The following is a 135,114-nucleotide window of genomic DNA, read 5'->3' as shown; positions in this document are numbered from 1 at the left end:
CGTGTTGATGTGTTGACACAGACTTGACAATGTCGTGTTGACACAGACTTGACAAAGTCGTGTTGACACAGACTTGACAAAGTCGTGTTGACACAGACTTGACAAAGTCGTGTTGACACAGACTTGACAAAGTCGTGTTGATGTGTTGACACAGACTTGACAAAGTCGTGTTGATGTGTTGACACAGACTTGACAAAGTCATGTTGACACAGACTTCACAAAGTCGTGTTGACACAGACTTGACAAAGTCTGTTGACACAGACTTGACAAAGTCCTGTTGACACAGACTTGACAAAGTCGTGTTGACACAGACTTGACAAAGTCCTGTTGACACAGACTTGACAAAGTCCTGTTGACACAGACTTGACAAAGTCGTGTTGACACAGACTTGACAAAGTCGTGTTGACACAGACTTGACAAAGTCGTGTTGACACAGACTTGACAAAGTCGTGTTGACACAGACTTGACAAAGTCGTGTTGACACAGACTTGACAAAGTCGTGTTGACACAGACTTGACAAAGTCGTGTTGACACAGACTTTACAAAGTCGTGTTGACACAGACTTGACAAAGTCGTGTTGACGTGTTGACACAGACTTGACAAAGTCGTGTTGACACAGACTTGACAAAGTCGTGTTGACACAGACTTGACAAAGTCGTGTTGACACAGACTTGACAAAGTCGTGTTGACACAGACTTGACAAAGTCGTGTTGACACAGACTTGACAAAGTCGTGTTGACACAGACTTGACAAAGTCGTGTTGACACAGACTTGACAAAGTCGTGTTGACGTGTTGACACAGACTTGACAAAGTCGTGTTGACACAGACTTGACAAAGTCATGTTGACACAGACTTGACAAAGTCGTGTTGACACAGACTTGACAAAGTCATGTTGACACAGACTTGACAAAGTCGTGTTAACACAGACTTGACAAAGTCGTGTTGACGTGTTGACACAGACTTGACAAAGTACTGTTGACACAGACTTGACAAAGTCGTGTTGATGTGTTGACACAGACTTGACAAAGTCATGTTGACACAGACTTGACAAAGTCGTGTTGACACAGACTTGACAAAGTCGTGTTGACACAGACTTGACAAAGTCTGTTGACACAGACTTGACAAAGTCGTGTTGACACAGACTTGACAAAGTCGTGTTGACACAGACTTTACAAAGTCGTGTTGACACAGACTTGACAAAGTCGTGTTGACGTGTTGACACAGACTTGACAAAGTCGTGTTGACACAGACTTGACAAAGTCATGTTGACACAGACTTGACAAAGTCGTGTTGACACAGACTTGACAAAGTCATGTTGACACAGACTTGACAAAGTCGTGTTGACACAGACTTGACAAAGTCGTGTTGACACAGACTTGACAAAGTCGTGTTGACACAGACTTGACAAAGTCGTGTTGACGTGTTGACACAGACTTGACAAAGTCGTGTTGACACAGACTTGACAAAGTCATGTTGACACAGACTTGACAAAGTCGTGTTGACACAGACTTGACAAAGTCATGTTGACACAGACTTGACAAAGTCGTGTTAACACAGACTTGACAAAGTCGTGTTGACGTGTTGACACAGACTTGACAAAGTACTGTTGACACAGACTTGACAAAGTCGTGTTGATGTGTTGACACAGACTTGACAAAGTCAGTGTTGACACAGACTTGACAAAGTCGTGTTGACACAGACTTGACAAAGTCGTGTTGACACAGACTTGACAAAGTAGTGTTGACACAGACTTGACAAAGTCGTGTTGACACAGACTTGACAAAGTCGTGTTGACACAGACTTGACAAAGTCGTGTTGACACAGGCTTGAAAAAGTCGTGTTGACACAGGCTTGACAAAGTCGTGTTGACACAGGCTTGACAAAGTCGTGTTGACAGAGGCTTGACAAAGTCGTGTTGACACAGGCTTGACAAAGTCGTGTTGACATAGACTTGACAAAGTCATGTTGACGTGTTGACACAGACTTGACAAAGTCGTGTTGACACAGACTTGACAAAGTCGTGTTGACACAGGCTTGACAAAGTCGTGTTGACACAGACTTGACAAAGTCATGTTGACGTGTTGACACAGACTTGACAAAGTCGTGTTGACACAGACTTGACAAAGTCGTGTTGACACAGGCTTGACAAAGTCGTATTGACACAGACTTGACAAAGTCATGTTGACGTGTTGACACAGACTTGACAAAGTCGTGTTGACACAGGCTTGAAAAAGTCGTGTTGACACAGGCTTGACAAAGTCGTGTTGACACAGGCTTGACAAAGTCGTGTTGACACAGGCTTGACAAAGTAGTGTTGACACAGACTTGACAAAGTCATGTTGACGTGTTGACACAGACTTGACAAAGTCGTGTTAACACAGACTTGACAAAGTCGTGTTGACACAGACTTGACAAAGTCGTGTTGACAGAGGCTTGACAAAGTCGTGTTGACACAGGCTTGACAAAGTCGTGTTGACACAGACTTGACAAAGTCATGTTGACGTGTTGACACAGACTTGACAAAGTCGTGTTGACACAGACTTGACAAAGTCGTGTTGACACAGACTTGACAAAGTCATGTTGACGTGCTGACACAGACTTGACAAAGTCGTGTTGACACAGACTTGACAAAGTCGTGTTGACACAGACTTGACAAAGTCGTGTTGACACAGACTTGACAAAGTCGTGTTGACACAGACTTGACAAAGTCGTGTTGACACAGACTTGACAAAGTCATGTTGACGTGCTGACACAGACTTGACAAAGTCGTGTTGATACACACTTGACAAAGTCATGTTGACACAGACTTGACAAAGTCATGTTGACACAGACTTGACAAAGTCATGTTGACGTGTTGACACAGACTTGACAAAGTCGTGTTGACACAGACTTGACAAAGTCATGTTGACACAGACTTGACAAAGTCATGTTGACACAGACTTGACAAAGTCATGTTGACACAGACTTGACAAAGTCATGTTGACGTGTTGACACAGACTTGACAAAGTCGTGTTGACACAGACTTGACAAAGTCGTGTTGACAGAGGCTTGACAAAGTCGTGTTGACAGAGGCTTGACAAAGTCGTGTTGACAGAGGCTTGACAAAGTCGTGTTGACAGAGGCTTGACAAAGTCGTGTTGACACAGGCTTGACAAAGTCGTGTTGACATAGACTTGACAAAGTCATGTTGACGTGTTGACACAGACTTGACAAAGTCGTGTTGACACAGACTTGACAAAGTCGTGTTGACACAGGCTTGACAAAGTCGTGTTGACACAGACTTGACAAATTCATGTTGACGTGTTGACACAGACTTGACAAAGTCGTGTTGACACAGACTTGACAAAGTCGTGTTGACACAGGCTTGACAAAGTCGTGTTGACACAGACTTGACAAAGTCATGTTGACGTGTTGACACAGACTTGACAAAGTCGTGTTGACACAGACTTGACAAAGTCGTGTTGACACAGACTTGACAAAGTCGTGTTGACACAGGCTTGACAAAGTCGTGTTGACACAGGCTTGACAAAGTCGTGTTGACAGAGGCTTGACAAAGTCGTGTTGACAGAGGCTTGACAAAGTCGTGTTGACACAGGCTTGACAAAGTCGTGTTGACACAGACTTGACAAAGTCATGTTGACGTGTTGACACAGACTTGACAAAGTCGTGTTGACACAGACTTGACAAAGTCGTGTTGACACAGACTTGACAAAGTCGTGTTGACACAGACTTGACAAAGTCGTGTTGACACAGACTTGACAAAGTCGTGTTGACACAGACTTGACAAAGTCGTGTTGACACAGACTTGACAAAGTCGTGTTGACACAGACTTGACAAAGTCGTGTTGACACAGACTTGACAAAGTCATGTTGACGTGCTGACACAGACTTGACAAAGTCGTGTTGACACAGACTTGACAAAGTCGTGTTGACACAGACTTGACAAAGTCATGTTGACACAGACTTGACAAAGTCATGTTGACACAGACTTGACAAAGTCATGTTGACGTGTTGACACAGACTTGACAAAGTCGTGTTGACACAGACTTGACAAAGTCATGTTGACACAGACTTGACAAAGTCATGTTGACACAGACTTGACAAAGTCATGTTGACACAGACTTGACAAAGTCATGTTGACGTGTTGACACAGACTTGACAAAGTCGTGTTAACACAGACTTGACAAAGTCGTGTTGACACAGACTTGACAAAGTCGTGTTGACAGAGGCTTGACAAAGTCGTGTTGACAGAGGCTTGACAAAGTCGTGTTGACACAGGCTTGACAAAGTCGTGTTGACATAGACTTGACAAAGTCATGTTGACGTGGTGACACAGACTTGACAAAGTCGTGTTGACACAGACTTGACAAAGTCGTGTTGACACAGGCTTGACAAAGTCGTGTTGACACAGACTTGACAAATTCATGTTGATGTGTTGACACAGACTTGACAAAGTCGTGTTGACAGAGGCTTGACAAAGTCGTGTTGACACAGACTTGACAAAGTCGTGTTGACAAAGGCTTGACAAAGTCGTGTTGACACAGACTTGACAAAGTCATGTTGACGTGTTGACACAGACTTGACAAAGTCGTGTTGACACAGACTTGACAAAGTCGTGTTGACACAGACTTGACAAAGTCGTGTTGACACAGACTTGACAAAGTCATGTTGACGTGCTGACACAGACTTGACAAAGTCGTGTTGACACAGACTTGACAAAGTCATGTTGACACAGACTTGACAAAGTCATGTTGACGTGTTGACACAGACTTGACAAAGTCGTGTTGACACAGACTTGACAAAGTCATGTTGACACAGACTTGACAAAGTCATGTTGACACAGACTTGACAAAGTCATGTTGACGTGTTGACACAGACTTGACAAAGTAGACACAGGCTTGACGAAGTCGTGTTGACACAGGCTTGACGAAGTCGTGTTGACACAGGCTTGACGAAGTCGTGTTGACACAGGCTTGACGAAGTCGTGTTGACACAGGCTTGACAAAGTCGTGTTGACACAGGCTTGACAAAGTCGTGTTGACACAGGCTTGACAAAGTCGTGTTGACACAGGCTTGACAAAGTCGTGTTGACACAGGCTTGACAAAGTCGTGTTGACACAGGCTTGACAAAGTCGTGTTGACACAGGCTTGACAAAGTCGTGTTGACACAGGCTTGACGAAGTCGTGTTGACACAGGCTTGACGAAGTCGTGTTGACACAGGCTTGACGAAGTCGTGTTGACACAGGCTTGACAAAGTCGTGTTGACACAGGCTTGACAAAGTCGTGTTGACACAGGCTTGACAAAGTCGTGTTGACACAGGCTTGACAAAGTCGTGTTGACACAGGCTTGACAAAGTCATGTTGACGTGTTGACACAGACTTGACAAAGTCGTGTTGACACAGGCTTGACAAAGTCGTGTTGACACAGGCTTGACAAAGTCGTGTTGACAGAGGCTTGACAAAGTCGTGTTGACAGAGTCTTGACAAAGTCGTGTTGACACAGACTTGACAAAGTCATGTTGACGTGTTGACACAGACTTGACAAAGTCGTGTTGACACAGACTTGACAAAGTCGCGTTGACACAGACTTGACAAAGTCGTGTTGACACAGACTTGACAAAGTCATGTTGACGTGTTGACACAGACTTGACAAAGTCGTGTTGACACAGACTTGACAAAGTCGTGTTGACACAGACTTGACAAAGTCATGTTGACACAGACTTGACAAAGTCATGTTGACACAGACTTGACAAAGTCATGTTGACACAGACTTGACAAAGTCATGTTGACACAGACTTGACAAAGTCATGTTGACACAGACTTGACAAAGTCATGTTGACACAGACTTGACAAAGTCGTGTTGACACAGACTTGACAAAGTCATGTTGACGTGTTGACACAGACTTGACAAAGTCGTGTTGACACAGACTTGACAAAGTCGTGTTGACACAGGCTTGACAAAGTCGTGTTGACACAGACTTGACAAAGTCATGTTGACGTGTTGACACAGACTTGACAAAGTCGTGTTGACACAGACTTGACAAAGTCGTGTTGACACAGACTTGACAAAGTCGTGTTGACACAGACTTGACAAAGTCATGTTGACGTGCTGACACAGACTTGACAAAGTCGTGTTGACACAGACTTGACAAAGTCATGTTGACACAGACTTGACAAAGTCATGTTGACGTGTTGACACAGACTTGACAAAGTCATGTTGACACAGACTTGACAAAGTCATGTTGACACAGACTTGACAAAGTCATGTTGACACAGACTTGACAAAGTCATGTTGACGTGTTGACACAGACTTGACAAAGTAGTGTTGACACAGACTTGACAAAGTCGTTTTGACACAGACTTGACAAAGTTGTGTTGACACAGACTTGACAAAGTCGTGTTGACACAGACTTGACTAAGTCATGTTGACACAGACTTGACAAAGTCATGTTGACACAGACTTGACAAAGTCATGTTGACTTGTTGACACAGGCTTGACAAAGTCGTGTTGACACAGGCTTGACAAAGTCGTGTTGACACAGGCTTGACAAAGTCGTGTTGACACAGGCTTGACAAAGTCGTGTTGACACAGGCTTGACAAAGTCGTGTTGACACAGGCTTGACAAAGTCGTGTTGACACAGGCTTGACAAAGTCGTGTTGACACAGGCTTGACAAAGTCGTGTTGACACAGACTTGACAAAGTCGTGTTGACACAGACTTGACAAAGTCATGTTGACACAGACTTGACAAAGTCATGTTGACGTGTTGACACAGACTTGACAAAGTCGTGTTGACACAGACTTGACAAAGTCGTGTTGACAGAGGCTTGACAAAGTCGTGTTGACAAAGGCTTGACAAAGTCGTGTTGACACAGGTTTGACAAAGTCGTGTTGACACAGACTTGACAAAGTCATGTTGACGTGTTGACACAGACTTGACAAAGTCGTGTTGACACAGACTTGACAAAGTCGTGTTGACACAGACTTGACAAAGTCGTGTTGACACAGACTTGACAAAGTCATGTTGAAGTGCTGACACAGACTTGACAAAGTCGTGTTGATACAGACTTGACAAAGTCGTGTTGACACAGACTTGACAAAGTCATGTTGACACAGACTTGACAAAGTCATGTTGACGTGTTGACACAGACTTGACAAAGTCATGTTGACACAGACTTGACAAATTCATGTTGACACAAACTTGACAAAGTCATGTTGACACAGACTTGACAAAGTCATGTTGACGTGTTGACACAGACTTGACAAAGTAGTGTTGACACAGACTTGACAAAGTCGTGTTGACACAGACTTGACAAAGTCGTGTTGACACAGACTTGACAAAGTCATGTTGACACAGACTTGACAAAGTCATGTTGACATGCTGACACTGACTTGACAAAGTCGTGTTGACACAGACTTGACAAAGTAATGTTGACACAGACTTGACAAAGTCATGTTGACGTGTTAACACAGACTTGACAAAGTCGTGTTGACACAGACTTGACAAAGTCGTGTTGACACAGACTTGACAAAGTCATGTTGACACAGACTTGACAAAGTCATGTTGACACAGACTTGACAAAGTCATGTTGACACAGACTTGACAAAGTCATGTTGACGTGTTGACACAGACTTGACAAAGTCGTGTTGACACAGACTTGACAAAGTCGTGTTGACAGAGGCTTGACAAAGTCGTGTTGACAAAGGCTTGACAAAGTCGTGTTGACACAGGTTTGACAAAGTCGTGTTGACACAGACTTGACAAAGTCATGTTGACGTGTTGACACAGACTTGACAAAGTCGTGTTGACACAGACTTGACAAAGTCGTGTTGACACAGACTTGACAAAGTCGTGTTGACACAGACTTGACAAAGTCATGTTGACGTGCTGACACAGACTTGACAAAGTCGTGTTGACACAGACTTGACAAAGTCATGTTGACACAGACTTGACAAAGTCATGTTGACGTGTTGACACAGACTTGACAAAGTCATGTTGACACAGACTTGACAAAGTCATGTTGACACAGACTTGACAAAGTCATGTTGACACAGACTTGACAAAGTCATGTTGACACAGACTTGACAAAGTCATGTTGACGTGTTGACACAGACTTGACAAAGTCATGTTGACACAGACTTGACAAAGTCGTTTTGACACAGACTTGACAAAGTCGTGTTGACACAGACTTGACAAAGTCGTGTTGACACAGACTTGACAAAGTCATGTTGACACAGACTTGACAAAGTCATGTTAACACAGACTTGACAAAGTCATGTTGACGTGTTGACACAGGCTTGACAAAGTCGTGTTGACACAGGCTTGACAAAGTCGTGTTGACACAGGCTTGACAAAGTCGTGTTGACACAGGCTTGACAAAGTCGTGTTGACACAGGCTTGACAAAGTCGTGTTGACACAGGCTTGACAAAGTCATATTGACGTGTTGACACAGACTTGACAAAGTCGTGTTGACACAGACTTGACAAAGTCATGTTGACACAGACTTGACAAAGTCATGTTAACACAGACTTGACAAAGTCATGTTGACGTGTTGACACAGGCTTGACAAAGTCGTGTTGACACAGGCTTGACAAAGTCGTGTTGACACAGGCTTGACAAAGTCGTGTTGACAGAGGCTTGACAAAGTCGTGTTGACAGAGTCTTGACAAAGTCGTGTTGACACAGGCTTGACAAAGTCGTGTTGACACAGACTTGACAAAGTCATGTTGACGTGTTGACACAGGCTTGACAAAGTCGTGTTGACAGAGGCTTGACAAAGTCGTGTTGACACAGACTTGACAAAGTCGTGTTGACACAGACTTGACAAAGTCGTGTTGACACAGACTTGACGAAGTCATGTTGACGTGCTGACACAGACTTGACAAAGTCGTGTTGACACAGACTTCACAAAGTCATGTTGACACAGACTTGACAAAGTCATGTTGACGTGTTGACACAGACTTGACAAAGTCGTGTTGACACAGACTTGACAAAGTCATGTTGACACAGACTTGACAAAGTCATGTTGACACAGACTTGACAAAGTCATGTTGACGTGTTGACACAGACTTGACAAAGTCGTGTTGACACAGACTTGACAAAGTCGTGTTGACACAGACTTGACAAAGTCATGTTGACGTGTTGACACAGACTTGACAAAGTCATGTTGACGTGTTGACACAGACTTGACAAAGTCGTGTTAACACAGACTTGACAAAGTCGTGTTAACACAGACTTGACAAAGTCGTGTTAACATAGACTTGACAAAGTCGTGTTGACACAGACTTGACAAAGTCGTGTTGACACAGACTTGACAAAGTCATGTTGACGTGTTGACACAGACTTGACAAAGTCATGTTGACGTGTTGACACAGACTTGACAAAGTCATGTTGACGTGTTGACACAGACTTGACAAAGTCGTGTTAACACAGACTTGACAAAGTCGTGTTAACACAGACTTGACAAAGTCGTGTTGACACAGACTTGACAAAGTCGTGTTGACACAGGCTTGACAAAGTCGTGTTGACACAGGCTTGACAAAGTCGTGTTGACACAGACTTGACAAAGTCGTGTTGACACAGACTTGACAAAGTCATGTTGACGTGTTGACACAGACTTGACAAAGTCGTGTTGACACAGACTTGACAAAGTCGTGTTGACACAGACTTGACAAAGTCGTGTTGACACAGACTTGACAAAGTCATGTTGACGTGCTGACACAGACTTGACAAAGTCGTGTTGACACAGACTTGACAAAGTCATGTTGACACAGACTTGACAAAGTCATGTTGACGTGTTGACACAGACTTGACAAAGTCATGTTGACGTGTTGACACAGACTTGACAAAGTCGTGTTAACACAGACTTGACAAAGTCGTGTTAACACAGACTTGACAAAGTCGTGTTGACACAGACTTGACAAAGTCGTGTTGACAGAGGCTTGACAAAGTCGTGTTGACAGAGGCTTGACAAAGTCGTGTTGACACAGGCTTGACAAAGTCGTGTTGACATAGACTTGACAAAGTCATGTTGACGTGTTGACACAGACTTGACAAAGTCGTGTTGACACAGACTTGACAAAGTCGTGTTGACACAGGCTTGACAAAGTCATGTTGACGTGTTGACACAGCCTTGACAAAGGCGTGTTGACACAGACTTGACAAAGTCGTGTTGACACAGACTTGATAAAGTCGTGTTGACACAGGCTTGACAAAGTCGTGTTGACACAGGCTTGACAAAGTCGTGTTGACACAGGCTTGACAAAGTCGTGTTGACAGAGGCTTGACAAAGTCGTGTTGACAGAGGCTTGACAAAGTCGTGTTGACAATGGCTTGACAAAGTCGTGTTGACACAGACTTGACAAAGTCATGTTGACGTGTTGACACAGACTTGACAAAGTCGTGTTGACACAGACTTGACAAAGTCGTGTTGACACAGACTTGACAAAGTCGTGTTGACACAGGCTTGACAAAGTCGTGTTGACACAGGCTTGACAAAGTCGTGTTGACACAGACTTGACAAAGTCGTGTTGACACAGGCTTGACAAAGTCGTGTTGACACAGGCTTGACAAAGTCGTGTTGACAGAGGCTTGACAAAGTCGTGTTGACAGAGGCTTGACAAAGTCGTGTTGACAGAGGCTTGACAAAGTCGTGTTGACACAGGCTTGACAAAGTCGTGTTGACAGAGGCTTGACAAAGTCGTGTTGACACAGGCTTGACAAAGTCGTGTTGACACAGACTTGACAAAGTCATGTTGACAGAGGCTTGACAAAGTCGTGTTGACACAGGCTTGACAAAGTCGTGTTGACACAGGCTTGACAAAGTCGTGTTGACACAGACTTGACAAAGTCATGTTGACGTGTTGACACAGACTTGACAAAGTCATGTTGACGTGCTGACACTGACTTGACAAAGTCGTGTTGACACAGACTTGACAAAGTCATGTTGACACAGACTTGACAAAGTCATGTTGACGTGTTAACACAGACTTGACAAAGTCGTGTTGACACAGACTTGACAAAGTCATGTTGACACAGACTTGACAAAGTCATGTTGACACAGACTTGACAAAGTCATGTTGACACAGACTTGACAAAGTCATGTTGACAGAGACTTGACAAAGTCATGTTGACACAGACTTGACAAAGTCATGTTGACACAGACTTGACAAAGTCATGTTGACGTGTTGACACAGACTTGACAAAGTCGTGTTGACAAAGACTTGACAAAGTCGTGTTGACACAGACTTGACAAAGTCATGTTGACGTGTTGACACAGACTTGACAAAGTCGTGTTGACACAGACTTGACAAAGTCGTGTTGACACAGACTTGACAAAGTCATGTTGACGTGCTGACACAGACTTGACAAAGTCGTGTTGACACAGACTTGACAAAGTCATGTTGACACAGACTTGACAAAGTCATGTTGACGTGTTGACACAGACTTGACAAAGTCGTGTTAACACAGACTTGACAAAGTCGTGTTGACACAGACTTGACAAAGTCGTGTTGACACAGACTTGACAAAGTCGTGTTGACACAGACTTGACAAAGTCATGTTGACACAGGCTTGACAAAGTCGTGTTGACAGAGGCTTGACAAAGTCGTGTTGACAGAGGCTTGACAAAGTCGTGTTGACAGAGGCTTGACACAGGCTTGACAAAGTCGTGTTGACACAGGCTTGACAAAGTCGTGTTGACACAGGCTTGACAAAGTCGTGTTGACACAGGCTTGACAAAGTCGTGTTGACACAGGCTTGACAAAGTCGTGTTGACACAGGCTTGACAAAGTCGTGTTGACACAGGCTTGACAAAGTCGTGTTGACGTGTTGACACAGACTTGACAAAGTCGTGTTGACACAGACTTGACAAAGTCGTGTTGACACAGACTTGACAAAGTCGTGTTGACACAGACTTGACAAAGTCAAGTTGACACAGACTTGACAAAGTCATGTTGACGTGCTGACACAGACTTGACAAAGTCGTGTTGACACAGACTTGACAAAGTCATGTTGACACAGACTTGACAAAGTCATGTTGACGTGTTGACACAGACTTGACAAAGTCGTGTTGACAGAGGCTTGACAAAGTCGTGTTGACAGAGGCTTGACAAAGTCGTGTTGACACAGGCTTGACAAAGTCGTGTTGACACAGACTTGACAAAGTCATGTTGACGTGTTGACACAGACTTGACAAAGTCGTGTTGACACAGACTTGACAAAGTCGTGTTGACACAGACTTGACAAAGTCATGTTGACGTGCTGACACAGACTTGACAAAGTCGTGTTGACACAGACTTGACAAAGTCATGTTGACACAGACTTGACAAAGTCATGTTGACACAGACTTGACAAAGTCATGTTGACAGAGGCTTGACAAAGTCGTGTTGACACAGGCTTGACAAAGTCGTGTTGACACAGACTTGACAAAGTCATGTTGACGTGTTGACACAGACTTGACAAAGTCGTGTTGACACAGACTTGACAAAGTCGTGTTGACACAGACTTGACAAAGTCATGTTGACGTGCTGACACAGACTTGACAAAGTCGTGTTGACACAGACTTGACAAAGTCATGTTGACACAGACTTGACAAAGTCATGTTGACGTGTTGACACAGACTTGACAAAGTCGTGTTGACACAGGCTTGACAAAGTCGTGTTGACAGAGGCTTGACAAAGTCGTGTTGACAGAGGCTTGACAAAGTCGTGTTGACAGAGGCTTGACAAAGTCGTGTTGACACAGGCTTGACAAAGTCGTGTTGACACAGACTTGACAAAGTCATGTTGACGTGTTGACACAGACTTGACAAAGTCGTGTTGACACAGACTTGACAAAGTCATGTTGACACAGACTTTACAAAGTCGTGTTGACACAGACTTGACAAAGTCATGTTGACGTGCTGACACTGACTTGACAAAGTCGTGTTGACACAGACTTGACAAAGTCATGTTGACACAGACTTGACAAAGTCATGTTGACGTGTTAACACAGACTTGACAAAGTCGTGTTGACACAGACTTGACAAAGTCATGTTGACACAGACTTGACAAGTCATGTTGACACAGACTTGACAAAGTCATGTTGACGTGTTGACACAGACTTGACAAAGTCGTGTTGACACAGACTTGACAAAGTCGTGTTGACAGAGGCTTGACAAAGTCGTGTTGACAGAGGCTTGACAAAGTCGTGTTGACACAGGCTTGACAAAGTCGTGTTGACACAGACTTGACAAAGTCATGTTGACGTGTTGACACAGACTTGACAAAGTCGTGTTGACACAGACTTGACAAAGTCGTGTTGACACAGACTTGACAAAGTCGTGTTGACACAGACTTGACAAAGTCATGTTGACGTGCTGACACAGACTTGACAAAGTCGTGTTGACACAGACTTGACAAAGTCGTGTTGACACAGACTTGACAAAGTCATGTTGACGTGTTGACACAGACTTGACAAAGTCGTTTTGACACAGACTTGACAAAGTCATGTTGACACAGACTTGACAAAGTCATGTTGACACAGACTTGACAAAGTCATGTTGACACAGACTTGACAAAGTCATGTTGACACAGACTTGACAAAGTCATGTTGACGTGTTGACACAGACTTGACAAAGTAGTGTTGACACAGACTTGACAAAGTCGTTTTGACACAGACTTGACAAAGTCGTGTTGACACAGACTTGACAAAGTCATGTTGACGTGTTGACACAGGCTTGACAAAGTCGTGTTGACACAGGCTTGACAAAGTCGTGTTGACACAGGCTTGACAAAGTCGTGTTGACACAGGCTTGACAAAGTCGTGTTGACACAGGCTTGACAAAGTCGTGTTGACAGAGGCTTGACAAAGTCGTGTTGACACAGGCTTGACAAAGTCGTGTTGACACAGACTTGACAAAGTCATGTTGACGTGTTGACACAGACTTGACAAAGTCGTGTTGACACAGACTTGACAAAGTCATGTTGACACAGACTTGACAAAGTCATGTTGACACAGACTTGACAAAGTCATTTTGACGTGTTGACACAGACTTGACAAAGTCGTGTTGACACAGACTTGACAAAGTCGTGTTGACACAGACTTGACAAAGTCGTGTTGACACAGACTTGACAAAGTCATGTTGACGTGCTGACACAGACTTGACAAAGTCGTGTTGACACAGACTTGACAAAGTCATGTTGACACAGACTTGACAAAGTCATGTTGACGTGTTGACACAGACTTGACAAAGTCATGTTGACGTGTTGACACAGACTTGACAAAGTCGTGTTAACACAGACTTGACAAAGTCGTGTTAACACAGACTTGACAAAGTCGTGTTGACACAGACTTGACAAAGTCGTGTTGACAGAGGCTTGACAAAGTCGTGTTGACAGAGGCTTGACAAAGTCGTGTTGACACAGGCTTGACAAAGTCGTGTTGACATAGACTTGACAAAGTCATGTTGACGTGTTGACACAGACTTGACAAAGTCGTGTTGACACAGACTTGACAAAGTCGTGTTGACACAGGCTTGACAAAGTCGTGTTGACACAGACTTGACAAAGTCATGTTGACGTGTTGACACAGACTTGACAAAGTCGTGTTGACACAGGCTTGACAAAGTCGTGTTGACACAGGCTTGACAAAGTCGTGTTGACAGAGGCTTGACAAAGTCATGTTGACAGAGGCTTGACAAAGTCGTGTTGACAATGGCTTGACAAAGTCGTGTTGACACAGACTTGACAAAGTCATGTTGACGTGTTGACACAGACTTGACAAAGTCGTGTTGACACAGACTTGACAAAGTCGTGTTGACACAGACTTGACAAAGTCGTGTTGACACAGACTTGACAAAGTCATGTTGACGTGTTGACACAGACTTGACAAAGTCGTGTTGACACAGACTTGACAAAGTCATGTTGACGTGTTGACACAGACTTGACAAAGTCGTGTTGACACAGACTTGACAATGTCGTGTTGACACAGGCTTGACAAAGTATTGTTGACACAGACTTGACAAAGTCATGTTGACGTGTTGACACAGACTTGACAAAGTCGTGTTGACACAGACTTGACAAAGTCGTGTTGACACAGACTTGACAAAGTCGTGTTGACACAGACTTGACAAAGTCGTGTTGACACAGGCTTGACAAAGTCGTGTTGACACAGGCTTGACAAAGTCGTGTTGACAGAGGCTTGACAAAGTCGTGTTGACAGAGGCTTGACAAAGTCGTGTTGACAGAGGCTTGACAAAGTCGTGTTGACACAGGCTTGACAAAGTCGTGTTGACACAGACTTGACAAAGTCATGTTGACGTGTTGACACAGACTTGACAAAGTCGTGTTGACACAGACTTGACAAAGTCATGTTGACACAGACTTGACAAAGTCGTGTTGACACAGACTTGACAAAGTCATGTTGACGTGCTGACACTGACTTGACAAAGTCGTGTTGACACAGACTTGACAAAGTCATGTTGACACAGACTTGACAAAGTCATGTTGACGTGTTAACACAGACTTGACAAAGTCGTGTTGACACAGACTTGACAAAGTCATGTTGACACAGACTTGACAAAGTCATGTTGACACAGACTTGACAAAGTCATGTTGACACAGACTTGACAAAGTCATGTTGACAGAGACTTGACAAAGTCATGTTGACACAGACTTGACAAAGTCATGTTGACACAGACTTGACAAAGTCATGTTGACGTGTTGACACAGACTTGACAAAGTCGTGTTGACACAGACTTGACAAAGTTGTGTTGACAGAGGCTTGACAAAGTCGTGTTGACAGAGGCTTGACAAAGTCGTGTTGACACAGGCTTGACAAAGTCGTGTTGACACAGACTTGACAAAGTCATGTTGACGTGTTGACACAGACTTGACAAAGTCGTGTTGACACAGACTTGACAAAGTCGTGTTGACACAGACTTGACAAAGTCATGTTGACGTGCTGACACAGACTTGACAAAGTCGTGTTGACACAGACTTGACAAAGTCATGTTGACACAGACTTGACAAAGTCATGTTGACGTGTTGACACAGACTTGACAAAGTCGTGTTGACACAGACTTGACAAAGTCGTGTTGACACAGACTTGACAAAGTCGTGTTGAAACAGACTTGACAAAGTCGTGTTGACACAGACTTGACAAAGTCGTGTTGACACAGGCTTGACAAAGTCGTGTTGACACAGGCTTGACAAAGTCGTGTTGACACAGGCTTGACAAAGTCGTGTTGACAGAGGCTTGACAAAGTCGTGTTGACAGAGGCTTGACAAAGTCGTGTTGACAGAGGCTTGACAAAGTCGTGTTGACAGAGGCTTGACAAAGTCGTGTTGACACAGGCTTGACAAAGTCGTGTTGACACAGGCTTGACAAAGTCGTGTTGACACAGGCTTGACAAAGTCGTGTTGACAGAGGCTTGACAAAGTCGTGTTGACAGAGGCTTGACAAAGTCGTGTTGACAGAGGCTTGACAAAGTCGTGTTGACACAGGCTTGACAAAGTCGTGTTGACACAGACTTGACAAAGTCATGTTGACGTGTTGACACAGACTTGACAAAGTCATGTTGACGTGCTGACACTGACTTGACAAAGTCGTGTTGACACAGACTTGACAAAGTCATGTTGACACAGACTTGACAAAGTCATGTTGACGTGTTAACACAGACTTGACAAAGTCGTGTTGACACAGACTTGACAAAGTCATGTTGACACAGACTTGACAAAGTCATGTTGACACAGACTTGACAAAGTCATGTTGACGTGTTGACACAGACTTGACAAAGTCATGTTGACACAGACTTGACAAAGTCGTGTTGACAGAGGCTTGACAAAGTCGTGTTGACAGAGGCTTGACAAAGTCGTGTTGACACAGGCTTGACAAAGTCGTGTTGACACAGACTTGACAAAGTCATGTTGACGTGTTGACACTGACTTGACAAAGTCGTGTTGACACAGACTTGACAAAGTCGTGTTGACACAGACTTGACAAAGTCGTGTTGACGTGCTGACACAGACTTGACAAAGTCGTGTTGACACAGACTTGACAAAGTCATGTTGACACAGACTTGACAAAGTCATGTTGACACAGGCTTGACAAAGTCATGTTGACACAGGCTTGACAAAGTCGTGTTGACACAGGCTTGACAAAGTCATGTTGACACAGACTTGACAAAGTCATGTTGACACAGACTTGACAAAGTCGTGTTGACACAGACTTGACAAAGTCATGTTGACACAGACTTGACAAAGTCATGTTGACACAGACTTGACAAAGTCGTGTTGACACAGGCTTGACAAAGTCATGTTGACACAGACTTGACAAAGTCATGTTGACACAGACTTGACAAAGTCATGTTGACACAGACTTGACAAAGTCATGTTGACACAGACTTGACCAGTGATGGTACTAACGGCGTTATAAATAAACGTCGTTACTAACGGCGTTATTTTTATCAGTAACGAGTAATCAAATAAATTACTGTTTCTCCCGTTATAACGCCGTTACCGTTATTGACAATAAATGCTGCGCGTTACTATAATTAATCTCACTAAAGCGATTTTCACCAGAGTAGGTTCTCTCATGCAGACAGGCAATGTTTGTCTCTAGTGTGTGTGTGTGTGTGTTGGGGGCTGAGAGACACATAACTAATGCTGATTGGTGTGTGTGTGTTAGAGGGGGTGGGACAACCACATAAGCGGTGATGATTGGCTTAATTTCCATCGCTAGCCAACCAGAGGCAGGCAGAGATCATACGCAACCACATGCACAGTCCGAGAAGTTCAGTGCAGTGTTGCCAACTTGGTGACTTTGTTACTAGGTTTAGCAACTTTATAAACCCCTTTAGCGACTTTATTTACTAAAAGCGACTAGGACAAATCGAGCGATCTTTTCTGGCGTGGTTGGAGACTGACGTCACGCGAGAGTATGTATCGCTCTCTCTTCTCAACGAGCAGCGGCTGATGCTGCTATACACTCACAGGCAGCCCGGACCTCGCGCTGCAGTCCGCGAGTCCCACACCCGCAATGACAGAGCGATGACAAGTACAACAAACTCAAAGGTAGCAGTCGCAAACACAACGTATAATAAGCACTACTTTTCCATTGTTGAGGTGAAACGCAAGAATGTTTATGTAATGTGCAACTTATGCAGAGTAAGAAAGAGCCTCTTCACGTCTGTAATTCTGATCTAATAAAGTAACCCACATCGTCACATGCTGCCACCTCTTGCGAAAATTAACCAGGGGTTTTTGTGGTAAAAGTGCAGTAACCATGGTTTTTTGGCGTATTGATTGCTATCAGTAAAACCATGGTTTTAGTACAGTAACCATAGTGAATTATGGTTTGTTTTCAAAACCATGGTTATTTTGTGGTAACCATGGTTTTACTGCAGTAACCATGTTTTTTGGTTTTAACTGTAGCAAAACCATGGTTAATTTTCGTAAGGGACAAAATAAGTGGTTTCTCTTTAGTGTCTAATTCATTCAACAAATGTTATATTGGGGGCATCCAAGTTATTTTAAATATTTGAACTTTTTTTAAGTAACGCAATAGTTACTTTGCCTGGTAATTAGTTACTTTTATAATGATGTAACGCAGTTACTAACTCAGTTACTATTTTTGAGAAGTAACTAGTAACTATAACTAATTACTTTTTTAAAGTAACGTTGCCAACACTGGACTTGACAAAGTCAAGTTGACACAGACTTGACAAAGTCATGTTGACACAGACTTGACAAAGTCATGTTGACACAGACTTGACAAAGTCATGTTGACACAGACTTGACAAAGTCATGTTGACGTGTTGACACAGACTTGACAAAGTAGTGTTGACACAGACTTGACAAAGTCGTGTTGACACAGACTTGACAAAGTCGTGTTGACACAGACTTGACAAAGTCGTGTTGACACAGCCTTGACAAAGTCATGTTGACGTGTTGACACAGGCTTGACAAAGTCGTGTTGACACAGGCTTGACAAAGTCGTGTTGACACAGGCTTGACAAAGTCGTGTTGACACAGGCTTGACAAAGTCGTGTTGACACAGGCTTGACAAAGTCGTGTTGACACAGGCTTGACAAAGTCGTGTTGACACAGGCTTGACAAAGTCGTGTTGACACAGGCTTGACAAAGTCGTGTTGACACAGGCTTGACAAAGTCGTGTTGACACAGGCTTGACAAAGTCGTGTTGACACAGACTTGACAAAGTCATGTTGACGTGTTGACACAGACTTGACAAAGTCGTGTTGACACAGACTTGACAAAGTCGTGTTGACACAGACTTGACAAAGTCGTGTTGACACAGACTTGACAAAGTCAAGTTGACACAGACTTGACAAAGTCATGTTGACGTGCTGACACAGACTTGACAAAGTCGTGTTGACACAGACTTGACAAAGTCATGTTGACACAGACTTGACAAAGTCATGTTGACGTGTTGACACAGACTTGACAAAGTCGTGTTGACACAGACTTGACAAAGTCATGTTGACACAGACTTGACAAAGTCATGTTGACACAGACTTGACAAAGTCATGTTGACACAGACTTGACAAAGTCATGTTGACGTGTTGACACAGACTTGACAAAGTCGTGTTGACAGAGGCTTGACAAAGTCGTGTTGACAGAGGCTTGACAAAGTCGTGTTGACAGAGGCTTGACAAAGTCGTGTTGACACAGGCTTGACAAAGTCGTGTTGACACAGACTTGACAAAGTCATGTTGACGTGTTGACACAGACTTGACAAAGTCGTGTTGACACAGACTTGACAAAGTCATGTTGACACAGACTTTACAAAGTCGTGTTTACACAGACTTGACAAAGTCATGTTGACGTGCTGACACTGTCTTGACAAAGTCGTGTTGACACAGACTTGACAAAGTCATGTTGACACAGACTTGACAAAGTAGTGTTGACACAGACTTGACAAAGTCATTTTGACACAGACTTGACAAAGTCGTGTTGACACAGACTTGACAAAGTCGTGTTGACACAGACTTGACAAAGCCATGTTGACACAGACTTGACAAAGTCATGTTGACACAGACTTGACAAAGTCATGTTGACGTGTTGACACAGACTTGACAAAGTCGTGTTGACACAGGCTTGACAAAGTCGTGTTGACACAGGCTTGACAAAGTCGTGTTGACACAGGCTTGACAAAGTCCTGTTGACACAGGCTTGACAAAGTCCTGTTGACACAGGCTTGACAAAGTCCTGTTGACACAGGCTTGACAAAGTCGTGTTGACACAGGCTTGACAAAGTCGTGTTGACACAGGCTTGACAAAGTCGTGTTGACACAGGCTTGACAAAGTCGTGTTGACACAGGCTTGACAAAGTCGTGTTGACACAGGCTTGACAAAGTCGTGTTGACACAGGCTTGACAAAGTCGTGTTGACACAGGCTTGAGAAAGTCGTGTTGACACAGGCTTGACAAAGTCGTGTTGACACAGGCTTGACAAAGTCGTGTTGACAGAGGCTTGACAAAGTCGTGTTGACAGAGGCTTGACAAAGTCGTGTTGAAGTGTTGACAAAGACTTGACAAAGTCGTGTTGACAAAGTCGTGTTGACAAGTTGACACAGACTTGACAAAGTATTGTTGACAAAGTCGTGTTGACAAGTTGACACAGACTTGACAAAGTCGTGTTGACGTGTTGACACAGACTTGACAAAGTCGTGTTGACACAGACTTGACAAAGTCGTGTTGACACAGACTTGACAAAGTCATGTTGACGTGTTGACACAGACTTGACATAGTCGTGTTGACACAGACTTGACAAAGTCGTGTTGACACAGAATTGACAAAGTTGTGTTGACACAGACTTGACAAAGTCGTGTTGACACAGACTTGACAAAGTCGTGTTGACACAGACTTGACAAGGTCGTGTTGACACAGACTTGACAAAGTCGTGTTGACACAGACTTGACAAAGTCGTGTTGACACAGACTTGACAAAGTCGTGTTGACACAGACTTGACAAAGTCGTGTTGACGTGTTGACACAGACTTGACAAAGTCGTGTTGACGTGTTGACACAGACTTGACAAAGTCGTGTTGACAGAGACTTGACAAAGTCGTGTTGACATGTTGACAGAGACTTGACAAAATCGTGTTGGCACAGACTTGACAAAGTCGTGTTGGCCCAGACTTGACAAAGTCGTGTTGGCCCAGACTTGACAAAGTCGTGTTGACGTGTTGACACAGACTTGACAAAGTCATGTTGACAGAGACTTGACAAAGTCGTGTTGACATGTTGACAGAGACTTGTCAAAATCGTGTTGGCACAGACTTGACAAAGTCGTGTTGGCACAGACTTGACAAAGTCGTGTTGGCCCAGACTTGACAAAGTCGTGTTGACGTGTTGACAAAGACTTGACAAAGTCGTGTTGACACAGACTTGACAAAGTCGTGTTGGCACAGACTTGACAAAGTCGTGTTGGCACACACTTGACAAAGTCGTGTTGGCACAGACTTGACAAAGTCGTGTTGACATGTTGACACAGACTTGACAAAGTCGTCTTGACGTGTTGGCACAGACTTGACAAAGTCGTGTTGACATGTTGACACAGACTTGACAAAGTCGTGTTGACGTGTTGACACAGACTTGACAAAGTCGTGTTGACACAGACTTGACAAAGTCATGTTGACAGAGACTTGACAAAATCGTGTTGGCACAGACTTGACAAAGTCGTGTTGGCCCAGACTTGACAAAGTCGTGTTGGCCCAGACTTGACAAAGTCGTGTTGGCCCAGACTTGACAAAGTCGTGTTGACGTGTTGACACAGACTTGACAAAGTCATGTTGACAGAGACTTGACAAAGTCGTGTTGACATGTTGACAGAGACTTGTCAAAATCGTGTTGGCACAGACTTGACAAAGTCGTGTTGGCACAGACTTGACAAAGTCGTGTTGGCTCAGACTTGACAAAGTCGTGTTGACGTGTTGACAAAGACTTGACAAAGTCGTGTTGACACAGACTTGACAAAGTCGTGTAGGCACAGACTTGACAAAGTCGTGTTGGCACAGACTTGACAAAGTCGTGTTGACATGTTGACACAGACTTGACAAAGTCGTGTTGACGTGTTGACACAGACTTGACAAAGTCGTGTTGACGTGTTGACACAGACTTGACAAAGTCGTGTTGACGTGTTGACCCAGACTTGACAAAGTCGTGTTGACACAGACTTGACAAAGTCATGTTGACAGAGACTTGACAAAGACGTGTTGACAGAGATTTGACAAAGTCGTGACTTGACAAAGTCGTGTTGACGTGTTGACACAGACTTGACAAAGTCGTGTTGACAGAGACTTGACAAAGTCGTGTTGACATGTTGACAGAGACTTGACAAAGTCGTGTTGGCCCAGACTTGACAAAGTCGTGTTGACGTGTTGACACAGACTTGACAAAGTCGTGTTGGCCCAGACTTGACAAAGTCGTGTTGACGTGTTGACACAGACTTGACAAAGTCATGTTGACAGAGACTTGACAAAGTCGTGTTGACATGTTGACAGAGACTTGTCAAAATCGTGTTGGCACAGACTTGACAAAGTCGTGTTGGCACAGACTTGACAAAGTCGTGTTGGCCCAGACTTGACAAAGTCGTGTTGACGTGTTGACAAAGACTTGACAAAGTCGTGTTGACACAGACTTGACAAAGTCGTGTTGGCACAGACTTGACAAAGTCGTGTTGGCACACACTTGACAAAGTCGTGTTGGCACAGACTTGACAAAGTCGTGTTGACATGTTGACACAGACTTGACAAAGTCGTGTTGACGTGTTGACACAGACTTGACAAAGTCGTGTTGACGTGTTGACACAGACTTGACAAAGTCATGTTGACGTGTTGACACAGACTTGACAAAGTCGTGTTGACACAGACTTGACAAAGTCATGTTGACAGAGACTTGACAAAATCGTGTTGGCACAGACTTGACAAAGTCGTGTTGGCCCAGACTTGACAAAGTCGTGTTGGCCCAGACTTGACAAAGTCGTGTTGACGTGTTGACACAGACTTGACAAAGTCATGTTGACAGAGACTTGACAAAGTCGTGTTGACATGTTGACAGAGACTTGTCAAAATCGTGTTGGCACAGACTTGACAAAGTCGTGTTGGCACAGACTTGACAAAGTCGTGTTGGCCCAGACTTGACAAAGTCGTGTTGACGTGTTGACAAAGACTTGACAAAGTCGTGTTGACACAGACTTGACAAAGTCGTGTTGGCACAGACTTGACAAAGTCGTGTTGGCACAGACTTGACAAAGTCGTGTTGACATGTTGACACAGACTTGACAAAGTCGTGTTGACGTGTTGACACAGACTTGACAAAGTCGTGTTGACGTGTTGACACAGACTTGACAAAGTCGTGTTGACGTGTTGACACAGACTTGACAAAGTCGTGTTGACACAGACTTGACAAAGTCATGTTGACAGAGACTTGACAAAGACGTGTTGACAGAGATTTGACAAAGTCGTGTTGACAGAGACTTGACAAAGTCGTGTTGACGTGTTGACAGAGACTTGACAAAATCGGGTTGACGTGTTGACACAGACTTGACAAAGTCGTTTTGACGTGTTGACACAGACTTGACAAAGTCATGTTGACGTGTTGACACAGACTTGACAAAGTCGTGTTGACGTGTTGACAAAGACTTGACAAAGTCGTGTTGACACAGACTTGACAAAGTCGTGTTGGCACAGACTTGACAAAGTCGTGTTGGCAAAGACTTGACAAAGTCGTGTTGACATGTTGACACACTTGTCTCACATTACACTATCAATTGGAACAAGTCAATTTTACTACCACTATCAGATGATGCATGGGATTCTGGAGCTCAGGACCCCTCTCTCCAGCTTCACACAGGCAACATCAAGTACCTAGGGATTCAGATTTCCCCCAGGCTGTCAGAGCTTTTCACTCTCAACTACACTCCTCTCCTTAAGAAAATTGAAGACGAATATAAACGCTGGTCTAAACATCCACTAACATTAATCGGAAGAATAGCCGCTGTAAAGATGAAAACCCTACCTCAGATTAACTACCTTTTTTCTATGATCCCTGTCACTCCTACAGATAAATGGTTCAAAACTCTTAATTCTTTAACAACACAATTTTATTGGAAAAATAAAAAACCCAGAATTTCACTCTCAACACTACAAAATAAAAAATCACATGGGGGGCTTGAGGCTCCAAACTTCCATCATTACTTCCTGGCGAATCAATTACAGTATGTAGTTAAATGGATCAATATACACAAGTACAATTACCCATGGCTAGAATTGGAACAAAACCAATGCATAAATATCCCAATTTCAGATCTCCCCTTCCTCTCACAATCAATTAAGAAATCCAACCTCTTCCAAAGCATTACTATACAATCAACTCTGACTGCCTGGTGGAAAACAAATCAAATCACAAAATCATCACTAGAATTAAATAAGTTTACCCCACTTTGGCACAACCCAGAATTCAAGATTCAAAATAAACCTCTTTTTTTCCCGACGTGGGCACAAAAAGGAATCACACATCTTCACCATGTATTTGAGAACCACCACTTCATGTCATTTGACACACTCACACAGAAATATGGGGTTGGGAAAGAACAATTTCTTCAATATCAACAACTTAGACTTAGAATTAAACACAAAACCAGACTTATCAACAACGCATTACAACCATCTCAACTTATAGAAGAACTTATGAGAATTAATACTTTCAAAAAATTAACCTCCCAACTATACACACTGATTTCCCACCAAAACACAACAATAACACTCCCAACAACCAAATGGGAAGCTGACTTGGCCTTATCTTCCAACCCTGAGTACTGGGAACAAATCTGCAGGAACACATTTTTCATGACCAATAACACAAACCTGCAGCTTATACAATATAAAGTCATTCACAGAACTCACATCACCCAAAGTAAAATGTTTAAAATGGGCCTACACAACACCAATATTTGTTCACAATGCACTTTAGGTAGGATAGATGACTATTTACACGCCATGTGGCAATGCCAACCAGTTCACTTATTTTGGGTTACAGTCACCGAGACATTATCCACCGTCCTGAGTCACAGAATCCCATTATCTCCAACACCCTGTCTCATTGGGGACATTTCTGAAATCCATATCCCCCAAAAATACAGGAATCCATTGCTCGTTTCTCTAGCTGTCGCTAAGAAAGTAGTTCTCCAAAACTGGAAATCAAAGAAATCTTGCAACATCAATCATTGGATAAATTTAATTTCTGAACACATTTCAATAGAGAAATATAATGCACGTAGATGGAAGCAGATATCAGCCTTTGAAGACATCTGGTCCCCATTTCTATCATTTCTTAACACAAAAACATAGCTACAAGCCGTGTACATTACCATTCACACATCTCTCTCTTCTATTATGTAATTTTATTTATTTTATCTCTATAGGCACACACTATTTAAACTCATGCATAACATGTTTTTCCAACCCTTTTTAAACCCATTTCCGCTTAAATACTCTAACTGTGACTAACGAACGTGAACCTCAAGATCATTCTATTCAACCAGCAATAATAATGTCTCACTGCAACTGTATTGTCCTTTTGTAATTTGTCTGTTATTTTGTTGTATGTATGTTATGTGTTACACTTTTACGTGGTGCTTAATCCCCCTCCCCTTATGTGCACTGTAAAGAAGTATTTCTATTTTCCGTACTGTAAAAAATGTACTTTATATAAAAAAAAAAAAAGTTGTCCTCCGAAGAGGGGTGGTGGTGGCGGGCCAAAAAAAAAAAAAAAAAAGACTTGACAAAGTCGTGTTGACGTGTTGACACAGACTTGACAAAGTCGTGTTGACGTGTTGACCCAGACTTGACAAAGTCGTGTTGACACAGACTTGACAAAGTCATGTTGACAGAGACTTGACAAAGACGTGTTGACAGAGATTTGACAAAGTCGTGACTTGACAAAGTCGTGTTGACGTGTTGACACAGACTTGACAAAGTCGTGTTGACAGAGACTTGACAAAGTCGTGTTGACATGTTGACAGAGACTTGACAAAGTCGTGTTGGCCCAGACTTGACAAAGTCGTGTTGACGTGTTGACACAGACTTGACAAAGTCGTGTTGTCCCAGACTTGACAAAGTCGTGTTGACATGTTGACACAGACTTGACAAAGTCGTGTTGACATGTTGACAGAGACTTGTCAAAATCGTGTTGGCACAGACTTGACAAAGTGGTGTTGGCACAGACTTGACAAAGTCGTGTTGACGTGTTGACACAGACTTGACAAAGTCGTGTTGACATGTTGACAGAGACTTGTCAAAATCGTGTTGGCACAGACTTGACAAAGTCGTGTTGGCACAGACTTGACAAAGTCGTGTTGGCCCAGACTTGACAAAGTCGTGTTGACGTGTTGACAAAGACTTGACAAAGTCGTGTTGACACAGACTTGACAAAGTCGTGTTGGCACAGACTTGACAAAGTCGTGTTGGCACACACTTGACAAAGTCGTGTTGGCACAGACTTGACAAAGTCGTGTTGGCACAGACTTGACAAAGTCGTGTTGGCACACACTTGACAAAGTCGTGTTGGCACAGACTTGACAAAGTCGTGTTGACATGTTGACACAGACTTGACAAAGTCGTCTTGACGTGTTGACACAGACTTGACAAAGTCGTGTTGACGTGTTGACACAGACTTGACAAAGTCGTGTTGACGTGTTGACACAGACTTGACAAAGTCGTGTTGACACAGACTTGACAAAGTCATGTTGACAGAGACTTGACAAAATCGTGTTGGCACAGACTTGACAAAGTCGTGTTGGCCCAGACTTGACAAAGTCGTGTTGACAGAGATTTGACAAAGTCGTGACTTGACAAAGTCGTGTTGACGTGTTGACACAGACTTGACAAAGTCGTGTTGACAGAGACTTGACAAAGTCGTGTTGACATGTTGACAGAGACTTGACAAAGTCGTGTTGGCCCAGACTTGACAAAGTCGTGTTGACGTGTTGACACAGACTTGACAAAGTCGTGTTGTCCCAGACTTGACAAAGTCGTGTTGACGTGTTGACACAGACTTGACAAAGTCGTGTTGACATGTTGACAGAGACTTGTCAAAATCGTGTTGGCACAGACTTGACAAAGTGGTGTTGGCACAGACTTGACAAAGTCGTGTTGACGTGTTGACACAGACTTGACAAAGTCGTGTTGACATGTTGACAGAGACTTGTCAAAATCGTGTTGGCACAGACTTGACAAAGTCGTGTTGGCACAGACTTGACAAAGTCGTGTTGGCCCAGACTTGACAAAGTCGTGTTGACGTGTTGACAAAGACTTGACAAAGTCGTGTTGACACAGACTTGACAAAGTCGTGTTGGCACAGACTTGACAAAGTCGTGTTGGCACACACTTGACAAAGTCGTGTTGGCACAGACTTGACAAAGTCGTGTTGGCACAGACTTGACAAAGTCGTGTTGGCACACACTTGACAAAGTCGTGTTGGCACAGACTTGACAAAGTCGTGTTGACATGTTGACACAGACTTGACAAAGTCGTCTTGACGTGTTGACACAGACTTGACAAAGTCGTGTTGACGTGTTGACACAGACTTGACAAAGTCGTGTTGACGTGTTGACACAGACTTGACAAAGTCGTGTTGACACAGACTTGACAAAGTCATGTTGACAGAGACTTGACAAAATCGTGTTGGCACAGACTTGACAAAGTCGTGTTGGCCCAGACTTGACAAAGTCGTGTTGGCCCAGACTTGACAAAGTCGTGTTGGCCCAGACTTGACAAAGTCGTGTTGACGTGTTGACACAGACTTGACAAAGTCATGTTGACAGAGACTTGACAAAGTCGTGTTGACATGTTGACAGAGACTTGTCAAAATCGTGTTGGCACAGACTTGACAAAGTCGTGTTGGCACAGACTTGACAAAGTCGTGTTGGCTCAGACTTGACAAAGTCGTGTTGACGTGTTGACAAAGACTTGACAAAGTCGTGTTGACACAGACTTGACAAAGTCGTGTTGGCACAGACTTGACAAAGTCGTGTTGGCACAGACTTGACAAAGTCGTGTTGACATGTTGACACAGACTTGACAAAGTCGTGTTGACGTGTTGACACAGACTTGACAAAGTCGTGTTGACGTGTTGACACAGACTTGACAAAGTCGTGTTGACGTGTTGACCCAGACTTGACAAAGTCGTGTTGACACAGACTTGACAAAGTCATGTTGACAGAGACTTGACAAAGACGTGTTGACAGAGATTTGACAAAGTCGTGACTTGACAAAGTCGTGTTGACGTGTTGACACAGACTTGACAAAGTCGTGTTGACAGAGACTTGACAAAGTCGTGTTGACATGTTGACAGAGACTTGACAAAGTCGTGTTGGCCCAGACTTGACAAAGTCGTGTTGACGTGTTGACACAGACTTGACAAAGTCGTGTTGGCCCAGACTTGACAAAGTCGTGTTGACGTGTTGACACAGACTTGACAAAGTCATGTTGACAGAGACTTGACAAAGTCGTGTTGACATGTTGACAGAGACTTGTCAAAATCGTGTTGGCACAGACTTGACAAAGTCGTGTTGGCCCAGACTTGACAAAGTCGTGTTGACGTGTTGACAAAGACTTGACAAAGTCGTGTTGACACAGACTTGACAAAGTCGTGTTGGCACAGACTTGACAAAGTCGTGTTGGCACACACTTGACAAAGTCGTGTTGGCACAGACTTGACAAAGTCGTGTTGACATGTTGACACAGACTTGACAAAGTCGTGTTGACGTGTTGACACAGACTTGACAAAGTCGTGTTGACGTGTTGACACAGACTTGACAAAGTCATGTTGACGTGTTGACACAGACTTGACAAAGTCGTGTTGACACAGACTTGACAAAGTCATGTTGACAGAGACTTGACAAAATCGTGTTGGCACAGACTTGACAAAGTCGTGTTGGCCCAGACTTGACAAAGTCGTGTTGACGTGTTGACACAGACTTGACAAAGTCATGTTGACACAGACTTGACAAAGTCGTGTTGACACAGACTTGACAAAGTCATGTTGACAGAGACTTGACAAAATCGTGTTGGCACAGACTTGACAAAGTCGTGTTGGCCCAGACTTGACAAAGTCGTGTTGACGTGTTGACACAGACTTGACAAAGTCATGTTGACAGAGACTTGACAAAGTCGTGTTGATGTGTTGACACAGACTTGACAAAGTCATGTTGACACAGACTTGACAAAGTCGTGTTGACACAGACTTGACAAAGTCGTGTTGACACAGACTTGACAAAGTCATGTTGACGTGTTGACACAGACTTGACAAAGTCGTGTTGACAAAGACTTGACAAACTCGTGTTGACACAGACTTGACAAAGTCGTGTTGACACAGACTTGACAAAGTCGTGTTGACACAGACTTGACAAAGTCGTGTTGACACAGACTTGACAAAGGCGTGGTGACACAGACTTGACAAAGTCGTGTTGACACAGACTTGACAACGTGCTGTTGACACCGACTTGACAAAGTCGTGTTGACGTGTTGACACAGACTTGACAAAGTCGTGTTGACGTGTTGACACAGACTTGACAAAGTCGTGTTGACAGAGACTTGACAAAGTCGTGTTGACATGTTGACAGAGACTTGACAAAGTCATGTTGACGTGTTGACACAGACTTGACAAAGTCGTGTTGACAGAGACTTGACAAAGTCGTGTTGACATCTTGACAGAGACTTGTCAAAATCGTGTTGGCACAGACTTGACAAAGTCGTGTTGGCACAGACTTGACAAAGTCGTGTTGGCCCAGACTTGACAAAGTCGTGTTGGCACAGACTTGACAAAGTCGTGTTGGCCCAGACTTGACAAAGTCGTGTTGACGTGTTGACAAAGACTTGACAAAGTCGTGTTGACACAGACTTGACAAAGTCGTGTTGGCACAGACTTGACAAAGTCGTGTTGGCACAGACTTGACAAAGTCGTGTTGACGTGTTGACAGAGACTTGACAAAATCGGGTTGACGTGTTGACACAGACTTGACAAAGTCGTTTTGACGTGTTGACACAGACTTGACAAAGTCGTGTTGGCACAGACTTGACAAAGTCGTGTTGGCACAGACTTGACAAAGTCGTGTTGGCACAGACTTGACAAAGTAGTGTTGACACAGACTTGACAAAGTCGTATTGACATGTTGACACAGACTTGACAAAGTCGTGTTAATGTGTTGACACAGACTTGACAAAGTCATGTTGACACAGACTTGACAAAGTCGTGTTGACGTGTTGACACAGACTTGACAAAGTCGTGTTGACACAGACTTGACAAAGTCGTGTTGACACAGACTTGACAAAGTCGTGTTGACGTGTTAACACAGACTTGAAAAAGTCGTGTTGACGTGTTGACACAGACTTGACAAAGTCGTGTTGACGTGTTGACACAGACTTGACAAAGTAGTGTTGACACAGACTTGACAAAGTCGTGTTGTCGTGTTGACACAGACTTGACAAAGTCGTGTTGACGTGTTGACACAGACTTGACAAAGTCATGTTGACACAGACTTGACAAAGTCGTGTTGATGTGTTGACACAGACTTGACAAAGTAGTGTTGACACAGACTTGACAAAGTCGTGTTGACGTGTTGACACAGACTTGACAAAGTAGTGTTGACGTGTTGACACCGACTTGACAAAGTAGTGATAACACAGACTTGACAAAGTTGTGTTGACGTGTTGACACAGACTTGACAAAGTAGTGTTGACACAGACTTGACAAAGTCGTGTTGACGTGTTGACACAGACTTGACAAAATCATGTTGACACAGACTTGACAAAGTCATGTTGACACAGACTTGACAAAGTAGTGTTGACACAGACTTGACAAAGTCGTGTTGACGTGTTGACACAGGCTTGACAAAGTCGTGTTGACACAGACTTGACAAAGTCGTGTTGACACAGACTTGACAAAGTCGTGTTGACACAGACTTGACAAAGTCGTGTTGACACACACTTGACAAAGTCGTGTTGACACAGACTTGACAAAGTCGTGTTGACGTGTTGACACAGACTTGACAAAGTCGTGTTGACGTGTTGACACAGACTTGACAAAGTCGTGTTGACAGAGACTTGACAAAGTCGTGTTGACATGTTGACAGAGACTTGACAAAATCGTGTTGGCACAGACTTGACAAAGTCGTGTTGGCTCAGACTTGACAAAGTCATGTTGGCCCAGACTTGACAAAGTCGTGTTGACGTGTTGACACAGACTTGACAAAGTCGTGTTGACAGAGACTTGACAAAGTCGTGTTGACATCTTGACAGAGACTTGTCAAAATCGTGTTGGCACAGACTTGACAAAGTCGTGTTGGCACAGACTTGACAAAGTCGTGTTGGCCCAGACTTGACAAAGTCGTGTTGGCACAGACTTGACAAAGTCGTGTTGGCCCAGACTTGACAAAGTCGTGTTGACGTGTTGACAAAGACTTGACAAAGTCGTGTTGACACAGACTTGACAAAGTCGTGTTGGCACAGACTTGACAAAGTCGTGTTGGCACAGACTTGACAAAGTCGTGTTGACGTGTTGACAGAGACTTGACAAAATCGGGTTGACGTGTTGACACAGACTTGACAAAGTCGTTTTGACGTGTTGACACAGACTTGACAAAGTCGTGTTGGCACAGACTTGACAAAGTCGTGTTGGCACAGACTTGACAAAGTCGTGTTGGCACAGACTTGACAAAGTAGTGTTGACACAGACTTGACAAAGTCGTATTGACATGTTGACAAAGACTTGACAAAGTCGTGTTGACACAGACTTGACAAAGTCGTGTTGACACAGACTTGACAAAGTCGTGTTAATGTGTTGACACAGACTTGACAAAGTCATGTTGACACAGACTTGACAAAGTCGTGTTGACGTGTTGACACAGACTTGACAAAGTCGTGTTGACACAGACTTGACAAAGTCGTGTTGACACAGACTTGACAAAGTCGTGTTGACACAGACTTGACAAAGTCGTGTTGACACAGACTTGACAAAGTCGTGTTGACGTGTTAACACAGACTTGAAAAAGTCGTGTTGACGTGTTGACACAGACTTGACAAAGTCGTGTTGACGTGTTGACACAGACTTGACAAAGTAGTGTTGACACAGACTTGACAAAGTCGTGTTGTCGTGTTGACACAGACTTGACAAAGTCGTGTTGACGCGTTGACACAGACTTGACAAAGTCATGTTGACACAGACTTGACAAAGTCGTGTTGATGTGTTGACACAGACTTGACAAAGTAGTGTTGACACAGACTTGACAAAGTTGTGTTGACGTGTTGACACAGACTTGACAAAGTAGTGTTGACGTGTTGACACCGACTTGACAAAGTAGTGATAACACAGACTTGACAAAGTTGTGTTGACGTGTTGACACAGACTTGACAAAGTAGTGTTGACACAGACTTGACAAAGTCATGTTGACACAGACTTGACAAAGTAGTGTTGACGTGTTAACACAGACTTGAAAAAGTCGTGTTTACGTGTTGACACAGACTTGACAAAGTCGTGTTGACGTGTTGACACAGACTTGACAAAGTAGTGTTGACACAGACTTGACAAAGTCGTGTTGTCGTGTTGACACAGACTTGACAAAGTCGTGTTGACGCGTTGACACAGACTTGACAAAGTCATGTTGACACAGACTTGACAAAGTCGTGTTGATGTGTTGACACAGACTTGACAAAGTAGTGTTGACACAGACTTGACAAAGTCGTGTTGACGTGTTGACACAGACTTGACAAAGTAGTGTTGACGTGTTGACACCGACTTGACAAAGTAGTGATAACACAGACTTGACAAAGTTGTGTTGACGTGTTGACACAGACTTGACAAAGTAGTGTTGACACAGACTTGACAAAATCATGTTGACACAGACTTGACAAAGTCATGTTGACACAGACTTGACAAAGTAGTGTTGACACAGACTTGACAAAGTCGTGTTGACGTGTTGACACAGGCTTGACAAAGTCGTGTTGACACAGACTTGACAAAGTCGTGTTGACACAGACTTGACAAAGTCGTGTTGACACAGACTTGACAAAGTCGTGTTGACACACACTTGACAAAGTCGTGTTGACACACACTTGACAAAGTCGTGTTGACACACACTTGACAAAGTCGTGTTGACACAGACTTGACAAAGTCGTGTTGACAAGGACTTGACAAAGTCGTGTTGACACGGACTTGACAAAGTCGTGTTGACACGGACTTGACAAAGTCGTGTTGACACGGACTTGACAAAGTCGTGTTGACACGGACTTGATAAAGTCGTGTTGACACGGACTTGACAAAGTCGTGTTGACACGGACTTGACAAAGTCGTGTTGACACAGACTTGACAAAGTCGTGTTGAAATGTTGACAGAGACTTGACAAAATCGTGTTGACAGAGACTTGACAAAGTCGTGTTGAAATGTTGACAGAGACTTGACAAAATCGTGTTGACGTGTTGACACAGACTTGACAAAGTCATGTTGAGGTGTTGACAAAGACTTGACAAAGTCGTGTTGACACAGACTTGACAAAGTCGTGTTGGCACAGACTTGACAAAGTCGTGTTGGCACAGACTTGACAAAGTCAAGTTGACATGTTGACACAGACTTGACAAAGTCGTGTTGACACAGACTTGACAAAGTCATGTTGACAGAGACTTGACAAAGACGTGTTGACAGAGATTTGACAAAGTCGTGTTGACAGAGACTTGACAAAGTCGTGTTGATGTGTTGACAGAGACTTGACAAAATCGGGTTGACGTGTTGACACAGACTTGACAAAGTCGTTTTGACGTGTTGACACAGACTTGACAAAGTTATGTTGATGTGTTGACAAAGACTTGACAAAGTCGTGTTGACACAGACTTGACAAAGTCGTGTTGACACAGACTTGACAAAGTCGTGTTGACACAGACTTGACAAAGTCGTGTTGACACAGACTTGACAAAGTCGTGTTGACACAGACTTGACAAAGTCGTGTTGAAATGTTGACAGAGACTTGACAAAGTCGTGTTGACAGAGACTTGACAAAGTCGTGTTGAAATGTTGACACAGACTTGACAAAATCGTGTTGACGTGTTGACACAGACTTGACAAAGTCGTGTTGAGGTGTTGACAAAGACTTGACAAAGTCGTGTTGACACAGACTTGACAAAGTCATGTTGGCACAGACTTGACAAAGTCGTGTTGGCACAGACTTGACAAAGTCGTGTTGAAATGTTGACACAGACTTGACAAAATCGTGTTGACGTGTTGACACAGACTTGACAAAGTCGTGTTGAGGTGTTGACAAACACTTGACAAAGTCGTGTTGACACAGACTTGACAAAGTCGTGTTGGCACAGACTTGACAAAGTCGTGTTGGCACAGACTTGACAAAGTCGTGTTGACGTGTTGACACAGACTTGACAAAGTCGTGTTGACACAGACTTGACAAAGTCATGTTGACAGAGACTTGACAAAGACGTGTTGACAGAGATTTGACAAAGTCGTGTTGACAGAGACTTGACAAAGTCGTGTTGACGTGTTGACAGAGACTTGACAAAATCGGGTTGACGTGTTGACACAGACTTGACAAAGTTATGTTGATGTGTTGACAAAGACTTGACAAAGTCGTGTTGACACAGACTTGACAAAGTCGTGTTGACACAGACTTGACAAAGTCGTGTTGACACAGACTTGACAAAGTCGTGTTGACACAGACTTGACAAAGTCGTGTTGACACAGACTTGACAAAGTCGTGTTGACACAGACTTGACAAAGTCGTGTTGACGTGTTGACACAGACTTGACAAAGTCGTGTTGACAGAGACTTGACAAAGTCGTGTTGACGTGTTGGCACAGACTTGACAAAGTCGTGTTGGCACAGACTTGACAAAGTCGTGTTGGCACAGACTTGACAAAGTCGTGTTGACACAGACTTGACAAAGTCGTGTTGACGTGTTGACAAAGACTTGACAAAGTCGTGTTGACACAGACTTGACAAAGTCGTGTTGGCACAGACTTGACAAAGTCGTGTTGACGTGTTGACACAGACTTGACAAAGTCGTGTTGACACAGACTTGACAAAGTCGTGTTGACACAGACTTGACAAAGTCATGTTGACAGAGACTTGACAAAGACGTGTTGACAGAGATTTGACAAAGTCGTGTTGACAGAGACTTGACAAAGTCGTGTTGACGTGTTGACAGAGACTTGACAAAATCGGGTTGACGTGTTGACACAGACTTGACAAAGTCGTTTTGACGTGTTGACACAGACTTGACAAAGTCATGTTGACGTGTTGGCACAGACTTGACAAACTCGTGCTGACACAGACTTGACAAAGTCGTGTTGACGTGCTGACACAGACTTGACAAAGTCGTGTTGACACAGACTTGACAAAGTAATGTTGACACAGACTTTACACAGACTTGACAAAGTCGTGTTGACACAGACTTGACAAAGTCACTTTGAGACAGACTTGACAAAGTCGTGTTGAGAGTTGACACAGACTTGACAAAATCATGATATGGAATGTGTACTGAACTAATCTAATACTATTATATGCTTTCACGGATAATCAACAGTTTGTTTGGTCAACAAATAGTTATTATGTTTGTACATGGATGTCTTTTAATACAGAAATAAACAATGGTAGACAACATTAAACTTTTCATTTGTTGTGTGTTGACACAGACTTGACAAAGTTATGTTGATGTGTTGACAAAGACTTGACAAAGTCGTGTTGACACAGACTTGACAAAGTCGTGTTGACACAGACTTGACAAAGTCGTGTTGACACAGACTTGACAAAGTCGTGTTGACACAGACTTGACAAAGTCGTGTTGACACAGACTTGACAAAGTCGTGTTGAAATGTTGACAGAGACTTGACAAAGTCGTGTTGACAGAGACTTGACAAAGTCGTGTTGAAATGTTGACACAGACTTGACAAAATCGTGTTGACGTGTTGACACAGACTTGACAAAGTCGTGTTGAGGTGTTGACAAAGACTTGACAAAGTCGTGTTGACACAGACTTGACAAAGTCATGTTGGCACAGACTTGACAAAGTCGTGTTGGCACAGACTTGACAAAGTCGTGTTGAAATGTTGACACAGACTTGACAAAATCGTGTTGACGTGTTGACACAGACTTGACAAAGTCGTGTTGAGGTGTTGACAAACACTTGACAAAGTCGTGTTGACACAGACTTGACAAAGTCGTGTTGGCACAGACTTGACAAAGTCGTGTTGGCACAGACTTGACAAAGTCGTGTTGACGTGTTGACACAGACTTGACAAAGTCGTGTTGACACAGACTTGACAAAGTCATGTTGACAGAGACTTGACAAAGACGTGTTGACAGAGATTTGACAAAGTCGTGTTGACAGAGACTTGACAAAGTCGTGTTGACGTGTTGACAGAGACTTGACAAAATCGGGTTGACGTGTTGACACAGACTTGACAAAGTTATGTTGATGTGTTGACAAAGACTTGACAAAGTCGTGTTGACACAGACTTGACAAAGTCGTGTTGACACAGACTTGACAAAGTCGTGTTGACACAGACTTGACAAAGTCGTGTTGACACAGACTTGACAAAGTCGTGTTGACACAGACTTGACAAAGTCGTGTTGACACAGACTTGACAAAGTCGTGTTGACGTGTTGACACAGACTTGACAAAGTCGTGTTGACAGAGACTTGACAAAGTCGTGTTGACGTGTTGGCACAGACTTGACAAAGTCGTGTTGGCACAGACTTGACAAAGTCGTGTTGGCACAGACTTGACAAAGTCGTGTTGACACAGACTTGACAAAGTCGTGTTGACGTGTTGACAAAGACTTGACAAAGTCGTGTTGACACAGACTTGACAAAGTCGTGTTGGCACAGACTTGACAAAGTCGTGTTGACGTGTTGACACAGACTTGACAAAGTCGTGTTGACACAGACTTGACAAAGTCGTGTTGACACAGACTTGACAAAGTCATGTTGACAGAGACTTGACAAAGACGTGTTGACAGAGATTTGACAAAGTCGTGTTGACAGAGACTTGACAAAGTCGTGTTGACGTGTTGACAGAGACTTGACAAAATCGGGTTGACGTGTTGACACAGACTTGACAAAGTCGTTTTGACGTGTTGACACAGACTTGACAAAGTCATGTTGACGTGTTGGCACAGACTTGACAAACTCGTGCTGACACAGACTTGACAAAGTCGTGTTGACGTGCTGACACAGACTTGACAAAGTCGTGTTGACACAGACTTGACAAAGTAATGTTGACACAGACTTTACACAGACTTGACAAAGTCGTGTTGACACAGACTTGACAAAGTCACTTTGAGACAGACTTGACAAAGTCGTGTTGAGAGTTGACACAGACTTGACAAAATCATGATATGGAATGTGTACTGAACTAATCTAATACTATTATATGCTTTCACGGATAATCAACAGTTTGTTTGGTCAACAAATAGTTATTATGTTTGTACATGGATGTCTTTTAATACAGAAATAAACAATGGTAGACAACATTAAACTTTTCATTTGTTGTGCACAGACATACAGTACTGTGCAAAATTATTGTGCCACTATCACCAGCTTTGTTGTTTCAGCAAGTTTTATTGTCCATACATATTTATTTTTTACTCTTTTTTTAAGATACAAACAGAAAATACAGGAAATATGCACACAAAATTAAAAAAAAAAATCAGAACTAAATGTCTGTTTTAAGGCATCAGTCAGTATTTAGTGGGACCTCTCTCGGCTCGAAACACATTGCTCAAGTGGAAGGGGAGTTTCCCTAAATACTTGTCACTTTAGCTTATACTGTTTTTAATACTACATACAAGTGTCCTGTATTTTCTGGTTGTATATGGGTGATTCTCACGAAAACTTGGTTTTAAAAATGTCAAGCATGAAAATGTAAAAATTGCTTAAATTTACTTTTTTTCCCAACAGACATTGAAAAACAAAGTCTGGAGTAAATGGGAACATTAATTTAAAAACTTTTACTTATCATTTAACACTTTTTGTAACATAATTTAAAAAATTAGTCCTAAAAAAATCTCATTACCGCAACAGTCAGAAAACATCAACACTGACATATTTTCAAAATGACATGACAAACCTGAAAGAACATAATTTTGAGATTCTGCACATGCATTTAAAATTAAAGTATTATGCTTCTATTAATTAAATGAACATTTAATAAGCATCTGTTGCGGTAATGATAATCAAAATGTCGTGTAAGCATTCTGACAAGACAATATTTCAAATTAACTGTAAAAAAATGATCTTACCTGGTAGCCATCTTGAAGTAACCGGTCCATGTGCTTGGTCACTCAAAATCAAACTTTATTAAAATTCTGTATGTGTGCTTAAACTGTTCTCAAAAAGTGTTGCGGAGGATGAGAACATCAGGCATGGACACATCATTTTCCTAATTGTTCTTCATTATTATTATACATAAATATTCAGTAAATAGTTTTTCTGTCATCTAAAGTAGTCTAGCAAAACATCTAGTGTTAATTTGATTAAATTACAACATAACGCATGTTCAAACACAGCCGGACACATTGCGGTAATGAGAATTTCAGCAGAAAATGAGATAAAATTTCCAATTATAAAGTCTTATGTTGAAATCACACATTGTGCAAGGTAGAACACAGTATTGTGTTAATTCTGATGCTTTTTAATGTTACTACATTACACATTTTAAAGCTAAAATCATTAGTGCCGTGGTGTTTCAATGGTTTCGTGAGAATCACCCATATGATCACTATACAATTGCAAAAACAACAAATCTAACGGTAGCATGGTGGCCTAAGACTTTTGCACAGTACTGTATGTCTCTAAAAGTAGGATTTGCTGATTCACTCTAAATTCTGCTGGGTTTTTTAAACCCAATGCTGGGTAAATATTGGACAGAACACATGTTGGGTTATAAATACACCTATGCTGGGTTGTTTCAACTCAAGTTTGGGTTAACAACAACCCAGCATAGGTGTATTTATAACCCAACATGTGTTCTGTCCAATATTTACCCAGAATAAATAAGCCCATAGAATTTAGTGTTGGTTGGTGTGGTATTTTTCCAATCTTCCTCCACTTTGATTGGACGACTAAAAGAAAAATGCCAAGCGCAGCATTTTTCACCACAGTTGTCAACTCTTTAGAAGACCCAAAACTCACCAATTACATTCTAACTTATATGGTGTGCTTTTTCATGGTGATCATTGTGTATTTGTTTACATATAAAAATCACATATGGGGCACATAGCTTTACTGCTGGTGACTAACTTCTTTAGGGCAGGACTAAATAAAAAACAAACTTTATTTTTTTTAAATCCTCTTATTCTCTTATTTTCAACATTTCCAGATTTGGGAAAGTGTATGTACACTTTTGACCACCACTACCATTATATTACGCTATGGACTAAAACAAAAATCAAAACTAAAACTAAACTGAAATAAAATAACACATTACAAAACTAAATAAATAATAGTAATTTTTACTATAATAACCCTGCTTTATACAACTGTGTATGAGACAAATAAACCCCTTAAATTGAATCCTTGAATCCTTCTTGTTAAGGCTGTAAAGTTACTTAAAAATGCAAATGTTGATATATGCAGATGGTTTTCAGGGTATTTTCAAGCATAGGAAATTCAGTCAAACACACACATTTACAGTAGTGCAAAGCTTTTTATTCCAGTATATGTCCTGGAAATTGTCAAAATGTGTTTCATTTTAAAAGTGGCACATTACATGAAATATACAACAATGTATATAATATAAAGTACCTTGACAATCCCAAGTAGTAAAAGGTAGTGGTACCAAAACAACATTAATGGTATGTGAACAAAATAAGCAAAATCCAGCACCAGCCCAAAACCTTTCAGTGCCATGACTTAATATCTGATGCAATTTAAACAAAACATACAAAAAATACTGAAAAGCTTTTTTTACTCTTCAAGCTTAACAGAAAAGATGTCGAAATGACTTCAAAATGAAATACAGTAACATGGTCAGTAGTAAACAAGTTTAAAAATGGGAATGCAGAAAAGTGCCATAACATGAAACATGTTCTCTTCATTCATTAAATACTAATAGTATCTTACCAATATATAAAGTTTGGATCAGTTCAATAAAATGTCTAAATAGAAAAATACTAACAAAATTTTTTTTTACATCTGTAACATATTTTTCAGCTTTTGTATCAATGCTCGTGAGTTTCAAATATCAACCTGAAAGCATATAAGCCTGAGCTGATATAGAGAGGCTCCTTTGGTTATAGGGGAATTTGGTTTCGAAAGTAAATGGTACCATCACCAGCCGGCATATACAGGCTCTGCATCACATGGGATTCCGTAAAAGCGGCCAGGCGGTCTGTCTTTTTGTAAGAGAGACGTTCGAGCGAGGGAGAGCTCACTGTCATTGTCTTTCCTCCTCCGCAGAACCAAAACAATAATAAAGAGAAGACCCACTGTGGAGAAAAAAACATATTTAAAGAGGATGACATTTGATCCTTCGCCTTAAATTGTTACTGACCAAATCTAGTTTAGCACCTCTATACGTAATAATGTAAACAGATTATTGTATAGGAACCTGCATAATGATTGCAGTATAAGGCTATACTGTATCTATAGCATCAATGTTTAAAGAGTATGGTTCCAAAACGCGATAAACGGCATTTAAAAAAAAGAGTTACTGACAAAATCTACGGAGCCTCTAAGGTGACATTGGAGTAAAAAAACTCAAAAGTTTAGTTTCATGTGCTCACGTGAAACTTTCGCCTGCTCACGTGAAACTTTCGCCTGCCCACGCAAAATCTTCATATGCTCACGCGAAACCTTCATGTGCAGAGTTTTTTTTAAAGTTTACGCGAAACTAAACTTTACTTAATTTTGCTCCATGTCCCCTTATGGGCTCTGTAAAAATCAGTATTGTATCAGGTCAGTATTTAAAAGTAAATTCTTAATTTTACGCAAAATCCAATATCCGCCGTGTTATTCTGTCATCTTTTCTCCCTTTTTTCCCAAAACGTGATAAACCCCACTCCTCCTTTTCTGCAGAATGCAATAAATCCGCTCAACAAATCACAGCGCACCATTCCACGCATTGTACAGTCTTGTTCAAAATAATAGCAGTACAATGTGACTAACCAGAATAATCAAGGTTTTTAGTATATTTTTTTATTGCTGCGTGGCAAACGAGTTGCCAGTGGGTTCAGTGGATTCTCGGAGAGCAAACGGGACCCAGCATTCATGGTGTGCACGCTCTTGGGGCTGTGCAATTGGGCAATTAGTTGAAATAGTTGAAAGGGGTGTGTTCAAAAAAATAGCAGTGTGGCATTCAATCACTTGAGGTCATCAATTTTGTGAAGTAACAGGTGTGAATCAGGTGGACCCTATTTAAGGATGAAGCCAACACTTGTTGAACATGCATTTGAAAGCTGAGGAAAATGGGTCGTTCAAGACATTGTTCAGAAGAACAGCGTACTTTGATTAAAAAGTTGATTGGAGAGGGGAAAACCTATAAAGAGGTGCAAAAAATGATATGCTGTTCAGCTAAAATGATCTCCAATGCCTTAAAATGGAGAGCAAAACCAGAGAGACGTGGAAGAAAACGGAAGACAACCATCAAAATGGATAGAAGAATAACCAGAATGGCAAAGGCTCAGCCAATGATCACCTCCAGGATGATCAAAGACAGTCTGGAGTTACCTGTAAGTACTGTGACAGTTAGAAGACGTCTGTGTGAAGCTAATCTATTTTCACGAATCCCCCGCAAAGTCCCTCTGTTAAAAAAAAGGCATGTGCAGAAGAGGTTACAATTTGCCAAAGAACACATCAACTGGCCTAAAGAGAAATGGAGGAACATTTTGTGGACTGATGAGAGTAAAATTGTTCTTTTTGGGTCCAAGGGCCACAGGCAGTTTGTGAGACGACCCCCAAACTCTGAATTCAAGCCACAGTACACAGTGAAGACAGTGAAGCATGGAGGTGCAAGCATCATGATATGGGCATGTTTCTCCTACTATGGTGTTGGGCCTATTTATCGCATACCAGGGATCATGGATCAGTTTGCATATGTTAAAATACTTGAAGAGGTCATGTTGCCCTATGCTGAAGAGGACATGCCCTTGAAATGGCTGTTTCAACAAGACAATGACCCAAAACACACTAGTAAACGGGCAAAGTCTTGGTTCCAAACCAACAAAATTAATGTTATGGAGTGGCCAGCCCAATCTCCAGACCTTAATCCAATTGAGAACTTGTGGGGTGATATCAAAAATGCTGTTTCTGAAGCAAAACCAAGAAATGTGAATGAATTGTGGAATGTTGTTAAAGAATCATGGAGTGGAATAACAGCTGAGAGGTGCCACAAGTTGGTTGACTCCATGCCACACAGATGTCAAGCAGTTTTAAAAAACTGTGGTCATACAACTAAATATTAGTTTAGTGATTCACAGGATTGCTAAATCCCAGAAAAAAAAAATGTTTGTACAAAATAGTTTTGAGTTTGTACACTCAAAGGTAGACACTGCTATTTTTTTGAACACACCCCTTTCAACTAATTGCCCAATTGCACAGCCTTAAGAGCGTGCATATCATGAATGCTGGGTCTCATTTGTTTTCTGAGAATCTACTGAACCTACTGGTAACTTGTTTGCCACGTAGCAATAAAAAATATACTAAAAACCTTGATTATTCTGGTTAGTCACATTGTACTGCTATTATTTTGAACAATACTGTACAATAAACAACAATGGCGTTGAGTACACGGTATCCTAGTTTTTCTCATCTTGTACTTTGTGATCAACAAACAAACAAAAACAAAATAATACTTTAATGGTATGGATAAACCTGTGGTGGTTTTCTGTGATGGAAAAGAAACGTAAGCCATCCACATCTAATAATTTATGCGAGAGGCACTCGGGATACGGAAAATGCCGGTTGCTTGTTCTCCCGACAGCATTAAGCCTCTGTCATGCTAACACATTGACTCCAGGGGATCTTATGAAAAACGTTCCATTATTTTACGCGAACCCAACGAAAAACGAGCAGGACCAAAATATTTTAAAGCTGATCGCTGTCAAAAAAAAGTGACGACGTTCAAAGTATAACCGCAGCAATGTGTTCTTAATATGACAAAGTAAGTGTTTTGATTAATGCCATTAATGTTTATTTTTTTAATCAGTGTATACCACCAGTCAACAAATGAATATAACATGGCAAAGACGAATGCACATTTATATATTGATTCAATGTATTTATAGCATTTTGAAGAAAAACTTGTCATGGATTTATTGCATTTTGTGAATAAAATAATCCGTTTTAATAATAAATCTTTGAAAATCAAATTATGGATTTGAAGTTTTTATGTTATTATAAGCTAAAGATGCTATGTGAAAGTTTGTAACAGAAAATAGTGGTTTTCATCTTGCCACTTTCTTGATATAGAAAACATGTTTTTACCAAAATTAGTCAAAATGCGTTTTAGAACCAAACTCTTCATTTGCTGCTATGTAAATTGTTGTTAATAAAAATATTGATTCTTTTTTTTGTATTGAGTCATACTGCAGTAAAGTCAATAATTCTAAGGTTTATAGACTATCATAGATGATATGTTGTATAAACAAAGCTATTAAATTAGACTTATTTTAGTGGTAAGAGGGACAGAGTTTACGAAAAGGTCAATTCTCAATAGTCTCAGTCTTTTATCTGTGAAATGGACATTTTTCATAGTTTACCATGGGTACAAAAGTTCAACTGAGGGGTAATTTGTTGAAAACGTTCATACCTCCTCCGCCAATAACAAGCAGTGCTATGGTAACAGGAGCGAGTTCACATGTCTCGCCCGCTTTTCTGAAGAAGGTCTCCATGCAGTAACCCGGGGCTGTGCTGCCCTCAGGGCAGAAAGCATCATTAGGACACTGGATTGGATTTACATCCGGACTCTGGGATACACAGATAAAGGCACATTTATATTTTGGTAACAAGTAGATATCAATATTGCACTCAACGTCTATTTACTGTGTAAAAGGGAGTAGCTGTACCCAAAATGTAATGTGTGTGTGCGCGTACTTGTACAGCTATCTTTGTGAGAACCAATTTTTGTAAGACCATCAGGGTGAGGACAATAAAGTAAAGTGAGGACATTTTGTCCGGTCCTCACTTCTTAAACCCCTTTAAAGGTCTGTTTGAGGGTAAAGATATGGGTTTAGGGATAGGATTTGAATTGGGTTATGGTTGGGGCTAGGTACTTAGTTAAGGGGGCATTAGGTCAATGAGTGTCCTCATAAGGATAGCTGTACAAACGTGTGTTGTTTGTGTTTGTTGAGAGGAAGTGGTCACTCACAGGACAATAGTGGTTTTCAGGGCAAAGGTTACAGTTCTCCTGACCCCAGCGAATCTGATAAAAACCACTGCTACAAATCTGACACATTCTTTGATGGGACGGCTTGTGCATTCCTGTTCACAAACATCAACATCAAAACATTATTCGGGTTTCATAACCGTACTGTGGAAATTCTGATTCATTATTTAACAAATACCTTCATTTATCTACTGAACTATGACAAAAGTTGTATCACACTCCTCTGATTGATTTATAGTGCATCATGTTTTCAATTTCTTTTTAAGCATTAATCATCTTTATGGGATGATCCTCCAAAAATGTTCTTGGATGCCATGTATCCATATAAAGTATATATCTCCATATCCTGATTATCCCAAGTAATGCTTAGATCTAGGTATGGACCTATGTCAATATCTTTTGTTGGTTCTGCAATAATAATCATGTCAAAGATTGGAGCTGTTCATAAGAATGGTGTACAATGTTACACCTATGATGACTAATCCAAACATCTGCGATAAACCTTTGGTAGTGGCTGTTTTCATGTGTAAACAGGTCCTAGGATCTTATGAAATTATACTTGGGTGCTTTGATCTGATTGGCTAGACTAAGAAGATACCTGGGCGACAGGGTGTACATGCTTTGGAAGCAATCTGTAAAGTTTCTGAACCTGCAGGACAGGTCTGGCACTGGGCACAATTGGAGGAACTATCAGAAAAGCAGAAGAGGCATGGTATGACAAATGTCCATTATTACTGTGCATAAGACTAAACTGTATTTAAAAAGGAACTTACTTGCAGTACGTGCCTCGAGGACATGAATTACAAGAAGTTGAATTTGGCAAAGATGTGTAGAAACCTGAAGCAATAATGGAAAAAAATCAACCACGTGTTATGTCCCCATCATGACACGTAGCCATTGTTGTGTATGTGTGATTTGTACAAATCCTGGCAACGCTTCTAGTTATATTGCTATGTTTTGTTTTAAATGTGATCAAGTCTGTGAAAACCCAGCTAAAGTCCTTATTGTGATTTACTGTTTTCTACATAAAATCTGTAAAAATATAACCTTGACATTTTATGAATATCTGACTTTTTCATGTTTAAAGGACAAGTTCGGTATTTTACACTTAAAGCCCTGTTTTTCACGGTTTTGACTGAAATTTGGACATATGATGCTGGCCCGAGAATTTTCGGGGGTTTGTTCTATCACCTCCCACCTCTACACTGGCTGCATAGGTGCACTGGAACAATCCTTCCTAAAATGCATTAAACTTTCGTTTACAAAGACGTGAAACTCACCGAGTGGTCAGGGGTGTTCACTGATATGCTCACACAAAAATCGCTGCAAAAGATGCTTTACAACAAGTTTTATCATAGTTGTTGTCCAACTCCATTGACTTGTATTAGATGTGCTGTGAGGTACGGTATTACTCCAACGCCTGGAACTTGTATTCCTGCAATTGGAAAAGGCGGATTATCGCCACCAACTGAGCTGAAGTGTCTATTATTCAAGCTCTCAACGGAAGAATGTACAGGTGTGAGGCGTTTGGAAAAATAGGTCCACAAGTTTACAACGAATGTTTTGCAGCGATTTTTGTGTGAGCATGTCAGTGAACACCCCTGACCACTCGGTGAGTTTCACGTCTTTGTAAACGAAAGTTTAATGCATTTTAGGAAGGATTGTTCCAGTGCACCTATTCAGCCATTGTAAAGGTAGTGGGTGATACAACAGAAACCGAAAATTCTCTGGCCAGCATCGTACGTTCAAATTTCAGTCAAAACCGTTCTATTTCATCATAAACAATCTGAAAACAGGGCTTTAAGTGTAAAATACCAAACTTGTCATTTAAGTGCTATAATTGAGTACCCAGTGGTTCTATCAACCTAGAAAATGTGTGAAAGATCAACCCAGTAACTTAACTTTGATAAACCATTCTCTGCAAGCATGTGAAAAAATAGGTCATTGAAATTTGGCTCCCCTTGTGATGTCAGAAGGGGATAATACTGCCCCTTAATCTGCACTGTCATTTAGTGCAGGGATCCTCTCATTTGCATTTAAAAGGACACACCCAATAACAACACATTGTTGCTCACACCTACAAAGTGTCAATTTTAACATGATATAATAAATTATCTATATGGTGTTTTGAGTTAAAACTTCACATATGTACTCTGGGAACACCAAAGATTTATTTGACATCTTAAGAAAGTCTTGTGAAATGTAGCCTTTAATGCTCCAAACTCAAAATAAGATTGACATTTTAGCCTGGATTTCACAGACAGGGAAACAAATTAATACATATAAAAATAATACACTACATTTTGTAATTTGAAGAATGCAAGCCGTTTTCAGAGCAGCACAAAAGAGTTACCTGGTGTGCAGGCAATGCATGAGACAGAGCCTGTGGTATTACTGTAGGAACCAGTAGGACATGCTTGACACACAGGACTTCCAGTTAAACTGAAGACAAAATACCATAAGAGACTTTTGTAAAATGGCGTATGCTTCAAATAAACAATAACGAAGTAATAATTTCTCCACTCACTTGCTGTAAAAGCCTGATAAACACGCTAGACACCCCTGCTGTCCTGCCAGAGGCTGATAAAATCCCTGTGAGCAAGGAAGACAGCCCATAGGAAACACACACTGTCCTTCATCTGGACAACATGAACACGGCAGAGTTTCTGAGAAGACACAATGAATGAAAACATTGATGACCTTATTTACTTTCTTCAAGATCACATGATATCAAAATGAAAACTTTGTGGATTTTAGTCTGTGTTTAAGGCCATGTGTTCAAGGTCACTTACTAGCAGATTAACTCATTTAAAATATACAGTCTTCTGAAAAATTAAGCAAATATACAATAGCAATGTCACAGCTATGAAACGCACTTACATGATGTACAGCTTAAATGTACTGTACAGCAATTTACTTTGTGCTAAATGCATTATGTAAACATGGGCTACTGAGATTTCTGTTCAATCAGATGCTCTTTAAAATGAGATCGACTTTCTTCCATACAAACTGAAAGAGCAAGAGATTTTGGTGTTTCAGTAAACACTTCCACAACTGGAAAAACACACACCATTATCGTAGTAAAAGCCAGGAGTGCAGAGCATGCAGGTAGAGGTGTTTATCCCTATGCAACTGGGTTCTGTAGTGCCGGGCATGCTGGGAGTAAAAGTGGTCACGTTCGCACTGACTGCGGTGATCGTCACAGCAGGGCTGAGGGTTGTCTGACTCATCACCACTCCTACATGTTGATCGATGACAAAAATAGTTTATAATAAAAACAGTGATATGACAGATGGTTAAAGGAATAGTCAATTATCTTAAATGAAAAATCCAGACAATTTACCCACCACCATGTCATCCAAAATGTTGATGTCTTTCTTTGTTCAGTCCAGAAGAAATTAAGTTTTTTGAGGAAAACATTGCAGGATTTTTCTCATTTTAATGAACTTTGATGGACACCAACACTTCACACACTCAACACGCAACAGTCTTTTTCAACGGAGCATCAAAGGACTCCAAACGATCCCAAACGAGGCACAAGGGTCCCACCCAGCGAAATGATTGTCATTTTTGACAAGAAAAACAACAAATATACACTTTTAAAGCACAACTTCTCATATTCCTCCGGTCCTGAAAGCGTCAGCATGACCTCACGCAATACGTCATGACGTCAAGAGGTCACAGAGGACGAACGCGAAACTCCATCCCAGTGTTTACAAGTGTGTTGAAAGAGGACCGTTCCGATGTTGTTGTATGTGTTATGATCGTTTATAGTCCTTTGAAACTCCGTTGAAAAAACTGTAACGTGTTGAGTTAAGTGTTAAGTGTTGGTGTCCATTAAAGTCCACCAAAATGAGAAAAATCCTGCAATGCTTTCCCCAAAAAACACAACCTCCTCTCGACTAAACAAAGACAGACACCAACATTCTGGATGACACGGTGGCGAGTAAATTATCTGGATTTTTCTTTTAAGAAAATGGACTATTCCTTTAAAGGCACCATCGTGCTCTTAATGAAATAGTCAACCCAAATAAAAGATACTTGTCAGACATGAATAGGATTTTTTTTATTTGACTTGTCAGGCACTTTAGTTGTGTTAGGAAAAATACGGTGGATGTCATGTCCAGCTCAAAAAAGGACAAAAACCTGTTGAAAATTGTGTATGTTGACCAGTCACAACAAGAGACACGATAACCAAGGGAATTTGAGATCAATGAATTACATTTTCAGGAAATTATTATTTATTATTTCTTACATTACTTAAACACATTAATCCTATAAAATATATTACTTTTAAAAGTTCAGCACAATTGTTGTACTTTTATGAAGTTTAACAGCCTCAGTCCTGTTCACCTTTATTAGATGGAAGCCAGCAGCTATGTATTATGCAAAATACAATTACAGTATTTTCCGGACTATACGTCGCACTTTTTTCGTAGTTTGTCTGGTCCTGCGAATTATAGTCAGGTGTGGCTTATATGTCAAAATTATTTCATATGAACCAAGAAAAACCATTACCGTCTACAGCTGAGAGAGTCCGCTATATGCTGCTCCTGTATTTATGTAATTCAATGAATTTAGTGATGTGGAATGACTTCGGGAGGTTGGTGAACTTGATTTCGCTTGTTATGTTAATTTAGCCTATTCAGCCTCTCAGGTATGCTCTGTATGCTATTGTGTATCGTGAAAATAACTGTTTATGTTACTTTAACATGTACAGACACCTATTCACCCTGCTGTTCTGTGCTAATGTTTAGTTGAATAACTTGCCTTTCCAGATTAAATGTCTGTTCTTCGGCTTGGATTTTGTGAAATCATTTTCTAAATAAATGCGATTTTTGACTAATGCGACTTATAGTCTGGAAAATACGGTATATTGGCAACAACATGAAGGTTAGTTAATGGGATTTTTGGGTGAACCCTTTAACATAATATTTTACTAAAACAATTAAAGGGGACATATAATAAAAATCTGACTTTGTCCAAAGATTAAGTGCAATACTTAGGTTCCCAGTGCTTCTATCAACTTAGAAAATGTGATAAAAAACAACCCAGTAACTTTGTGTTTTGGTAAACCATTCTGTACAAGCATGTAAAAAAGAGGTAATTGAAATTTGGCTCCCCTTGTGATGTCTAAAGGGGATCTTATTATAATAATACCTAAAGGATTATTAGGAACACCTGTTCAATTTCTCATTAATGCAATTATCTAATCACATGGCAGCTGCTTCAATGCATTTAGGGGTGTTGTCCTGTTCAAGACAATCTCCTGAACTCCAAACTGAATGTCAGAATAGGAAAGAAAGGTGATTTAAGCAATTTTGAGCGTGGCATGGTTGTTGGTGCCAGACGGGCCGTCCTGTATGCGGCAGTCCTGTGGACGGAATGCCTTGTTGATGCTAGAGGTCAGAGAAGAATGGGCCGACTGATTCAAGCTGATAGAAGAGCAACTTTGACTGAAATAACCACTCGTACAACCGTGGTATGCAGCAAAGCAATTGTGAAGCCACAACATGCCCAACCTTGAGGCGGATGGGCTACAACAGCAGAAGACCCCACCGGGTACCACTCATCTCCACTACAAATAGGAAAAAGAGCCTACAATTTGCACGAGCTCACCAAAATTGGACAGTTGAAGACTGGAAAAATTTTGCCTGGTCTGATGAGTCTCGATTTCTGTTGAGACATTTAGACGGTAGAGTCAGAATTTGGTGTAAACAGCAGAGCATGTGAGCGGTGCGGCGCGGGAGCGGAGCGTTGAGAGGTGTGGTAATATTTCCATCGGGGCGCATTTCCGAAAATTCCACTCCGCTCGCTCAATACGCTCAGGACCGCTCGCTCATGCCAGAAGCCCTCTGGTAATTTGCTAGTTCGAGAATCTGTAAAAACGGCTAGCAATAAGTTATGGACTTCAAATATTGTTTAAATGAAGTCGCCAGCCTTATATATAAATGAAAGAAACAAAACTAAAATGACAGAATAACTGCGTCGTCTGCATCTAGATGCAGTTTTAAAGATTAAAATTACTTTAATAACTGATCAACACAAATACAAAGCGCCATAATATAACTGATTTCTTACCAACATTAAAACCACTTAAAATAAAAACCTTTATCTTTCTTTGTTTATCTACAGCGTCCGCTCCGTGGATGAGGAAGCTTCAGCCAAAAACACCAGTGCCTTTAGTATTAACTGACTGAACACTTGACTATGGACATTTAGATATTAAATTTTTTCATCAACAGTATCTGCGTGGAACATTATGGGGCGGTTTCCCGGACAGGGATTAGACTAGTCCTAGACTAAAACATTTTTAAAAGCTGTCCAAACTGAAAACAACTTGCTCTTATATATCTTAAAATACATCAGTGCCCTTTGTTTTGCCTCAAAATGCACACAGGTAATGTTTTTAGTAAGGCATGTTTGTTAAAACTAGTTATATTTCCTAATTAAACTAAGGCCTAGTCCGGGATTAAACTAATCCTTGTCCGGGAAACCACCCCTATAACAATTGATGATAATCTGCCGACTCGACTGATTCAGCACGTCCTCTATTTTACAGAGAGTCTGCTTAATTAACGGCTTTTCGTTCGGTCCACGTGAGCTAAACAGTTTTGTTCTGTAATTTGTTCTCGCATAGGCTATATTTATACATATTTTCGACCAAGTAACACTCGGGATAAAATGTAAGTTGTTATAGATAGCATTTAAACTTGTTCTGAAATGATGACAAATCAGTCTGACTAAAATAATATATCCAGATTAATATAGCCAAAATAATGATTTATTCGTTTTCATACTATGGATACATGTTAATTTATCTACTAATATACTATTGAAAATGCCATAAATAAATACTCATGGCCTTCTGTATTGCATTCGTTTTGTACGGTCTAATTTTAATTTCTTTAAGACACAGCTCCGTTCTGTATTTACCGATGCACTGTAAATTTGCACTTAAAAAACCTTCTTGTTAAGAAATTGTTCTTCAATTTATTTTAGTTTTTTCAAATAATATATTTATATAATAGTATAGTTTGTTAATCTTTTTCTCATAAGGGGAACGAAGTATTATAATATTTCGTATTACTTATTACATTTATTTTTACTTAAAATTGTGAATTAGTAAAACATGTGGATGTCGTGAAAACAATTGTTAATTTGAATTATATCCGGAGCTCCATATCAGTTAAACTAGGTCTAATAGCCAACACACAACTGTACATAACTGCGATTTATCAGCTAATACTTTAATTAAATGCAATTATTCAAGAACGTCAGTACAGAAAACAATTAGGCTTACTAAATATTTTTATGTCGGAGCGGGATCTGAGCGGGAATTGGTTTATTTGCCAGCGTGAGCGGAAAGTTAACGGAGCGCTTGCTTGGGCGGTGAGCGACTGAGTGGAGCGCTTGAACAGTAGAGCGGAATATTTAGCGGAGCGTCACACCGCTCTGCTTCGCTCACATGCTCTGGTAAACAAATTGATGCCTTGTTACCACTGTGCAGGCTGGTAGTGGTGGTGTAATGGTGTGGGGGATGTTTTCTTGGTACACTTTAGGCCCCTTAGTGCCAATTGGGCATCATTTAAATGCCACGGCCTACCTGAGCATTGTTTCTGACCATGTCCATCCCTTTATGACCACCATGTACCCATCCTCTGATGGCTACTTCCAGCAGGATAATTCACCATGTCACAAAGCTCGAATCATTTCAAATTGGTTTCTTGAACATGACAATGAGTTCACTATACTAAAATGGCCCCCACGGTCACCAGATCTCAACCCGATAGAGCATCTTTGGGTTGCGGTGGAACGGGAGCTTCGTGCCCTGGGTGTGCATCCCACAAATTTCCATCAACTGCAAGATGCTATCCTATCAATATAGGCCAACATTTCTAAAGAATGCTTTTAGCACCTTGTTGAATCAATGCCACGTAGAATTAAGGCAGTTCTGAAGGCGAAAGTATGTGAGTGTATGTCTCCTTTAACATAGTTGACTGACTTGTACACATCTTGGCTGACAGTAAACATTTTACAGTATAATGGGCAGTGTTTGTTCATGTTGTGCTGTTAGTAGTGTTTCAAATTTTGACATGGTTGGTTTATGTCTATTGTAAGGGTGTCACATGATTGACATCCACATTCCTGTGACTGTGTGTGTTTGTTATTGTCTGTTGGTCTGCACTGTAAATGCCACAGTGTGGTTATTAAGCATCAGCAGGGGAAAAACAGAGCTCTTACTGAGACTATAATCACATTAGCACAGAATCACACACTGAAAAAAAACTATTCTCAGGTCATATGATCCGATTTCACCCCAGAAAGAACCAGAAAGGAAAGTACAAACTATGACTGTTTGGTCTCTTTCGTGCTTTTACTATTTTGATCCACAGTTTATCATTGACTTAATAAAGCAAATTTTAATTATGTACAGTTTCAATTCTTTATCACGAATAACAGAAATTTGTAGTTGACACAACATGAACTGAATTTACATGAGAACAAATTTAAAAATGATTTCTTATAGTTCATGATATTGACTTGTATGTTTGTACACTGATTTGTTGATAAAGTAGTTATCACACTGGTCAAACAAGATGCCAAACTGACTATGAAGCATTCAAAATATTTATAAAGCTATTCAAACACTCAAAAGACTGGGAAGCTCATTACACATTTAAAGCACGATATATGTAATGTGGGACTAGTAAAAAGTAAGACTTAACAGACATTTCAAAATGTATGTCTTTATATAGATATATAGACAGATAGATAGACGAAGCTGACTGGTTAATGTTTTTTATGTTATGTGGTTACAGTATGTTAAGCAAAAAAATCGACATTTCTTTCTGATGCTTTGATTTGGCAACTCACCCAGAACACAAGCGGTTGCGAAAACAGACAAAACTCCCAAATGCTCCATGATCCAGAGATTTACTCCAGGCTTCGCCACATCTGTTTATCGATCTGAATTCATCACGTTAGATTTGTTTAAAGAATACATACATACTGAATTGCCTCGGAGTACTTTTTCTATCGATGCCTCATCAAAGTCATATGACAGATCAATCACGTGACCAGTCGCGTTCCTTAACACAAACAAACTACTACTTTTTCGGTTTTTACATCTCCAAATACTCTAAAACATAAACGAACTAAGATGCAAAACATGTTATCGTTGTATTTAAACTAAGTGACAAATTAACTAGTGATTTTATTCGAACCGTTTGAGACGACTCAAGATCTCATCGAAGTCCCGCCCTAAAAGAGCCAGCTGGACAAATGAAAACCCGTGCAAAATGTTACTATGGGGACCATAGTTTCCGCCAAAATAGAAAGACATAAAAAATACATGAAATTGGATTCTAAAACATTCATGTAATTAAAGTGGTTACATTAGCAACAACAACTAGTACAACTAACGACGATGATAAATATTTTTTTATTGTATTAAAGAAAGCCCATTGACTAACAAACAAAACATCTAAATATGTGTAATCCAAATAAAGTTAAGCATTTATTGTATATTTATTAATGGGTCATTCTTCAATTAGGGTGGCATATGAGAGTCAGAAATTGTTTGTTTTCTTTTTTCTTTTAGTATTGCTATGCATTTACAATTAGTTTAATATGCTTAACAACATGTTTTATTTTAAATATAAAAAACAATGGTGAACCATTCACTTATGTCTGTGTTGTTACCAATATTTGAAGTAATAGAGGGTATGCACATAACGTCACCGTCGGCGAGACGGACTGCGGTTACGCCCACTGAGTGGCAAAAGACAGAGCGACAGCATTTGAGTACAGCGTGACATCGGCGAAAACACAGTGAAAACGCGTCTAAATGAGAAACAGCTGTTGTGCGATAGACTGTACTAACAGATTAACAAGATTTCGGAGCTATCGTTTTACAGACTGCCAAAAAACACCGAAAGGAGAAGTAAATTGATCGTTCATGCCAACGTCCACAGACCACAGGTGGGTTAATAAGTTGCTAGGGTCACTATCAAGCAGAGGTTTTACTTTCTACTTAAAAGTATTTTTCAAGTATGTATTTTATCCGTGTCTTCCTTTGGAAAACACATTCCAAAACATATTATCATAATTTTGATTCTATTACATTTCATAAATACACGTGTTTGTTTTACATTTAATATTTAAGTACATTAACGTACATTTACTCAAGAAAAAGTAAACAATTTTAATATAATTACAGTTGTGTTCAAAATTATTCAACCCCAACTGAAATTGATTGTTTTGGCCGATTTGACATTGATTTTGATCATTCAGTCATCCTGCTTACAATTACACGAAAGAGGCATGTGTAGGTCAGACAAATATAACATAACATTTATAATGAAATAACCACAAATGTCTTTTCTGTGCTCACATCATTATCAGTTTTATTAAACCCCCAAGTGACATTCAATCTTAGTACTTAGTATAACATCCTTTTACAGTTAAAACAGCTTTTAAACGTGAAGCAGAGCTTGACACAAGTGTCGTGCAGCGATCTACGGGTATCTTCGCCCATTCATCATGGGCAAAAGCCTCCAGTTCCGTCACATTCTTAGGCTTGCGCACTGCAACTGCTTTCTTTAAGTCCCACCAGAGGTTCTCAATCGGATTTAAGTCTGGTGACTGCGATGGCCACTTCAAAATGTTCCAGCCTTTTTTCTGCAACCATGCTCTAGTGGATTTGGAGGTATGCTTGGGATCATTGTCCTGTTGAAAGGTCCAATGTCTCCCAAGCCTCAGGTTTGTGACGGACTGCAACACATTGTCATCCAATATCTCCTGGTACTGAAGAGAATCCATGGTACCTTGCACACGCTGAAGTTTCCCTGTACCTGCAGAAGCAAAACAGCCCCAAAGCATGATTGACCCCCCACCATGCTTCACAGTAGGCAAGGTGTTCTTTTCTTCATAGGCCTTGTTTTTCCTCCTCCAAACATAGCGTTGATCCATGGGCCCAAACAGTTCTAATTTTGTTACATCAGTCCACAGAACACTATCCCAAAACTTCTGTGGTTTGTCCACATGACTTTTGGCATACTGCAGTCGACTCTTCTTATTCTTTGGAGACAGCAAGGGGGTGTGCCTGGGAGTTCTGGCATGGAGGCCTTCAGTACGCAGGGTGCGCCGTATTGTCTGAGCAGAAACTTCAGTACCCACATCTGACAAATCTTTTCTCAGTTCCTCAGCAGTCACACGGGGACTTTTTTCCACTCTACGCTTCCGATAGCGCACAGCAGTTGCAGTTAGCATCTTTTTTCTGCCACGACCAGGAAGCGTTTCAACAGTGCCCTTTGCCTTGAATTTGCGAATGATGCTTCCTATGGTGTCTCTTGGTATGTTTAACATCTTTGCAATCTTCTTATAGCCATTGCCCTTCCTGTGAAGATTAATCACCTCTTCTCTTGTCTTCCTGGACCATTCTTTTGACTTCACCATGTTTGTAACCACACCAGTAAATGTTTAGGAGGAGTTGAGTATCACAGTCATTTTAAAGCTGCCTAATTGGTGCTTATTAGGCTTTATTGCTGTTCCCTGACATCCACAGGTGTTTTCAATACCTGATTAAAAACACTTCAATGAACCTCTGTTCTTCAGAGTGGTAGTTCTTTAAGGGGTTGAATAATTGTGTCAATGAAGAATTCACAAAAGAAACATTTACTACAATATTACAAAACCAATTGATGTCATTTTAGTTGCATATGGTTCTTTAAGAAGTCATTGTAGGATTTCATTCTGAATACAATTACAAATGTACACTAAATTCCCTAAAACCCTTAACAGCATTGGGGGGTTGAATAATTTTGAACACAACTGTAGGTATTAAATAAATTTTAATATGCAATATTATAGAATACACCGTATGATTATATGCTTTAAAATGTAGTGAAGTAATTTTTTCCCAATACAAACATCCTAATAAAGCACAGATGCTTGGAAAATGTAAATAATTTAACTAAGTATTGTCCACCTCTGCTATCAAGTCCAACTCAATTTCATTTAAGCTGATAATAGTCAGTTTTTCTGGCATTTTCAGCTGCTCCTATGAAAACCAGATATTTTGCTGCACATTTTGCCACTTAACCGGGCGAGCTCTCGCGTGGTCACGTGGAAAAGTGACGTCAATGCATACCCTCTATTAAGACAGTAACACCACAGACAAATTAGCCTAAATCCAGTCTTTTCTAAAATAGAGGCTGCCATCATGATAATTTCAAGATTAGGGGAGATTTAGGAAATATTATTAAGTATGTATTTATCAAAATTTTGATTAAATTATGTAAAATCTGTAATAAACATAACACCACAGATCCTAATAAAGTGTGACACATGAAATTGTCAGAAATGTAGCTAACTTTAAGAAAATTAATAAGAAAGAATGCATACAAGTAGTCCAAATAGATTTCCAAATAAATTTAACTGCTTGTGCTATCGTTTATTATGTTGTGCTATCTGTCGATTTTCTGTGCTTTTCACTGCATCTATTATGTAAAGCTGCTTTGATACAATTACCAAATTGTGAAAAGCGCTATATAAATAAAATTGAATTGAATTGAATTGAATTTCCCCCTTTTCTTAAAAGGGCGACATCCATTGTTGTAACACCACAGACATTAATTTGGCGTACACTAGTTTATTCTTAATGATTACAAAATATATACATTTTAAAACTATTTAAAAAACTGTACATGTTAAATAAAATTTATAATCACAATATTAATTTGTGTAAATGTTATATTGTTGCAATTACAATCCATGATACCTCTCTGAGGTATGGTGGGTGGTGGGGACATGCATATTTAGTTACAAAATGCAATCTTAAATATCTATTTTAAAACAAAAAATGTAATTGTTAATAGTGCACAAATTGTGTTTATTCTACAGAATACAAACATGAAAACATTTTATTGGTATTTAAAGTTTATTTAAACTGTTGTAAAGTAGAGTTGCCACCCCAACTGAAGAATGACCCAAACACTTTACAAATGTGAGACACCATTCGATTAAACTCAAATATCCTAAAAGGGTCAAATAATGCTCCAAGACTTTAGTAATTTTTCATCTTTTATTTTAGACAATAAATAGTTTCTCTTTTCACTGTTCGTAACAGCGGTGTGGTGGAAAAATGCAAAGCATATGCCCTGAGTGCAACACTGTTTCAAATCCACGCTGGACACAGTGAAACAATTACATTAGCAATTAAACAAACTTTCACATAACACAAACATTACAACACAGCATACATACAATATACAGTACATAGATACATGCAGACAACCCCTTTTAAATCAAATACATGTTGAAGAGCACTTTATGCTGTAATATTTCATGTAAAACAGCCCTTTTACAGTGAACTATCAGAACTGGTATGGCTAAAACGTTATAGCTAATAGTGACATGTGATTTAAAAGCCTCAAATACTTAAAATATAAATAAAGCTTTTTCTATGACGAAAAATATCATTTATTTCTAAAATTAAAATATATAATAGTCGTTATGTAAAACATATAGGATACATATGATTTTCCGGACAGAGATTAGTTTAAGCCAGGATTAGGTCTTAGTTTAATAAGGAAATATAACTAGTTTTAACAAACATGCCTTACTAAAAACATTACTTGTGTGCATTTTGAGGCAAAACAAATGGCACTGATATTATTTCGACAATATGTCAGTGCAAGTTGTTTTCAGTTTTGACACTCTTACAATAATTTTAGTCTAGGACTAATCTAATACCTGTCCGGGAAACCACCCCATAGTGTGACAAGTGGTTCATTTTAACAAACATTTACAAGCATTTTCAGTGTTTCTTTGAGTTGCCTTAATTTAAAAACACCTTGTACTTGTACCTATCTTCTTATCATATATCAGTGCCATTGTTTTGTCTGAAGATGCACACCAGTATTTTCTTGTAAGGTTTGTGTGTAAAAACTACTTAAATGTCCTGATATAACCAAGAATGGATGAGTATTCACTCTGGCTGCTTGAAAGACACATCCTTTTTTACATCCTTCCCTGATGGAAACCTCTGGGCAATTCCATAGGGAACATGAGCTGCCACAGTTCCAAGTTCTGCTGCTCCTTCCACGTGAAACATCTGATCATCAAAGAAGATATGAGGCTTAATCTTTTCTAGCATGGGGCCCTTGGGGGCCCCCGCAAGAAAGAGGGCCTCATCTATCTCCAGACCCCAGGAACGTAATGTCTTTAGGGCCCGGGTGCCTGAACTGGCTGCACTTCTAGCAGTGACCAAGTAGGTACGAATTGGACAGTCCATTCGTTGACCTTTGCCATAAAATTTCTGTTGCAGTTTCCCTAGGGATTCCAAAAATCCCTTCAGTGGCCCCTAATAAAAAGAGATTCATTTAGCCAACAGATAAAAACACATTTTTGGATCATGAAACAAAATAAAAAACCATGAGAAGCCACACACTGTAACACTGTTATAAAATTACTTTGAACACACATGATCAAGGGGTTTATTTTCATGGGCCTTTTCGTGCTCAAAGAACTTATCCAATCCATGAGCTTTGTAGATTCTCTCCGATTCATCTGAGAAGAGAACAGCATCTCCATCAAAGGCCACTCGCAGCTGAGTCTCTGGAACCTCTGTTATTTTTCCTGGGGAGAACACTGTTGCTGCTGCAATTCCTACCAATGTGAACCAATTTTACATTATAACATTAAAGAAATATTTACAAATCTACAGTCACAGTTCATTATATCCCAAAACTGTTCTCACCTTGTTCAATGGCTTCTCTTACTTTCATAGAATCTGCAGACAGGTAAAGGTTGGTATGGTAGGCTTTCAGATAGCCAATAGGACTCTTGCCGCCAGTCATGCAAAAGCGCTCTATAAACAGCTCTGGACATCAGAAAAAACATATTTTACATGTAAACTATCATCAAACTTACATACACATCAGATACAATAAAAAAGCGTATTGAAGCTAAAGCTCCTCAATTTGTGAAAATGGAAAGAAGGCATAGTATAAAGCAGAACTGGAGTTTGGCTAACCAAGAAATTTTTCAAGGATTACTCATAAAAACCCTGATATTTACTCACCCCCATGTCATCCAAGATGTTTAAGTCTTTCTTTGTTGACGATCGTTTCATAAGATAAGACCCTTAATGCCTCGGTTGGGATCGTTTAGAGCCCTTTGAAGCAGCATTGAAACTGCAATTTTAAACTGCATTGAAACTGTGAACTGTTGAGGTCCAATAAAGTCTATTATGACCTAGAAATACCATGTGCATTAAACACCCTGCACAAATGAGATAAAATCGTGGCTCCACTAACTTTCTTATTTTAAATTCCAATAAAACGGAAATCATAGTCTTTGGCCCCCCCAAACGCCAAAGCCCACTTCCAATTTGACCTTCGATAAACAAAATGTGCGTGTTGTGGCTTCACAAATGCTTTGCTGCATACCTCGGTTGTAACGAGTGGCTATTTCAGTCAAAGTTGCTCTTCTATCAGCTTGAATCAGTCGGCACATTCTCCTCTGACCTCTAGCATCAACAAGGCATTTTCACCCACAGGACTGCCGCATACTGGATGTTTTTACCATTTTTTGTAAACCCTAGAAATGGTTGTGCGTAAAAATCCCAGTAATCCCAGATTGTGAAATACTCAGACTGGCCCATCTGGCACCAACAACCATGCCACGCTCAAAATTGCTTAAATCACCTTTCTTTCCTATTCTGACATTCATGCTGCATCCGAAACCGCATACTTCATACTATATAGTACGCGAAAAGCAGTAGGCGAGGCGAGTAGTATGTCCGAATACATAGTATTCGAAAAACAGTATGCGAAAAGTACCCAGATGACCCACTACTTCCAGTTAGATTTTGCAGTGTGCATACGATGGACATTTCACTATCCCATGATGCCCCGGGAGAGGAGTTATCCAATGAAGAAGAAGAGGCATGCGGATGTTTTCGCGCTGAAATGACATGACGTGATGACGACGTATGTCACGTGATGTAGCAACATGGTGGATGTAGTACGTCCGAATCTCATTCATACTACCAGGACTCATACTATACAGTACCTACTGTTTTAACGCCAAGTAAGTAGGTATTTCATCTTATTCAGTACCTACTATACAGTATCCGGTTTCGGACGCAGCCTCAGTTTGGAGTTCAGGAGATTGTTCTGACCAGGACCACACCCCTAAATGCATTGAAGCAACTGCCATATAATTGGTTGATTAGATAATTGCATTAATGAGAAATTGAACAGGTGTTTCTAATAATCCTTTAGGTGAGTGTATATGTTTTACCCTGTACAGCACTTTGGTAGGTTCCTACTGTACCTTCTTTAAAGCGCTTTATAAATAAATCAACTTTAACTATTATATTGACAAAAATCCTTTAATGTTTTCCTCAAAAAAACTTAATTTCTTCTTGACTGAACAAAGAAAGACATTAACATCTTGGATGACGTGGGGTGAGTAAATTATCAGATTTTTTACGAAAGTGTAATATTCCTTTAAAGGTGACATAGAATGGTTGAACGGAGCATTTATCCTTGTTCTGTGATGTGACATGTAGACAAAAACATTTTTGTTTGGGTCTGTAATGCCTTAGAAGCTTCCTAAAAACCTCTCTCAGATAGCTCTATTAGGGTGGGGCTTTTTAACAATTGGTTTTGCACCTATTTGGCTCCCCCTACTGGCTTAACTTGCAATCTCCTTACTGATTGGCTGACTTTGCCTGCACTCAAGAAATGTAGCCAATTATTTTAAAGTGGAGGGGCAGTTAGATGCCTGTGATGTCATAAGCATCAGTTTTTCAGATTGGGCTGTTTTCTGGCTGACATTCCTAAAAGAGAAATTTCAATGAGACTGAGATGTTTAACATGTTTAGCACTTTTTGTATGTTTGTGAATGTGGGTAGACTACCATTATTCAACAAAGACAAGGTAAAAATGGTTTTTCATTCTTTGTTCCCTTTAATTCTCAAAACTGGAGTAAAGAAAGAAACGGTGAAATGTAAAATAGTTATTTTTTTAAACCTATTATGTTAAAGATCACATAGTGTTAGCAGATCCATACTGACATATGACACCAGGTGACTACTTCAAAGGGATGCTTTTGAATTTTTTGACTCACGGTGGTGGTTAATTGAGTTGATGAGTCTAAGTCCCACATGAGCATGATTGCTGGTCATCAGAACCACGTCAAAGAGCTCTTCACTGTCTGGATACAATTCCCTCAGCTTAGCATTCACTGCTTCCACTGCCTATAGAGGATAAAGCAAACATTTTGGCCTCCTCTCTACTTATGCTTGCACTCATATTTCTTGAACTGTTTTAAATATTAGAGTATAAAATAGCACTTTGGCCTTCATATGGGGCGTAAGCGTTAACGCTTGACGGAAGGCTTCTCTGAAGTGTGGCCAACAGCCAATCACAGTGGCCAGTACACATGCTCCGGTCTTTCATAAACGTAATTGGTTGGCTCTGCCTAGGTTATTTGGATAAGGCAATCTGATTGGCAGACGCACGCATTGGCGCTTGAAAAGTTGAGAAATGTTCAACTTCTGCGCGAGCAACGGCCACAATTCAGTTCGGCAACGCATGACGGCACTCATTAAAAGTGAATAGAAAGCGTTAACGGTCACTGATCATCATCAGGTAGTCAGTATATGCTGGAACAGGGTGGATTTACCTTAATGAAGGAAAAAGCAGGTCCAGGAGTAAAAGGCTCAGTCTCATGTTGAAACTGGTAACTCAGATATGCTTCCATTCCCTGCTGTTCATAGATCTCCTGCTCCAGATCCATATTGAAGAGGGCACGAGAGGACACAGCAATAGTCATGGCATTCTGAGGCTTTGGCTGTATAAACACAATGTAACATATTCAAAATTACAGTGGAGCTCAAGAGAGTGTAGGCTATTGGACGAGCAGGTAAATAGAGAAATGTATGGCCTTCGGAGTAAGGCCCTGTTCCAAATGGCACACTTCGGACTTGTGGACTTCCTTACACTTTGTTGACATCATGTAGTGCAGACCTTAGGGACCCTTGACGCGAGTTCACGAGGGCACCCTGGAGTCATATTTTTGGACAAACACAAGCGTCACGCCAGAAATAGGAAGAGAATTGGTGAACTCTTCCCATCCGTCGTCTGATTGCTCTTTCGCAAGGACATCTGGGTTGGAAAAGTGTGTGGAGCCTGCAGCAGTGCAGGCTTCGCCGAAGACCGCATTAAGGCTGCAAAGGGGGTGCTAAAAAGGATGGGACACCTACAGACTCGTAGACGTAGCAAGCATGTGCAACTTAAGGCCACGAGACCAAAAGTCCACATGAAGTGTGCCAATTTGGGACAGGACCTGAGAAACGGACAAAGTCATAATCCCTGTCCCAAATTTGCACACTCCGGACTTGTGGACTTCCTCACACTTTGATGGCATCATGTAGTCCAGACGTTAGGGACCCTTGACGGGAGTTCACAAGGGCACACAGGAGTCGAATTTTGTGAAAGACTCGAGCATCACGCCGGAAATTGGAAGAGAAGTTGCCCATCGATTGCTTTTTCGCAAAGACTTCTGGGTTGGAAAAGTGTGTGGAGCCTACAGCCATGCGGGCTTTTCCGAAGACCGCATCAAGGGTGCAAAGGGGGCGCTGATGAGCACACTTCAGAGCATAAAATTAAGAGATGAGACACCTTCGTAGATTAGGCAAGCACAGGCAATTAAGGCCAAAAAGTGACCGAAAGTCCACATGATGTGCGCCATTTGGGACAGGGCCAGAGATGGTTAAAGTTAAATGACATAACATTGACACCTGACACTTTGACCTGACAGCTCAAATGATAAAACATCAAGCTTAGTTTTGAACAGTGAATATTTTACAGTGATCTGTAAAATCAGTGAACTACTTGCTCAATACCCAGCTAACAAATTTTGGTTCCCAAAACGTTTTCCTAACGTTAGTTTTTGGTTCTAAAAAGTTCCCCTTACCTTAGTTTTTGGTTCCCATAACGTAATTTTTTTAAGGTTTGCTTTTGGTTAACCAGGAAAGTTTTCTTTCCGGAAATAAAACGTTATTTTTTGGTTAGTTTAACGTACCCTTAAAGGACAAGTTCGGTATTTTACACTTAAAGCACTGTTTTCAGATTGTTTATGATGAAATAGAACGGTTTCGACTGAAATTTCGACATATGCGCCTGCCCCAAGAATTTTCAGGTGTTTGTGTTTCCCATCTCTACAATGGGTTTAATGGTGCACTGGAACAATCCTTCCTAAAATGCATTAAACTTTCGTTTACAAAGACGTAAAACTCACCGAGTGGTCGGGGGTGTTCACTGGTGTGCTCACACAGGGATCGCTGCAAAATACGCATTCCAACAGGTTTTATCGTAGTTTTTGCCAACTCCATTGACTTGTATTAGTTGTGCTGTGAGGTACGGTATTACTCCGCGCCGGGAATGTTGTTTGTATTCTTGCAATTGGCAAAGGCGGATTAGCGCCACCACCTGGACTGGAGTGTCTATTATTCAAGCTCTCAGCGGAAGAATATACAATGTGAGGTGTTTGGAAAAATAGGTCCACAAGTTAACAACGAATGCTAAAACACCTGTTGGAAAGCATCTTTTGCAGCGATTTTTGTGTGAGCATATCAGTGAACACCGCTGACCACTCGGTGAGTTTCATGTCTTTGTAAACGAAAGTTTAATGCATTTTAGAAAGGATTGTTTCAGTGCACCTATAAACCCATTATAGAGGTGGGAGGTGAAACGCAAACACCCGAAGATTCTCGGGGCAGCATCATATGTCGAAATTTCAGTCAAAACCATTCTATTTCATCATAAACAATCTGAAAACAGGGCTTTAAATGTAAAATACCGAACTTGTCCTTTAACGTTATAATAACGTTAGGAGAACGTTAGTTTTAGGTTAGTTTAACGTTAGAATAACCACCCTGCAACGTTATGGGAACGCTATTTTATGGTTGCAAAAAATAAAACCTAAAAATAACGTTCCCAGAACGTTATTATTTGGTTCGGAAAAAATAACCAAAAACTAACGTTAGTAGAACGTTCTGTGTCTGCTGGGTAACTACTTGCTTATTTTAACCAAAGATGTCAGTGACAAGTTTTAATGGGAGATTAGACTAGTCCTAGACTAGATTAAATGTAAGAACTGTCCAAACTAAAAACAACTTGCACTGACATATCTTAAAATACATCATTGCCCTTTGTTTTGCCTCAAAATGCACACAAGTATTTTTTTTAGTAAGGCATGATTGTTAATTTGTTAAAACTAATTATTTTTCCTAATTAAACTGAGGCCTAGTCCTGCTGTTTTAAGATAATCCATGTCCAGGAAACTGCCCCATAATTTTGATATAACAAATAACACAAGAATATTAATATAAAAATATATATGTATAACAAGTATTTTACTTAAACATATGAAGAGTTTCGTTGCAAAACGAGATAAATCCATTTTTTACATTTTTGTCAAAACATGTTTATTATTATGTTATCATGTTATTATTTTGTTTTATTGTGCTACTTAGCTGTATTTTTTAAGTTATGAAGGTTTAAATCAAAACAAACCAACTGCAGTTGAATTGATATTAATTGGAATGCACAACCAAAAAAAAACGAGATTTCTGAAAAAGTAAAAAAAACGGAGTTATCTCGTTTTGCAACGAAACTCTTCATATATAGGCATAGCCTAAATAAAAATAGGCATGTACCGTATTTTGTACATATGTACATGTATTTAAATTAATCAAAAGACAAATAAATATCCAGTACAATAAGACGAAACAGAAACTTACAATAAATCGCCCTCATACTAAATTTTGTTAAAATCGCTGTGTAATCTGCGCTACGCGTATTATTGAAGCAACTGGTCTCGCGCATCCCCATAGCCAGTTCACAAACGTGGTTCATACCAAACGCTGCGTTGCAATTTTATCTCGGATCATCTTCTTATTATTTTTGCCGTTGCACTGTTGCATGCACGTTTTATTCCTGTACGCAGTCAGTTATGTTAAAGGCATCACTGCACCAAATGTCGAGCGCGTCTGTTAAATGTCCAGTTGCAGGTGGCGCTTATATTTATAGAGCTTTTATCACATGCATACGCTTCTGGTATCTCAGCACATCCACTTATGTTGAAGATCACACCTATTTTTACTTAATAATGGCACATTATATGAAACTTTTAATAGAAACTCACCGGTTTAGGTTTCTTGCTGGGGCTTGACTCCTTGCGTTCCCAAAAACTGTGCATCTCTTTTACACGTGTTTTATCCATGATAAGCAGCTAAGTGCTGGCTGAAGGTCAGAAGGATGTCTGCTCTCTATGACTTACTTTACACATAGAAACACGCACACAGGATAATGTCTGGATATTTAGTCCTTGAAGCACAACTGAATCCTGCAATCCAATGAGCGGGAACTGATATATATACAGCATAATTGAAGGAGACAGCTGCTTTGATAATTACCTGTTCGCACACACCTTTACATCTTTATTATTTCACTTCCAGGCTTCAAAGACTGAGATCTCCCTTTAGCATCCATCGGCTATGATTGCTGTAGTAGTGCATCGTGCTAGTCAGTGTATACCTATATGGAATCGATTTATTTTTGGATTGGCCATCTCCGTGATGTAGATATCAGCAATGTTCCCATGACAACTGCTGGTGTTAATATGTAACGTTACTGTTATACTAAGTCCTAGATAATTCTTAAAAGACAGTGCTAGGGATTGAGAAAATGAATCGGTGAAATATAGCCAGCGCGGACAGCACATCACGTGACTGGTACTAATGCACCAAATACGTAATAAAAAAATATATCAACCAGAATTCAAGAGGTTATCCCGTTCATTTATACAATACCTTCTGGGATAATTATATTCTTATGCTAAAATTAAATCAGTTCTTCTTACTTTATTCACTGGAGATAGTAATTTTAAAACTGATTATTATACTAACAAATATATAAGACAGGTATTTTTAAAAACCTGTTACCCATGTCAAGTTAAAAGAAATAAGTTAGATCACATGTTTGATAAAAAAATACTATAAAATATCTTAAAACAGCTTAAAGTTTTTGAATTGAGATTTATCCTTTTATCAAATTGTCCCGTTCTTTCTGCAATGGCAATTCTGAAGACACTGATCACATCTTTTATACGTGTCATTTTTCCCAAATCTTTTGTTCAGGACTGATTGATAGAAAAAGATGTGGTTTTTGATGGTTTCGCATTCACTTTGCAACATATTTTATTTGGAATACCCAAAAATTGCTGTTCATTTTTATCTGCTTAATATCATTGTAATATTGGCAAATAGTTAATTCATAAATCTAATTTTTTTTTAAATCCCTTCCACTAAAAAAAAAAAATGACAAAGTGTTTTTCCAAAGCTCTTGCTATAATGACAGGTGGGAATGCAATGAAGCTACCATATTATTTATTGTGATATTGCCTTTAATTTTCCCCCTTTCTTTTTACTCTTTAGGTTCAAGTTATGATTTCAATGTTGTATTTATTTATTCTCCTTTTCGTTTCTAAATCATTTTATTTATTTTTTTGGTTACACTGTGTTGAGCCTTTCATTTCAATCTCTTCATGTAGAATGAATACTGTTGTATCTAAAATTATGTATTCAATAAAAACATCAGGAGGTAAAAATGCATTTATTGTATAACCAATTAGTTTACATCAACAAAAATCATTGTTCTCCTGCAAGATTTTGTACAACAATACTTGACAGAAAATTAATAGCTTTCTCATTAAAACACATTTAAGCAATGTATGGATTGGACGATCATTTAAGGATATTGATCATAAAAGCAATTTCATGATTGAGATGGCTATGAAAGATAAAATTTCTCTTTAAAATGCAGTGCTGTTGTTGGATAGTACAGATTAAGGGGTGGTATTATTAGAATAAGAGCTCCTTATGACATCATAAGGAGAGCCAAATTTCAACGACCTATTTTTTCATGTGCTTGTAGAGAATGGTTTACCAAAACTAAGTTATTGGGTTGATCTTTTTCACACGTTCTAGGTTGATAGAAGCACTGGGGACCCAATCATAGCACTTAAACATGGAAAAAGTCTGATTTTCATGCCATGCAAAGTATCAGGATGTAATGCACTGACAAGTGCATTAAAGATTTTGCTAAGGTTTCTCAGAATTCCATACATCAACTATACAGTTTTTTCATATTAAAGTCACAGGTGGTGCTGGCGCTTATAGCTAATTCAAGTCAATTATTTCTGTACATAGTTTCCAAGACTCAATCTATAATATGAAAAATACTTTATCTTTATACTGTTGGTTACACAATAAACAAAGGTGTAAAAACACCTTAAAAGTTTAATTTGTGCGAAAAAAACAACAACTTTCTTACTCTCAACAGGTATTGTTTCGGAATAATGAAAACTTGTATCTTGTTATAAGCAGCATTCATACTATTTCCTCCCTGTGACACATCGCTTTTATTGTTTCCTAATCTTTGTAAGTTGCTTAGGATAAAAGCATCTGCTAAATGTAAATGTTATGCAGGCAGTTTCCCAGACAGGGTTATACTAATCCAAAACTACGCCTTAGGACATTCAAGTCGTTTTTGCATACATACCTTACAAAAAACAATACTGATAATATGCATCTCAAGACAAAACAATGATAAATGTTAAGACATGTCTGTGAAAGATCTTCTTAAATTAAGCCAGCTTAAACATACATTTTAATCTGGGACTGTCTAGGAAACCGCTCAATAGATCTCAGAATGGGGCAGCGGATTGTGTTGTTCACACAATGGAAATCAAAAAGGACATTACAAGTAAGCTCCAGTTATGTAAAGAAAAAGATCATTTATTACTTTCATTGCATGACATAAATACTTGGTAGACTTCGAAAAGTTTTTTTTACATCTTAGACTGAACCGGCCATTATAAAATAAAAACAAGCTTTGAATAAATAGTGTAAATTCTCTCGTTGTGATTTTTCTCTTTATACAGAAAAAGTAATATTATACATATATAATTTTATTATTTTTGCTCTGTAAAATAAAACATCTGTATAATTTTAAAGACTCATCTTTTTTCAATTAATACAAAAAAGGCAAAAAGCAAAAAGAGACATTAATGAAGACTGGAAGAGGATTAAATTAGAAAGTGAGCTTATCATGTGACAGGATGGAAGGCTTCAGACACTGAACCTGCCATCAAAGGAAGTCATGAACTTTTGACTGAATCCTTGTTTCACACAATCGCATTTCAAATCAAAATACATTCCAAGAGTAGCTGTAAAAATCAGTTCCTCAGTATCATGCCAATGTACAAGCATGCCTGAGGAATACTGATATCATACAAACAGAAAGCGCAAAACAAAAAAGCAACAAAAAACAGTATCTCTCTAAACAATTAACTTAAAGTATGCTCTGTATTGTTTAGTAGTAGTGTGTGACTGCCAACTGATCCAGTGTCAGGTCCAAGAATAAAGGTACAATATTCAGCTAACCAAGTTAATATATGCAGTAAAAAGGCAAAGCGTTTGACAAGTATTTGTAAACCTACTTGTAAATTATTATTGTTAAGGTTAAGGACACCTTATATCTTTAAGGATCACAACATCTGGAGACAATCTTTTAGGCTCACTTATAACGGAGTTGACCTATTGTTAAGAAAAAGTGATAGATTATATCAAAGTGATATACCTAAACAACATAATTTTAGCAATGCACAGCCATTCCAAGGGGATTATATAGAAAAATAAATGAAATATGAGAAAATTTAGTGAGGACTTCAATTTTGTTTCCTAATGCAATGTATAAACCGATTTGCTTAAAGGGATAGTTCACCCAAAAATGAAAATTCTCTCATCGTCCACTCACCCCCATGCCGTCACAACCCTGCATAAATTTCATTGTTCTGATGAACATTTTGAGGAATTTTTGTAAACAAACCGTATGTGGACCCCATTCACTTCCACAGTATTATTTTTTCCTACTATGGAATTTAATTGGGTCCACGAAAGGTTTGTTTACAAACATTTCTCAAAATATCTTCCTTTGTGTTCATCAGAAATTCATACAGGTTTGCAACAACATGAGGGTGAGCAAACGATGACAGAACCTTCATTCCTGGATGAACTCTCCCTCCAAGCGCACATGTGAATGTCTTTAGGACATGAAGACAGCAAAGAAATATTAGCATTAACAAAGTAATAAAAGAGGTAAAGTATTAACTAGTATTAGGTTCCAGCAGAATCAAGCTGCCTTAACCATAAATGTAACTAGTGTACGATATTGCTAGTACAGAACTGGTCGTACTAAACCCCATAAATGCACACAAACATTTGATATACACCCCTTTTCACACTGGCTATATGCGGACTGGAACAGTGGCTATCTCAGAATGCCAGCATTCCCAAAATAGGAACACTATGGAACAGCAAATAAAAACAATGTGATGCTGCCTGTGAAAACCAGGCTAAAGTTTACAAATCAAATTTTGAGAAACAAGCATAACATTTTGATTTCAGCCATTATGTTCACATGATCTTGCTCAGTCCACAAATATCGATTATATTTTTTATTCTTTACATTATGTAGGATGGTTTGATGTTAAAAACATTACATTTAAAAAATGACTTTAGCTGGGTTTTTACAGGCATATTTGACTGACACAAAATAACGTTCTTGATCAGCAAGGAGCTTTTTTTGAAATTTAAGTCATAATGTATAATGTAATTAGTAGTTTGGTGTAGTACTTTTGTAACCAGTGTTTAATACTATTTAGACGCGTTTAATAATAATTTTCAGATCTTAAAGGTCACCTAATGTCAATTTTTCAAGATGTAACATTACTCTCATGTGTCCAGAATGCGCATGTGAAGGTTTATGTCCAAATATCCTGTACATCATTCATTATACGATGTTGAAAACAAATGCCCATTTTTGGGTGTGCATGAAAAAGTGCAGTTTTTGTGTGGGTCTCTTTAAATGCAAATTAGCAGCCGCTTGCCTTCCCGTTTAACATACACCATTTTAATAAGACCATCACCTTACTTCAAAGTTCATAATGAACGTGTGGTAATAAATGAAGAAGGAAGATTAAAATTGGAAATTATGATCGAACTGTGAACTTTGGCTGGTTGTGGGCGGGGCCTGCGCAAAGTGATGTCAGATTGCTCAGAAAATGCCAACAGCTTATTTTACGGAGATGAAAAAAGATTAGGCAGATTTTTTGTTGTGTACACACACCAGTGACACACAATTATGTTCAAACAACAACAAATATAAAACATTAAAATTCTCATATTAGGTGACCTTTAAAACTAATTATTTTGTGTATTGACTAGATTATTTCACATTACAGTCATGTGGGAAACTATACTGTTCGTAAGCTATAGTGAAATTTAAATGTGCCTACTATTTCTCATACAAAAGTGCATCATATTAGTTAGTGTTTGTATGTCTTTGCATTTCAAAAAGCAACACTCAATATTAGTTTAGCTTGTCTGCAAAAAATGTGCTTTATGATTACTATTAATTATGCGTTTTGTAGAACGACCTTACAAAAGGTTTATATAAGCTGATATATAGAACTTATATAAGCTGAACTGAAGGGAAAGACTGAGCTGTCAACAGCACTACAAAAACCTAAAGCACAATTGATGAATTTCTAAAATTATCCGTTTCAACAGCTTTATATCTTACTATAATTACAGCCAAAAAGTAGTGGTTGGTCAATATTTTTTTTCATTGAATGAAATAAAGTCTAGTGCGTAGAGACAAAAAAGTTAGTGTTTAAAACAGTATGGATTGACGGATGATAATGTACACGCATTATATTAAAACAGAACTGTATGAAAGGGCGAAGGAGTTGGGAAGTCATCATAAGGGATGAGGTAGGGGGTTTATAGTGTTTGTTTGTACCAGAGTAAAAGCAAAAGGCTCCCACACTGCTGTAAAAAGGCAATTACAGTTCAGTATAAGTAAAAAAAAAAAAAACAATAAACAAAAATGTTAAAACGTTGCACATTCATATTGGCATAAGGAAAAGAATCTTCTATCAGAAGATACATCAAATTCATTTCATACTTTCAACATATATACACACACACTCACATATATTTTTTGGCCATTCAACTAATTCCAAAGTCTCACATCTGTTTTACAGAAAGCAGCATTATTTCCTAAATAAAACATATGAGAAAAAAAGATCTGTGCTATATTTTGCCCCACAGGCGTTAGTGTTGGTGCAGTTAGTCTTTATATTAATGTCTTTTTATATGTCACAGTTTAGATTTTTTCTCATATTTAATCATGTGCTCACAGTTTACATTCACCCTGGAAATCTGAGCCCGACAAAAAGACGTAATCCTGTTAACAAGCTGCACTTTCATTACAGTCGCACTTCTGTTTAACAGAAAAGCCTGTTTGTTCCATGCTCCATTAAAGCAAATTTAATTTAAGCTTATTATTCAAAAGCAAAGCCCTAAATAAATACTTTGGCTCCCATAGCGATGGGGTAACTTCCTTTATGTGCTTCCATTTTGACCGCAACTCAGTCCATCTTGCTTTGTTCTGTCGAGGCTCTTTTTATCTTTGTAGTGATAGCATTTAGTGTTAATATTTACACTTTTTGGATGATGATGATGACGATATTCAAAAGATACTCGGGTTTGTTTTCATTTGTTCGTGGGCACTGAAGAATCGAACCTCAGTGAAACTTCTAGTGTGCTTATGCGTGTGTAGGTGTATACGGTGGTCAGATACCAGTCCTGTCACTGTAGAAAGGCGTTACGTGGAATATGTAGCAGTGAGTACAAACTCTCACCGGCTTCATCTGACCGTATCTAGGCAACGGGGCTGAATGCGAAGAGCATCGGGAACAGAAGATCTGAAATGAAACATGCTCTGTCAATCATCTCATTACATTTTGAATTGAAATTATCATCTGAATTGTGTATACAGTACTCTATCCAGTGGACCGCTGTACCTTTCCACAGCTCCTGCAATGATGTTTCCTTCTTATGACGGTAAACGGTGCCTTACAAGCGATGCAGGAATTGCAGGCTTCATCTGGTACCCACTCGGGAGGGTCTTATGAGAAAATAACAGATTTAGAGAAACTGGACATCTATATTATTGAAGCATGCTTTATTAGCTCTTGTTGCAATTCATTCTGGGATTGTCTTCTCTCCAAAAAATATGCGGATGACGCACTCACACTGACAAAAATTTGCAACATTTCTTTTAGGGCAACAGAAATGAAAAGGACTTTATGCAAATAAAATAGCTCTTGGTATACAAACCAGCATATTTATATTGCTCACCTTTTGGGAAAATTCATTTATTTGACTTTATCATACCCATTTATAATCCGTAATGAATATTAAAGAAGACACCAAAGATGACGAATACTTGGTAAGAGACTGCTTCTGGCCATGACGTTTGGTGTATGATTAAAAAAAAAAAATGCAACCTAGACAGGTTTCAGAGGTTGGATAGCCTCTTTCTTCATCTTATTAGCATGCTATATAGTTGGTCTACTGTACCAACCTTCAAATTGTCCCTCTCGGGCTTTGGCAGCGAGTTCTGATGAAGAGATGGTTTCCTGACAGAGCGCACAGTCTTCTAAAACTGCGTTGCCCAGACAGGGACCTGAGGAGCATATCAAACAGTGCATTAAACTAATGACGTCTGGCATCGAAAACATGCTGTTAAGTGTATCTGAATCATATAAAAATGTGTCTAACTGACCTTTCTTGGGCTTCTCGTTGTCCCCTTGCTCTGATTTTGTAGCCATGACCTCAAACAGCGTCTTTAAGATGCTCCGCAGGTCACTCGCATAGTTTGTTTGCAACTGATCGGCCACACCTTAAAATTTTTTAAAATTGACATTTTGAAAACAACCTAGTATACATCACAAGACCAAAAGTTTTGAGAATTACAAATATTAATTTTTGCAAAGTCCGCTGCCTCAGTTTTTATGTTGGCAATTTGCGTATACTACAGAATGTTAAGAGAAGGATCGGATGAATTGCAGTTAATTACAAGAATTTTCTCTGATGAATGCCCTTTACGACTGTTTGGGGCATCCAGAAAAAAAGCTTGTCCAGAGAAGAAAAGGTAAGCGCTATCATTGGTCCTCCCGTGTCATTGCTAAGAGTAAAGCATCCTCAGACTAATTATGAATGGGGTTGGTTACAGCCATGAATAAACATTGTTCGAGCGCAACTTCTCCCAACCATTCAAGAACAGTTTGGTGATGAACAATGCCTTTTCCAGCATGATGGAGCACCTTGCCTTAAAGCAGTGCTTCCCAATCCTGGTCCTCAAGCACCCCCCCAAAAAAGTTTTAGATGTCTTCTTATTTAAAGGGGACAGAGAATGAAAAACCATTTTTACCTTGTCTTTGCTGAATAATGGTAGTCTACCCGCATTCACGAACATACAAAAAGTGCTAAACATGCTAAATATCTCAGTCTCATAGAAATTCCTCTTTTAGAAATGTCAGCCAGAAAACAGCCCAATCTGAAAAACTGATGCTTATGACATCACAGGCATCTCACTGCCCCTCCACTTTAAAATAATTGGCTACATTTTTTGAGTGGCAGCAAAGTCAGCCAATCAGTAATGAGATTACAAGTTAAGCCAGTAGAGGGAGCCAAATAGGTGCAAAACCACTTGTTTAAAATCCCCCACCCTAACAGAGCTATCTGAGAGAGGTTTTTAGGAAGCTTCTAAGGCATTACAGATCCAAAAAAAAAAATTGTCTACATGTCACATCACAGAACAAGGATAAATACCCCATTCAATCATTCTATGTCACCTTTAAAACACCTGATTCAACTTATCAGCCTCCTTTCAAAATTGTAAACATAGGTGTGTTCCATTCAACAGGGTCCCTATGGAGTGTTCACTGCTCCCTACCCCCTGAGCACAGTATATATATATCAGTTGAAGTGAACTTCACAGACAATAACCGCTCATTTGGATATATATATATATATATATATATATATATATATATATATATATATATATATATATATATATATATATATATATATATATATATATATATATATATATATATAGACTACATTCATATTTTAATTTTTAGAACCAGGATTGGAAAGCACTGCCGTAAAGTGATAACTAAGTGGCTTGGGGAACAAAACATCAACATTTTGGGTCTATGGGCAGGACACTCCCCAGACCATAATCCCATTGAGAACTTGTGGTCAATTTTGGGTCCATGGCCTGGAAACTCCCCAGACCTTAATCCCATTGAGAATGAGGTCAATCCTCTGGAGGCAGGTGGACAAACAAAAACCCACAAATTCTGACGAACACCAAAGATGTTATGCAAGCATAGGCTGGTATCAGTAAGGATATGGCCCAGGAGTTGATTGACAGCATGCCAGGACAAATTGCAGCGGTCTCGAAAAAGAAGGATCAATGCTGCAAATATTGACTCTTTGCATAAACTTAATGTAATTGTCAATAAAAGCTTTTAAGTTATAATATTTTACTTCAGTACATTGTAGTAACATCTGACAAAATATATATATAAAAAATGAAGCAGGCAGCAGACTTTGTGAAAATTAATATGCGTGTCATTCTCAAAACTTTTTGCCGTTTAATCATCTATAAAAATACAATAAATAAACATTACTGTTATAATAAATACTCTTTTTTTTTCCATAAACTGAGAGGTTTTCGATGTATTTTGGACAGTAAAGTTCTTCCGACCACAGCTTCTAGACTATGGACTATTACAGTACATAATTAGTTAATAGTGTTAAATAAATCAGAAACACTGTTCTGTTAAGATAAAATTTATATATACACAGTATATATCTGCAAGAACTGGATATGTAACTTATTTAAACTTTATCACTCCTCCTAGTGGTTTTATCCAGTGGCAACTCTTGACTGCTCATCCGAGGGGCGCTAATTCAAAATAAGTGTTCGGGGTGTCATGTGTGTGGTTCCTTTTTTCAGAATATGTGTTGCGCGTTGAGAGATCCTGTGTGCATCACGTGTTTTGTCAAAATAAGTGCCTGCTGCACACGCGTCAAAACAGTTTATGATAAAAGAGACACTCACATTCACAAAATACACGCAAGACACTCCCTTAACATTAAACTCTGATTACGCATGAGATTATGCGAGGATCTGGCAAACGTGAGCGTCTCTTTTATCATAAACCCTTTAGACGCATCTGCAGCAGGCACTTTTTTTGACAAAACACGTGATGCACACAGGATCTCTCGAGCGCAGAACACACATTTTGAAAAAATGAACCACATACATGACGGGCTATATACATGTTGTGACGAACTTCGCATCGAGCGCCCTCGAAAAAAGAAGTCACCGGGCGGCACTGGTTTTATCACTTGTGATAAAACATATCAGGTAACTAGAATTACAATGATCTACAGTACGATGACTTGGATAAGAGAGCACGCATTTCTGAAGATGTGACATCACAAAAGCTGCCGTTGTGTAACTCACCTGATATGCAGACAAAAAGACGGTGGATGAGGTCACTACTGCTATGGAAACGTGAGCGAATTTTGTTGTGAGCAGCGAGTTTGGCAGCATGCAAAGCCACCTGAATGTCCTGATGGTCCAGATCCTCAGATATGTCCGAGCTGGTGGTCAGACTACCAACAGGGCTGAAAGGAGAAGAGAATTGGATAATCAGATGATCAGAAAAAAGGTTTAGAATTGTTAGAAAGTTTAATATATAATTATAAATAGGGCTGCACAATATATAAAAAATAATTGAAATATTGCAAATGTGCACATCGCAATACACATCACAATGGTTTGCCATAATTAAATGATTTTAAAACCTCAAAAAGTTATGGATTAGTCAATGTATTGGGTCGATGCAGATAGCAGAGACTGGCAAGAAGAGAGAGTTATGCATTTTCACATCTTTTAACAAGTTATCACATTTTTCTTTTATATTGTGCAGCCCTAATTTTTATGATATTATATAATATTAACTCTTTCTCCACAGAGATATATATTTTTGTATTTTTAAAGACACCCATATTTGAGAGGTGATTAAAGAGAACACATAAAAATTTGATAAAGCGTTTTTCAATTTTAAAGCTGAGGGTCCGGTTTATTTTTTTTTGATATATTGTATGTTTATTTTTAAAGGTCCCGTTCTTTTTGTGTTTTTGAAGCTTTGATTGGGTTTACAGTGCGCAAATACAACACATGTTCATGTTTCATTTTTTTTTACACAATTTACTTCTCTCTATAGAACTGTTTTCACTGTCCTCAAAGAGGGCTGATGTCTTCCTTGTTCTATGAAGTCCCTACTTAAGAAATGCGTATCGAGTTCTGATTGTGTAGCTTGTTTAGTGCGTTGTGATTTGATAGCAGCTTAGCTTGCCATTAGCTTAGCTTGCCGTTAGCTTAGCTGGCGACTGACGTATTTCTGTGGGCCGAGCTTAGTCAAAAAACTGTTCTAGTGACGTCATTAAAGCAGGAAGTAGAGGGCTGTAGTCCAAATCGGCTGTTCGCTGTAGGCTTTGAAAGGCGAATTCTGTTCAAGAAAACATATCGACTGGCAGTGAACTTTGAGCTTTATCATTTTACATGTATTATTTATGCTATTATAGCAACATTACCCACTAACTAGGGTTTTAAAAATTGGATCAGGAAGAACATGACCTTTAAAGAAAAATATTTTCTTGAAGTCACTAAACTTCATAAAAAATGGTGGCACAAGCTGGCAACTTTTTTTTTTTAATCGCTGGCAGGGAAAGAGTTAACAAATCAAATAATAAAAATCTGTTCCTCTGTTAAAAAAAAGTAACAACAGAAAATATCTCTGAAGTATGAAAGTAATTTTATTGGCTGGAAATTGGGTCGTAACCTGCTGCCCTTGCTCGCTAATTTTTTACACACAATCTAGTTAATCCAGAAAGTGTGATCCTACAACAAAGGGAACACTATGAGCTTTGTGCAATAATTTGCTGGACTTACAGACTATGTTGGGGGCTTGATTCCTACTGTTAACATGGGAGGTGGTCAAAAGAAAGTGAAAACTAGATTCTTTATTTTCTAAATACTATTGAAGATGATTGGTGCCCGTCACACACACAGCTCAGTACCACAAAGCTTAGGACTTCTGGGTGGTTGTTAGTTACAATGTGGGTAGTTATTAACTGACCAAACCAAAACAGCCCAAACCGAGGTCTCCCATAAAGTAAATTATTTTACATCATTACAGCAAAATGAAAAACCGAACTTTAGCAAGATCACATCTACACTTAACAAGCCATACGATTGGCAGCACACGTGCAAGACAAGGTTTAATGCTTAATGTTAGGGGTTTGGTCGAAACCCATAAGCTACATTTGTTTACCTGGGTGTGTATGAACTTGACAAACTGCATGTAGTAACAGATACAGCCTCAACGTCACTGCTTGGGACAGAACTGAGGGGAGACTCCTGAGAATTGCTGTAGTAGATCATTCCACAAAACATTGGGGGGGGCAACATATGAAATGCAACAACTCAAAAGAAGGACAAACCTGATAACTCATGCACAAAATCCAACCAAAACGGATTTACTTTGTAAAATTAGAAAAACAAAAATGAAAATGCGATTTCATAAAAACAAATAAAACAAACCTGGAGTTCTTTTTGTTGTCGTCTTTGGACTGTTTTCCGAGACCCTCTGATCTCCCTTTGCCTGTAGTGTTATGTTGAACCCAGCATCCGGTGTCCTGATGGGGACAACTAGGACTTCCATCTCCTTGTCCTAAGCCTCTATCCTGAGCCAGAAGTGTGCTTGCCAGACATTTCTCACAGCAGGGATATTGGGAACAGTCCTGACTGCCCCCAGGAGGGGTGAGGTGGCCCTGGGCCGGGGGCAAGGTGAGCGGTAAATGTCCATTTCCTTTTCCTTGGCTGCCAGCAGCTACTGCCGATTGGATAACAGAGCTTGTGATGGTAAGCTTGTGTTTATCAAATCCCAGCATCATTCCCCGCCCGGCTGTCTCCATGGCAACAGCGTCCTCATGGTTGTCGACGCATCCGCCAGCACAGCACACGCAGGAGTTAAGCAGGCACTGAGTGGCAACTAAAGCCCCGCCCTCGCCAGGCTCCAAAACATCTGTTGACTGAGGTAAGACGACAGCCAGGTCAGATAAGCTTGGAGAATGAGGGTTAAATATTACAGTGGCTGACAGCTTCATTCCACCGGTGCGATTGGCGATCTCTTCAGCAGCCTCCACGCTTACCTCGTCATGCGATCCTTCCCAACCATTCACCAGAGGGCCCAAAGATTCAACAGATTGGCTCAGTTTGTGCTGGCAACCCAAACTGGTGCTGTCACTTGACTGACAGACTGTCAACCAACCGTTACAGGAAGAGTCGGATCTGGTATTTTCAGGGGATCGGAGGCATACGGCAGGAAGGGGAAGCTGCCTTCGGGAAATCTCACCATCTCTTACAAATCCCCCCACCTCAAGGTCGTCCATAAAGAAAACTCTATCATCATCATGGTAGGAGCCTGGGACTCTCCGAGGAGATGCCTGAGTGCTAGATGTTGCACTTGAACCTTCAACACCGTTTCCTCTATATTGTCGAGGGTGGTGGGCAGGAGACTGATTCTGGCTCGGAGGGGAAAGCAACGTGGACATTTCGTCCCCAACTTGATGCACCATCATATTGAGCTGCTCGATCTCTTCCTCATCATACTGCATGGAGCAAGCCAAGTCTGCATCTGTAGCCACCTCCTCCTCCTCCTCTTCTTCTTCACTCTCGCATGGTTCCTCTTGCTGGTCTTTACAAACTTCATCCGTTTTCCATATGACATCGTCTTCCTGGGTCACAGAGAGTGTAAGGTCCACTGCCTCTAGGTCATCTTCATCTTTCTCTAGTATCTCTAACTGACACTCAGGGCCTGTGGAAATGCTTGGGTCCTTGGATGATGACACGCTGGGCCCTGTGGAAAATTCTCCATCCTGGGATATACAGAGGCTGCGCTCCAGCGTCATGAGCTCTTCTTCTGTTAGGGTCTGCAGCAGGTCCCTGGCAAACAAAACAAAAATTTTATCATTCACAAACTCATTGTGTTCCTTAGTTGCTACATAAAAAATTAAAAGGGACCAGCAGTAAAAAAAAAAAAACAATTCCATAGTAGGAAAAAAATATTTTGGAAGTAATGTGATAAATGATGAAGAAAATATTTTGATAAATGATGGTAAGCACACAGTTGATGGTACCCATTAAATTACATCATATTTTCTACTATGGAAGTCAATGGTCACTATCTGCTGTGTGTTTACCATCATTTCTCAAAATATCTTCTTTTGTGTTCATCAGAAAAAAGAGATTCGTACAGGTTTGGAGCAACATGGGGATGACTAAATGATGACAGAATTTTCATTTTGAGGTGAACTATCCCTTTAAGCATTAAGGACTGTACACCTCTCATAAAACATACAAATAAAGATCCTTTTTGATGTTTAATGATGAAGGCTTAAATGTACTTATTTTTATAAAAACACAAATGAAACACTGCACATTCCGACTCATTTTGCCAGCACGGGTCACAAATTGTTACTGTTGGTCAGATGTTTAACTGAACCGCTGTTGTAAACACACAGTACCTTATTTTTCTCATCAAAGTGCGAAAAGGACGGAAGAGTTCGGACATGTCCTCTGGTTTGCGGTCGAGGTTAAGAGGCCCTTCGGAGTAGATAACAAGGCCACTAATAAGAGAGGACAAGGCAAAGGTTACCATTTCCAGCTTAGCAGAATGAAAGGAATATGAGATATGAAGTATGTAAACTGTATACCTAAGATTTTGATGTGGGTGACACACAGAGAACAGATCATTAAAGGGACACATCACTTACCAGACAATGGCAAGTCTAGGGATTGTAAACATGAGAGCTGGCTCATAGTCGTCAATCATGTCCTGTGTGAGGTACTCAAGCTTCAGGGCCCTTCAGATGGAACATATGTGCTTAGCAATGCTATTATTAATTACATTGATATACAGGATCTGACATACGAATATTTACCTCTCAACTGTCTCACAGAAGAGTACAATCACCTCCTGCTGGATGTAATACTCTTTAGGAGACTTCACAGGCACCATGGCTGACACATAGCTACAGGAACACAGACAGATTAATATTATGATTAATAATATTAAGTCCAATGATACGAGTTATAACTTATATGGTACAAACACTTAAAGGCGGGGTGCATGGTTTTTGAAAAAAACTTTTGAAAAGAGAGTCAGACCAAAACACACTTGTAGCCACTGAGCAGTAAGGGTCATGTCTACTAACCGACATCATTGCCTGGGTTGTGTATGTGTGGGGCGGGTCTATCAAAAGAAGGTCCAGATTCTATTGGAGTAGGGGTGTGTTTGTTTAGGTGATTTCAAATGTTAACATTGGCTTTTAGAGATCATGCAGCCCGCCTTTAAAGCAATACTCCAATCAAATATCAAAATTACCCCATTCAAAATTTTTTTTAATTTTGATTCATCCATCTTGGATTCACACAAGATTTTAGCGTAGTGAGAGCTTGTTGCCATGGGTACGTTGTGCACTGATTCTCGTGAATCGTGCGAGTCCAAGATGGCGCCCTTACCGGAAGCTAGTTTTTAGAGTTTATAAAGTTTGGAATCTGGATATTTTTCTTACAAAAACGCATCGATTAACCGCAGAGGACCTTTATTAAACCAGTGGAGCCATGTGGATTACATCTGTGAAGGATGGATGCAATTTTTTGGGGTTTAAAGTCAGAAGTTGTTCCCTGATCCCAATTTCCCACCTTTTATAAAGCTTGGAAAATCAAGGACATTTACCAAAATAACTCCAAATGTGTTAGCCTGAAAGATGATGGACATGTCTATCTAGGACTGCTTGAGGGTGAGAAAAACATGGGTTAATTTTGATATTTGGCTTGGGTATTACTTTAAATGCTAATGTAATGATGATTACCTCATTAACTCTTTCCCCGCCATTGACAAGTTATCTCATCAATAAAGAGAAAACATTTGCATAAAAAATTTGTTCCTGATGATGTTTTATGTTAATCTGTAATACCGTGATTATCCACTAGACTAGATGGATAAAAAAATTATTTAAAAAAACTGAAGCAAAAAAATTATTTACTAATTTAAAACTCTGTGTATGTTTTGAGAATCTGAACTCTAACAAAATTCCTTCACAAAAATGCAATTATATCAGCTTTTTGCAATTTTTTTTATTTTTTAAGAAAATACCCATATTTAAGAGTTTATAAGCAGAGAAAAAAATACGGATAGGATACAATCTTTTTCCCCCATTTTGTTTGTTTGTTTGTTTGTTTATTGTTTATTTGAAAGCAGAGGGTCTGTTCTTTCATTTGATATATTTGTATGTTTATTTATTTTTTTAGAAGACGATTTTTTTTTTACTTTTGTGAAAATCACAAAAATTGCTGGCGGGCAACTTTTCAAAAAATGTCTGGTGGGGAACGAGTTAAAGATAAGTGGATGTTTGTAAAAATCTTAGCAGCTTTACTACAAAGATTTAAAGATGAGCATACCTGAGCTCAAACTCAGCGAAAAGGCTGTCGAACTGTCGGAGAGCTTCCTTCATGCGGTCGGTGTAGTTGTTGAGATCACGCAGCGCTTGATCTCTGGTGATGTTACGTACCTCCTCCAGACTGCGGGTGAGATCTTTGGCTAGTGGCCGCATGGCCATGCTCTCAATTTCACGATTCATGATGATTGATCCTGCTGCTAAACACTTAAAAAAAAAAGTGACAACCATTGTGCTGTTAATGCCACTAACATAAGATGCACTTGTTGGAAGAACAACACACTGCTTTTCTGTTATGCCTATAAAGTAGACCATCAAGTTCTTCGTGTCTTCTAGAAGAGGGAAAAATCCCCTTTTCTAGAGGAAAGTAGTTAGTGTGCAGTTACCTCCGCTCCAAACCACAGCTGCCCGGCAAGGTTGTCATGGCGGATTTCTTCTGGGAACTTTACACAGAAGTCTCTGTTGGCCCGGTCTTCAGGTATGCACTCATCCATAATCTGATTTATGATGTTCAACACATTGTCCTGTATAAGTAATGAGCAAAGGGAAGATGCAGTGTTAGGAAAATCCATCAATCAAATGTTTTGTATAGTGTACAGGGCTTTCATTTAGCACTGAAACATAATTGTAAATGGGTTTCAACCAGAGACAGAAACTGGTTTCTTCCACCGCAAAACTTAAAGGGATTGTTCACCGAAAAATGAAACCCCTGTCAAGTTGTTCCAAACTTTCTTTGTTCTGCTGAATTCAAAGGAAGATATTTTTAAGAATGTTTGTAACCATGCAGATCAAGGGCAACATTGACTTCCATACAAAAACAATAACATTGTGGAAGTGAGTGGTGCCCCAGATCTTTTTGGTTATTAACATTTTTCTAAAAAATGTCATTTACGTTCAGTGGAAACAAAGAAATTTATACAGGTTTGGAACAACTGTAAAACACAGAATTTTTATTTTCATTCACCCCAAAATGAAAATTAGCCCATATTTTAGGTTAAACAATGGGTTTTTGTAAAAAAATATTCATATTTCAAACCTGACAAACTATGGCAGTAAGCATGTTCATGAAAGAGTTAAGATCAGGCGGAACCATAGACTGTAAAAAAAGATGGACAACGCGACATCGGTTCCTTCTATTGTAACAAATTAAAGCCAAAAGTGTCCCACTACGGGTGCTGCCATGTTACGTAAAAACATAAATTTGGAGCCAGGACATGCGCAGAAGGAATCATCCATGGAGCCAGAGGCGGAGCCACGGTATCAAACTTCCACCCAAACGCCCCAATTCAACCACGCCAATCATAACGACACACCCCGTTTCTATAGCATTAAATTGCTAGCTAAAATGAAACTTATTTTAAAAAATTAACAATTGAACATATATCAGCGTGATAACAACTACCTTAAAGGACCAAAACAAGTTTTTCACAATTACTGAGTGCAGGATTTTTTGACTCGCTGATGCATTGGGTGTGGTTTCAGCAATGACAGTGGACACGCCCCCAGCATTTGATAGAAGAGAATCCTGGATATTTTTCCAAGATTTTGATATTTTATTTGCTTGTATGACGACTTGCAGATATCGCACACCGGACATGCACATTCAATAGCGCAAGCTTAGTCAGACAGAGTTAGCAGCCTATGTTAATTATTAACAATTTGGAAAATTATGGTATTTAATGTTAAACTATGTGAGTGGGGCTCTGTGGGACGGCAGGGATTTGAGCAGTGTCTAGAGCAGTGGTCTCCAACATGGAACCCGCAGGAGTCTGTGAGTTGCCCGCCAAAGCACATCCTATTAATAGCCTCGATTTTAATATTAATTTATTACATATTGTTTATATTTGCTTGGCTTCTTCTATGCATGTTAACATTTAAAACCATGATAAAACATATCAATAAGTAAAATAAAAAAAGTTTTGAGTAAACTATATAAAAAAGTAGCCCTCCAAATTGTTTTATCCATTGTGGTAGCCCTTGCTCACAAAAAGGTTGAATAACCCTGGTCTAGAGTCACGGCAGAAAGTCGCCGTCAGACGCCACCGGTGTGTGTTAATTCATAGAAAATAATGTAACTTATTCAATTTTCAGATATATGGCGCGACGCAGTGCAGCGCTTCTTGTCCGGTGTGCGACACCCTTTTGACTTAAGATCTGATTTGTATGTTTTGTAATTAGAAATATTTTGATACAGTTTAGATTATGTGGTTTCTAGTGTACGTTTTTGTTTTGTTTTTCCCATGAGAATGTGGTTATTTACTTCTGCATTCCAGACTGTAGTGGATGTAAATAAAATATTTTGAATTCAAGTAAGCAAAAATGTTATCTTAATGAACAAGGAAATCCCCAGATAGAACACAAGTAATACTGCAGATATGTTTAAAAAACTAGCTTTCAACATTTTTATAAAACTGTAAACATATGATTAACTTGCAAACATGTCTGTTTTTTATATAGGTCCCAACTATTTTGAGGGACTGACTGAAAGAGGTGCCTTATTTAACTATTAGGCTATCTTCATGGATAGTACAAAGAAATACATACATTAGGCAAAACTAATAAAATAACAATAAAAGGCATTTAAGTGAAATATATGCTATATCTTACATGCGATAAGCTATGCTAGAACAGCAAGATGTGTGGTAGAGGACAGGAATCCATAATTAAACATTTATAAAACACCAAAAAAAATCTAGTGGGAAAACAACACCGGTTTAAACTGGTCAAACAAGCGCAAAGGGCAAGCATCAGTGCACCTCTGATATCAGGATTACTATAAAATGATTGACCTGGCAGGAGCGGAATTGGTTCACCAGTAGAGTACAACGCTGAGGGTCCTTCCTGCCATCCAGACTGTCCAACTCGGTGGCCACCTGGTTCAGCTCTTCATCTGCATAGTAGAACTGGGCCAGCAACTGTGGATCTGACCTCTGTAAAGAATAAAAAGCAAATGTAAACGGATGTTAAATATCACATGACCAAGGGTCAGGGTCTTGCAATGACGTGTGGCTGCTTCTCTTTGCAAAAATATAGGCATAACCAGATAACCAAATAAGATGTGGAGCATTGTGCACAAACTCATGGAGTGACCCTATGGAGTTTTGTCTGAGACCGTGAAAACTGTGCGCAACATAACTTATTACAAGTGTCAAAAGGCTGTATGACTCTAGCTACAGATGTCAGCACTGGATTAAGGAGCCCTGATGAGGACTCAAACCTTTGGACCTCTTTCGCTCCATTGGTCACCAAACAGTGAACATTCTTTAAGTATTACAAACTGGAGATTAAATATGTTCCCGAATGTATTCCAAAAAACACGAAATTCCTCATTAGTTAAACATAACATTTGTGCTTTTTTCACATCATGTTTGTCTAGTATGTGCAAAAAATGTGTCCCAATTTCATCAAAATGATTGTTTACAATTAACTAGAGATTTAACATTTTCTGTGCATTGCTATGCAGTGATCAGAATACTGCTAGGTGCACGGTCTAGTCTAGTGACTTACTGGCCTAGGCCAAGGAACACCGGTCTCTACAATATAAAAATAAATACACAATACAAATAGGGTTGGGTATCGTAAGAAATGTTCTGATTCCATTCCCAGTTCAATAGAATGAAAGAAAGAAATATGAAAAATAATGCACAATAATTTTTAAATTGTAAAGTGAATTAATATTTTCAGTCACTATATAATTAATTCCTGCTGAAGTCCTCGTAAGGTTTCCTACCTGGTAAAATGGACATGTTAGGAGCAGTAAATCTTAAACATTCGAGAAACACTGCATGATTTGAGATTTATATATGCTGGAGCAAGTGTTTTGTCATATTACTTGTACAGCAGCCTTTGCAGGATAGAATTTTTGCATGTGCACGCGCGCATTGATGCATATAGACGTATATGTAATACAAATAAAAAAAGTTTGGCCCCGAGATTTGGCTCCACTCAGATCCCTCCTTCAATGCAAAACTTGAGGCTGTGCATGAGAAGTAATGTGCAAAAGTTATTGCGGTGAGGTCAAATGGGACTGGATAAATGCTTTGGATAAAAATGCTTTCTAAATAAATAAATGCAAATGCCTAACCATAAGTACAAACAAGACATACCCTAGCAAACCCCACTAACTAGCAAGCAAATCACATAGCCTAACCTAACAAAACATTGATATATCAAGTAGGCTGGCCAAAGTCATGGTCATTATGCCAATTTATTTGAAATGTTTCTAGATCCTGATTTTTTTGTTTCCTGGTGTGCCCATTTGGAATTTGCACATGGATTTGCCTGAAAAGTGGCACAGTGTTGAAACATGGACCAGTAAGTTATATGCTGATCTGATCATGCAGTTTTCAAGCTTTGTGATGCACATGGTAGAAACCAAACAAACCAAAGAGAGTCATAAATCACCAAACCACATGGAGCAAAATTTAGGGCAGTTCATATAGTAGTGGCAGATGCAGATGCAGTTTGCTTAAAAAATATGAAGGTAAAGCTAAACTAACACAAGGAATCAATAGTGTTTTTGTTAAAAACAAGCACCTGGGTTGTGAGGTGAAACAGACAATGTGATAAACGGTGACGTCTGCCTAAAGGTTTGAAATTAGGGCAACGATGATCATAGAAAAAACTACCTTGTTACTCTGACAAACACTGACATACTTTATAAGCCTGGATGCTCCGCGCACCTTAAAGCTCAGTCTTTTCGGTGTCATTTTATTGCTGTATTGTTGTATTTTATTGAGCGTTTGATGCAAAAGTTTGATCCTGATGAAAAATAACAGTCACTATTTGTGAAGAATGTATCCAAGTGAGTCACAGTCAATGAGGCAGAACTGCACCCATGGGCCAAAGCTTCTTTGACAACAATGAATGTTTGCACATCTCACGGGACACCCTAGATTTAATTCCAACAAAAGAACATGTATTACTGTAACATCCTGTTGTGTGATTATTCTGATTCTACCTTTCCCAAAAAAAGTTTAATATGGTACAAAATCAACTAGTTACACAATAATGTCATCATCATTATGCACACAAAGCAAGATATTTATTCTTTCTGAAGTTTTTGACTGCATTAAAAGGTCAATAATTGATGCATTAAAGGTCACATATTATGCCCAATTTTCACACTGCCACCTTCAATTAAAGCTCTGACTGCCCTGCCAACGACGCTATGGAAAAGGTATAGTGAGCGCTCTGACGCTCAAGTGCATTCTCTGAACTATCAAGCGGAGGTTTCCGCCTTCCGATTGGTAGCCGCCAAATGTTTCCGCCTTCCGATTAGTTGCCGATTGGTTGAAAATTAATGACTTCCGGCCACTTTGACGCTCTTGCCGGTGGCGGTGTGAACGCACAGTAATACAAGTCTCAGGTGTGCCCAGAATGTGTCTGAAGTTTCAGCTCAAAATACTCCACAGGGTAGGGTTGCACCAGTCGTTCGTAAGTTCTTACTTAAACTGGGAGGTAAAGTCCAAACTAGAGGCTTAGTAACTACTAGCTAGTTTATAACTAACTCTTTACTTTATTCGGTTGCACCATTTGTTCTTAAGGCAGAACGTAGCTAGTAGGTCGTAAGCTCTCCGTAAAGTAATGCGGTGTCGCATAGAATGACGTCTATTTTTCTTAACCCAATGACAAGCCTTATAATGGGTAAACAGAAAAAAGTCTGAACAGTACGTAATTTCAAACTCATTCTTGACTCGCCTAAACTGAAAGTTAAAGCAAACGTTATCGAACTCAAAACATTACACTTTTTATTGAAAATATCTATCCCACCCATGGAGGAGAAAATAAACAGGAAGAAATTTTAAATGTTATGTTAATTGAGGGATACACAGAAAATTAAACAGTTCTTGAAAACTCGTTGACGAACTTGTGGCTCTTCATAATGAATTACGAGCTCATCGATGTAATATAATCTGGCTGACATCTTATTCCAATCGTTATTCATGGACAGAGGCTTCCGTAAATATTTAGTTAACAACGTATTGTTACATTTAAACGAAGTTTAATGGTGCAACACAAAAACATTTAGTAGTGCGCAAGATGTTACTTAGTGCCCATTTACGTCGTAACTAAGCTACGTTGTAACTTACGCACAGCTGGTGTAACCGGCCCCAGATCACCAATTATGTGCAAAATGCACCTATTTGGGTGGGAACAAAAACTTACATTTTTCGTGTCTGTAACATTAAATGCAAATGAGCTTCTGCTCCTCACTCCCTTACTAATAGGGAGTACACACCAAAAGCAAATTCAACAATTTACGGGAGGAGATTACGTACAAAGTCAATGTAAAGACGCGAATAGATGCAAACTAGCGCTGGACAATGTGAATGACGTGAATTGGGCAGCCCGATTGCCGCAACACACACTACTCACCTCAAACGCGTCTTAGCACAAGTTGAAAATATTGACGGGAGTAATCTAGAAACACGATGCTTCGCGTTTGGTAAGTACGCAGTACAAAAGAGACAGTGAGGTTTCAGTTAAAATAGATCTCATTCCTATGAATACAGTCTGACACAATAGTATCTCACTATTAAGATATGGTGGACACCATACAACTCAAAGAGGGCGGAAACTATGGTAATGCAGGACTGTCAGTCAGAGGCTGTGGGCGGGGCTTTATCAGTGTGATGTCACATTAACAAGAGAATCAAAACAGCATGTCTAATCAAACTGCTTTGGTTTAATGGGGATTAAAAAAAAAAGAGTGGATGGATTTTTTCAGTGAAGGGTGGTTGTGTTCACACTGCCAACACAATTTATGTCACAATATTTTATCAGTATGAATTTTCCCTGGGGATCAAACCCACAACCTTTGCAGTGCTAATGCAAAGCTTTACCAATGGAGTTATGGTAAACATTACAAAACTGATAACTGCATCAGTATAGAAAGGTGTGATTGTCAGTAACAGCGTTTCATCACAAAAGTTGTGGGCTGTGGTGACCTATCAATGTCCCAACATGTGAACACAGAAACTGCTGACTCAAAGTAAGTTTGGATGGGACTTGGGACATTAAAGCTTATCAAGAGATACAAACCAACAGCCAAAATTTATAGTAGAAAAGGCACAAAAATGTATTAAATTCCATGCAAATATTTGTATCACAGTTTTCAAATCAAAGGCAGGCGTAAGGATGTGACTGTCCATTCACTATCAAAGGAATAATGAATAATCTGACGTGACACCATGGCTTTGTTTTAATCAATAGCAAGATGCCCATCTAGAAAGCATTTTTCATATGCATCCATATTTACATGCTGCTCAAAAATGCTGCCTAGGAAAGAATGTCACATCACATGAATGCAAATAACAGCCTAGGGTATCCTTCTTATATAATACTAAGAATTACTATCTAGATTACATCAATGATGTCCAATAATGTTGTTTAGGTAGGCATGTTATATCACATGATCCCCAAGAAGGGTGTCTACTTAGTGAGTTCTCACATACAAATGATACAAACACTTATTTACACTACATACTAATTACTAAACATACTGTCTAGGTAGGAAGCTCACATCAAATGATATCCAAGTATGTTGCCTAGGTAGACACTTCATATCACATGATCCCAAAAATGTAGTCTAGGTCACCATCATATGATGATGGAATGCTATCTACTGTAGGATGACAGTTTACATCATATGATGCCCAAAATGTCACTTAGGTAGGCAGGTCACATAATACGATGCCTAGAATGCTGTCTAGGTAGGCAGCTCGCTCATTTTTCAGAAATATAACAGGTTATTCAATGAGCATATATACCATTAAATGAATGTCAAGCTTACCTTTGGCTTGTAAAGCCACTTTCGGAAGCGATTCATTATTGGTCACCTCTCCAGCTTAGCGACAGCTCCGTGCCAAACCCGAAACCGAACTGAAGCCCCTTTAAGCCCACTCACAAACACAGGGCTAGCAAGCTAAGCTAGCGCCTCCCCACCAACAAAGCCGTGTTGACAGCGTTAAGCAGAGGCCAAAAACAGACACAAGCTGTGTTAATCCACTATTAATAAATCACAAGCGCGGACTCTGCCCTTGTACCCAACAGTCGTGCGGCTGTCTTTGTCCCCAAACACACGGGCTGTTCATGACTAAGCTACCGAGGTAGGACTCAGTCTGACTACGGAAGTTGCGCTGCTTGACTGATCACAATCGGGTTGCCAAATACTCCGCATTATCCTCCGACATTTTATAGCTGTTTATTAGCTCCTCCTTTTACAGTTTACTTCAGTGAAAACATTTACGAAATTAAATAAATGCATGCTGTCGCCACTTTTGTTTTTATTGATCAAAAGTTTGTTTATAAAAGTAATTTATTATGCACCAATGTAACATTTAACTGATCAATATACAGACAATAATTTTTTTTTTTTTGAGAAGCAACCAACACCCAATAACATCTTTGGGAGGTGCTGCAGAAGTATGGGATAGTATTTTATTTCAATCACAATACTGAATCTATACTCATTGGTACAAGTAGATTCTGTTTAGAGAGGGTTTGACGATTACAACATAAAAAAGCCACAACAGTCATTTGTATTATTATAAATATCTGTAACATTTTTAATGTATAGTCTACAATTTAACGTTTTTAGTTTTTTAACTAACGTGGCTTTATACTGCTTGCAAAATGTACAACTTTTTTCCTAAAATATTATTTATTTTAATATATATTACACAAATATTTTTAAGTTTGTTAGAAAAAGAGACCAAGGGAGAACAGTATTGACGTTTCCTCGCAGGAAAAGTAGGACCGCCTCATCGTTGCTGCTAGGCAACAACAAAACACTGTAGCTACAGGATGAGTGTTTTGAAGACTCTTCGTGTAGTTTTTGCGTTTAAATAGGATTGAATGGTTCTACATAATTGTCGATTTATAAACAATCTAAGCAATTTAATTTCTACGTTGTGTCATTACATTTAAATGCGTGCTCTGGCCTGAATCCAGACAAGTTTTCTACATCTGTCCTGCGATCTGTGTTGCTTTATAAAAATATTTAATCTGCCTGAAAAATCCAGTGAGGATGAGCTACAAAGAACTTATCAAGGAAGTCACAAGACTTTTGGACAATTTTCAAGAAGACAAACAATGCATTGACAGCTTTACAGAAGATGCTGCCAAGGAACTTAAGGTATTGTTCTAGTTTGATAGTGAACTTATTGTTTAAAATCAAAAGTATGTTCACTAAGAATATCTGATGTTTGTATTTTGTCTTTTAGAATCTTTCCTCTGATAACCAGATGTTTGTTATTGATACTTTACATGGATGTGTCACACACAAAAAGCTTTTGGATACTGTGGTAAACATATTCTATATTTACCATGGGAAAACTTTACTCAGAGTGGACCGAAACATGTTCATTGGTAAATTTACTTAAATATAAAATATGAAATATTATCTTCATCGGATGATTATAATATTAACAACATGTTTTATCTTGGTATAATTTTTTTAATTTCATATTTATGTATTAATTGCTTTATATGGAAAAAGTGCAGTAACAGTGTTATTCTTATTGGTTTTCTCAGTTGTCTGTTACCTTGCCATGTTCCAGCTTGATGATTTGGGCCTGGAGCATTTCAGTAGGATAATAAAGTCTCTAGATGTCTCAAAAATGCACAAAGTAAGGGGAACATACATTTTATCGAGCAGTATCACAAAATACTTTTGTATGGACAAAGTAATTATTAAGGTCTAAAAACATCTCAACAATATATTTTAAATAACATATAAAAAATATATTTGACAGTGGATCACAAATAACTGAAAGGTACTAACATTTGTATTGTGCATTACTTTATCTTTCCCCCCTTTATGATATCCTGTTCAATGCCTTAGTTCCTGAGTTTTTTCTTTAACACCAATAACCTCACAAACCAGATCCAGGAGGAATGGAGTCACATCTATGATGAGACTGTTGTAAAGAGTAACTGGATCACCCCATTGCTCAGGTAAAATGATAAATAATAAAGAACACAGGGTGACAGGTTATTTTTAGTGCTTTATTTCCCAAGTATGGCATTAATCAATAACTTGATATACCCCGAAGGACAGTGTGTCCCATCACCGAATTATTTGTAGGTAAATTGATTTGGTGTAAATTAATGTGGTGTATAAAATAGGTGGATGTGTTTATAATTCATGACATTATTAATGCAACTATTTAACTATATAAAGTTGAATATAATCTGATTGAATAGGAATCATAATCACCATGACTGGAGGATCCAGGAGGTGTGGCATTGAGTCAGAATGTGTGAATAATAAGTCCTATGAGACCTATAAGATGAAATGTCCTATTTATGGAAGTATGCTTTCTCATGTATGGTTGTTGCCAAACATTGTGCCTTTGTCCTGTATGCTACTGATCAGAAGGTGCAGTGAGATTGAAGTACTTTTGAATCAGCTCGCTAGAAAAATGGGCAAAGGAATTTTGCCAAAGAAACCACCCAGAAAAAAAACAGAACCCAAAGAATTTAATCTGACCCAGCCCAAACCTCGACCACTCCCTTCTCCTGAAGTCATCCCACAGCAGGACAAGCCCAAGCCAGTAAGTGTCATCACACACCAAAGAATGTTAATTAAGGTTAATACATGCAGACAAAATGATAAGAATGTAACTAATGTATTTGTAGTGCAACACTTCATAATTGTTTAAAGGAAACACCACAGTTTTCAATATTTTAATATGTTCTTACCCTAACTTAGACGAATTAAAGGCGGAGTCCATGATGTTTGAAAGCCAATGTTGATATTTGAAATCACCTAAACAAACACGCCCCTACCCCAATAGAATCTGGACCTTCTGTTGATAGACCCGCCCCACGCATACGCAACCCGGCATTTGATTTGATTGGCTATAAGTGTGTTTTGGTAGTCGGCCCGTCTCCTTTTCCAACGCGTTTTTTAAACATCGTGGACTCCGCCTTTAATACATTCCTATCTTTTTTCAATGCGTGCACTTAATCGTTTTACAGCGTGTCGTGAATGTGTTAGCATTTAGCCTGGCACCATTCATTCCTTAGGATCCAAACACGGATGAATGAAGAAGCCACAAAACACTTCAATGTTTTCCCTATTTAAAGACTGTTACATGAGTAATTACACAAGTAAGTATGGTGGCACAAAATAAAATGTGGCGATTTTTTAAGCATTAAAAAATAAGAACCATATTGTATGGCAAAAGAGCACTTAGTTTGCAGCACTTCGTCCTTAGGCACAGTAATATTGACGGAAGATTAAGCGAGAGGGGTAGTAGTCAGGAGTGATGATGTTACTGCGTGCCGAGGTTGAAGTGCAGCAAACTAAATGCTCTTCCGCCATACAATATAGTTTTCATTTTTAATGCTTAAAAATTGACACGTTTTATTTTGTGCCACCATACTTACTCGTGTTACTACTCATGTAACAGTCTTTAAATAGGGAAAACATGGAAGTGTTTGGTGGCTTCTAAATTCATCCCTGTTTGAAATGAATGGGGCTAGGCTAAATGCTAACACATTTACGACACACTGTACAACGATTAAGTGCACGCATTAAAAAAAGATAGGTATTAATTCATCTAAGTTAAGGTAAGAACATAGTAAAATATTGAAAAACTGTGGTGTTTTCCTTTAATGATTAATACTTTATTAATAAATGTAAACTTTATATCTGATCATTAATTAATTATTAAATAAAAAGTGTAGTTAGTTTAAATTTAATCATGAAGAGTTTTACAATGACTTGTAAAACATAAATTGTTTACCTATTACAGTAATATCAAAGCAAGCTGTAATGAATAATAATTGGTTTTGTTTATTTTAGACATTAAAATTAGGTTACACTTTATTTCATCAGGTACCAACCAGCACTCACAGATCTCCAAAGGAACCAGAGATTCTGGACGAGATGAAACAGAGGAACCGACAGCAAGCATTAGTTAGTCAAGACATGAGCTGTTGTTTTGCATGTTGCCTCTCATTACATCACAGCATTTAATTTTGTTACTATTACCAGCCTCATATAAACTTTTCTTCCTGGTGTTATTTCTTCACTCTAATAGCATGTACTGTATGAAGCAAACTCTCAACAGTTTAGATGTGCAAATCCACAGAAGTCTGAGAAAACTCAGGTGAGTGTCTAACAGCAGGTTTTAACGCATCAGCTATGCAAACATTGTTTTTTTTTCAAAAGAGGATAAAAGTATTTTCCAATGAACAGAATGAGATATCCCAGATTCTTCAAAGCCGTGATGCAGAGCTTAAATTTGACCAAACGTATACTTCTGGCAGCCCTTCCACCCAAAAGGTAACTCCAGCTGACAAAAATGTACAAAATGTGACCCTGTCTGTTAAACCCAGCCTAAAGTTTCATAAGCTTATTATGAGATTTGGAGCATCAAGTTTAATTACACTCACTGATTTCAAACCTTACTCAGTCATGTCTATATTAAAGGAAAACACCACTGTTTTATTAATATTTTACTACATTCTTACCTCAACTTAAACAAATTAATACACACCTGTCTTTTTCCAATGCGTGCATTTAATCTTTGTACAGTGCGTTGTGAATGTGTTAGCATTTAGCCTAGCCTCATTCATTCCTTAGGATCCAAACAGGGAGGAATTTACAAGCCACCAAACACTTCCATGTTTTCCCTATTTAAAGACTGTTACATGAGTAGTTAAACGAGTAAGTATGGTGGTGGCACAAAACAAAATGTGCCCATTTTTTAACTATAACTAATAAACTAATAACTATATTGTATGGCAGAAGAGCACTTAGGTTGCAGCACTTCAAACTCAGCGGAATGCTGTAGGGGGGAGTAGTCAGGATTGATGATGTTACTGCGCGCTGAGGTCAAAGTGCTGCAAACTAAGTGCTCTTACACCATACAATATCTTTTTTTCTGCTTAAAAATTGACACGTTTTATTTTGTGCCACCATACTTACTCGTGTAGTTACTACTCATGTAACAGTCTTTAAATAGGGAAAACATGGAAGTAATTGGTGGCTTTTAAATTAATCCCTGTTTGGATCCTAAGGAATGAATGGGGCTAGGCTAAATGCTAACACATTAATGACGCGCTGTACAATGATTAAGTGCATGCATTGAAAAAAGATATGTAGGTATTAATTAGTCTAAGTTGAGGTAAGAACATAGTAAAATATTGAAAACGATGGTGTTTTCCTTTAAAGATACCAAGGTTATACTTTCAAAGTATGTTCTTTACATTATGATTTTGTAGAAAACAGTAAATCACAAAAAAAGAAAATTATTTTTAGCACAACATACTACATTCAGTCAGTCTTTTTTAAAATATAAAATAGTGTATGATTGTATGTTTACTATTAACAATGGCACAGGCAAACAGCTTACCAGTCAAACTGAATACAACAGCCATCCTGCGAGAGGGTGCTTTGTATAATCGTCAACTGGAAGAGGAGTTACAAAGGTACAGGTTCTGAAATATTACCTGGCATTCAGCATTACAAAGCAATTTATATAATGCTAAAGAAACGTTTCCAATAACATTCACTGTTATGTAAGAAAAGTCTTTTCCCAATGACAGCTTTTGTATGTTCATTTCAATCTTCCACCATCCATAAATGTAATGTAATATGTGTGTATGTTACTGGTTTCAGATTAGAGCGTTTGTCTAAGGGTGCGAATGATCCATCTGCGTTCATCCAGTGGCAGAAGGAGATGAAAGAGAAAGATCTTCAGGAGGAACTAGCTGAACTGGAGCGCCGGCGACTGGAGGGGCGAATCAGCCATGAGGAGGCGGTGCTGGCGCGAGAACGCGTCCTGGAGCGCAACCACCATAAAGCTCAGCAGGCTAAAGAGGAGGTGATCTCATAACAAACATTAGTGTTTGTAGCAATGCATGACTCACTCTGATATACTGTACACTGAGAACAGCTCATAGTTTTTTATATCTGTTTGTGCGTTCGTGGTGATGTAATGTGTGGTCGCTCCAGACAGCAGAGCTGATGCGCAAGTATGCAGAGAAACGTGTGAAGGAGGAGAAGGAAATGAGGGAGCTGGTACAGCAAGTGGCTGACGGGCACAAGAACTCCAAAGCTGCTAAAGCCAAGCTACAAGAAATCAAACAGCGCATTGGTATACATGCAAATGATAAATATATCATAATAATATTCTTTTTAGTATGAATGTATAAACTTACACACTGAAATTACACTGTGTGTCTGGTGTTAAGTTAAGGAGGTCTCGGAGCAAAGCAGGGAACTCCTCAGTCAGGCTCTGGAGGAAGCACAGGCTGAGCTAAGCAGGAAAATGGAGCTTATTCGTCAGATTCATGCTATTGAATCAATCCCTCTGGACAGACAAAAGTTTATAGATGACACTGAGGTTAGTGGAATACTTCATTAATCCACCAAAACAATACAGTATGATGTCAATACAGAATAAGTGTTAATATAAATAAATATGTGACGCTGCCCTTGAAATCTCAAAATTAAAAAAGTCTCTAAATATGAATTTAGGAGCATCAAAGTTCAATCACTGTCATGACCTTACTTAGTCAATGTCAACAAAGATATAAAGGTTATATTTTTTTACAAACTAAGCGTCACATATTATAAATGTGAAAGTTTTAAAGTAGAGCCCAACCGATAAAGGATTTTGAAGGCCGATACCGATACAAATGTTTGTTGGTTTTAAAATCCGATATTCCGATATATTATTTTTTTTCAGAAAAGCGCAACAAAACATTAACAGATTTCCCTAACATTAGTTATTTGTAGTTATTTATTTAACTTAAATAATATGATAATGCATTTTATATCGGTCGGGCTCTTTTTTAAAGGAAGAAGAATAGTGTTTTAATGAATAACAAAGGTTGTTATAGCTGCCTTATGGAGATGATGGGAAAACATGCATTATAAAGATCTAACAAACAATCCTGATGCGATGCAGACTGCTGGTCATGATCTGCTGTGCGAGATGTCTTTGGCGGAGCTGCGGGAGCGTTTGATGATGCTGAGAGAGTTACAGCAGTTCGAGCAAGAGGAGAGGAGAAGCCGGATCCTGCAGGAGAAGCAGGTGAAGGAGCAGATGTTGTTGGAGCAGCTAGATCACATCTCTCTGTGCAGAAGTCTAGCAGAGCAGGCCTCTGCTGTACGCAGGTAATGCAGTTTTCATACTGTTAAATATGCAAATCTACCTTGAAAGTGACCCTGAACCACAAAACCAGTCATAAGGGTCAATTTTTTGAAATTGAGATTTATACATCATCTGAAAGCTGCATAAATAAGCTTTTAATTGATGGATAGGATCAGATACAACTACACTGCATTCCAAATTATTATGCACATGCCATTTTGTTTATTATTCCAATACAGTAATTAAGTTTACAAATTTTATTTTAGCCTCAACAGTTGACAGTGTGGATGTTATTATATTTAAATAAAATAAAAATGTCAAAATATACTAATTATTATGCAGAATGCACTTAAACATAATTTATTAGAAAAAATGTATAAAATGTATAAAAATGTATATAAAAAATGGAAGTTAAATATAGTTTATATAGTTAAATATTTCTTTAATTTAAATCACTCATGAATCTTATAATAGTTCAATGATTTCGGTTTAGATCCACCAAATAAATAAATTGTTATAGGAAATATATTGCTTTTTTAAAATAATGCACACTTTTTTGTCTTTAGAAAGTTCTTATCCCATATTGTATGAGAACTACAACTTGCTTAATAAATTGAACCATGCATATATAAACTATATTTAACTTCCTTTTTTTTAAATATTAGGAAAAGGCAGCAATAAAAAGCCACAGTTTGTATACCTACAAGATTAATGAATGGGAGAGTTAAAGGCATGTCAAAGATATGCTCATATATTATTATGTAACTTGTGTAAATACATTATTCATTTTACATTGTGTTTGTTTGTTTTTGTTTTTTGAAAAAAAAAAGATCTGTCCATGCAGCACATTTGACAGATATGTGTTTTGGGATCATTTTAATCCATTATATCATTATAAATTATGTTTAAAGGCATTCTGCATAATAATTTGGAACAGCATATTTTTCAAAGTATTAAAGTATCTTTTGACATTTTTATTTAATTTAAATATAATAACATCCACAGTCATATAAGTGTTAATGGTAAAATAAAATTTGTAAACTTACTGACTGTACTGGAAAAATAAACAAAAATGGCATTTGCATAATAATTCGGAAGTTGGTGTATTTGAACATTTTGAATCGGAGGGTGCAAAAAATCTAAATATTGAGAAAATCGACTTTAAATTTGTCCAAATTAAGTAATTAGTAACTGCATCAATTCATAAAAATAAAGTTTTTATATATTTATGGTAGAAAATTTACAAAAATCTTCATGAAACATGATAATATCCTACATAATATACTAAATTAATGTTTTTTTGGCACAAAGAAAAAAAAGATAATTTTAATTTGACCCATAAAATATATTTTGGCTTTTGCTACATATATACCCGTGCTACTTAAGGCTGGTTTTATGGTCCAGGGTCACAGATGTGAACATGATATAAAAAACGTTCTGCTTTATGGAGAGTAATCTGTTCTAAAAATGAGTTACATTCCAATATAGGAAGTACAAAAATGTCTGATATTTGAGTCATACCTAAACATTTATTAAAGGGGACATTTCACAAGACTTAAGATGTAAAATAAATTATAAATTTTTGGTGTCTCCAGAGTATGTATGTGAAGTTCTAGCTCAAAATACCATATAGATAATGTATTAAAGCATGTTAAAATTGCCACTTTGTTCTTGCGAGCAAAAATGTGCCGTTTGGGTGTGTCCTTTAAAATGCAAATTAGCTGATTTCTGCACTAAATGGCTAGTACTTTTTGGATCAAAAAGTGACTGATTTCAGATCTGTTCTACAGTCAGGAGGAGAAACGGTTGCGAAGTGAACTGAGGGAGGCTGTCAGTAAAGATGAGCGAGTGCTGTTCCTTCAGAAGACCCTAGAGCAGAAACAACAGGAAAGACAGCAGATAAAGACTGATAAAACCAATTCAAAGAGAAATGAACAGGGGACCACTATTACAGTCAAGAGCTCCATCCTTAAAAAGGTAACCAAGACCAGAATACAGCTGTTTCTTGTCTATTATGACTTTATCTGTATATAGTTATTTAAAGTGTTTATTTCTGTGCAATGCTGTAAGCAGCAAGTTCTTGAGGAACAGCACTGGCAGGAGATGGAACGCAGTTTGGAACAGCAGGTTTTCGGGGTCATCCAGTCCTCCAACAAAACTGGTGCTGGTCAAAACCAAAGGCGAGTTTGCTGATGACCATTATATTGTAAAAAAAAAACTTGTTAGTGTTTCTTTACCTCAAAGAGATGGTGCAGACATATACTAGTCAACATTTGAAGTGGATCAAAAACGTTTATTAAAGTTGCCAAGAACGGGTAACTTTTAAGAAAGGTTTTGATCCACTTTAAATGTTGACTAGTATATACTTTGCCATTGTAATAAAATATAGATAATTACGATAAACAATGTTATTAAAAATTTAAGCAGTCATCAAGCACAGACAAGGCTGACATAATCAAGAATTTGGAGAATAGCAAAATTCCTTCTATGTATTATTGCACAGCAACACAAATAACGACACAAGAATAAACCAGTTTAGTTCAACTTTTAAGTGTATTCTTTCTATCTCATTCCAAAGTTACTGCATGTGACATTGTACCTGTAGGTTGTAATAATACCTAGAGAACAATTCATGTTTTACACAGTGAATTATTCTGAAACATCTGAAATGCAGAAATAGATCAATCAATTGAAAAAGTATTGCACAGTAAAGTATAGACAAATAATTTGCAATAATAGGATTTAGTGGAATGCATGATTTGTGTGCTACTTAAACATTGAATCTAAGAAATTTCAATGAAACTACAGTATAAAAGAGAAATAACAAATTAAATGAAAACAACATTACAGACTGAAATGACATTTTTATAAAAGTTCACCATTGGTATTTTACGTTAAAATGAAGGGAAAAATATTGTATAAAATCTTTCAAGAGAATACTGTTAAATAAACTAACCCATAGATTCCAGTTTCTAGTGTTTCCTCACCCACTAATACCATGAGCTTGTGTTCAAAGATGTGCACCTATATTTTCAAACAGATATACTAACGTTTAAGACAATATTAATTTGTGAGATAAAGAAAGAGTTGCATGTTAACCATCACTGTTAAAAAATACATTGAACTGTATGACGATTTGTGCATTCAATGATTCCATGTGCCAAAACCCTGAAAGTGCTCATTTGTAGTGGTTACATAATAACAACTAATCAGTTATAGACAACTAGTGCTAAACACGATACACAACTAATACATAATTCTTGAACAGTAAATGAAGAATTACAAATAAACCATTCAGTTTTGTAAGGCCAAGTTACATCTATCCAACTGTAGGACTGATATATTAAGAGGGAAAAAATAAAAACAAGACCCTATAAAATGAATAAAAATTTTGTCTCCCTTTAGTTTTTTGTTCAAGCGTGAACAAACAAGATAGACAATTTATACATTCACATACGTCTAACCTTTTAACAAAGGTGGACCAATAAAAAGTATAAGTTTCTGCACAGGCACCAATTCATTAATCATGACAGACAGACATCTAATGAAATTACCAGGCTTTAGAGTTTTTCTTTTCTCTGAATGACATTCTCAGTTTGTTCCTGGGGGCCGGCACCGGAGCCTGAGGGTCCTGACTGGAATTTTCAGGATTATCAAACTCATCATTTTTTGGTGTATAAGGGTGCTGACAGGGCTCAATCTGTCCCAGAGGTGGGTTTTTACGATGGGAAGTGTGGTTCTTTTGCAGTTGCTGGATGATGGCAGAGAATTTCGCATCCAGCGATGGTCTCCCTGCCCGAGGCCTCGCCCCTTTACAGTTCTCTTTTTCCTGATTGGATAAGATGCTGGCAGGTTGAACATATGGTAATTTGTCAGGAGGGGGTGGAGGAGCTCTCCTCTTTTTGCTGCTGCTCGTGGTCGGACTTAAAGTTGACTGGTCACTTTCTTTACCTGGTGACAGAATTGCTTTTTGTACCACCATTGGTCGAGATCCTTCAAACAGTGCAGCCCAATGAGGAGGCTCTTTCTCCTCACCCTGACCAATGAGATAGCGCCCATCAGTTTCCTCAATCTTGTTGTGAATTATGTCAGTCAAGCTTTCGAATTTCCCAGGGGAGCCGATGCCTGAAACCAGGAGACAGATTAATTTTTAAACAAGCTATTAACACAAAATCACTTAAAGTTATGATGTAATGTCTCTGTGTCGACCCTCAATTCATAACTCACTCAAATCCTTATAAACAGAATCGGCTTCCTTCGTCAGAAAAAGTGGTGGTTTCCTTGGTGACAAAACTTCGATTTCCATGAGCTTGTTGCATGCGTGTTGCCACTGACCTAATATAAGGGTTAATATTAAGTCACAACAAGCACAAATTCCTGACAGGTTTGTTATATACTGTACCAAATACATGAGTGAAAATCTTTTTTTACTGACTCTGGTCATAAATGTGCTGCCACAATGCATCCAGCCACTCCTGTAGGACATCAGGAGTTTCAGCAATGAAAACATGACTGGAAGAGTCTCCATGTCCTGGGTTTATCAGGCACAGTCTAGACCCAGTCCTCTCATGATCCTTGCCTACAACCCGGATACGAGTATCCTGCACACATACACAAACACACTTACAAAACCTATTGTACATTATCATGATTACATATTACAATTAAGATATCACTAAAACAGAACGTCTTGGTGAATAATAAAATAATTTTTCATTAAATGGCAGATATAATTCCATTGACCTTTATTGAAGGAGGGAATCGCTAGGTTTTGGGTTGGGGAGAGGTGTATGTATGCTCATTTTCCAGCTCCCCTAGAGTTAAACATTTGATTCTTAACGTTTTGAAATCCATTCAGCTGATCTCCGGGTCTGGCGTGAGCACTTTTAGCATAGCTTAGCACAATCCATTGAATCTGATTAGACCATTCACATCATGCTAAAAAATAACCAAAGAGTTTCGATATTTTTCCTATTTAAAACTTGACTCTTCTGTAGTTACGTTGTGTACTAAGACCGACAGAAAATTAAAAGTTGCGATTTTCTAGGCAGATATGCTAGGAACGAACTATACTCTCAAACTGGCGTAATAATCAGTGACTTTGCCATTGTAACATGTCTGCAGCAGGCGTGATATTACGCACTGCCTGAAAATAGTGCCCTTGGTTACTTTCAATGGCAGGGGACTATTTTCGGGCAGTGCGTTATATCACTACGCCTGCTGCAGCCATGTTACACCAGCAAAGCCCTTGATTATTATTATGCCAGAATGAATGTATAGTCCTAGTCATATCTGCCTAGAAAATCGCAACTTTTAATTTCCCGTCGGTCTTAGTACACGATGTAACTACAGAAAAGTCAATAGGAAAAATATTGAATCTCTTTGGTTATTTTTTAGAGTGATGCTAATGGTCTAATAAGATTAAATGGATTGTGCTAAGCTATGCTAAAAGTGCTAGCGCCAGACCCGGAGATCAGGTGAATGGATTCCAAAACGGTAAGAATCAAATGTTTAACTCTAGGGGAGCTGGAAAATGTGCATATTTTCAAAAAAAGTCAAGTGTCCCTTTAAAGGCTCAGTTCCCTACCTTGTTTATGGGAATAATGAGGCTTGGCTCCATTTTAGCTTGAATCTCTTCAGGTGAGTAATAGCACGAAAGCCGTCCAGCCTTCAGCACACAGTACAGCCGACAGCTGCGCTGCAATCCCTCAATGCTTTGCTGTACATGCAGTCATCAAATAGGCATTAGTATAATTAAACAATTCACAGCACAGTCCATATACAAATGTTAATATGAATCTCTACAGTGATCATCAGATGTGCGTGCTTGTCAAGTGTACCTGTTGGCTCAGGTAGCCTGTCATCATATCTTGAGTCATGCAGTCAGGTTGAGCCACAAGCTGACAGCACAGGTTTCCATAGAGGGGAAGCCATGATGAAGTCTCCACTGAACAAGCAATGGCATAGAGTCAACCAAAAAGGTCCGGATCAATATGGTAAACATAAAAAAATGCAGCTTGTTTGTTCTAACCATTCTGCAGGATAATAAGAGAATGAGACTGGAAAGAGCCTTCAGCCTGCTCCAGACCCAGCGTTGTGTATGCCAACATCGAGTATCGTGCACATCTACACACAAGTCATCAGAGAAAAACACTCAAACTTGATTTGCTGTAATGCACATTTCTTAAGAAAAATATATAGTTCACAACAACATCTGCATACTGTGGAATTGGGTTGGACTGAAGGAAAGTATCTGGGTCTCCTCCATCCAGAAGGGGGCAGAGTTTCCTTCCTGAAGATCTGCCAAATGAAGAGCGCAGCTTCCTGGCCAGTTTTTTTGGAGTGTTCACAAAGGCTCCCTCCCCTTCTAGTCCACAGCTATACAGCTCCAATGTTATTTCAAAGTCTGGCTTAGCCTCAGAGCTGTATGGAAAAATATCTGTTAAAAGGTTGCAGACTTCCACCATAATAAAGATTCAATAAATAGTAAAGACGTACAATATATTTACACCCTCAAAGCAAATATCAGTCATTGATGGGTCTGCAATAACCATTTCAGTGTCAAATATCTCAGAGCCAATTTTCATCAAGCAGAAGACTGCCACCCTCTGTTCATCTGTAGGGTTCAAAGATAAATGACAATTTTAATAGCAACATATAATTTAAACAAAAACATTTTATGAATGTTTTTTATTTATAGCACCTTTAATTTATAACAAAGTAGCTTTCTTCTGTTTCATTTCATCTATGAAATTATCTGTTTTGGCTGTGCCAAAATATTAGTAAATGTTAAAATGTAAAAAAAATTCTCACTTCCTTTGCTGTTGAAATGTTCAGAATCTTTCCAAAACAATGGGATTCGCAGACCTAAATGAGCAAGGGCAAAAACAAATGTTAAACGTTGAAATATTAGCAGTAAATCAGACTTAATAATATGGATGAAAAAGTTCTGAAGCAACGCTCACCAGATATGGCTACCTTTCCTTTACAAGGAACTTGATTTGGAGAGTTTGAAGACCTAAAATAAAATATTACACACCAATTTTAATCCTTTACAATGTATAGTTGACCTACATTTACAATCGGTGGCTGCTCGTGACTGCTCTTCCGAGGGGTGCAAATTTAAAATTTGTCATGTGTGTTGCCCGCGTTTTCAAAATGTGTGTTTGTTGCGTAATGTAAACCATGTGTCTTATCAAAATAAAGTATCTGCTGCATACGTGTCAAAACTGTTTATAATAAAAAAAGAGAGACGCTCACGTTCACAAAATACTCGCAAGACACTCATTTAATACTAAACTTTGATTACGCATGAGATTATGCGAGTATCTGGCAAACACAAGCGTTTATCATAAACCCTTTAGACGCGTCTGCAGCAGACACTTATTGTGACGAGACACAGATGCACATAGAAACATGTTTGAGACGATGGAAACCAAGGCAATTTTAAAGTCAAAATAAAACATTTTGTCATTTGTCTAATTGTCTTGGAATATATATATTTTTTTTTTTACAAATGACTTCTCTGTGAGCTTCATTATTTTTTTTTTAATTCTTGTGGCCTCATAATCTTTAATCAAAAATGCAAATCTTCTCCTCGAAATGATCTCTCTTTACTTCCGGTCATATGCTATGGCAGGTGGGCGAGGTCCGGAAAAAGATAGTAGCGATTAGCAATTAGCAACATGGCCCAACTTTAAAGGCGCTTTAAGTGAATCTGTGTGACGTCACTTTTTGTTGATGTTTGAACTGTTTTCAAACAAACGGAGCATAGCTAACTCCTCCCCCTCCCTTACGTGCTTTCATGAACGGCCCAACCCCCACCCTCAAATCCTTCTTGTCGTTTATTGGCTGGAACACTGTTATGTTTCGTGGTGGTAGGTTTGGCCACTGTGTTTTTATTGCAGAGTTTGTGGAGTCTGGGCTGTCTACACAGGCGGCGTTTTTTACGTTTTGATCAGCGGACAGGCAGCAAGCAGATAGTGAGGAGATGTTTGCTGTATGTAACAAAAAATGTTTTAAGGTCTAAAACGCGTGAATTCACTTAGAGCACCTTTAAATGTTCCAATCAATTGAATTCTCGAAAAAACAAATTTAAAGAAACATTTTTCACTCGGATATACGTCACCACTGGGAAAATTAGACAATCGCTACTTCAGTTTCTTCGACTTTAAACTAGAGCCCGACCGATTTATCGTTTTGCCGATTTTATCGGCCGATATGAGCATGTCGCAGATATATCTGTATCGGCGTATAAGCCGCAGATATGCGCCGATATGAACGTTTGTTACAGAACACATTAAATGCAATTGAAAGATGTAAGTACTTGTTTGTCCAGCAGAGTGCACCATACTGGTTGCTAATGGCGACCCAGATCACTCACTGTAGTGACACCAGCCAATCCCCCACCCCCTTCACTTGTCAGTCTCTCAGTTCAGGTGGCATGGAAGCAGTCACGCAGTGTCTTCTTCACAACATTTTTACACCTGATATTAAGACGCGCTTTGGTCGATTGGATTATAAATGGACAAGAGAGACGCATTCCCGCTTACATTTGGTGTTTTTAATCCGTCTCTTTGTCGACTTGCGAGTTAAAACGCAAGCGGGAGAAATGACGTGAGACGGAGAAATGACACGTTTAAACTACGCGCATCCGTGCACTTATATAACACTATATGAGATTACTGCTGCTTGTGTTGTTAGTTAACATGCTCATTTCAGAGCAATTGATTCAATAAGCTCGCGCAACTCTATATCCTTGCTAAATAAAAGAGGCGGAGCGAAGACGCTTTAGTTTTATAAAAGTCTAAAGTTTGCACGGAACCCTGGGTTTGTGTTATAAAAACGTTGTGCACAACATTAAACATAGCGTACATTAGTATGTGCTCCGTCAAGCATTGTCTTCGTAACTGTGAGTGGCTAACTAATTTGTGAAGTACACAACTTACTGTAAAGCTAATATTAATCAATGACTTCATAAGTTTCTCTTTATAACGTTATTCTCGTCAAAACTGCAAATGATGCAAGTTTTATGTATTTTGTTCTCTTTGTGTTTTAAAGTTATTTATAATAAGTCAAGTTTACTGTTTAGTGCACTGATATCCAACTAATTTTGGATAATAAAGTTTATTGTTAACTTCTTGCCTATAGTACATATCTTTGTCACATCAATATAAGTGTTGGATCACCACATATGTGAGTGATCATTGCATTGCATTGTATTTATTCATATACAGTATATTATGTTAAAGTATATAGTGTATTCTATGTACAGTACTTTAGTATAATATACTGTAGTATATACTGAACTATAATATACACAAAGAATATCGGCCGATATATCGTTATCGGTCTTTTTTTACTCCCTAATATCTGTATCGGCATCGGCCCGAAAAAACGCATATCGGTCGGGCTCTACTTTAAACAGCAGGAATAAGAATGATCAGCCTGATCTCACGAGAATTCATAAATATTTTACAAGTTGGCTAAGGCCTAGTCCACACTGACACAGGTATATTTATACCCGGAGTTTTCCCAAAAAAAATCCCGTCCACACATGCTCGGTTCAATTTAAATATCCATCCACACGATAACGCAAAAGCACGCCATCAAGCGCTGTCAAGAGCATGCCACACTAGCAGGCGGGGATATAACCCAAATCGTGTTCCGCAATATAGTGAGATAACCGAGTATCTATCTGTATACATGTTAGAAGCCCTGTTAGCACAGTTATTATTAGCAAGATACGTCCGCCATTGCACAGAGGCCCTGTCCCAAATGGCACACTTCATGTGGACTTTCGGTGTCGTGGCCTTAAATTGCGCGTTCTCGCTTAGTCTACGAGTCCGTAGGGTGTCCCATCTGTCATTTTTAGGCTTTGAAGTGTGCTCATCAGCGCCTCCTTTGCCCCCTTGATGCGGTCTCCGGCGAAGCCCGCACTGCAGCAGGCTTCGAGCACTTTACCAACCCAGAAGTCCTTGCGAAAGAGCAATCAGACCAATCAGACGACGGAAGGGAGGAGTTCACACTGACGGGCAACTTCTCTACCTATTTCCGGTGTGATGCTCGAGTCTGGACTACGTGATGTCATCAAAGTGTGGACTCTGAGGAGGACCACAAGTCCGGAGTGTGCCATTTGGGACAGCGCCACAATCATCAACAAAGCAGTCAGCGGCGCACAATCTTGACGTCAAACACAGTGTACACCGGCGCACACTCTGATGTCGTAAGGGAAAACCCCCGGTTTTACTCTCTATACGACACCACTGTAACCGTTTTTTTTTAAAAAGCTCACCCTGGCCGGGGTTTTCAAATATGCTCGGTTTCAGTGCCCTGATACTGCGGTTTCGTGTGGACGAACGGCCGAACCGCGTGAAAAAACTCACGGTTATAAAAATACCCGTGTTCGTGTGGACTAGGCCTAATTCGTATGAATTCATACAAAGTTAATTGTGCAAAACGTATGATTCTCATGAAAAAAAACTATGACGAAACTGAAACCTACGAATGTGGTTGTATGAAGTAATACGAATTAGCCAACGCTTAAAATGTATATGAATTCTCGTGAGATAGAGTTGGAATGTCTCCAATTTTATGGAGTTAATTGATGAATTTGTCCATAACTTGTCTTAAAACATATTAAAAAACACCATATAGACTTATAAACAACAATAAAACCCAGATTGTTCCCACAGTGGGACTTTAATGAAAATGTTTTCTTTATAAAAAAAACCTTGACATGACTTTTTCTAAAGTCTGGAAATACATGTCATGAATAGATAAAACTGTCCAAGGTGCTTGGAACAACCTAGAGTATCTGGAAACTAGGTATCAATTCACTAAAAGCAACATTTAGAGGGGCCACCATATGCCTGTAAAACAGCTTTTGGTCTTGGTACATTTGGACACACTGTAATTCCATTTTACACATAAGTTTCCTAAATGTGAAAATACAATTTATTTTAACTTTCTTCATTTTTAACTAGTAAGGAGTTGCTATAAATTATAAAAATAAAGTTAAAATAACATAAGCTAATTCAAACTTCAAAATTTATAGCAACTCCTTATTAGTCATGAAAGTAAAAATTAATTGTAAATTCAAGTTGATTAAACTTAATAATTTAAGAACTTTTGCAAAGTAACTTTGCAGGTGGTTACTGAATCTCAAGATTCAAGATTCAAGTTAAAGGCAGAAAATGTTTGTAAATAAAATTCTTATTGATTTTCACCCACTAAAGCAAAATGAAGCCGTGTGCAAACCAGGGGTAAAGCGGTGTGTGCACAACACAGTAGGCTAATATCACTAACCTTCTGATATCCTGGTGCTGTTTTCTCCTTTGTGCTTCACTCATGTAGGCTTTAATTCTTGCATTACACGTTAACAGACTCCTGGATGCATCCAACACCTGCTCTTTCTTAGTACTGGCAACCAGAAGCTTGTAAGCCCCTGCTCTCATTCGCATCTCAAAATCCAACTTCTCCTGAATATCACAGTCCTGGTGGAAGACAAAGCAGGTTTATGAAAAAGTAACCTCAAAACACCCCATAGCGAAAAACGAATGGACACTGATGGAAGAGCGATCATGTATTGAGAGAAACTCTACAATGTTATCTAGTCTACAATAATTCCTGAAGCAGGTGCATGCTGATGTATGGAAAGATGAGATATATAATGTAATGTAGTACTTGTAAGAAGGAAAGGAGCTCAGCCTTAAACTCTTCCCATTATAACTAGCACACAACAGGTTTCTGAACAATGGGTTTGATATCCGAGAATGTGAAATGAAATAATGAAGGTGGGTGGTGCAAAGGTGGGGCAAAATTATACAATGAATCTTTCTACAAGACAATCCTACTCTTTTAGAGATGTGTGATGACGTTTCAGAATTCAAACAGCGGGGCTGAATGATTTTGAAGAAACATGCGCTAGGCAATATGTTATATACAATATGCATTATGCAATACGATAATTAATTATGTTTGTAAAATAAATTTAATTAATAATAAAATATAAAATTTCTGCTGCATGTATTTTAAAACTTAAATTTTATATCCATTATTTGTTTCCATAATCCATATCTCTGCATCAACTTTTTTGACTATGCATAACTTTATTTTTTAAGTAACGTTAATAAAATAATTTAGTTATTGCAAATCATTGGCAAACGCAGATTGCGATATGCACATAGTTTCGATTTATCTCGCTGCCATGTTTGTCGATTTTTACGTTGTAACTTATACGACAGAAACACGATCACACCCTCGTGCATAAACCACCTTTAGTTTTTTAGAAATCTGTCGTATGCACAACAAAGTCATGTCCTGTATTATCTGCTGCGTGTCATTCAAACTTCGCTTCACATGTCTCTCTTTTGCCTGAGAAAACATTAAATGTGACTGGTTAGTTTTTAACTAACGTTACCATTTCTAACATCAACAGACCAGTTGAAACACAAAACAGTGATTGCTGAATTGGTCATTCTTTAAACACGATCGGTTTATGACTCACCTCGTTTAGAAAAAACATGCTTTCTCTTATTTTCTTTCTCTTGATCTCCATTGCGAGCGAAGAGCATGAGGATATAGTTGATCTGGTGCTAATATTTCGTTTAAAATTTTGAATATCCCGCGGTGGATCCATACTGGCCTCCTCACTGAGACAAGCCCCTCCGTGAACCACAAACCAACGGATTACACAAGCTGGAATCGACCAATCAGCTTTCTGCAAAGCGCCTCGTTGCCTACACAACAGCGGGGCTGTACCATTTTTAAATCCTGAGAGGTTGGATTGTCGATACATCTTTATGATATTGGTGTACATACGTCATATTTATTGGTTATTTTGTGTTATATTAATGAACAATTGTTATAATAACAATTTTAATAGTCTAAAAAGCTTATTTTCGTGTGTTTTCCTCTGTGTTTTCTATTTTTTATATCACCGACCCCCGTCTGTCTTCAAATGGTAAAAACTGATTGTCTGCCGCACTGCATTCTAATGAATCGTCAATGTTCTAATCAAATCTATTTACTTCTTACTGGATCTTTTTAGATCGTTTGAACGATCCGATGAAATCTTGCAACCCTTTTGCACACGACAACTGCATTCAGCACCACATTAAAATAAACCAATGTCACCCCTGTCGCTGCTGTCACGCTCGTTCCTGACAACGTCGTTAATACCCAGATGACTTCATACACCTATATGCCTTTCTACTGTATCTGAATCAGGGGGGACCGGGAAAATACCAAGCAACAAATAATCAAGGATCAACAGTTTGATTAAAGGGTACAATCAAAATCCCAGCAGCACGAACCAAAATTAGCATTGGACCCCGTTCATTGAGGTATGGTTGCATGCTTATGAAATATAATAGATAGATAGATGTAATAGATAGAAATGTCATATGACTACCTGTCTGATTTCAGACTCATTTTAATAGATCGCCTGCTTGCATACGTAGATCGCATATAAATCTTGCTCTACCAGTTGTCTCTATCGGAAACGTAATGGATCATTTAAAGTAAAAATACATGATATTTGGATTTCACTGACATATCTAAGGAGATAATTTAATTATGCATAAATGCGGTTAATCTATATCACCACGGATATGCATTAATTTGATTTACGTACCAAACCTGAAAAATGAACATAGAAAAGCAACGAGCATTTTTACATTAAGATAGGAGGTAAGCTAGAATTATCTTTATACATTTTTGCTGTTAAAAACGACGCTTTAATCTTATAACCCACCTAATAAATAACATAACAATAATAATTATACAGTATTTAAAATAATACAGTATAATAAAGGTCCAGGCTTATGCCACTGTTGTATCTTAGATGTTTCATGGACTGCATCTATTTTTAGGCCTTGTGAAAAGCTCCCTAGGGTAAAAAACAAGGCACCAGTTAGGCATACAGGGGTGCAGACTGGTTAACTAGATGATACCAATATCTAGAGCAGTAAAACTCAACCGCCTTGCTCAAACCCTCCCTGGCATAACTAGAAAGCTATAGAAATATTTGTATAAAATGTAGCCTATTTTCATTGTTTTGTTTGATTTTAAGTAGTTTTAATGGGAATGAAAATTCTGTCATTATTTACCAAACTGATCTGAACCCAATCTTTGACTTCCCTAGTAGGGCTGTCACAATGATTAAATAATCGTCTCTTCGCTATTTTTTGACCTCATCGCGATGATTTCAGATCACCGCAATGATTGCACATCTCTTTAAAAACACAAGGGGAGCTGCAGCGCTTGTATCAGATGGCGCTCCTTAAAGGAATAGTCTACTCATTTTCAATATTAAAATATGTTATTACCTTAACTAAGAATTGTTGATACATCCCTCTATCATCTGTGTGCGTGCACGTAAGCGCTGGAGCGCGCTGCGACGCTTCGATAGCATTTAGCCTAGCCCCATTCATTCCTTAGGATCCAAACAGGGATGAATTTAGAAGCCACCAAACACTTCCATGTTTTCCCTATTTAAAGACTGTTACCTGAGTAGTTACATAAACAAGTAAGTATGGTGGGACAAAATAAAACGTGTTTTTTTAGCGGATAAAAAATGAGAACTATATTGTGTGGGGGAAGAGCACTTAGTTTGCAGCACTGCGACCTGGGACGCAGTAATATTGACGAAAGTTTGAGGGGGAGTAGTCAGATGTGAGAATATGTATGTAACATGACATAATAATAGCAAATGAGACATACAGAATTATGAATATTGAATTAACTCTTATATTATGGCACCATTACATGTTGGTGTCGCTCATTAAGGCCAATTCGCACTGGTCAGACAACTACCAACTCTAACAGACACAGACAGATACCAACAGACACCCACATTCTAAAGTCTCATTTACTTTGATCCAACAACTGACAGACTCCAACAGACGCGTCTGTTGAATTCTGTCTGACCAGTGCGAATTGGCCTTTACTTTTGCAGAAACTTAGCTCCATATAAAAAGTACATACCTGGTAAAAATAAACATGTAGTGCATAGTTTGTAACATACAGTATGCTTATATAACATCACAGTATAACATCAAGTAACCTAAATGTCAGATAATTTTTTGTTTTTTATTAGGTTATCTGTGTCATGCAGCAGAAAGTGTGCACACGCAACACAGCACTGTTTGTGAAGAACGGTGAGGCGTGTGGAGCCGGCGCTCCTCAGCAGTTCCCTTTCCGCTGCCCTCGATGTGGAGAACACGAACGATTTCAGAGCCTGGCATCTCTCAGGGCTCATCTGGAGTACAGACACCCGTTCCACACTAATCACGTCATCAGCCTCCTATCCACAAGGGGGCGATCCAACACAGACCTAGCGGAAAGTTGCAAAGGCTCAAATTGTGACAAGTATAAAGTCTGTAATGCTGGGACAAATACTAACTCAATTGGAAGAGATCACAAACTCATATGTAACACTGATCCAACTCCATCCCATCAATTACCTGGCGAGCAGAAGCTGACATCTCCAGAGAGGAGCCTCATAGTTGGGGAGGCATCGGCTGGAGTCGGGCCCCTCTCGGCTCCGGTGGTGTCAGTTGAGAAAAGACTGGAGGGGATGATAAGGACCGCCAACAGTAGTATGGAGAGGCGTCTACTACGGCTTAGCTCAGAGCTGGCTCAGACAGACACCGCCATACTGTGTGAGCGTGCTCACTCGCATCATCTGGCCCAGGAGAAGCAGGAAGTTCTGGAGCGAGAGCGGGCGCTGAGCAGACAGGTGGATGCTGCGGTCATGGTGATCGCCACCCTGCGGCAACAGCTTAGCATCTCAGAGCATGAACTGGAGAGGAGAGAGCAGTGAGTTTTACTGTTTGACCTATAATGCCGCTTTTCCATTGCATAGTACCCCACTGTTTGGTTTGAGTCAGGTCGGGTCAGCTCACCTCACTTTGGCTTGGTTAGCTTTTCCATCGAGTTTAGTGACACTTTGCAGTGGGAGGGATTATAGGCGTGTCGTTATATTTGCGCTGCCTAGTGCTGTGACATCACGTGAGAGTGTCGTTGTACATTCCCATACATTCATTTATTTCTTATTCCACCACAAAATTAATATTGACCACCACTAATAGATGCATATCGCATTTATCACTACCTCTGTCTCACAAACACCCGTGGCGTCAGTCGACGCACTCCTCTGAGCCTCATTTAAAGGCGGAGTCCACGATGTTTGAAAAATGCGTTGGAAAAGGAGACGGGCCGACTACCAAAACACACTTATAGCCAATCAAATTAAATCAAATGCCGGGTTGCGTATGTGTGGGGCGGGTCTATCAACAGAAGGTCCAGATTCTATTGGGGTAGGGGCGTGTTTGTTTAGGTGATTTCAAATATCAACATTGGCTTTCAAACATCATGGACTCCGCCTTTAAGTTGCATTTAAGCATATATGTGGATGCGCGCGTCACGAATGTGCCGCCATAAACTGCAAGTCTGGAAAAAATTTGTTATGGTGTTTCTGATTAACAACCTGTTGCTGTTTTTCATCGCTAAAAGGGAGTTTGGTAACTTACAGCAAAGCACCGATGACAACAGGTTTACGCGAGACAGCGCAAGCTAGCATGAAGGTAAAGCTAATCTTTACATTGTAGCGATGACGCTGGTAGTGACGATTCTCTCAGACCAATCAGTGATCTACAGAGTTTTCGCGTCACGTTTTGGTATTAGCTCAGGTCGCTTGCAACCCCGACCGAGGTGGTACTAAAAAAGTATCGGGTACTACGTACTGCACCCAGTGGAAAAGCTCCCAAAAGTAAGCTGACCCAAACCAAACCGTGGGGTACTATGCAAGGAAAAGCGCCATAAGTAGCATGAAGTCCAAATGAGACTACTGTTACCTGGTGTCATTCCTACGTAGCGTTTTATAGAAGGTGTATATATGCTTTACTAGCATATAAACATGCATTAAGGATTATAGTCTTTGCCAAATGGATTAAAATGACAAAGCAACTCCAGTACTTATTACATTACCCCATATAAAGCTAAATCTATTTGAAACAGGATTAAGCTGCACAGTTCAGTCTTCTACAACTTTGTGATGGCAGATGGATGAATGCATTGATCCTTGACACATATTCGTTGATAAGAATTAAAATGATTAATAATAGAAATCAGGTTATACTATTATCAGTTAACACTGTAAGGGGTTAAATGAGAGAATGTTTGTCAAACCTTTTGTTGTTCCTGGCTGCTGTATACTTCCGAAGGATCCCATCTTTAGAAAAGAGTTCCTGGAGTTTATTTTTAACAGCATCCCTGATCATTTCAGTGTGATCTTGACACTTTAAACAGTTATTTTTGTTCAGTCTGTCACATTGTGATGCAGGCTCTGCAAAGATACTTTTATTGAAGTACAACATACGTGAGAGCAATCACTGTAAGCCAGTGTGTAAAAAACAGTAATAAGTAGATCTCTTATCATTTTACATTCGTCCAAATCCTAAAATACTTCTTCCATGCTTGACTTGGGCCTTATGTTTTAGTGTCATGATGTTAATAAACTACTGTACCTTCAACTGTTTTACAGGGAGGTTATTACCATCCAGAAGTTTCTGGAAGCAGCGGCGCACCATGAGATGTGTGGGAAAGTTCGATTGCGACGGTTCATTGAAGGTCTTCTGCGACGGATTTCTCTTGCCGAGAGACTACTGGAATATTATCAGAGCGCACCGCACAGGCATTATTGTACTGCTCACCCTGTATGTCATCATGTTTGCAATATCATATTATGTGGGACCTATGGCCAAGTTTGTTTTCCCTTTCATTACACAACACAATATCAATATAGAAAGATAATGAATGACATGGCATGGCTTGTTTCTTTCACTTTTATATTTATATTTATGTTTTTTAACCAGTTTCAGTTTTTAAATTCTCTTTCAGAAATATAAGATTTTTCTAATTTATTCTTTATATAATTTCAGGAGCCCGTTTTCTCTGATCTAGGTCCACAGAGATTAAAAAACAGCAGGTAAGGTATTTTTATTTTATTTAGAGTAAATATTTATTTCCGGCCTATAGGATGTATAGTTTATATTTTCCCTTTTTATTTAGCTTTTTATCCAAGCATTTTGTTTCTTATAATTTATATGCTGGCTGTGAGGAATATTTAATGTGTTGCCACATGCTGTTCTAGAAAGAAAAGACTTCTGATAAATTTACCACTGAGCTAAAAGTCATTACAAGATTTCTGAGCTCTCTTCAATTTTTAATCGCTTGGCTTGTGTCACTTATATAGGCAGTAGGGCCAAGCTCAAATCGCGGCAGCGGCAGCTAGTAGTGGCACTTCCGGCATCAGTAGTGGCACTTCCGGCATCAGCCGCATTTTGAGGCAGCTAGTAGTGGCACTTCCGGCATCAGTAGTGGCACTTCCGGCATCAGCCGCATTTTGAGGCAGCTAGTAGTGGCACTTCCGGCATCAGCCTCATTTTGAGGCAGCTAGTAGTGGCACTTGAGGCATCTGACTTATCTTTTTTGTGGCACCTCCGGCATCTTAAGGCAGCTAATCGTGGCACTTCCGGCGTCGGACTCATCTTGGGGCGGCTGGTGGTGGCACCGTGACTTTTTGGGGCGGCTGGCAGTTTTTGTGTCATTTGGGGTTGGCACTTCGGCGTCGTATATTTGTACCAGCTGTTTTGCGCGGTTTTTGTGCTGTCGTGGTGTTTGCGTGCTGGCTGTCAGTCGGGCATTTCGAGATGCCTCGGGTGCCACCGCTCTTGGCAGCACTGTGGGGCATTCTCGGCCGTTCGTTTGGTTCGCGCGGGGTGTGTGGGAGTGGGTGTGTGCGCAGTGCCGCGCGCGCTGGCTGGCGGTCCTTTGTGGATGTGGGCATTTCGAGATGCCACCGAGTTCTACTTTTCTCACTTTGTTCATCTAATCTTGTTATTTTGGCGGGGCTGAGAGGCGCGTGGTTGAAATGTTTCTCATTTTTTTGAACAGTGTTTTGGAACCAGGAAGGTCCCCTCTCTTGCTGGTATTGCAGTGGTGCGGTTCTCTTGTCTACCGGTGGGTGCCCCCAAGCACAAACCTACCGCTTTTACTTATTGTGCCCCCTGCGAGTGGTTGGTTGTCAATGTTTTATATATATCTTTTTTGTTCTGCAGATTAAACTGTAATACAGTTTTGTAAAGACATGAAAGTAGATAAATGATGAAATAATTTTCAGTTTTGGTTTAACCCTTCTATTTGAGTTTAGTTTTTACACATAATTTTAATCATTTTAATTCATAATTTTTGTTACAACAGAAATTCAATTTTCGTTCATTTTGTGTCCAAGAAAAACGGCATGAGAAACAATAGATTACTTTACAGTAAATTAAATCAATAAAACAATAAAATATGTATTCGCTATATGCAGTAAAATACATACAAACAAACACAAAATAGAAAATTGTATAAATTGTACAGTTGCTCAATAAACAGTATGAACGAGGAAAACAGTGCACAATCAAGAGTAGCCTATAGGTAATAAGAAATTCAAAAATAACAGGAATGTCACAGCAATAACTAATTGTTATATGATTCTGTGCCGGTATAATTACATATAGTTTTGTTACATTATCTTAATATTTTATATATTCTCTTAATTCACATGATACAAACCTGCACATTGTGGTGGTGAGGAGAATGAGAATGTTTCACTTACAGTACATAAAGTGACACAACTACCAATCATTAGAGTTTAGAGTTTAGAGTTTAGAGTTTACTTTATTGTCCTTTACAGGAAATTTGTCTTGGACTCACAACTGCAGTAGTACACAAACATACACACAGCACACAATAGACAATAATCACAATATAGGAATAATATAATACAAAAAATAAATAATAAAGATAGAAAACAATAACTACATTTTATCATTTAAAATATTTATAGATTCCGGTAAAAATGACTTTTTAAAACGGTTGCTCTTACAAAGTGGGACTCTATAACGTTTCCCCGATGGCAGAAGTTGGTACATTGGGAATAAAGCATGATTAGGATCATTCACTATAGACAGTGCATTCTTGAGAACTAATGATTCATAAATCATTTGAAGTGATGTAAACTCTCTAACACCAATGATTTTCATTGCAGTTTTAACAAGACGAGCAAGCTGTGACTTCAATTGGACTGAGAGATTACCATACCACGCTTGCATCCCATAATTTAAAAGACTACCCAAGACTGCTTGATAAAATAATTGCATAATTCTCTGATTAACACCAAACAACCTAAGTCTTCTCAGAAAATACAGACGTTGCTGGAACTTAGAGCAGAGATAAGTAATGTGGGCTTTCCAAGTAAATGCAGAATCAACAACCACGCCTAGATACTTATAGGTATCCACCTGTTCGATGTTATTATGATAAATGATTACTGGACTGTAATCACCTATTCTCTTAGGGTCCACAATAATCTCTTTTGTTTTTGAGGCATTTATGAGAAGATGATTTGCATTACACCACTGCACAAAGTTTTCTATTTCAGACTTATAACCTAATAAGTCCTGTTTTTTACCCAACAGACTTAAAATTACAGTGTCATCCGAATATTTAATGATGTAATTATTCTCGCTTTTACTGAAGCAATCATTGGTAAATAAAGTAAATAAAATGGGAGAGCAGACACAACCTTGAGGGACCCCAATACTAGTAGATTTAACGTCAGAAAGTGAATTGTTCACTTTTACACATTGAGTACGATTTGTTAAAAAGGAAAAAAGCCACTTGACAATAAAATGGTTAACATTACAGTTTAAGAGCTTGGCTAAGAGTAACTGTGGCTGAAGCGTATTAAAAGCTGAGCTAAAATCAACAAAAAGTAGACGTGCATATGCATTGGAGGTTTCTAAATGTTGAAGAGTCAAATGTGTAACAGTGTTAACAGCATCCACAGTCCCTCTCTCCTCCTTATAAGCAAACTGTAATGGATCCAGCAATGAATTAACATTACATTTCAGTCTAGACACCACATATTTCTCCAGACATTTCATAATAACAGAAGTTATAGCAATTGGTCTAAAGTCATTATTGTCAACAGCGCCAGATTTTTTAGGGACAGGTGTGATGATAGTCTTTTTCCATAACGAGGGGACCGTATGATGGTCTAGAGATTGCTGGAAGATTGGACACCAAGCAGGGTACAAGCATTAGTACACATAATGCTCTTTTTGCAACATCAGTTGTGGATATGAAACATATCTTGGTTGTTTGGTCTGATAAACAAACTGTGACGTAAATTTTTAATTTACAACACAATAACTAAAAAGAGTCATTCAAAATTTATATTGAACGTTTATTCACACTAAAATCACAGGTGTTAATGTACACTGCTGGGCCTGGGGTACATGTGAATCTCCACCCTGTGTGGTCAAAGACAAGTAATAGCAGTATGGTATTTTTTATTTTAGAAAAACAGTTTAAACATAAAACACCTTATATCAGAACTTGATTGCCTTGGCACCGGCGTTTCCCGTTTGGGCACCTACCGGTAGACAGAAGAATTGCAGTGCTGTGGGATTGGTAGGGGAGGGGTGTTTCCTGGTTTTAAAATACTGTTTGGATAAATTAGAGGTGTTTTGGCCACGTGTTTCTCAGTCTGCCCGCTAAAATAATAAGATAAGATGAACAAAGTGAGAAAAGTAGAATTCTGTTATTTCTATTCCGGGGGGCAGAGTGGTGGCATCTCAAGAGTAACCGTGGCATCTCGAAATGCCCGCACCTGCAGGGGGCTGTCAGCCAGCGTACGCGCACATTCATTCCCACACCCCGCGTGAATTAAATGAACGGCCGCGAATGCCTCATAGTGCCAAGAGTGGTGTCACCCGAGGCATCTCGAAATGCCCGCACCTACACACGACTGACAGCCAGCGCGCAAACATTACGACAGCACAAAAAACGCGTAATTTAACAGCAAACTACACAGAGAGCGCAAAGAACAAGTACAAATGATGACAGCAAGCGCACACAATCAGTGTTAGTATCCACAAACAGCGGCACTTGGTACAAATATGCAACGCTGAAGTGCCCTAAATGACACAAAAACTGTAAGCTGCCTCAAAAAGTCACGGTGCCACCACTAGCAGCCTCAGGATGGGTCCGGTGCCGGGGGTGCCACGATTGGCTGCCTTGGGATGCCGGAGGTGCCACAAAAAATGCCTCAAGTGCCACTACTAGCTGCCTCAAAATGAGCCAGATGCCGGAAGTGCCACTACTGATGCCGGAAGTGCCACTACTAGCTGCCACTGCCGCGATTTGAGCTTGCTGTCTCTCTATATAGGTGAGGATCAAATGTTCTTGCAAGCCAGATTTTACTGGTATTTGGGAGAGATTTGAATTTGGACATTGCCTGTAATAATAATTTGTGTAATCTGATGAAGACAGGGCAAGGTCATGTTGCCTTCTTTAATGCTTTCATGGCTGCTGTACAATGTCTTTATTTGTGGGAATTAAATATGGTTGATCATGGAGCAGATGTATGGGTGATGATGCATATACAGTGATGTGAAAAAGTGTTGGCCTCCTTCCTGATTTTTTTTTTAATGTTTGTCACATTTTAATTTAAATATTAATCCTAGATAACACAAGTAAACACAACATGCATTTCCTAAATGAAGGTTTTTATTATGAAGGGAAAACAAAATTTAAACCCACATAGCCCTGTGTGAAAAAAGTGTTTGCCCCCTGTTAAAACATAACTTAACAAGCAAGTCCAGGAGTATTTCCATCATCAAGGGGAAGCTGTCAGACCACCGCTTCCACATTGGCAAGGAACCCATCCCAACTGTCTCAGAGAAGCCAGTGAAGAGCCTAGGTCGTTGATATGATGCCTTCCTTAAAGACAAAGAACAGGTAGAGCAGCTTAGGAAGGAGGTAGCCAGTGGCCTGGAGAACATCGACAGAACCTTGCTTCCGGGCAAGCTGAAGCTCTGGTGCATGCAGTATGGCCTACTTCCATGTCTCCTGTGGCCACTAACCCTCTATGAAGTCCCACTCTCAAAGGTGGAAAAGATAAAGAGATTGGTCAGCTTATATGTAAGGAAGTGGCTTGGCCTTCCCAGGTGCCTCAGCAGTATTGGACTTTATGGCAAAGGAATGCTACACTTGCCCATTACCAGTCTGGTAGAGGAGTACAAATGTGCCAAAGTCAGACTGGAGATGATGCTACTGTATTCGAGCAATCCATTTGTAGCCCAAGCTGCCCCCATCTTGTCCACTGGAAGGAAGTGGACCCCGTTGGCTGCAACAGAGCAGGCAAAGGCAGCACTCAGACACAAGGACATCATAGGCTGATTGCAGGAGGGGACGATTGGTCTTGGACTTGGGGCCAGCACACCAGTGTGGAGCAAGGCCTTTTCATTTTAGAGATGCAAGATGGTGGTCCAGGAGGTACGTTGGGAGGAGGAAGCAAGAAGGTGTTCCCAAGCTGTGGCACAGGCAAAGCAAGGGCAGTGGATGGCATGGGAAGGAGTTGAGAAGAGGAAGATCTCCTGGAAAGAGCTATGGGAGATGGAGGCATTCAGGGCAAGCTTTACTGTCAAGGCTGCCTACGATGTCCTGCCTTCCCCCGTAAACCTAAGCCAATGGTATGCAGAGGACCCCGCGTGCCCTCTATGCCAAAGTCTAGCAACACTGAAGCACATCTTAGTGGGATGCAAGATCAGCCTCACCCAAGGCCGTTACACCTGGCGGCACAACCAGGTGCTGAAGTCTCTTGCTGCAGTGTTGGAAAGTCGACGGACAAGTGTGAATGCCCTTCCTCAACCATCATCCCAGTGGCAGCCAACACCATTTGTTCGGGAGGGTGAGGGTCAAGCCACCCTCACCACCATAAGAACAGACCCTGGTCAGCTAGGCAGAGCACAGGACTGGAAGCTGTTGGCAGACTTGAACAAGAAACTCCGCTTCCCAGCTGAAATTGCAGTCACCAACCTGCGACCAGACCTTGTTCTGTGGTCAGACTCACTCAAGCTTGTCTACATCATCGAGCTCACTGTGCCCTGGGAGGGTGCAGTGGAGGAGGCCTATGAAGGGAAAAGGCTGAGGTACGCTGAACTTGCAACCGATGCGCAACAACAAGGCTGGAATGTAAAGGTATGCCCAGTGGAAGTAGGTTGCAGAGGGTTCGTAGCCACCTCAACATCCAGGCTACTCCGTGAGATGGCAGTACGAGGAAAGGCCCACCGGCAGGCAGTCAAAGACCTTTCCGGGGAAAAGGGAAACCAATGGCTGTGGGTGAAGAGAAAAGACTCTGCCTGGGTCTTCAAGTGAGTTGATGGCACCTAGGGAGTGAACCTGGGACGTTTTGATTCACTGCTGAACCCTCTGGAGGTGTCGTGGGCCTATCAGCGAAACACCTAGGAAGGAGGGCGCCCACTTGACAACCCAAAGGGTGCCATCACTCATTTGACCATCCCACGGAGTCTCAATGGTGCCTCAGGTAAGTAGCAACATCAAGCCCAATTGTCTGGAGTTGCTGGGTAATTGCTTGTGGTGTTAGAGATTGAGGTTAGGTCATGTCAAGGGTTTTCACTGAATTACGAGAAAGGAGCAACTTCAGGAGTAGGAAGGACTGAGGAGTAGCGTGGCAGAGGGTGCCATCACTTAATTGACCATCCCACAGAGTCTCATTAGTGCCTCAAGTGTGCATTAAGGGATATCAACATCAAGTCCTATACAACAAATCTGGTTTATCACACCTGAGTACAGTTTCTTTAGCCACACCCAGGCCTGATTACCGTGACAACTATTCGCAAAAAAAGAAACACTTTAATAAGACCTGCCTGACAAAGTGAAGTACACCAAAAGATCCTCAAAAGCTACACATCATGTTGAGATCCAAAGAAATTCAGGAACAAATAAGAAAGTAATTGAGCTCTATCAGTCTGGAAAAGGTTATAAAGCCATTTCTACAGCATTGGGACTCCAGCCTACCACAGTGAGAGCCATTCCTTTACAAAAATTAACCGTGGTTTTACTACATTTAAAGACAAAAAACATGATTACTGTAGTAAAAAAACCATAGTTACCATAGTAACCATAGTTTTCAGGTCAGGTTCTGTTCTGTAAAGAACCTGCTAATAGTACTACGTAAGCTAGTACAACCTGTGTCGTGGTCGGGTGGTAGGCGACTAAACCGGCTCCCCCACCCTCTTGTCATGAGAAATCTGACTTTTTGGTGTGGAGGGTATCTGGGTTACCCAGCAGCACGAAAAAAAACTGTCAAATAGCGGATGAACACATTAGAATGTCAACGGCCAACCCAGGGGTAGTGGGCAGGTGCTATACCTGTATGGGAAAGTAAGACATCCCCGCTCCACCACTAGTCCAGGAAAGCACCTTAGACAAGTGCTATTACCTCTTCAATCTCCCAGCCAGGGTTACGGCCCACTGTAGCGTGCGTGGTGGCTACACCCCGGGCAACGGTTTCGACTGGCTGGCCAAACCTGGCCAAACCTGGTGAGGGTAGCCGACGGGCCTAAAACTCCCGGTGATCTAGGTATGTCTACCTATGCACGTAAAGACTGGTTTCGGTGGACGAAGCGGAGGAACCACTAGATGGTCAACGGTCAAGAAGGCGATTCTCAGCAAAGCATTGTGGAATGCTGAGGGCATGACAAGACACTTAGGACATCATGGCCATCCACTGCACTCGTCTCCATCTCCAGCCGTCTCGACTCGTCCTGCTACTGGATTAAGATGGTCTTGGACGAGAGAGTGAGATCGACGAACTGCGCAACTCTTTCTCACTTAAATCCAAGTTATTGCGCAAGTCACTTTTGTCATCCATCCACCCCATAAGTCCCGTGGCAACAGGCAAGCGACAAAGCGGCAGGTGTGGCAGGTGACGAAGCGGCAGTACACTGGGAGCCGTAGCCGTGACCCTCCACACAGGTGGCTCAGGGCATTGGGTCGTTCTTCACTGACACGGAGCAGTGGTGGAGTCCGGCAGCCCCCTGGGCGACTGAACAGCCCTATTTAGGAATGCACTGCTCACCTCCAAGCTTGAGGAAGGGGCTAGAAAAGGTGCCCTAAACATTGCCTGCTCAAGCCTTTCCCTAGCCAACTTACCGCGGCTGGTGAAAGACCCTACACCAGCGGTCAAAATACAAAAAAGAAAACGAGGATAGTTCCTCTCATATTGGGCGCATGGAATGGGCGCACACTCCTGGACAGAGACGATGCAGACAGACCACAGAGGAGAACAGCCATGATTGGTAAAGAACTCGCCAGATACAGCATTGACATTGCAGCCCTGGGCGAGACCAGGCTTGCAGGAGAAGGAGAGCTCTGCGAAAGAGGCTCTGGTTACACATTCTTCTGGAGTGGCAGACCTAGCGTGGAGCGGCGTGAAGCAGGCGTTGGTTTTGCAGTTAGGACAACTCTTGTCGGAAAGCTGGCGGGACTTCCCAAGGGAGTGAACAACAGGCTCATGACCATGAAACTCCCACTGATGGCTGGAAGGAAACATCTCACCATCATCAGTGCCTACGCCCCAACCATGACCAACCCAGATGAAGTAAAGGCAAAGTTTTACGAAGAACTTCATACTGTCATTGCCGACGTTCCAAAGGTGGACAAACTCATCTTGCTAGGTGACTTCAACGCAAGAGTTGGCACGGACAATGCTGCCTGGGAAGGAGTCCTCGGACATCATGGAGTGGGCCACTGCAATAGCAATGGTCTTCTTTTGCTCCAGACCTGCGCTGAACATGAACTGCTGATCACCAATACGATCTTCCACCTCCCTACCCGTAACAGGACGTCATGGATGCACCCCCGCTCAAAGCACTGGCATCTTATTGACTACATCATCGTGAGGAAGAGAGACAGGCAGGATGTACGAGTGACCAAGTCCATGTGCGGTGCTGAATGCTTGACAGACCACCGCCTCATTATCACCAAGCTCAACATCCGTATTCAGCCTAAATGATGCCCGCAAGGGAAAAAGACCCCCAAACGGCTGAATGTTGCCAAGTTGAAGTCCGCCAGATGTAAGCAGTCCTTTGTGGACGCTCTGGAAGAGCGTTTGGAATCCACCCCTCCGGACAACCAGAATGTGGAGGCAGATTGGGCGTCACTCAGAGAGTTGATCTACACCACAGCTACAGAGACCCTGGGGCACCAGACCAGGAAACATAAGGACTGGTTTGATCAGAACTGCGAAGACATCAAGCAGGTATTGGATGAGAAACACCACCTCCACCAAGCTTACCTCAATAACCCCAACTCCACGGCAAGGAGAGATGCGTTCAACAACATACGCAGAACTGTACAGCAGAAGCTTCGACAGATGCAGGACGATTGGCTCAGCAACAAAGCCGACGAGATCCAAGGCTATGCAGACAGGCATGACTATAAAAACTTCTACAATGCCGAGCATTTCAACAACGTCCTAAATCGCCCTTCGACAATCAATGATGAAGCCATCAATCGTCTCCCCCAAGTGCCCACCAATGAAGCACTGGATGGCCCCCCAACCTTGTTCGAGACCCAGAAAGCAATTCGTCTTCTCTCCAGTGGTGAAGCACCTGGTTCAGACGCCATACCAGCTGAGGTTTACAAGGAGGGGGGATCAGCCCTGACTAAAAGGCTCCACCAGCTGTTTCTCTTGATATGGGAGCAAGAGAAGGTATCCCAGGAATTCAAAGATGCATCCATCATACATCTCTATAAGCGAAAAGGAAGTAGACAGGCTTGTGACAACCACAGAGGCATATCCCTGCTTTCTATCACAGGAAAGATCCTTGCCAAAATCCTGCTCAACCGCCTCACAACCCACCTTGACCAAGGACTCCTGCCTGAAAGTCAGTGTGGATTCCGAAAAGAGTGAGGAACCATCGACATGGTGTTCACTGCCAGGCAGCTGCAAGAGAAATGTCAGGAGCAGAACTCCGACCTGTTCTCCACATATGTCGACCTGACCAAGGCTTTTGACACCGTCAGCAGAGAGGGTCTGTGGAAGATCATGGCCAAGTACGGTTGTCCAAGGAAATTCATCGTCTTGGTGCAAAAATTCCACGAGGGCATGCATGCCATAGTCTAAGACAGTGGAGATTTATCTGACCCGTTTCCAGTCACAAACGGGGTCAAGCAAGGCTGCGTCCTGGCACCAACACTGTTTAGCCTTATGTTTTCCGCTGTGCTGACAGAGGCCTTCAGAGACGAGGAGGTTGGTGTCAACCTGAGGTACCGCACAGATGGAAAACTGTTCAACCTTCGGAGGCTCCAGGCAAAAACCAAGGTTATGACAGACATCATCAGAGACCTGCTGTTGCTGATGACTGTGCCCTCAATGCTGTCTCAGAAGCTGACATGCCACGCAGCGTTAACCTGTTCTCCAGCGCGTGCACAAACTTTGGTCTGACGATCAGCACAAAGAAGACTGAAGTCCTCCATCAGCCCCCACATGGAAAGCCCTACGTTGAGCCCAACATCACTGTCAATGGCCAGAGACTCAACACAGTGAACCGTTTCACATACCTAGGCAGCACACTGTCTCAGACTACCACCATCGATGACGAAGTGAACGTCAGAATTGCCAGAGCCAGTTCTACTTTTGGCAGGTTGTACCCAAATGTCTGGAACAGAAGAGGCATTACCATCCAGACCAAGCTGAAAGTATACAGGGCAGTGGCGCTCCCTACACTGCTATATGCATGTGAAACATGGACTCTGTATCAACGCCATGCTAGAAAGTTGAACCACTTTCATACAACAAGCCTTAGGAAGATTCTCGCCATAAAGTGGCAGGAGAAAACTCCAGACACAGTGGTATTGAACAAAGCAGGTCTCCCATCGCATCTTCACCCTCCTGATGCAGTCCCAGCTTCGCTGGGCAGGGCACGTAGTCCGAATGCCAGACGAGAGACTGCCAAAGAGACTCCTCTACGGCGAGCTCCAGCATGGCCAGCGGCCCTGCGGTGACTCAATCGGACTAAAAAGTGCCAATCTGATTAAAAATCGAATCCGCTTGTTAGGGGTGGTTTTTACCTTTTGTAATCCGCTCAAAAGGACATGTATACACTTGATGGGATGGATAACTGAAACTGGGACGCTCTGCGCATGTGCTATCTTCTTTTCTTTTATTAATGGCGGTTGGCAAACCCACTGAAAGTTGCATTTCCGCCATCTACAGGACGGGAGTGTGGAGCATATGCACACGTGCAATGACATAGAATTGGCGTAATGACATTTGACGCAAATAACTCAAGTTTGTTTTGTTGAAGGAAGTCACAAGAAGTGATTGTCATTAGGCTTGCCGCGATAGTCGGTGAAACGGTGATAACCGGTGCTTCAGCCTCTCACCGGTTAGATCACTTGCCCACCGCGACACCGTTCACCGTCGTTTTGATATTTTCGTGTAATTAATTCATTTAGTTTCGTTAGAGAGAGCAAACACTAAGAACTGAATGTGTCTGCTGACTGAATTTAGCGGAGCTGAACGCGCGTCACGTCATAGAGCAGCAGGTGTCAGATTTCATTTATTTCTGTCAAAATTTGCGAGGCGAGCTGACTGATGATGACAGAATCCGCGTGCTTACTCGTTTTTGTTATAATATACATATATGATGTTTAATATAAGCGAGATCGTTTTGTTGTTGTGTTTTTCATCAAGAAAAATAATAAACCCATCATTGATCATTCAAGCAGCGCTTTTATGGAGAAGTAGCCGGTTGCTCTGCTTGGGACTTGCCGGTTATGTGAGAATTACCTGCGCACATTGACTCAAGCACTTAATTAAACCAGCTGTTGCACTGGCATTGCACGCAAATTCATAAGCGATTTAACGCAGCTTACGCAAGCGCTGCATTTAAACAGTTGCGTAATTCAAAAGTGAAAGTAAAATGTGCACGTCTGCATGCGCATTTATAAGCCCCTCCCACCCGGTGATACCGGGATCACCGAGTTTGTGACGCGCCGATTAACCGGTGGGAAAATTATGTCACCGCGGCAACCCTAATTGTCATCCTTCCAATTCCCCATAAAGTGATACAAGACAGCGTTGTCCGGTCAGTCCATGATTTATACTCTTATCCACAAACGTGTGTTTGGACTCGCTCTCGTGAACCGTTTTTGCTGCTGCTTTATAATCAGTGAGGCACAAAGCAAATCTTGAAACAGCGTGAAACTATATTTGTGCAATGTGCGCATGTCAAATGATCAAATCTGATTTAAATCTTGTGTCATATAAACACGCACATCAATCCGATCACATTATTAAGTGTTCATGTAAACGCTATGATAGGATTTATTAATCGAAAGGATTTTAATCCGATGGAGGCAAAATGTGTCCATGTAAACGTAGCTAATGTCCGGCCTTCTGTTTGTGACCTCAAGTGAACTTGTGTTCTACAGCAGGACAATGATCCAAAACACATCAGTCCACCTCTGAATGGCTGAAGAACAACAAAATTAAGACTTTGGAGTGGCCTAGTCAAAGTCCTGACCTCAATCCTATTGGGATGCTGTAGCATGATCTTAAAAAGGTGGTTCATGCTCGAAAAACCTCCAATGTGGCTGACTTAAAACAATTCTGCATAGATGAGTGTGCAAGAATTCTGCTAAAAAGGCACTTTAACACTCAATGCAAGTTATAGCAAACACTTGATTGCAGTTGTTGCTGCTAAGGCTATTATTCCCTTCATAATAAAACCTTCATTTAAAAACTGCATGTTGTGATTACTTGTGTTATCTTTGATTAATATTTAAATTTGTTTCATGTTTTAAAACATTAAAGTGTGTCAAACATGCAAAAAAATCAGGAACGGGGCCAACACTTTTACATCACTGTAGATTAACAATATCTCAATTGTGATGTGTTTTTTTGGTATTTTACAACAGATCTTCAGGAGACCATTTAGAGCAGGAGGAAGAGCAGCAGCTACTTGGTCAGTCTAGATGGGGACTGTCTAAATCTTCCGCAAGTGGACTGGGTTATGACGACTGGTGCCAGAGAAGAAGGTCAGATGGGTATGAGGTTTAGAAACAAAGACTCACAATGAATGTACATGCAAATAACACAGTTTAAAATATGAGTTAAACAACTTTAAGTTAATATGAAAATCCCAACCAACAACTTTATCTGAGAACCTTTTTCACCAGTATCAGCTATATTTTAGTAGAAATACTAAAGTTTAGTTGTACTTACACCCACTTTAATCCATTAAAAAATTAGTGCATATGAAAAAGTTTTACTTTTATATTTTTAAATGTGATTGTGGTTCAACCATGAAGTATTTTAAAGGTGGTGTGTGTAAATTTTAGTGCCATCTAGCAGATTGCAACTAACAGCTCACACCTTCATTTCAAAATGCATGTGGTAGCCGCCACATGAGTCACGACAAACATGTTGTCGTCTGAGACAACGTAGGGACGAAACGCACTCTGTAGAACAGTTTGTCTGTTTAGGGCTACTGTAGAAACATGACGGTGACTTCCATGTAAGCAGACCCACGGTGTATGTAGATAAAAACGGCTCATTCTAAGGTAATAAAAACAATACAGTAATATAGTTATGTATATTATACTGCATTTCTGTCAAGAGATCCTTCTAAAAGTTACACATTGCACCTTTAATAATGGAAATACACATTGGTTGTACTCTGGACACTTAAAATTAAATTTGCCCTTTAATTCAAATAATATAGCTAGCATAACAGGTTGCTACAGTACTTAAAGTAAAGCGTTATAACCCAGGTAAAAATATTACGTGTTCAAATTTCGAGCAAATACTACTGTTTAGGAAAATGAATGTAGTTAAAAATTAAAGGTTGATGTTATAAAAGTGTAAAGCACAGGTCTGATGTTATGCCACTATAAGCTTGTAGTTTGTTCACAAACTGTCTTCTAATAGAAAATGCACTGTTTCTGTAAAAAAATACAAATGTAGCAAATACCTGTTTGTTTTTTTAATAGTGGTGCTAGTATGGGATGAATATACTTTCTCTGCTTAAGTTACTCAACCTCATTTGAAATGTATAATAGGACAATTTCCTTTTGTTATAAAACCCGCAGCTAATGAAAGATGTATAGATGTCATTAAGTGTTCATAAATTCATTTGCCAGAGAATTTTGACAAAAGGTTATATTTGGAGCAAAATCACTTACCTGTACAATCTTTTTTGGCAGAAGGCAGAACTATGAAATAGTTTTGAGAATAGGGGTATGCTTTATTAAGGAAAAAATGTAAACTGATTTGCATGTAATGTTTTCAATTGAACATATGTCAAGCTTATGTCCTTAATTGCCATTTTTTTCTCTGTATGATTACAACAGTAGCACTTACAGTATAGTCATCTTTGGCAGGACTGTAAAACTATTCAGACAAAGACTATTATTCAAAGAATAGGAATCTTTTTTATGTATTTAAAGGGTACTCGTGCATGAATCTTCTAAACCAAAAGAGTGGAGATACAGGGTATTGCTTTGGGTTGATAGTGGTACATAGTTAAAAAAAATGTTATCTATGAAGGACATGCACTTGTTTGGGTACACCAGGGATACCCAAAGTAGCTCCAACACTAATCAAACACACCCAAAGCAGCTAATAAAGGTCTTACTAGCATACTAGAAAGTTCTAGGCAGGTGTGCTGAGGCAAGTTGGAGCTAATCTTAGCAGGACACTGGCCCTCTATGACTTTGAGTACGCATTGGGTTGACCCTGCAATAGGTCCTAAGTGTCCAAACTGTTCAGAGAAATGCTAGATGAATGCTTCAAAAACTTATTTATGCTGACGTGGAGTTGTTCAGATGCAGGGTAGATCTCACCCACAGTACCTTACTGTGTGTGCACACCACTAGCAACTATGTAGCTGCGTGTCGCTAGTTTCTTTCAATGAGGTCGTTAGGAGGCGTTCCTAGTAACAACTATAAACAAATGAGTAACCGTCCTCTCAGTAAATGAGGAGAGATGGATGATCTAAACATAGATATGTTTAAAGGCTAGATGTCTTACGGCAGAGTCTCTAATGTCGTCACCTGGCGGCCATCTTGCCGCGGGCATCTCGGTCACTCGTGGCGTTGCGTTTTGACGATGCATGTGCTTTTAAATGACCATAACTTGCTCAATTTTCTACCAATTATCAAACGGTTTGGTTTTTATCAACATTATTAACGTAGCTATAACTATATATTCTGGATGCTTTAACATGTTTCATAAACAAGAATTTGTATAAGTATGCAGAGTCATAGGTTTATAACAAACCAAGGCGTTTGAAAATCGGTAGAAAATTAAGCAAGTTGTGGTCATTTAAAAGTACATGCACCGTTGGGATTCGGTGCTGCGGGTGAGCGGGCTGCCTGTGGTGGGATGGCCGCCGAATGCGGACGTTCCACTCAATTGGCCAGCAGCGCAGGCGAGACATCTAGCCTTTATACAGATCTATGGATCTAAACTCCGCTGCTTTACTCTCATTGGTTGTTGCTTTCTAAAGTTGCTTGTCATTTGCATAAAGTTAAACTGTTGTTGCGTAGCTGGACATGCCTACTTCCTATCACCAATGGTCACCTGAAATCGCCAAGCTTTCATTGAAATGAATGAGATCGCTCCGCCGTTGCTAGTCGCTGGCGGTGTGCACGCAACTTTACTGTGCGTTCACACCAGACGCGGTCGATGCTGCAAAAACCCGCTATCCGTGGGTAGTTCGACGCTTGAACATTTTGAGTTTACTCGCTTCATTCGCGCGTGAAATTCTAGTCATTCGAGACATTCACATGGAAATTCGCGTCATGGGAGGGGCTTCTACGACTTTGCTCGCTTCCTGTAATCACGTCACTACTAGAGCAAGCTCCTGATTGATTAACGCGGCACAAATATCTGTCAAAATACAGATTTTTCAACTCGTGCACCATCTGCGCCGCGTGTTCCGCGTGTTCAGCACCATTTACGCTTAACGTGCAGCAGGATGCCTATTCGTGTCTCTGCATTGACTTAACATGTAAATCACTCGCGCTTGCTGCCTCTTCCGCGTCTGGTGTGAATGCACCTTTATTTAGTCTTCACATGAAAACAGTTATAGCTAGTAGGGGGCATGTACTAACATTTCAGCTCAATCTAAATATTTACTTTAAAGGAATGGTTCACCCAAAAATGAAAAGAAATATTCTGCTCTTTTATACAGTGAAAGTGAATTTTAACTAATCTACCAAGATTTACAACAACCCATTTTCAACAACCTACATTTCAGTATTTAATGTAAAGAACAGAGAAACTCAAGACATTCTGCTAAACTTCTCTTGTGGTGTTTTATAGAAATATGAAAGTTTTAAAATAAAATGATAATAAATCAATTTCATAACCAATCAATTAAATTTTGGGGTGAACTATTCCTTTCATTTTTTGTATCAATTGGATGTGACTAGCTAACTATTGTCTTTTGGTTTCATGTGCAATGTTTGCACACTTGCACATATATTTAAAGAGCCCAATATACCTGTTCATATGAACCAAAATGGCACTTTTAGTTATCATAGTTATGTCTACACCAATGCGAAGATGAAAAAAGACTGTTTGTAATATGTAAAGGCAGTTCCTCCACCATTACTGCTCAATTACGACACTGTGATTAAAATCTACTTTTGTGTTTTTTATGCATCGCTAGTAAAAAGGTTACTTCATACAAAGATGAAATTTTTTTTCTCTTTCATGTCATTCAAACCCCTGATGGCTTTCTATTTGTAACTATTGCCTTGAATTTTTGTTTAGACTGGAAGTGGATGGTGGACTTTCATAAAATAATCGATAGTTTTTTCGTTGTTCAAAACCTGTTAGTATGCCTTCATGAAACTTGGAATATATGGCACGAGTGGCATAGTGTTTTTAAAGAAGCTTTACTGTCGTTTTGAAGCAGCAAGCAGTGGTCACAATCCACTTATTGTAAACAACAACTACAAAAAACATTTTAAAAAATTGTTTTGGTCCAAACTAACTAAGGAAACCATCAGGGGTTTAAACGACATGAGGGTAAGTAAATAATGACAAACAGGGCTTGACAGTGTGGCTAATATGATGTTAATTTTTTGTGTTCCTGTGAGAAATTATTTTGTTTATCGCAAAGTTGCATTACTTTATGCTGAATTTAAATACATTTAGAAGCAAAACTACTAAAGAAATTTGGATGTAGTTTAAAAGCGTTAATACATTTTATCTTCGTTGTTGTTCTTTTCATGTTTATGTTACAAAAGGCTAAATAAACATATGCAAACTTTGCAGTACACAAGCCACATTTCTTGACATGTGCTGCATGTTTTAATGTGTTTCAAAGTGAAACAGGGTAGCAAAAGCTGTTTTTGTGAAATATAAAGCGGGGAAATTAAGGGCGGAGTCCACGATGTTTGAAAGCCAATGTTGATATTTGAAATCACCTAAACAAACACGCCCCTACCCCAATAGAATCTGAACCTTCTGTTGATAGACCCGCCCACACATACGCAACTCGGCAAGGATGTCAGTTAGACACGCTCCTTACTGCTGATTGGCTATAAGTGTGTTTTGGTAGTCGGCCAGTCTCCTTTTCCAAAGTGTTTTTCAAACATCGTGGACTCCGCCTTTAAGTATTTGACACATCAGCATTTTTATCAGTAAGGGGCTTTTTTAAGTGGGCTATTGACACAAAATTTCCACCAGATGTAGCCATCAAGCTAAATATTGAATTCATATTAAGAAATCAGAACATTTAAATATACAAGTTGAGTCATAATAAAGTGAAATTACACAGGGAATAAGTATTGAACACACTTCACTTTATTTAATACTTTGTAGAAAAGCCTTTGTTGGTGATTACAGCTTCTAGACGCCTCTGGTATGGAGAGACCAGTCGTCTGCATTGCTCAGGAGTGATTCTGGCCCATTCTTCCACACAAATGGTCTTTCAATCTTGAAGGTTTCTTGGGCCTCTTTTATGAACTTTGATTTTCAGTTCTCTCCATAGATTTTCTATGGGATTTAGGTCAGATGATTCACTGGGCCACTTCATTGTTTTCTTGGCTTTGTGTTTGGGATTATTGTCTTGCTGAAATGTCCACCCTCTTTTCATTTTCAGCTTTCTGGTAGATGGCAGCAGATTTTTATCCAGAATTATCCAAAATTCATCCTGCCTTCAATAATATGAAGTCTGCCAGTACCCCTTGCTATAAAAGCAGCCCCAAATAATGATGCTTCCACCCCCAAACTTAACTGTTGGTATGGTGTTCTTGGGGTGGTGGGCAGTGCCATTTCTTCTCCAAACATGATGTGTAAAATGACTGCCAAAAAGTTCAATTTTGCTTTCATCTGACCATACTATAGTCTCCCAATAATCCACAGGCTTCTCCAAATGCTCTTTCACAAACTTTAACCGAGCCTCAACATGCTTTTTGTTCTGCAATGGAGTCTTTCATGGGGAGTGTGCATAGATGTCATGGCGGTTCAGTGCATTGCTTATAGTTTTCTTTGAAACACCAGTACCTGCTGATGCAAGGTCTTCCCGAAGTTCTGCCCAAGTGGTCCTTGGCTCTTGAAAAACTCTCCTGCTTATTATTTGGACTCCACGGACAGGGATCTTACGTGGAGCACCTGATCGTGGCCGGTTTATGGTGAAATTATGCTCTTTCCATTTCCGGATAATGGCCCCCACAGTGCTCACAGAAACATTCAGCATTCTGGAAATGCGCCTATAACCATTCCCATCAAAATGCTTTTCAACAATAAGATTACAAAGATCTTGAGAGAGTTCTTTGCTTTTACCCATAACAAAGTCGTTTCTGTGTGCCTTCTGGGTAACGAGAAGCCTTTATAGGCCATCAATTATGACTAAAGCAGCTGATATCCATTAGTACTGATGGGGGGCAGGGTTTCTCTCTCAATACTGACAGATTTCAGGTGATCTTCTTGCTTTCTATGCCATCTTGCACCTTGTTCTCTTCATGTGTTCAATACTTATCCCTGTCTCATTTCACTTTATTTATTATGACTCAACTTGTATACTTGAATGTTCTGATTTCTTTGTATGAGTTCGGTGCTTGGCTTGGTGGCTGCATCTGGTGGAGATTTTGTGTCAATGGCCCACTTGGAGATCCCCTTGCTGATAGAATGCTGATGTGTCAAATACTTATTTTCCCCGCTGTACATAAAATTACATTTTAAAAATATTAAATTTGGTTTATCACAATATGTTCCTGAATTTTGTTTCATTAGCTGCCTACTTCTGCACATTGTATTGTGGCACATTAAAGTTTTAGGATTTCAGTTGTGCTCCTACATTTTTGACTGTGCTTCCAGCTTTTTGTAATTAGGAGCACACATGTGCGCCCAACAATGTAAGCGTTGAGCCCTGACAAAATTCTCATTTTGTCTGAACTATTCCTTTAAGTTATGTTAATTTAGAGTCTTTTATGTAGTGCTGTGTGAGCATGAGGTAGTTGACCTCCATCAGTATTTTATTGTGAGTGAGCATGCTATAATGCTTTAACCAGTGGCTTGTGCAATATGTGACAGTATTTTCATGATAGGGTGAAAACAAAAAATATTGTACAGGAGAAATTTGAAAAATTCAAAAGCACCATATGATAAAACATGTTACAGTGGGGCACAACCTAATTCACATTGGGCTTTGAATCTAATCTGGTACAGTATGTAATTTTGTCAAGATATTTGATTAAATAGTTAGTTTTGCAAACTGATAAAAATATAAAGATGGAAGAAAGTACCAAAAATTAAATGCATGACGTTATTGATGCAGTTTTATTATTTTACTCTAGTAGTAACAGCCAAATATGTCTTGGACAATTATTTCATTATTTCATGTACTTTTTCTTCTGTGAATTAGTTTGGGCCCTTGAAATGTAGAAATGCCATTATAGATGTGACAATCAGAAGTAGATCAAAGTTAAATGACTTCAATGTTTTAATTTCATTGTTTAGTTTGTTCCTGATGATAGTATCAGGGATTATTTGAGATAATGTTTAATGTTGTGCATTGTTGGTTTATGTTTAAATGTAAAAATAATTGATTTGTTTTCTCTAGACT

General features: G+C 39.7%; 6 protein-coding genes across 10 annotated transcripts; 2 read left to right on the top strand and 4 right to left on the bottom strand.

Annotated features, from left to right (window-relative positions):
- Window positions 1-39,689: 39,689 nt before the first annotated feature.
- Window positions 39,690-53,655, bottom strand: LOC129418021 (uncharacterized). Its single transcript, XM_055172925.2, has 9 exons — window positions 53,264-53,655; window positions 47,457-47,624; window positions 46,914-47,052; window positions 46,740-46,828; window positions 45,160-45,223; window positions 44,985-45,073; window positions 44,369-44,481; window positions 43,811-43,967; window positions 39,690-40,490 (listed from the first exon to the last, which is right to left on the bottom strand). The coding sequence occupies exons 1-9, from the start codon at window positions 53,310-53,312 to the stop codon at window positions 40,333-40,335; spliced, it is 1,026 nt and encodes a 341-aa protein (XP_055028900.2). The 5' UTR covers window positions 53,313-53,655; the 3' UTR covers window positions 39,690-40,332.
- A 3,805-nt stretch (window positions 53,656-57,460) lies between these two features.
- On the bottom strand, window positions 57,461-66,149 carry LOC129418222 (cytosolic 5'-nucleotidase 1A). Of its 3 annotated transcripts, XM_055173165.2 has the most exons (7): window positions 65,883-66,149; window positions 65,612-65,745; window positions 62,087-62,254; window positions 61,529-61,658; window positions 59,151-59,273; window positions 58,875-59,059; window positions 57,461-58,754 (listed from the first exon to the last, which is right to left on the bottom strand). In XM_055173165.2, the coding sequence occupies exons 2-7, from the start codon at window positions 65,687-65,689 to the stop codon at window positions 58,380-58,382; spliced, it is 1,059 nt and encodes a 352-aa protein (XP_055029140.1). In that variant the 5' UTR covers window positions 65,690-65,745; window positions 65,883-66,149; the 3' UTR covers window positions 57,461-58,379. The 3 variants fall into 3 exon arrangements, with proteins under 3 accessions (XP_055029140.1, XP_055029142.2, XP_055029143.1); XM_055173167.2 differs by lacking the exons at window positions 65,612-65,745; window positions 65,883-66,149 and adding an exon at window positions 65,325-65,516; XM_055173168.2 differs by lacking the exons at window positions 65,612-65,745; window positions 65,883-66,149 and adding an exon at window positions 65,208-65,514.
- A 2,089-nt stretch (window positions 66,150-68,238) lies between these two features.
- LOC129418210 (lateral signaling target protein 2 homolog) lies at window positions 68,239-90,163 on the bottom strand. Of its 2 annotated transcripts, XM_055173154.2 has the most exons (14): window positions 89,785-90,163; window positions 84,779-84,919; window positions 82,376-82,513; window positions 81,994-82,196; window positions 80,472-80,561; window positions 80,304-80,393; window positions 80,055-80,156; window positions 78,070-79,473; window positions 77,801-77,896; window positions 75,925-76,088; window positions 73,162-73,278; window positions 72,961-73,062; window positions 72,398-72,501; window positions 68,239-72,298 (listed from the first exon to the last, which is right to left on the bottom strand). In XM_055173154.2, the coding sequence occupies exons 1-14, from the start codon at window positions 89,818-89,820 to the stop codon at window positions 72,167-72,169; spliced, it is 2,919 nt and encodes a 972-aa protein (XP_055029129.2). In that variant the 5' UTR covers window positions 89,821-90,163; the 3' UTR covers window positions 68,239-72,166. The 2 variants fall into 2 exon arrangements, with proteins under 2 accessions (XP_055029129.2, XP_073725662.1); XM_073869561.1 differs by lacking the exon at window positions 77,801-77,896.
- Window positions 90,164-90,755: 592 nt separating this feature from the next.
- On the top strand, window positions 90,756-99,656 carry LOC141365333 (cilia- and flagella-associated protein 99-like). Its single transcript, XM_073869562.1, has 15 exons — window positions 90,756-91,128; window positions 91,217-91,361; window positions 91,527-91,621; window positions 91,837-91,949; window positions 92,371-92,548; window positions 93,838-93,918; window positions 94,043-94,111; window positions 94,201-94,287; window positions 95,347-95,435; window positions 95,626-95,830; window positions 95,962-96,103; window positions 96,201-96,352; window positions 96,920-97,128; window positions 98,896-99,082; window positions 99,179-99,656. The coding sequence occupies exons 1-15, from the start codon at window positions 91,021-91,023 to the stop codon at window positions 99,296-99,298; spliced, it is 1,980 nt and encodes a 659-aa protein (XP_073725663.1). The 5' UTR covers window positions 90,756-91,020; the 3' UTR covers window positions 99,299-99,656.
- Window positions 99,640-109,832, bottom strand: LOC129418212 (rhotekin-2). The gene is made up of 12 exons (XM_055173155.2): window positions 109,614-109,832; window positions 108,413-108,600; window positions 104,071-104,123; window positions 103,919-103,972; window positions 103,604-103,721; window positions 103,328-103,528; window positions 103,137-103,231; window positions 102,946-103,052; window positions 102,693-102,824; window positions 101,541-101,706; window positions 101,333-101,440; window positions 99,640-101,230 (listed from the first exon to the last, which is right to left on the bottom strand). The coding sequence occupies exons 1-12, from the start codon at window positions 109,743-109,745 to the stop codon at window positions 100,656-100,658; spliced, it is 1,929 nt and encodes a 642-aa protein (XP_055029130.2). The 5' UTR covers window positions 109,746-109,832; the 3' UTR covers window positions 99,640-100,655.
- A 55-nt stretch (window positions 109,833-109,887) lies between these two features.
- On the top strand, window positions 109,888-130,310 carry LOC141348957 (protein ZNF365-like). Of its 2 annotated transcripts, XM_073869563.1 has the most exons (5): window positions 109,888-110,451; window positions 112,206-112,927; window positions 114,654-114,825; window positions 115,051-115,097; window positions 127,952-130,310. In XM_073869563.1, the coding sequence occupies exons 2-5, from the start codon at window positions 112,218-112,220 to the stop codon at window positions 128,091-128,093; spliced, it is 1,071 nt and encodes a 356-aa protein (XP_073725664.1). In that variant the 5' UTR covers window positions 109,888-110,451; window positions 112,206-112,217; the 3' UTR covers window positions 128,094-130,310. The 2 variants fall into 2 exon arrangements, 1 of the variants encoding a protein (XP_073725664.1); XR_012370554.1 differs by having other exon boundaries at window positions 114,654-115,097; window positions 127,952-128,052.
- The last annotated feature ends 4,804 nt before the right edge of the window (window positions 130,311-135,114 follow it).

This window comes from Misgurnus anguillicaudatus, chromosome 7 (assembly GCF_027580225.2).
Source record: "Misgurnus anguillicaudatus chromosome 7, ASM2758022v2, whole genome shotgun sequence".
Classification (NCBI taxonomy): Eukaryota; Metazoa; Chordata; class Actinopteri; order Cypriniformes; family Cobitidae; genus Misgurnus; species Misgurnus anguillicaudatus.
This window is presented reverse-complemented; position numbering and strand designations above follow the sequence as displayed.

Excerpts from the sequence above, each read along its gene's own strand:
- LOC129418212 (XM_055173155.2), bottom strand. The coding sequence starts at position 109,745 with ATGGATCCACCGCGGGATATTCAAAATTTTAAACGAAATATTAGCACC. Across the intron at positions 103,973-104,070 it reads AGGAAAGGTAGCCATATCTG|GTCTGCGAATCCCATTGTTT; the intron begins GTGAGCGTTGCT and ends TTGCTCATTTAG. Across the intron at positions 101,231-101,332 it reads TTCTGTTTATAAGGATTTGA|GCATCGGCTCCCCTGGGAAA; the intron begins GTGAGTTATGAA and ends TCCTGGTTTCAG.
- LOC129418021 (XM_055172925.2), bottom strand. The coding sequence starts at position 53,312 with ATGGAGCATTTGGGAGTTTTGTCTGTTTTCGCAACCGCTTGTGTTCTG. Across the intron at positions 45,074-45,159 it reads CCTCGAGGCACGTACTGCAA|TTCCTCCAATTGTGCCCAGT; the intron begins GTAAGTTCCTTT and ends CTTTTCTGATAG. Across the intron at positions 40,491-43,810 it reads GCTTGTTATTGGCGGAGGAG|TGGGTCTTCTCTTTATTATT; the intron begins GTATGAACGTTT and ends TTTTCTCCACAG.
- LOC129418210 (XM_055173154.2), bottom strand. The coding sequence starts at position 89,820 with ATGAATCGCTTCCGAAAGTGGCTTTACAAGCCAAAG. Across the intron at positions 82,514-84,778 it reads ACCAATTCCGCTCCTGCCAG|GACAATGTGTTGAACATCAT; the intron begins GTCAATCATTTT and ends TTACTTATACAG. Across the intron at positions 80,157-80,303 it reads CCTAGACTTGCCATTGTCTG|TGGCCTTGTTATCTACTCCG; the intron begins GTAAGTGATGTG and ends CTCTCTTATTAG.
- LOC129418222 (XM_055173165.2), bottom strand. The coding sequence starts at position 65,689 with ATGGATAAAACACGTGTAAAAGAGATGCACAGTTTTTGGGAACGCAAG. Across the intron at positions 61,659-62,086 it reads CTGCTTTTTCCTTCATTAAG|GCAGTGGAAGCAGTGAATGC; the intron begins GTAAATCCACCC and ends TATCCTCTATAG. Across the intron at positions 59,274-61,528 it reads CAACTCAATTAACCACCACC|AGCTGTTTATAGAGCGCTTT; the intron begins GTGAGTCAAAAA and ends TCTGATGTCCAG.
- LOC141365333 (XM_073869562.1), top strand. The coding sequence starts at position 91,021 with ATGAGCTACAAAGAACTTATCAAGGAAGTCACAAGACTTTTGGACAAT. Across the intron at positions 91,129-91,216 it reads ATGCTGCCAAGGAACTTAAG|AATCTTTCCTCTGATAACCA; the intron begins GTATTGTTCTAG and ends TTTGTCTTTTAG. Across the intron at positions 99,083-99,178 it reads AGAGCTCCATCCTTAAAAAG|CAAGTTCTTGAGGAACAGCA; the intron begins GTAACCAAGACC and ends TGCTGTAAGCAG.
- LOC141348957 (XM_073869563.1), top strand. The coding sequence starts at position 112,218 with ATGCAGCAGAAAGTGTGCACACGCAACACAGCACTGTTTGTGAAGAAC. Across the intron at positions 112,928-114,653 it reads GAACTGGAGAGGAGAGAGCA|GGAGGTTATTACCATCCAGA; the intron begins GTGAGTTTTACT and ends ACTGTTTTACAG. Across the intron at positions 115,098-127,951 it reads CAGAGATTAAAAAACAGCAG|ATCTTCAGGAGACCATTTAG; the intron begins GTAAGGTATTTT and ends ATTTTACAACAG.